Source organism: Lonchura striata, chromosome 3, assembly GCF_046129695.1.
Source record: "Lonchura striata isolate bLonStr1 chromosome 3, bLonStr1.mat, whole genome shotgun sequence".
Classification (NCBI taxonomy): Eukaryota; Metazoa; Chordata; class Aves; order Passeriformes; family Estrildidae; genus Lonchura; species Lonchura striata.
The window spans coordinates 14,897,836-15,040,239 of record NC_134605.1 but is presented as its reverse complement, the minus strand read 5'-3'; the positions used below and the strand labels follow the sequence as shown (position 1 = coordinate 15,040,239).

Sequence of the window (142,404 nt, the reverse complement as noted above, 5' to 3'; positions counted from 1 at the left end):
ACAAGGCTTTTTTTCCTGATAATGAATATGCTTTTTCTTGTTTTACATGTTCAATTAAATAATGATGGAGAATATTAAATCCATGATATTTCAGAAATTTATCCTGTTTTGCTGACCATCCTGAAGCCTTTTTTGTCTTCCAATAAGTTTGCCTCTGACTAAATGTTTCTGATTACTCGGAACTGAAGATTAATTGCTGTATTCAACTCTACCCAACCATGCAAATGTTTCTGGGAAGCTGACTGTAAACTGGGCCATAAGCAACCAGAGTCCCATAGATTATGTCCCAGGGCCAGCTGCTAGGATATTAGAATATGTTATGTTTTGTTGAGAGATAACACAATCTCTTTCCTGGATTTGCAAAAAATACCTGGGGAAAAATTGCTGGTGAGAAAGCTCTAGGGAGAATGGGTCAGAGCCAGGAGAAACTCTAGATGGGAGATATAGTTGTAATTATGGAAACTTCTGCTTGCCTGATGCCTAAGCTCTTTGGATCCCCAGGCACGTGGAGCTCTCTTGTGTCGTGTGTTTGTGCCAGATGTTCCTTGGTGTCGGTGTGGTGGCAGCTGGGTGCCTGGCACACGTGTGGCCCTGCCTGCAGTGAGCCACAGCTGCGAGCCGTGCTCTGCTGGCTGCTGCTGGTAGGACACACCGGAGGCAGAAGGGCGATGTCCCCTTTAGGAGGGCACTCGGTGCTTACAGCAAGTGTCCCAATTTCTCATCTCATCTGATTTCAACAGGGAAAGGTACTGGGTCCAAATTCTGATCCAGGAAGCATCCCGCTGCAGAATCCTTCTTGGGAATGGAGCAGCAGCCCTTCTCCCTGCACACCTGAGCCATGACAGGCTGTCTCAGTCTTGCTTTCCTTACCTGGCCTAGTGAATGTTGTCTTATGCAAGGCACAGTGGTTTAACTGGGAATGAAAGAAAAGGAAATCTCTCCTTTCAAACAGGCTCCAGGCTGGGCACACAGGGTAGGAGAAAGAGGACTGAAGTCTCTGACCCTGCATTTCCTGTTTCTCTAAGGTCTTCAACCACTTTTTATTTATCTATCTATAGATAAAATAAACTAAAGATAGCTATGCATTAGCAGAAAATATGAAGTCCAGGGCAACTCTTGGAGCAAAAGGTGTAGTCTGGTATCATCAGGGTCTGCTTTACTGACACCAAGTCCAATGGCACATGGAAAATCTCCACCTGCCCTCTGCCCTTGCTTGTTGTGGGGTATGCCAGCATCAACCAGAGCTGCTGGAATGTGGCAGCTACAAACTGGGGTGTCAGATGCTGTTTGTTCAATGGTCCCATAGGGATGGGGCTTGACACTGGTCCTGAAGTTCACTTTGAGACCAAACCCTAGTTTTTTAATATTAAGAAAAAAAAAAAAAAAATCTGTTTTCATCACTGGTGGGTGTGTTGCTTGCAGCTTTTTAGTTTCACCCAAGTCTGAGGCTGATGTTTCACCCCATGGAAAGCAAGAGAAGCTCTGCCTTGAGAAGGTGCTGGAGGTGATGCTTCTGACTCAGAGCTTCTTGCCAATGATTGCCCTGGATCTCCCATGTCAGGGCTCCCCTTGGCAAGCCTGTCTTGAGTTGTGTCACTTGCTGTTTCTGCACTGCTGCTTGGCCCTGTGCAACGGGTACACCACACAACCATAACCTCTTCCTCTGGTAAACAGTGGTAAAAATATTGCAAAGGCCAACTGTAGTTTATTTTCCCCCCCTCTTTCCTCTGAAGACTTTCTTTAAATACCTGTAAGTTGCACAAAAATGATGCACCACAGTGCCTCTCTGCAGTCTAGCATGCCTCTGAAGTGATGGATTTAGCAAGCCTGACACGGATCCCTTGGTGTGCTTGAGGAAAAGAAGAAAGGTCACAGGGGAGTGGAAGAAGTTGCTGTCCCAGCTGTTTCTGGCTGCTTTTCCACTGAAGATTTCAGACTGTTGAAGGTGGAGGTGGGATGAAATGAGTGCATACATCTCAACTGCTTGGGTGAGTGACTGTGCCTCAGGCAGACTTTGTCAGGGTTTGTGCCAGAGGGTTTCTCAGTGGTGACACAACTGTGTCGGTCCAGTGGCTTTTCACCACTGTAAGGGATGTCCCTCCTCTTCCCTCCCACCCTGCAGTTGTGATCTTTCCTCCTTGCAGTGGGATTAGCACCTGTTGGTTCAGTTAGCATGATGAGCAAAAGAAAATATTAGTTTTTAGGGGGCTGAGTTACGTTGGGGTTTTTGGGTTTGGTTTTGGTGTTTTATTTTTTGTTGTTGTTTTTTGGTGGTTTTTTTTTTTTTTTTTTTTTTTTTTTTTGTGTTTCCCCCCTTCCCTCCAGGTTTAGTGAGCTGAGCTGGCTCTGGGAGGCTGGTAAGCTGGGCAGCCTGTGCTGAGGTGGTAGGATTGGCTGTTAGACCAAGCTCAGCTGTGGTGGCAACCACAGGCTAATTAAACAGCAAGGGCTGTGACATGCTCAGCATTTTCCCCTTCTCTGAATGCCACAGGGCTTAGACTGAGCAGCACATTTGAAATGCCAGGAAGAAATCTACCTCTATGCAGAAATTAAAACTTTCTAATTACCTGTTATTTTTATGTAATGCCTTTTATAATTTCTTTGCTGTATGTTTTTTTCCTTTTTTCCCCCCATATTTTTGTAGCCACAAAGAGGAAGAAGAAAAATACCCTGTCAGGCAAAAAAATTATGCTTTTTGACTAATGCAACTAAATTAATAAAATATTTTTGTTTGGTTAGTAAAACAAGACTTTCAAATATGAAAAGAGCTGGTGAAGATTGCGAGTTCAGATGGCTGTTTTTGCCAATAAATAATTCCATGGCAGTAATTTTAAGCCATTTCAGATCCTGCTGGTCAGAAAAGTGGAAAGCTGTTCCTTGAATTTTCAGATGTTTGTGTAAATAATTCCTTTTGCCCTACAATGAGAATTAGCGGATCTGCTCAGACATTCCTGGTGGTTTCCCTGAAGGAGGTGAGGGGGCTGGACTTGCCTTTGCATACGCAAAGGGCAATAAAACAAGCAGCCAAATGGTCAGAGAGGTCCCCATAAACATATCAAAGTTTACTGCTCAGTTTGCGTAGCCGGCCTCCTGCATCTGGAGGAGATGGGTTGAGCTGGGCTGCCAGGCTTGGAAGCAAGGCAGGCACAAAAACATACTTGGATTTCCAGTGCTGCTGAGAGGGGGGAGGGAAGGGGACCAGAAAATGGGTGATGTTTTTGATGCTGCTGGTTCCATGAGCATTTTGTATGTGAATGTGTATCAGCACACACAGAAAAGGGAAGATGTGTTTGGTTTGTTTCTATTTTTTTTTCTTTTTTTTTCTTTTCTGCAACCCTGACACTTCACAGGGCCTCAAACAAGCAACAGCTTCTGCCATTGATGCCTATAATAGGACTGTGCTGGTAATAAATTACAGCAATGAGCTTGTTAGCAGAGTGCAGGCTTTAAACACTTGCTTAGTTACTGTAGCTATAGCTCCAGATCCTCAAAGTGCTCGAGGCAACCCAGTGCCTGTGACAAGAGAGCGTCCCTAACCCAGGCTCTGCCAGGGGAAGGGGCAGGATTTCCATCTCTTGGCCTTACAGGGCTGTTAGTAAAAAGACAGCAGGACTCAGCAGCAAAGATAAGTAATGACAGCATTTTTACCCTTTTTTTTTTTCCTTTTTTTGCTGTATTATTGACCTTCTATTAAGGTGTGGACTGAGGAGTTGCATATAGGAAAACCTGCCTCAACCTATTCTGCAGGCAGAGAACAGCTTATCTTCAGTCTTCCATGAAAAGACTTAGATGAAAGAGAAGATGAGAGCTTGTTTCACTCAATACCAATCAAAGTAATATAATATGTATTTGCTTTTCTCAATTACAGGCCTGAAATGGAAGGCTCTAGGGGAAACTTTTTTTTTCTCTCTATCTTATCATTTTCATGCTGCCTGCTACTTATGCATGAAGGAAGAGAAAAGAGAGAATGACAGCATTCAGGCCCAGGCTTAGAGCAATGAAAGCTGAGGAAATTCAGCAGCAGGTCCAGAGTTGCATGCAGACCAGGAGGGAGCAGAGGAAGCAGTAACTCACAGCTGCAGCCAAGGGCTCCTTTGCTGGTGACGTGTCAGCCTGTGTACCCTTGGTGCTCAGGGCTGGTGGCCTCACTTCAGCCCTGTCTGGTGCCCCTCTGATGTGGGGCAGAGCCAGAACTGCCCCACAGGAAACACCGGGGCCGGCTGGGGACCCCACGCCTGCACAGCCATGGCCTCAGCATCTCTGCTGCTTTGCCCAGCTCAGGCCATGTTCTCCCAGAGCAGCGCCAGAGGCGTTTCCAGCCCCCCTGAGCAGCACGTGGCCTTTGCAGCATGAAGCACGGTGAGGGAGCTGCCCTCCATGGGGCTGAGAAGAGGATGAAGAAGTTTGCTGAGCTCCTGTGGGAGTACGGGAGAACAGCGAGTGCCTTGGTGTCAGGGAATGGGACAGGCAGTGCAGGGATGTCCCTGGGAGAGGCTGAGAGCAACTGAGAGATGGAGGGACCTCCTGAGGTGATGTGATGGGAAGGCTGGAAAGGCAGCTGCTTGCACAGCTACATTTGGGATGATGTATCAAGTGTGTTGCTTTTGAACGGGTAAAACAAATCACTGAACTTGGCTGGGCTTGGAGAGATATGTCTGACCATCTGTGTGCTTAACTGGTTTCCTTTCTTCATGTAGGAGCTAGTCCAAGCTCCATGAAAGTCAGAACAACCTTGTTGACTTAATGGATTGTGCCATTGAGGGCCAGGATATTTTTTTCACAAATATTTTACAGTTTGGGTGGTGGGCAGGAGGGCAAGTGGCCAGTTCAGCATCCTTTCCTTGCAATTAATTTTGGTCAGTAAAAAAACTGTTCTTTTCAGAAATTATCTTTTTTAAAAACAGAATGCATGTTTTTGCAAAAGTAGGGTTACTTTTTTACAAAACTTTTAATGATTGAATGAAAAAAAAAGCAATACAGATATTTTTTGGTGTGTTTTTATTTCTAATTTACTATTTGGTCCTGTCTCCCTTTTAAGAAGCTAAAAGAGAAGGAATAAAAAGAGTAATTATAAACTTCTTTTTCAGTAAGAGGCTTTTGAAGTTGAGTGTCTTGAAAGTCCCAAAGAAAAAAAGAATCAGTTTATACAGTGTCACCAACTTCTTCCCTCTGACTTAAGCAGAGTTCATAGGAATTCTGGGTAGTCACCCAGGAGGAGGAAGAATCATATAATGGTTTGGGTTGGAAAGGTCACCTAGTCCAACCTCCCTGCAATGAACAGGGACCTCAATTAGACTGGGTTGCTCAAAGTCCTGTCTGGCCTGACTGTGAATGTTTCCAGGAATGGGGCATCTGCCACCTCTCTGGGTAACCTGTTGCACAGTTTCACAACTCTCACTGTAAAAGAATTTTAGCCTGAGCCTACCCTTTTGTAGTTTAAGAGCATTGACCCGTGTCCTGTTGCAACAGGCCTGCTAAAAAGGCCGGTTCCTATCTTTTTTGTAAGCGCCATTATGTACTGGAAGGATGCCATAAGGTCACCCCTGAGCCTTCTCTTCTCCAGGTGGAGCAAGCCTGACTCTCAAGCCTGTTCTCAGTAGGAGAGCTGCTCCATACCTCTGATCATCTCTGTGATCCTACCCTGGCCTCTCTCCAGCAGATCCATGTCTCTCCTGTGCTGAGCCCCCAGAGCTGGATGCAGGGTTCCAGGTGGGGTCTCAGCAGAGCAGAGGGGCAGAATCCCCGCCCTGCCCTTCTGCCCACGTGTCCTAGGATGCAGCCCAATGTTTGGCTTTCTGAGCTGTGAGTGCACATTTCTGGCTTATGTCCAGCATCTCCTCCACCAGCACCCCCAAATCCTTCTCAGCAGGGCTGCTCTCAGTCTGTTCATTCCACAGCATGGATTCCTATGGGGAGGTTTCCTCAACCCAGGTGCACCTTGCTCTTGGTCGTGTTAAACCCGATGACATTTCCAAGGCTTGTCCTTGTCCCTCTGGATGGCATCCCAACCCTCAGGCATGTTGACAGCATGCAAGGGAGTTCAGTTTGTTCAGATCTCAAATTAATTAGAAATCTGTGGGGCAAAAATGTTCTCACTTGTGTCCATAGGGTGGCTCAGAACAGGAAGGTTACTGAAGTCAGAGTTCCAGTACTTCAGGGAGTGAGGCTGATGTCAGTGAACATACACAAAGATGTTAAAGAAGGCTACAGGTAGATATCAAGGTCTTATTCACTCCTAAAATCACTAGCCTGTCTTGCATATTCAAGCTTCCGGTTTTCCATTTAAACCAATATTTATACAGAATGAAAATATTCACACTATAAAATTTTTAGTATATAAACCTCAGTATCCTCCTAATTATTCAGTCAGCTGTTTGGATGTGTGCACTGACAGGGACAGTATGAAGGAACAGTGGCTCAAGTGTGTTTTAGTGTGAACGGGGTTTCTATCTGTGTTAGCCACTGTTAGTAGGCGGCAAACCCTTAATAATAAATATTTTTTTAATCCTGATTTTGTTTTATTTTTTCTCATTTCCTTATTTTACAGCTTGCCCATCAGCTTCATGCCAGCCTTGGTCAGCCTCATCTGAGGGATAAGAGACAGTGAAAACTATTCAATTTCTGTGCGGGATTTTCTCTACTGCATGGCTTTGTTTATAGGATTTTAAAATTTAATTTCTATAAAGAGCCCTTCTTTGCACAGAATCCCTGACACCTTTAGTGGATTTACTGAGAAGCACCAAACAAGTTTTTTATGTGTTGCAAAAATGCAGCCACCTCCGAGGAAGGTGGTGTTATTTTTACAGTTTGGGACAAAGTGTAAGACAATATCTGCCTGAACTCAGAGCATGGAGCACTGGGAGGTGAATTTCTAGGATGCTAAGTTTCTGAAAATAGAGAGGATGTCACAAAGTCTCTGAGTGTTACCTGAGAGAAGGCATCTTGCCGATCCCTTTTCCCTTCTTGTAAAATCAGATTATAGGTTTGGGAAACAGTATGCAGTCTGGGTCAGAAAGCAATTTTGTCCCTTGGTGGTTCCCTCTAAAATACTAATGAGACTGAAAATTATTGATCCGTTTGATGAGGTGTTTTGGAAAGGCTGGGCATGCAACTGCAGGCCCATGCCCAGCAAAGCACAATGAAATTTCAGTGTGTAGAAAGCTCTGCTAGTGCTGAGGTAATGAGGGACCCCACAGCTGTGTTACTCCAAGGTTTCTTATAGTAATTTTCCATGAAGCTATGGAAAAATATTTATCCTTCCTTCTATAAACATGTCTTTTAGAGATTTAAGGGAGGGCATGCATGTAGACATACAGAGAAAAAGTCCCTTACATAGCCATAAATAACAAAATGTCTATGTTTTGATATTCTAGGAGGTTTCAAGAAAAGCTGTGTTTGCTGTCACCCACTCCATTTTGGTTTGTAATTAGACACAACGTTTGTAGCAGAGAGGTCTCAGGTTATTGCCTCCTTTGTGGAAATCCATATACTCTGAGGACCATTTTCTGGGATAGTGTGGATGAAAGAAATGGTACTTATTTCATGTTCTTCAGTAAGTCTGGGGTGTACACCATGAAAATAAATGCTTATGAGGATGACCCACCTCTCTCTTTGTTCCCTCTTTACTCATGCATATCTGGATTTCTTGTCTCTCCTCCCAGGCCTAGTTTTCACTCAGTTTCTGCCTCTATGAAATCCATGGTATTACACTGCAGCAAGGCCCTTTGTAATATTGAGACTGGTGCTTTTATCTGCAGCTCAATCTCCCCAGCATCTTGCCAACATGCACAGTAAGGTAAAAAGGAAAGCTGAGCACATGCATGTGCTCAAATGGAAAGTTGTGTTTATGTGGTTGTGGTTATGGTCGGACAGTAACCAGCTTTGCATTCCTGGGCATACACAAGAGATGTGTCTGAATTTTCTGAGTCTGCCAGTTCACTCAACATTATTTCAACAAAAAGTCTTTGATTAGGTCACAAAATGCAAGATAAGAAAGGACTGCTTTGACCAGGCACTGATTCTGTTGTCGATTCATAGATATAGAACCTAAAAGGATGGTCACAGATGACTTCTCTTTGGAAGGAAGAATCTGAACTATCTTTCTAAGTGGGGATAAGCTAGCCATTACTGGATAAAATATTTCTTCAAGCCAAATCAAGTAGGCAATGATGTTATTTTTCTCTGCAATGGGCAGCTTTCCCTAACAAAAACCCCAAAACACCAAAATCACCATACACGAAAAAAAAAACCCCTTACAGCCCCCCCCCCCCGCCCCCCCCCCCCCAAACACCAACCAAATCTGACCTGTATCAGTTTTGTGAAGAATCATGACATATTGAAAATGGTTCTGCTCTGCAGTTGAAATATTTTGAGAGCTTCTCCCTTGCCACCATTTTCCATAGGTTTTAAGTTTCAAGTTCTTTTCTATGTTTGAGACAGTGTCAAGGTGTTTCAGTGCCAAACACATCATATTTTGACTTAGAATAGGAATGGTATTTCAATCAATAGATGAATTGGAGTCACGGCAGGATTCCTAACAAATACATAGGCATGAACTAATTCAGCTATTCTGTGCTCATGTTGTAGGCAATAGTATAGGAATATGAAAGAATACAGAGGGATTTTAAATGACATTTCTTAAATTTCCTCAGTTAAATTTTAAATACTTATTCCAAGGCGGTTTCCCTACCATTAGCTGAATTTTAACAAGAAATTGTGGTTTTATCAAATCAGACTTTTGGAAAGCTATTCTATGTTTATTACTCATCTGCTGAGTTTTTTTTCTTTTTGTGCTTTTGGAAAATGCTGGTCGCACTTGGAAAATGCTGGTCACAGGGCTTGTTTGGATTTTTTGTTTGTTTGTTTTTTGGTTTGGGTTTTTTTTTTCCTTGTTTGATTTTGGGCTTCCTTTTGACAGAAATATCAAAAGTAGTAGGACACCACTAGGGGTGCTTGTCCTGATCCCATGTTTAATTCCTGCTTGGAACTTTTAGCACTAGTATTATTAATGGAGATATCATGGGCTGCAAGCACATCCTGCTATGAATTGCTGTATTATGCAGGCCAAAGGGAATTGGCTGTTCCTGTAAGAGAATAATTATGCCTTCAATGTTATAAAGGGATTGGATGGTAAGGAAGCTCAGGTGATGGAGTGCTATCGCACTCCAACCTAAGCTGTTCTACTGATACTTGTTTCCTGGTCCAAGGCTTGTTGCCCCTTTTTGATCTGAACATTATTTTTATTTCAGCTTCCAGACACTGTTGTTTTTTGCCAAATTACAGACCTATCTGTATGATCTCCATGCCTCCTGATGTCCAACCTGAACCTTGCCTGGTGCAGCTTGAGACTGTTCTCTCTCACTGCTGCTGGTTACCTGGGAGAAGAGGCTGACCTCCACAAACTACTTTCAAGCAGTTATGAAGGGCAATAATGTCTCTCCATAGCCTCTTTTTCTCCAAGCTAAACATCCTCAGCCGCTCCTTATATGACTTACCCTATACTCCTTAGATTGGTCAGTCTTTGTTATTGCTTATCGTGTTTTATAACTTTCTAGTGTTACCTGCCATTTTTTATACATATTTATTTCTTTGGGTTATTAATACGTGTTGGAGTGTATTGACCACAATATGGCCAGCTGCAGGATTTCACCAGGAGCATATGTTTTGGCTGAAGGCGCTGCTGGTCTGCTCTGCCCAGTGTGAGCCTTTGGTGGCTTATGAAGAACTGCTTGTTCTAGTGGGAGGTTTTAGTGGGACTCTGTAAAGGACCCTGTGAAATCAGGGCCTTATGTAAGACAGAGATCACTTTGCCACTTGCATGTTTTATGTATTATGTCCAAAACCTTGCAGTGTAATTATTATAGGAGCAAGAGCTGTATTCTGCCTGCCATAGAAATTCCCTTTTCTGCCTGAGTATGAAGACAGTGGTCTCTAGGATCATCATTCTCCCCTGCATATTCCCTATGCCTGATACTTCTGGCCTAATGGAACTTGGCAGAGCTGACTAGTGTTGATTCCAAGTTATGACATGTAGCTAAGCTGAGGATCTTATTGCCACAAGGAATCAACAAACCTCAAGGCTTTAGCAGGATACTGTAAAGAAAGGGACGCTCATTGGTATGTGAGCAGATGAATAAGAACATCCATAATTATGTGAAGAAGGTACTGGCCTGTCATACACAAGACCTGCTTCTTTTTCTAGATTACCATCACTCCTCTTTTATCCCTTCCTGCTTTGCTTTCCCCTTCTCCTCCTTCTTCTAGCATAGCATAATGCTTCAGTCTGCATGCGTTCAAATTTGTTCAACAGCTATATGATATCAAATGGGATTCCATCTGGTTCTCATTGTAATATAGAGAACTAGGCAATTCCTGTGACCCATATATAAAATTAATTCAGAAGGAGGAGTTTTTGGGAAAGCAATCAAACTGTGTTTGGTTAGCAGCAGAAGGTGAATGATTTAAGTAGGACAGTTGTAGTCATTCCTCTCTTCTTATGGGATTTACACCCATGTAACTGGGGAATGTGTTGAGCCCTGTGCCTTGCTGTCTGCTACTTCTAGTAGCCCTTCACTGTTATATTTGCTAAACCTTATTTAAATATTGACCCTGTCAAGCTGGGAAGAAACAGAAAAGAGAACTTCAAGAATGAGACAAAATATGATGTAATAATACTAAAATAAACATGGTGCAGGAAAGGCAGGAAAGGCAAGTTCAGTGAAAGCTGTAGAACAAGCTGAAAATCTTGGGGTGGAAGGTATTTTCCAACGGAAAATGCTGATTCATCCAGCCCTTTGTGAAAGGTGTTAATTTCAAATAAACCTTATTTAGAAGGAGCGATTGAAAACCACTTCCATAACATTACAGTCTACCTTTGAAGGTTTGAAATTACTGCATTTTTTTCTTTGATATTATTCAGGCTGTTTTGAAATTTCGATTAGCTGGGAATTTCAATTTCTGTTTAACTTTTGCTCTTTTTAATAATGCATTTGTTAATTGGCAATGTTTGATTTATTTCCCTTCCTTTTAAATTTTTCTAATAGAAATGCTGTTTTTTCCCATAAGAAAAAAAAATAAGTTTTTCAAGTCAGTTATAAGGAGAGGGTAGTTGAGCAAGAGTAACATGAAGGGAAAAGAGAGTAGGGAAAATCCTGTACTGTGGTACCTCCAGTGGTACCTGATGCTGAACTGGGGGCTTGGGTGACAGGATCTCTGTGATGTGCAGCACTGGATGTACATAAACAGACTGGAGGGAGGTATATTGGTGAGACCTCAATCCTGTGTGGTGGCCAGCAAAATCTGTCACTGGGTTTCAGGAAGAAACTAAGCTTCCCTGTCCTCATGACTTTCTTGGTCTCAGCTTGCCATTTGAAAGTGGAGAGTGTGGAGGAGGATCCCAAGTGACCAGAGCCCCTTTCCATGGCATAGGATGGCAAACTTGCTTTCTTACTTAGTGTCTGAACTCTCCACAGTTTGAAAGAAGCTAGCAGGACTCATCTGGTTATGTTGCTGGCATTCATTACCTTGTATATTCACGGTCCTGTAGGGCTCACCTTGTCATTTCTGACTGTTCAGGAGTGACAGTGCTGGAACTCTGCTATAAACCACTGTACTTCCTTACTGCCGGCACACAGTGGGCCTTGAAGGGAAGCAGGATGAAAAGCAGCATCTTTTTGTAGGCTGGCTTCTACTCTGATTAAAAGCAGCCACTTATTCTTTAAGATATAGGTATGAGCAACTAATAAGGACCTGGGTAGGGGGGGGCAGAACTTAAAATTCTGTGGGATTTTGCTTGAGGAAACTGAACCAGAGAGAAAAAATAATTGCCAGGTAGACATAACTGTTGAAGTCTGTTTAAATGGCACTAAAGGAAGTAAAAACCAGAAAAACGTCTGTGTGCTAAATATTCACTCTGAAGCTTGAAGTTTGGCAAAGTAACTATCTCCCAAGTCTGTTCAAAAACAGTAAGACTGAAATTTTTATTTTACAGAAACATTATTGCATCAATGAGAGAACAGACCCTGTCATAAATTTTTCCACTTAATGGAAACAATTTTGGCTATCTGCCCAGGATAAGTAAAGACTGAGAATTCAGCTGATACTGTATTACTTACACGGCACATAGAGAGCTCTAGGTGATGTGACTCAAAAGAGATTTGTATCTTAGCTCCTTCATTAAAAGAACACAGGTACAATGTTGTGCAGCTGTGATTTGTATGGTCTAAGTCAGGAAGGCGGGTTTAGCCGTAGTAACCCTCGGCAACCACTCCTCTGGAAGAAGCAGTACATCATGGAGGGGTTAGATGGAGAAATGGGCACAGCGTAGCTTGTGGTGATGCTGCACCTTTGTCAGTAATGGTTTGCTGTCATGTTTTGGGCTGTGAACTGTGGCAGATCAGCTGTTCTTTCAGGAGCAGCAGCGCTGTCCTGGCAGGAAGGGTAAAAGTCTCTGGTACAGGTGTGGGAGGGAAACCTGGGGAACTACTGCAGAAGTTGCAGGGTAAGCCCTTTGTCTGCATGACTCAGTGCTCACTAAGAGACTCGGGTTCAGCAGCTACCTGGAGACAAACACATGCTTTTATTGCTGCACTGGGAGCAATGTGGAGACTGTGTGGACATGACCCATGTGCCAGCAGTGCTGCTCACCTGTCCTCAAAGAACCCTTAGAAATAAGCATGAAAAAATGCACAGAGGCCCATGTTCCCGAGCACTCTGGGAGGGAAACAAAACATGCCTTTTAGAAAGAAAAGCAGAAGAAAAGATCTGATAGCACACTCTGCTGAGCCCAGCATTCCTGCTCTTCACAAGGACAATGTTCTATGATGTTCTCTTGTATAGGAAGATGAGGGGGTACATTAGAAGGATGATTATATTGATTTGCTGCCACTTAGCATATGAAAAGCTTGCTAAAAATTGGGTAGGTAGTAGGAATGAGTTATGATATTAGAGGAACCTGCTGAGCCACCTTTGTAACTACAGCATTGTTACAAGGGAGAGGCAAAACCCAAGTGCAGTGACTGACCTCCTCTGCAATAACAAAAGGCTTCGAGGTGGGTGAACCCATATTCCCTGAGTTCCTGGAAAAATCTTTTGTCTAATGCAGATTTGACCTCAGCCAGGGCTTAACCATCATCACAAACCATATGAAACATGTTCTCCTGCAGGTCATACTTAGACCATGAAAACAGAATTTTTAAAATATGTCAGTTGGCATATATAGTTAATGCTGGTTAAAAATGTTCAGTCTGTCTAAAACAATATTTAAAACAATGAGAGTGTGCGCATGCATTTTTGAAGACTTACTGAATACAATTAGTCCCTTTTGATAAAAGGTATAACGTATATGCAAAATTTTGCTGCTCACAAAGCACAGACTAGTAAAACCAAATTTTTTTCCCACTATAGCTGTGGCCTAAAGCTGCACAGAGGTTACTGGTATTTTAATAGAGATGGATGATTTCAGCTGCCTGATTAACCCTTTTCAGACCCGGTTTGTTTGGTGCCGGGTGTAGCGCGGTTGCCGATAACCCAGTTTGAGGTGCAGCATGGGCACCTTCCCGGGGCCAAGAAGGTGGCATGCAGCAGGAATTGGGCTGGGGCAGCAGCACTCAGGTTAGCGCTCCTCCTGCCCCTGCCCTCTTTCACAAGCAGGCGTGTTCATGACGAGCTAAATGAGCTTGCTTGTTTAATTGTGCGATGCTTTTGGCTTCGGTAGTGAATCATCCTCAGCACGCATCCAGGGTTGCTGGCGATGCGTGGGGAGCTCCTGGCAGGGCGCAGGGCATGTGTGTGCCGGGGGCTGCGGCTGCAGCTGCTGGCCCTGGGGACCTGGCACGCTGTGGGCCCCAGGGACCCAGCACCCTGGAGGTGTTTGCAGCTTGTGTACAAGCTGCCATGAGCCATTCTGGATCACCCAGGTTCCTTCCTCTCCCTGCGCTTTCCAACTGGTTGGGTGGCACTGGCTGGGGACAGATGCTGCTGCTTCAGTTTGTCTAATGAGCTTTGATTTTTGTTCCCAATCTAAATGTAAATGTTTTTATACCTGCTAAATTTAAAGTTAAAATATGAAGGGCAGCAGAAAAGCTGGTAAGCTGGTTATCTGTTCAGCTCTGAGAAATGCCAAGCTTAGGTAAACAACACCAATTTCTTATTTTTGCAGGTATCTAGGAGAGTCTTACACAGGATAACTGGTAGCACAGGATGGAGGGGTGCATGTATGCACATGGCTGCAGGACTGGCTGGCTGTAGAGTTAAAAAAGAAGAGAAATGGTGTCCCATCTGGCTTAAATATTTACATAGTTTTAGTTGAGTAGGAGAAGAATGTTTAATTTCAGTTGCCCCAAATGGTGTATTTCTTCAATTCTATGGGGCGATGAGTTCTTTCAACTGAACCCCTTTCCTTTCCCACCTATATTTTCTGCTAAAATTGTTCCTCTTGGTGAAGTTTCAACATAACTCAACTTTAATTTTACTATCAGTTTTGACTGCCTTTGGACTGACTGGTGCCTGTGTAGGCAGAAAACGGAAATTTTGAAAACCAGATGTTTTTCTCTGTGTACATGTACTGCTTCCCGTACTGCAATACACACAACTCCATCATGATCCAATATTTTTATTGCTATTAGATTCTTAAGGAAGAGGACATTAACTGTCTGTAAGGATTATGAGCAAATTGTTTTTGTGCACTGTCATTTTAGATTCTTAGTATTTGAAACCCATTTTATCTCAATGCACAATTAACAACATAAGTCATTGTAGATATATCTGTTGTAAGTTTTTGCCAGCTAAAAAACAAAATCAAATTTTTCCAGAGTTTTCTCTGTGACCCCATTGCCTTCATCCCTTCCCCACCCTCCTTTTTCTCCTTGCTTTTAGGAGTGCTGGTGAAGAATCCAGCCTAAACCCAGCTGCTCTCTCCTTCATTTGTGCTCTTCCTTTAAATGGGATGTCTGTTGTGGTCATGGTTAGGACTTGGAAGCTGCCTGATCTTAGCAACAGGCTGGAGCTTTCTACTCTTCTACTGTTACCTCAGCATGTGCACCCCTGGCAGTGTTAAGGTCTGTTCAGGCATGTCAGTCCACCAAAGCCTGAGGTTAAACAGATGTGGCTGACTCTTGGTTTAATCTAAAGGTAAAGAGAAACACAGAGCTCTAAGCTGGCTTCTTGATACGTTTTAAAGAAAAATATCCCTGACTTTAAGTTAAATTATAATTTTTTTAGGCCCTGACTTTTGAATGGTTGATTGAATTGGGTGCTTTTATTAGAGAAGCTACAATGGACAGCAGGTCATACACAAGCAACAGTTTTTAGTGAGCTTCCCTTGTTCCCAGGAAATAGGAATTCCGTGTCCCTGCTAGAGAATAGCATGTCTTGGCAGCAAAGGATGATTTCTTCAGGATCCTTGAGCTGCTGCAGCCGTGCAGGATGAGGTTGTACAATGTGGTGGCTTCAGTGGTAGACCTGGGTGAAAACATTTCCCAGCCCTCCTCTCCTCCTCCCTCTCCCACGCCACGTTTTGCTGCTCCCTGGTCTGTGCCAGCCAGCAGCCTGTGTGGTGCTGCTGATGGTGAGTGACCTGCTCAGAGACAGCCTGGGATAAATCCTGCCCAGCCCCCAGGTCTGGGGGAGGACCTGCAATGCAGAAAGGGAGCTGGCACACCACTGCAGGGCTTGGGAGGGTTTGCAAAGCCAGCTGCTTTCTCGTGGCCTTTACCCCTCCTCCCCAGCACAGAGGGGGAAAGGTTCCTGGTCTTCCAGGACGTCTCCCAAGGTCTGGGTAGGCAGCAGGAATCTCTCCTCTCTGTCCTTCCTGGGGTGAAGTGTTGAAGGCTGGATGATGCTGCCATCCTGTATTGGCTGATCCTACCCTGTTAGCCCACCCTTGTGTTCATTTACGTGGAACAAAACTGAGTCCAGTGGGGAGCTGAGCATAAAAGAATAAGCAGAGATTCTTGTAGGCAGAACAATGAAGTATCTGGCTAAGAAAGGTGATTTAACTGCATCAAACATGTATTTGGCAGATATATCCTTGGTGTTTACTGGTATTATGCAAACTTTTTTTTTATTTTAACCAGCTTTTCATCTTGCTCAGTGAATGGTTAGAGGGAGCATAGCTGAGTCTGGAGAGTGCTTGTACGTGATTTGAATATTTGTCATTTGTTTTACCTCTGTTGGTTGCTTGCAATGAGCTGTAATTTTTTATTACTTTTTTTTTCCTCTTCATTTTTTGATACCTGCCTTGGGAATTCCCAAGCCACAATAAACTTTTACATTAGCTCTGCAAATGCTTTCAATGCAAATTGTTATGCCAGTTTTTTAGCATATCTTCATGAATGGATATATGTTTGCACAAGAACCTCAGTGTTATCCATGTTTGTGAAACTTCAGGAGGATGGAACTAAATTGTTATGAATGTTTGCAGTAAGCTTATGAAAAGAAACCTTGAACGCTGTGAATTTGTAGGGGTTTCTGAAATAGATATCTGTAAATACTTCTGCTTTCCCCTGCTGTACTGTTTCCTCCAATATACATGTAGCAGGGAAAAGCAACACCTCAATGTTTTTAAAAATGAGTTCTTCATCATCTATCACAGGAAATTATATATTTTCATGAGCTGAAAAGAAGATATTCTTTAAACTTCAACTACAGAGCAAGGGGAACTCTAGGCTATTGAGCTCAGATGCTTTTGGAGAAATGAAGGGTAAATAGCAGGGTGAATCCTGCCTGTTTCGCATCATTGCTTACTGGAAATAAGACCTCTCTGTACTGGCAAAACGGGAGTAGAATTTGCAGCATATGAGATTGTCCAAAAGCAGAGAGCAGCTTGGAGCTGGTCTGGCAGCAAGGCCTCCCCTGGTTTCTTTAGTGATGGAGATGGCCTGGGAGAGCTCTACCCTTTGGTAGGGTCCTGGTTACTCCCCCACCCTCCTGAGTGGAGACAGTTTACCTGGGAAGGCTCCTGTCCTTATCAGGCATTTTCTGAAATGAGAACACTCCAAGTTCCTACATGCAGCCCTATTTGTTCATAAAGCCCTCCTGTAGAGCTGTCTATTGCAGCAGCCCTTTTGTCTTCATCAAGATAGGAAAATTCCATGTAATTAGTGAAGGCTGCTTACATATTGCCTATCATCAGTCGTCCTTTAAAATTTGTCTCATCACATATGCAACACACTCCATGCTTGAATTGTTTGTTTTGACTAGCCCTCATTTACGTGAAAAAAATTCCTTTTTCTAGTCTGGGTTTTGGTTGTTTTTTTTTGTTTGTTTTTTGTTTTTTTTTTTCTTTTTAATTTTGTGCCTTGGTATTTTAGAAATTCTTGAGTAGTCTTTGAAGGTAGTTTCATGTTGAGGCAAGTGTAATCCCTTTTTGCAAGAGGGGAGACAGCTTTGACTTTTTTGAATTTTTTTAGAGGCATAGGGTTTTCAGAAAGTTTATGCATATCTATTAGTCAGTTGCATTTTAGCTTTTCCTTTGTGTCTTGCTGTTCAAGTCTCAGCAGAAAGGATGTAGTGTTGTCTGCCATGTCTGTGGTTTTGTCCTGTGTTGGTAGAGAGTGTATGTATTTACTATTTTGGTGAAATATATGCCTGTCCATTATTATGTTATACAAATGGGCTTTATCTGTTCAGCCCGTGTTGCTTGATTGCAAATGCAGGATTTGTCCTGAGGAAATAATTTAATTCTGGCAGTACCTCCTGGTTTTCGTTCTGACAGGCCTTATCAGATAGCAAAGACTTTGAAATTTGCATGTCTCTTCCTTTTTGTCTGTTACTTCTGCTAACACAGGTAGAAGAAACATTGAGCTTATGTGTGACCTGGTATATTTGCAACTCTTGTAATACACTCTAGAAATTTTGGAGGTGCTATCAATAAGTCTTGCAACATAGTCCCTTGTGGTTTATGGCCACTTTTTCCTCAAATGGTTTTACTTTTTTTACTCAAGGCAGAGGAACAAGATCTGCCATTAGATTAATTGAAACAGGAATATAGGAATACATTATATGGTTGTCAGGAAAGCTCCTGTATGATGCTTTTGGTCTTTCCAGGCCAAGCTCAGGGTCTCATGCACAGGTGCCCCTCACACAAGGTCCATGTCCATGCATGCAGGAAATAAAACAGCATTTCACAGCACGACTTCACATGTTCAGCTGTCAGGTTACCCAAGGCAGAGTAGACACAGAGTAGACACTATGAAACTTGTCAAAGCAGAAGTTTTGTATTTATAACATTGGTATTTCTCAGTCACAGCATTAAAGTGATTTCTCTAACAGACCACCTCTGAAGTGTGCTAAGTATTTTGGTGTTTGGAGAATTCCTAGGGTAGCTTGGTCCACTGCATGTAGGGCAATTGTCCAGACACAAAGAACGTTACTTTCAGGAAAAGGTTGATGGCTATAGGCAGTTCATGCAGAGGAAGTAATAAATGCTTACAATAAACAGTCTTGGCCTATCTCTTAATGCATAAGTGTCAAACTTGATGTCAGAAATAAGTGGCCTCCTGTGAATACATGACATCAGAAGCTTAAGTATCTTCATAATACACACAAGCAAAGAACCCAAATGCCAACAATATAAGCCAAGAAGGCTTTAACATTGCTCTAAGTACACTGGAAAAAAAAAAAGAGAGGGTCAGATTCTGTTGAGCCATTGAATCACAGTACCTGCTATAGCTTCCAGAAGGACCAGGGAGTGGAAGCTCGGAGGAACCTTTGTAAAATTCCAGGTGCACTCCAGAAACCTCTTCAAACTAAGGAAATTCAGAAAGTGTCACATGCAAAAGGCTTTCATCAGCCATTTCTGGGAAGTGCTTGATTAATATCATTGGTGCAAAACAGATGATTTGTGTGAACATCAAATTTCAAACTGTGATTCAGTGATGAGAACAGAAATGAGGTAATTCTGAATAGACTGCACAGAAAGCAGTGAATAAACCTGATAAATACGACAGCTTGTGTTCCAAGAGAGTGAGGTAGCTCAAATCAAATACAGTGTTAACAGAGAGAGAAAAAGAATAAGTTTAAGCTAAGTTTTTTGCAGGAACAAACACAGAGAAGACAGCAGGAAAAGATAAACAAATGAAAAGGAAGTTCAGGGGATGAGAAATTCTGCTGTAGTGCAAAATGCTCCAAGTGCAGTGCCACCTGCATCTATTGTAGCAGATGCTATCACTATTGAAAAGTTTTGTAAGCATGTGTAGACAAAAATAGTCTGTACAAGATAGTGCTCCAACAATAACGATGTGGAACGGCTGTAAACCTGAATGTAACACCAGCACAGGGCAGCTGCATGCAGGCAGGAAACTGTCATGTGGTGGGGGGCATTATCAGTAAAGCTGTTGCACTGTTAAAAGGAAGAATGTGAAAATATAATCAAGCACTGCAAATATTAGTCAATATTTGCCAATGAAAAACTCAGGGCAGACACCAAGGGGAGGTGCAGTTAATACTGGTGCTGCTATTTGTCTACTGATAAATATAATAAAATTAGTATACTAATAAATTCATAACACTTGTGACATGCAGTGTGGGACAGGCAAGTAATTAATATAATAGAGGCACAAAAATCTTTAAAAATTTAGTCTGAGCAGACATACATTGTGACATCCCTACAGCAATACTTCTCAAAAATTATCAAAATATTTTTGAAAGTCTGAGTTTTCTTCCAGGCAGTCTGCACCTGGAAAAAGATTAAAGAATTAAGCTGCTAGAATACTTGCCCCACAGAGTAATTGCTGTATGAGGAGGAAAAACCAAGATACAGAGAAACTGGGGGAAGAAGGGAAGGTGGCATTGCCAGTTGTAAAGTCTACACAGGCAATCAACATACAGACATCATGGAAAGGCAGCTGAGTTGTGATTTTGGAAAGCTGAGCACCTTGGAACTCACTACAAAGTGTGTGTGACTGGGGAATCAATGGCAGAAATGAAAAGCAGCCATCTGTGACACTGAGTACTGAGGGTACTGGCAATACCCTCAATCCAGCATTTCTCCTGGATGCAGAAAACACTGCCCACATTTTGGGCATTGGCGTATAAATGGAGGTGGTTGAGGATGGCATTTAAGAGCAAAGTTAAATAAAGGTTAACAGGGATGCCAATAACATATTTCAGCATACAGTATCTCTTACCAATGATACTTTTGTAGACTAATACAGGAACTGATTCCAGAGGAGTGGAAACTGTTTCAAATCAAAATCTCAAGCTCATGTTGGAAACAGGGACCTTACTGTGGCAGAATGGAAGTAAGTCAAAACCATGGCTGCCTACAATAATCTGTTTAAAATGGAGTTTCCAGTTTATGATGTCCTGACCCCAGCAGTGCCAGTGCCATGGTTGATATCCTCAGCGAATTGGTATTTTATATCTCCTTGATCTATTTAAGCTCTTACCCTTTCTCAAGTTGTTCCTGAGAGTATTTATTCCTAGCTTATCAGCAGCCACTTGGAGATCTGGATGCAAACGTGTATCATGGGATATTTTTAGAGACTCTCTGCACCTGGTACAATTACCTGTGCCACCCATAGACAGTGGCACAACCATCATTTACATAAATGTACTGGTGACCCTGCTATTTCCTCTGGAAATTGTACCAAATATAGTGCCAGTGAGATTCTTCTTGAGATGTCCTTTAAAAAAGTTAATTGGTTGTTTTTATGTCACACCATTCTGATTACCAGAGTGAAGAGTCAATCATATTGAAAAGAGATTTTAGTGGCAAGCTGGGAGGGCTTTTTGGGCCAGAAATGTGAATTTTCGGTACAGGAATGTTAAACCATTTGCATCCTGTGGCTTTTAAATTTTCACAGGTTTTTATTTTGACAGCTGTCTGTGCCCTTTATAATACTACATTCATCTATATGAAGGCAGTCTATTGTGATATAAACATAATGATGACAGGAAACATAAGCACCTGAGGAAACTTTGACATTAGGCCTTGTGAATTTTAATGATGGAAATATCTCCCCTGAACTGGGCAACTCTGTACTTTCTCTGAAAAAGTCTTTATTGGGAAGTACCTGCCTCCCACCTTAGGCTGGCACTTCTGCTGTGATTGGGAATGTGCTTGAGAAGCAGCCCTGTGTGCCACCCTGGTGTGTCTATCTGCAGATCTGCTCATCTGCTCAGCTCTAGTAAAAGAGTCAAGGCATTTGTGCAAAAAATGACCATCAGCCACAAGGAAACAGGTCACTAAAGCTCCTGACAGTAATCCCACAAGCCTTTTGGTGAGAACAGTGTTTCAAACAAGATGTAGAGTACTGTAAAAGAGACTGATGAGTATATGATTACCAACCTGGTGTAAAAAGAGATTGTAACAAGAAATTGTGCAACTGAGATTGTGAGATCTCTGGCCTGATAGAGAGTAAGCCAAGGCAGATATGGGCCAGTGTGTGGGCAGTGACTGGGAAGATTTGTGGAACAAGCCACTCAGTGCAGACAGACGTGTAAGAGGGGAATGGACGAAGGGGAGGAGTTGTGCGTGTCTCCCAATGTTATTACAATGAACAAAAAGTCTAAGATAATATCATCTGACAGCAGCTGGATCAGTCTGTTGAGGTCAGAAAAAAATCTAAGGAAGATATAGTGAAGCAATGTATTAAAATGCTAGCGATGTCATATTCTTGTCATAATAACCTGGTTAGCCAATACCTGATGAGCAGTTGTAAAGCATGATGCAATGAAGCCAAGGGAAAAAAGATAAAGAAGTACACAGAGTTTCTGAAAGACCTTGGAGACCTTTTCACCTGAATTACCTCATTGTTGCAAATTACTGTTTGGATTTTGAGAAATCCATTGAATTGTTAGATGTTGTAATTGTGTCTGTAGTGAAGAGATCACAAAATCATGGAATGGCTTCAGTTGAAAGAGACCTTAAAGATCATGTAGTTTCACACACACACTCTGCCACAGTCACACCCCTTTCCTGCCATGGGCAGGGACACTTTTCACCTTTTCAGCTTTAGACCACATTGCTCAGAGCTCCATCCAACCTGCTCTTGAACCAGTGGTGGGACATCCACAACTTCTCTGGACAACCTGCTCCAGTGCCTCACTACATTCACAGCAAATAATTTTTTCATAATATCTAATCTCAACCTCCTCTCTTTTAGCTTGTGTTCATTACCCCTTGTCCTGTCAATACATACTCTTGTAAAAAGTTCCTCCCCATTTTTCTTATAGGCTCCCTTTGGGTATTGGAAGGTTGCAATTAGGTCACCCCAAATTAGGTCACCCTGTATCTTTTCCAGGCTAAACAAACAAAATTCACTCAGCTTTACCTTGTAGATCAATGATGCTTTCAGCGAATGTGGTGTTCCAGACTTTGATTTTCCACTGGTGGACTCCACTGTGCTGGTGTTGAGTTTCAGCAATTTGCTTGGCAAAGAAAACTTGGTCATAGGATATTATTGTCATTTTGCAGCCATTCAAGTGGTGGGACTAAACCTGCATCTCTAGGGTGCTAAGGTTCTCCTAGACAAAGCTGCAGCAAGGGAAGAAATTAGATGAAAAACTTTTCTTGCCCAAAGAAAGCATTTGGAGATAATATAAGAGCATCCTGCTGCAAAAAGTGATGTCAAGCTGTGCTTGAGCTTTGGTGCCTATTACTCAAGCTTGCAACAGCTGTCTGAGAAATAATTGTGTCTTAGTGCTATATAGAATCTATTTAGACAAATATTCCCAGGTTCTGTATGGGTAGTTCTCTGTGAAAATCATTATTTATTTAGCCTTTGACTTTTAAAAGATTAGCTTTTAAGGACCAATCTAGTTTTTCGTGCCTCAAGATGCAACGTGTACTTGTTTGCAGAGGGTGAACTGTAGGGGAGAAACTGTACTTTTGCTAATCTTGCTTAAAGGTAAGTGATAAAATAAACTTGGCATATATGACATGGACTTGCTGCTGAAAGAGGAGCAGGCCTCAGAGCAGAATTGCAAGAGTTCTGGGCCTCACGGAGACATGCATTTAGTGGGCAATCAAACATCATGGAAGTTTTCTTCCTCCATCCTTTAAACTGGAATATGTAATTTTTATGCATGTTAGTAGCCCTTCTGAGTTCAGGGACAGCCTGAAAATATAGCCATTCCTATGAACAAATCCTCTGGGTTGCGATTTCATTTTGTACTTCTTGGCTTACTTAGATAAGGTGAGTTTTCATCCACTTGCTCACTAAGAGCACACACTACCAGCTAATGGCCAGTCCTTGCCAGTGTCTTTCCAGACTGAAATAGGCAGCCCATGACGTTGAGTTGGCCCCAGTGATTTGTCACTTTCCTTATGAAACTGTTTTGGCCTCTTCTTTTATTTCCTTTTCTGTTGTTTTTTTTTTTTTTTTTTCCTTGTTTAATGTTTTTTCCTTTTTTTTTTACTTCCCTGACTCTTTCCTCTAAAAACTTAACAGCAACATGATGGTGATAGTTTGCTTCACCATAAGGATTTGAGTGGATTAATTGGTTAATATATTTTAAATTTTTTTAATTTTTAAGATGAAAAGTATGCTTTAGATTTAGTTTAGGATCAAACACAATTATTAATGATAATATTATTCTGGAAGTTCAGCATGATATGCAATATTTTAAAAGTGTATTTATAGTGGTGCAGTTAGTTAATATTCATGGGGTATTTTTCAGCTCATAAGTTTGCAGTGAAAGCAGAGATGGGAAAGAGAATAAGGGATTATTGTAGAACATGGCAGAATCCATGTTATGAACTCATTTAACAAGTCATTTTGCCACTATAAAACCATCTTCAGACAGCTGCAAAGATTTTCATGTACTGGAGCTGGAACAAGAGAAAAGGAACAGATCTTGGTAGGTTTGCTGCTGTAATAATAATCCGTTTTCCCTTCCAGGCAAAGCCACAGGGCTAGACCTTGCTTGTTGTGATGTTTAGTCACCTTTGCACTTTATCTTACATGCAAATCTCAGGCTGAGAATCAAATTGCAGCCCTCCTCAGCAGGTTAAGTCACTGTGATCCACCTTCTATTGTTAAGGAGTCATTGCTAAACCAAATGCAGGAGGAAAATTACCTGTCCTGGGGTGAAAAGCAGAAAAGCAATGCTGTCCTTCCGTCTTGGGGAACCTGAAGGTGATGAAGCAGGAGAATGCTGATTCTATTTTAAATTTGTTTTTAGCTTTGGGAACCAAACCCTGGTGTTTTTTTGTTTTTGTTTTTTTTTTTTTTTTAATTTCCCTCCTGCTTTCACAACAATATTTCTTTGCGTGTCTGATGTATGGTCTGAAACCATGACTTCTGTGCTTTCCTTTGAGTTAATATTTAATTCCTTCTTAAACATTAACTGTGGCTAGAGTTACTTTTGTAAAGGAGGACTGCTGTGCTAATGAAACTAATAATTTCCTTTGAAAAGCATAGGAACAATATGGAGCACTGTACATATCTGAAAAGTAAACTGTCTATTAGTGGCACACATTACTGTTTCACAACACAAATGGTTTTTTGCTGCTTCTTCTGATGCTTACAAACTGTTTCTGCCCAGACTGCAATCCATGAACATGCTGTGGTGCACCCATGTCTTGTGTTGTTGCAACCTTGGTTGTGAAGCAAAGCTGTGGCGATCAATGTCCTCTCACTCTCACCAGTTCATATGGTATTAAGTGCAAGTCAAATATAAATATATATATGTAGCTATAGCTACCAGATGAATGGCACTTGGCACAAACATTACCACAGACATCAGGAAGAGTTTTTGGTTTTTTTTTTTCTAAGTTATCAGACACCAAAACCTGCATGGTCCAATTCATATTAGCTGTTTCTGCAGAGATGTCTGTATTGCCATGGTACCCTTGAGGTGGGAAGCCTGAGTTGTCTCACAAACCTTCCTCAATGGGCACTCAGGGCCTGGGGCTGTGGGCAGCAAAGGCTAGAAGAAGAGAAGACCCATTTCAGACACTCAGGACAGGCACACCTCTGCAGATGGGAGCAGAGAAGGCATTTTGTGCTGGAGGTGTCTGCCCCATGAAAGTCAAACACCCGTACAGGATGCCTTATGGTGAATAGGTAGATTGGCAGATGTAGTGATTTTTTTTTTTTTTTGGGGGGGGGGGCTTTGGTTGCTATGAATTGTAGTGAGGGGTTAGAGACAGTGTCCATGGCACCCAGACCCAGCAATGGTGGCTGTGCTGGGTGCTGCAGGAGGAGGTTTGAAAACACTGAGCCAGGGGGGCAGCAGCGTGACACCAGAGAAGACACTGAGGACTGGAGGAGTGCTACTAGGGTGGACAAAGAGAAAGATGCATAGTGGTGGGACAAAAATTTCCAGGTAACTGCTTTTTGTTTTGTCAGAGAAAGAGTGTGTACAGTATGGTCACATGGCCTTGCTAGATGCTGACAAGAAATGCTAAGACTCCACCAGGTTCTCCTCTGGGAAGTTCTTAAACCCTATTTTATTTTGGGTTATTTTTCCTCTAGGGAATGATTAAATCCGTCATTAGTGCTGCAGTCCCAGAGATCACCTGATTTCCCTTGAATGTCCCTCCCTGCACCATCAGCACAGAGATGTTTTTCTGTGAGGAAGAATGGGACCCTTGCCTGTGTTTGTCAGCAGCTGGGGAAGGAAGTGCCCTCCTCGGGGAGGCACTGAGGAGATGGAGGTGAGGCAGGAGCGGGATATTCTGGGTGATGTAGCTCTGCTCCTCTTGCTGATGCTCTTCTGAGTACAGTTAGCACAGGCTTTTAATCCTCCACCAATGCAATTAACTTCTCCTAGATACCTTTTCTGCAGGGCAGGAATTGTCCTAATTATTTTGCGGTTCTAGCAAAATCAATTTTTGTTGTTATTCCCCCCACATATGCATAGTAAGCCATGCTGACCAGTCAGCAGCTCTGAAGAAAGCATCCCAGAAATGCTGCCCCTCCAGTTCTGTCAGCCTAGGTGACTACCCAGGTTATCTTCTTGGATGGGCTGGCCCCACTGAACTCCACTGTACTCTTCTTCATCCTTCAACAGCCCTAGGAGCAGATATTGGGAGTTTGGTGCATACTGTTTTGCAGGATAAGTGTGAACAGAAAGCTGGTCATTAGGTATTTCAAAAAAAAAGGAGAAGAAAACGTTGACTCTTCCTTCTTAAAAAAATCCCTGAAGATCAGACACTGCTTTGCAGTCTCTTCCTCCTTCCACCTTGTGAAACTATACCAGTCCAACAAGATCCCTTACTTCTCACCTTTTGCTTCTGGGGAAAAAAGAGACATGCAGAACTGGGAAAGACCTCCAGGGTTAATGACTCTAGGCACTCCGGTCTCAGCAGGCTGGTTGCATTTGAGTGATCCTTTTCTTAAATTCATGAGGTTTTTTTCTAAAAGCAAATTATCTTTGTTTTTTTTTTTGCCAAAACCCTACAAGGAAGCCTTGGCACCAGCACAGTGACTAGTGCCTTTCTTCTAATTCTTAACACCATCATCCCTCCCAACATCCAGTTAACATCAAATGTCAACATTGTCCTGCAGTTTCCTCTGCATGACAGAGGTAACACTGCTATTTCTCCAGGAGATGTTCCACTGCACATCCCACTGAACTGGGTGCCTGGGTGCCCCTTGCTCCCCATGCCTGCTGCCTGCCTGAGCTGGCTCTCTGCCTGGCCTCATTTGTCTATCACTGCCTCTACCAGCTTCCCCTTGGCTCACTCCAACCTGGTGTGCAGGGCAATGGTGGGTAGGTGTGTGGAAATCTTCTCAGTGAGGTGATGTGCCTCAGAAAGCTTCACAAAAAGGAGTGGTACTCACTAGAGACCAAGGCAGGTAGAAGGCAGGAGGCTGCCTTTCGTATTAGACAAGGGCAGTGCAGTATGTGCAGAGCTAATGTGAGATAAAAATAGACAAAATCAAGGTGAAAATAAGGGCAGATGGACTAAAACTCAGCCTTGGGGAAGAGAGCGCAGGCTGCAGTTTATCTGGAAAGGACAAGAAGCACCACAAAAGGCTGAAGGGCAGCACAGTCAAATTGGTAGCCAAGGAGAAGGATTTTGACTGTTAAACCTCTGTGTTCTTGCACTGACAGATCCGTTGCTGCCATGCAGCGAGCCATGTTTGTATTAGGAAGCAGGTATGGGATGACTGTGCGCCATGCAATGCCAAAGTATAAACTTCTCTCTTTCTTTGTATAAAAGCTCCAAGGATATCCCAAACATAAGATCCTGCATTTCAGATTTCTCTGTTTAGTCTGTGTGCTATAATTTAATCTAATATGACAAAATATTTGTAAGCACACATTTGGTTTGTCATGTGTGTGCTTTACTGCAGATCCGAAGCAGAATCAGCATCCTGCTTCTGATGCTCTTTCCTTAAAAGAAAGAAAAAAGCCTTCCTGTCCAGTGCTGACCTGATCTTCTGCTAATCTATGGTGATCAAGTTTTATGACCCAGGGTGACACTAATCCTTAGTGGTCATGTAATTACTATAGTTTCACTGACAGAACAAGGTTTGCACACTGCAAAGCGATGCAGGGTCTGCTTCTGGCCGGGGTAATTACGCACGGACCCTGCTCCAACCTCTCAGTCTCTTTTGTAAATAGATTCAGTGACTCTTTGAACCAAGGAAGGCCCCTTTCCTGGTCATTCAGCTCTTTCTTCTTTGCTCACATGCTTCTGGGGGGATTTAGTGTGGTTCTGGACTTTATGTGACTTTGGAGATAAAGTTGTGTGGTTGGGAGTAAGGCTGGGGGGAAGGGAGAATTTGCTCAGATTTTTGTTCCCTGCTTCATAAAAATTTGTGTTGCTATTGACTTGCAGATAAAGTAATCTTCCTAGAACAAAGGTTACAGTAAAACTACAAAATGACACTGCAAACTTTTTAGATTATGGCTGCAAATATTGCTAGTTCAGTACTGTGTTAAAAACTCAGCCTCTCTCTTTCTCTCTCTTTCTCTCTCTTTCTCTCTCTTTCTCTCTCTTTCTCTCTCTTTCTCTCTCTTTCTCTCTCTTTCTCTCTCTTTCTCTCTCTTTCTCTCTCTTTCTCTCTCTTTCTCTCTCTTTCTCTCTCTTTCTCTCTCTTTCTCTCTCTTTCTCTCTCTTTCTCTCTCTTTCTCTCTCTTTCTCTCTCTTTCTCTCTCTTTCTCTCTCTTTCTCTGCCCTTTGTCAGTGGGATGTGGCTGGTCTCCTTTTGAGTTTGAAATGTGGAAGCCTTTCCTCTCACTTGCTAGATGAGCTCCATGTTGGATGTAGCAAATGCAGTTTGATATCTCCAGCAGACTGTCTCCTCTCTGTTGTGTATCTCATCCCATAAACTCTTCTCAACCTGGAGGCAAAAGCTGAAATGTCACAAAGCAGGCAGCTGCTTCTTCCTAAAGCATCTGTGAGTCAGTCCCCAGTGGGCATGAAAATAAAGATAACTTAGAAGACTTGCAGGGGCAGGCTCCATTCATCACCTCACTGTTCCTTGCTAATCTATTTTAACCCTCTCAGACACTTCTCCCCTCAGTCTTAAAACACAGTTCAAACTTCTTGTCAGTCAGGAGGACTTTGCTGATCACTGGATATAGGAGGAGACTAGTGTTCAGGAACATCTGATCTGAATCTTTAATTGGCATGCATTTAAGGTGTCTGTGAGCTTTGATTTCAGTGAATAATGGCAGCTCTTCTTATTTCCATTATTGTGAAAGGAGCTACTGGCCCATTGGACACCTGACTACAAACTAGCATTGTTGTATGTTGTCTCCTTAGTGATGCAGTTACCTTTCAGTAATAGTTACACAACATTAACCATGATACAGAGATAAATTGTTGTATTATTTTTAATATCTTGGGAAAAGTCCATAATTGTCCCAGATGCAACATAAGTATGTTTATCTGAGAGAAGAAAGGCACTTATACATAAAGATTCTGCTTTCCCTCCCACCCCTCCTTTTTAAAAAAATACAGTATCTTTCATACTTCAGATTAATGAAGATAATATACTAGTTGATGGAGGACTGTTGTAAACTGCAGTGTTATATGCCCAACATGTTTGTGGGTAGTTTTAGAGGCAAAAGCCTATTTGAGGCTTGATATACTCCCTGCTCTTTTGTTTTAGTGTCTTGTAGCTGAGCTGTCTCTGGAGAGAGTGAAAAGAATTTAGGCAAAAGAATGAAAAAGGCTGGATTGCTTAGCCATGAAGCAGGGCCAGGCTGATATAGGATACCACTGCCTATTGTATCTTCAGACTGCAGTGTCAGGCTGAGGGTGAGGTAAGTTTGCTTTGCTGCATGGGGCCTGAGAGGTTCTGATTTATAGCTGTGCTCTACCCTATGTCCTTGCATTGTAAAACTCATCCTTATTATAGTTTAATAAATTCAAAACGCACCAGTTTTTCCCCCTCTTTTTATTTTTCCTGTGCATTTGAAATTGTGGAGGTGCACCCTTGATCATGTCTTTAAGTTATTTGCCACAACCACAAAGGCTAGAGCTGTATTTGTTTAGAAACAATCCATCCACACCCACTCCCCAAACAAAAGCTGAGTAGCTCACCTCATAATCTGGATGTAAGGTTTTAAGAAACTTCAGAAATAGCATAAGAATTACTAAAAAAAGGTAATCAAAATGAGATTTGTACTTGAGTTCATAGTAAAATACCTGTTGTTTGATATGAAGACTGACACCAATGGTTTGTAAAGCCTGCAAGATGCTTTAAAAGTGTTCTTGCAAGAAATTGAGTGGAAGCATGAATATTTTACAGAGTTGTTTGGGGTTTTTTTTATCTTGCATTGCTCTCTCTGAATAGCTACTCTTCACAAAAAAAAGTGAACTAAAATCTTTTTGTTTTGTCCAAATATTTTCACTTAACTCTTTGTTAAACAATTACTTAGTTCCTCTCATAGTTTACTTTTTCATCCATGGATATAAAGACTTGGCATATATATTGCCTAAAAATAGATTTCAAATCTGAGAAATTATTGCAGTAGTTAATGTTGCATTTTTGTTTACATGGAAACCTGGACCATTTTGGTAGTGGCCCACTAACAAAGACCTTGTGATTTATTAGAACAACTTAGAGCAGAGTAGGTTGCCCAGCTGACACAATTATGGTCCTAATTTAATTGTCAATGATGATTTTTCCTTGGGAATACTCTTATTTTTCAGTGGTGTCTCTCCTCTCTAAAAGGAAGAGGGGGACATCTCTACACTGTCTCATGTATTCTTTAAGACTAAACATGGGCTTACCAAGAATACTGAACCTGATGATACTCATAACTATTCCCTTTCCTCCTCCTTTTCCCTCCTTCATTAGAGAGGATCATCAGTAAGGGCAGGCAATGGGAAGCTTGAAACACAGGAAGAAGCAATTGAACAATGATTAAATATAAGTAAATGTCTGACATTGCATGTGTTCTTTTTTAAAAAAGCAAGTATCAAATCACACATCAAGGTATCCATTAAAATGAGTTATAACAATTAAAAAACTGTGTGATAAAAGATAATCACAATTTAGAAAGCACCCTTCTGTATGGGAAGGTGAAAGAAGGGGATACAATTTCACTGGAGATGAGGCTTGCAATTTATTTTATAAGAATTAATATGGAAGAGTCTTATTCTGTTACAAAACACAGTGAAGTTCATTAATTAACAAACGATGTTAGTAAAATAGAAATAATCTCATTGCTTTTTATCTATATTACCTGTGAGAATTTCCAGTAAGTATATAAATTGATCTAGAAGATACAGGGCTCTTTGGCTAAGTAGTTACTAAAGTACACTGTCCAGAGTCCAATTCTAGAGCTCTCTGCAACAAACCATCATTGTTGCTGACTTCTGGGCCAGCTTTGCCCTGGCATTAGCCCTTATTTTTTTCATATGGTCTGCTTTGGAGACTTTTCTTTTTGCTCTCAGTCATGACCTGCTGATAAGGATGTCCTGAGAATTCGTTTTTGCCTATTCAAAACTTGCTGTGAGAGAAGCACAGAAAATACTCAACCACAGTCACTGCATTAGAGCAAGATCAGATCATGTAGCAGTGAGGATTTCTGCCAAGGAAGAGCAGATATTTTCAGGAGAGCAGCTTACAGCTTTCTGCCAGCAGCATCTCACTGGAGTGCAGGTGTTGTGGCAGTGAGTATCAGGGAGGATGCTCCAGTTTGAGGCAAGTTGGAGAATGGTGAAAAGCTCTTGACCATGTCACCCTTGGCTTGGCTGCCCCTCTTCAGCCATTGCAGTCAGATGAGGATGGCCCTGTGAAGGGGCTTGTTTAACATGTGGCTCTGTCAGCCTGCAAATTTTGCAGTCACCTATACAGACAATTGGTTCACAGCATGGCACAATCAAAGTAATAAATTTAAAAATCAGACCACCAGCAGAGGACCTTCACTTTAAATTTGTTGCATAAAAACCTACTCTGTTGACCTCAGAATAGTACCATGAATTTGAGGAACCTTCTGCTTCTGGAGAGCTATGTGCCCAAGCAGAGAAGGAGGAGGAATTCAGAGTGGTTGGTGGTGTATTTTGATGATTCGTCTACCCCTAGATTATCACGGGACTCTTTCCATTTTGTTCCAGCTTTCATTCTCTATGCAGCCTCCTGTTGATCTCTAATAACATCAGTCATGGTAGGTTTTCTTGTAAACAATTGTGCTTTTGTGTTTCAACACATTTCACTTTGAAATATGCTAAAGATAAAGGAACATATGAACAAATTATGGAAGATCATCAGGACCGATGGGAACTTCCTTCTGAAATGCTGTGAGAATCTCTGAGTCCCAAACGCATATATTGCAAGGTTTTGGTTATAAGTCTTTCTCAACAGTTCTTCTGTAGTTAAACTGATAGGATGTGAAAAAGTTCAGGCTTCAGTACCCTTTTGGTTACCAATGGTCCTAAATGCATGCTTTGTTTGCCATTCTGCTGTGACTCTTGCAGAAATATAGTTAACATGCTAGTACAGAGATGATGTGTGCTGTACCAGCTAGGCTCTGCATCTGCAGTCCTTCCTCAGCATAATGCATGCCTGTGATGCTTTCTGCTGAGCTCCTTGGCTCATTCCTCTTGTTTGTGTTGGTTGTAAAACTATCTAAGGAACTTTTGTGAGATGAGGTTCATGGTGTGGGTTTTGCTCTCCTCCACACCCACTGCTGGGTGCTCCAGAGGTTCTGATCAAATTCCAAGTTTGCTGCAGCACAGAGCCTTTATCAAGGGAAAGCATGCTGTATGCAAAGCATGTTGAAGTGCCCTCTTATGAAATGAGGTTTGACTTTCTGTGATATCAAAAAGAACACTAACCCAGAATTTAATATATCCTGGGAAATCATATTTCACAATCTAATGCCTGGAGCCCTTTTCTTTTTAATATGAGGATCAGAATTCTAATCTCTCTCATGGTTTGCCTAGGTATTTTATGTTAAATGACACTAAGTTAATAAGTACAAAATAGTGGGTGGTTAAGTACTGTTTAGCAGCCTAACACTGTCTAAATGGGAAACCTCTTGGTGTAAGATAAGGAGTGAATTTAAAAGAGTAAAAGTAAATCAGTGTAGCCACATCTTGTAGACATTCCCTTTTTGATATTAAACCAGATGGGGTTATTTTAGCTTACTGTTTATGAAGGCTTTTAAACTAAATAGTGAGTCTTACCCTGCCTTATCCTGGAACAAAGGTCTACCCATGTAATGGAGTTGTGTTAATGGATCTCTAGCTGCTCAGCCATCTTGGTGGGATTGTTTAAAGCCTTTGAGGTGAGGAGAGCTACTGGAACAGTTGCCAGGGGACTTAGTGAAAAGAAAAAAGCTGACATGTGCTAAATTGTGCAGTCACTTCTCTGATAACACGTGATAGTGTGGAACAATGGAGTGGGCAAGCTCGATAAGAATTTCCAGTAGGTTTGCACTGAGGGAAAGGGACTGTGATAGCTGTGTAGAAAGTACCTTGTCATAACCTGATGAAATGGAAGCTTTTGAGACATGAAAGGAGGGGACTGGGTGCCTTCTGCCTGAGCCAGCAATGGGCTGCTGAAGGCAGGGTGGAATTATTGTGCTGGGATACTGCTGCTATGAGTATCACCTGCTCTGCCACAGGAGTAATAATGCCAATAGCAGTAAGATAAGGTCAGACAAGGGGACTGTTAGTATAAATTATAATGGGGTTGTGTCTAAGGGCTTTTTGAAACACCAGTTAAAGTACTCTTGTAAAAGAGCTGCTAATATAGCCGCTCTCATGATGAGAGTGTAGCATCTCCTGTGGTAATCCTGCATGATATCATCTTTTTCCATTGTCAGAGGATACCACACAGGATTGATAATTTCTTGTGCTTTGCTGAGATATGAACTATGCAACCCTACTTGACCCACCAATCAGCTTCACTTAAGTCTTTGGAGTGGCTTCTTTAAAGAGGAAAAAAAATTGAAGGGATGGATGATGAAATTTGGTATGTCTTGGATACAGGCAGATTACAAACTATATCTACAAATCCCTGAACATGCTGAGTATTGATCAGCAGCAGAAAGTTTCCTGGTTGATTGTACTTCTTTCTAACTAAACCTATTGTCCAGAGCTCTTTATCAGATTTTTTCTAAAGTATTGCTACAAGTCCTTCTCTGCTGTCTATTGATTGCTGTGCTTTGCTGGTCGCTTTCATATATGCAAGGGTCCCGTTTGCTCTTTTCTTTCTCCACCTGACACACTTACATTTGCATTTAAATTCCATGGAAGACTCCTCAGAATGCCTGGACTGATTCATATTTGTGATTTTTTTCACAGAATATTTTGCTGGTGGCTTGTATCACCTGAGTTTCCTGTTTCATTAAACAATTTAACTCTCCATTCTGTGGGTCCTGGCAATGCAGCTTTGCTGGGCCTGTGTGCTGGCACAGCATAACTGTTTGAAGTGAAAAGAGGTGAAAAATTCACAGCACAGAGGCACTTGAAAGTCTTTCCTAGACTAGACAGAGAAATGTAATGTCCTTAATAAGGGTTAGGGTATCATACAGAAGCTGATCTTTTTCAGAGACTACATTGGAACAGTATGCAACCATTTTAAAGTATACTAGGGCATACCAGCACTGTTTATGAGTGTGAAAAATGAAGGGACTTTTAGGACAATTTTAATTTCTCTCCACTGCATTGTGGGATGGAGTAAAAATGTCCAATGATGTTCAACATCTCTTAATGGGTGAGACTCCACCAGTTCAACGGGTCTCTGCTTAATACGAGAAATTTTGATCTGCTGTTGCATATGTATAGATGAAATACAGAAATATTGTGATATCAGAATGCTCCAAGGATGAATGCCCACACCATGGTGCTATGACTGAGACAACTCTGTAACTGACATCAGCAGATTTAAAAAAATGCACTGTAAAAAGCAAATTAAAACATTTTCTTCTATTTTTTTTCCCTTTTCAATCTGCCTCAAAAAGGTCTGAATTATATGAAGCTGGCAGGTTCAAGTGTGACTCAACTCATTGTTTTCATTCTCTCATTTTGGCAGCCTTCAGTAATTCCAGATGTTATTTCTCTAACCACACGGAAAAATTCTTATTAAAAAGGGGAGTGGGAGGGAGAGAAAGAAACTGTTTTGCTGCATTTGGTACACTTTTAAAGCCATGCTGATATTGCGTAGACAGTGCTCATGTGCAGCAGGCACTAAGGCTAGCTGGAGGCATGCCCAGGAGGAGACAGCCCCAAGATAAAAGGCCCTGTGTTACAGGGCAGAAATGAGAAGAAAGCCAAAAGCAGCTAGTTAGTTCAGTGAAATGGTGTTCTGTCATTCTAGGACTCATTTGTTGGGAGCTGTGAGGCCAGGACAAATGGGGAATTTACCCTGAACCCACTATAGTGAGGAAGCTCAGAGAATTATAGTATCATGTCAAAGACAGAATGAATGTTTTTCTTGCCCTGTGACCATGGGGAATATATAGTTAGCTTACAAACAATGCCTTCCTTTGAATGGAAAAAGGATTCATGTTTGCTTGGATGGTGTGCTTTTAGAGCACATGAATCCACTTACTTTGCTTGGCTCACCTAGCATGTCTCAGCTTAGGGAGAAATGCAGAAGGCTCTTTATAATTTAATAATTAGAAGACCCTTCTAATTTAATGGAGGATAGAGGCTTGTGTTTTATAGTAACATGGCTTTTCAAGGTGAATCCAGTCTCTCCTTCTGCATTTTTTGAAGTCTGCTTCAGGATCCAGGAGTTCCAGAACTCTGAACCTGTGCTAGAGGAGCTAAAGGCACTTCAGAGCCTGAGGTGGAAACAAAAAGTGGTGGACTGAATCACATAGCTTCAGCGCCTCAGACCTTGGCTGAGCAAAGCTGATTTCTTACACTCAAATCTCATCAAGAGAAGAGCTCTCAGGATGTGTTCACAGCCCCCCTTTGGAGCCAAACTGCACTCTGTATGATCATTGGTGTCTTGCCTTTCCAGCCCAGCAATAACCTTGGCAGCATAAGCATATAAGATGATCACTCTTCAAATTTAGTAAAATAATAAATATCACATAGAAGATCATAGATTCTTTCTGAACTATTGTGCAGAGTACTAAATCTTATTAATAAAAGCTGGTCTGGTGAATGCACTTAGAGCAACAGGCTCAGAGCAAAGCACATGAGAGGAAAAATTAGTGTACTTTTGAGAACTGTAGGTTTCCCCACAACTTTTACATCAAAGACCTCAGTGACACCTCCTCATAAGAACAAGTTTTGGAGTCTTCTCAGTCTTAGGTGAAAAAATAAAACCCTTTCACTATGAAAAGAAAGGTCAGTCTGCATCTAATTGATTGTCTTGCCATGGTTTACCACGCTCCCCCTGCCCAGTGCACAAGCTGCAGTAAAAAGTCATGATGCTAGCATAAAAGAGAAGGGTTTTCTGTCTGTAGGTGATTCTGTACTGAAAGTGCAGAGAGGTTAAAAAAAAAAAAACAAAAAACAACAAGCTCTGTTGGGTCTCTTGTTGGTAAAAGTGAGAACTGTTACTGGAAAATATTTTTTTTTTGTGATTAATTGCTGGTGAGCCATGACTAATGCCTATTGTGCCAGTATGCACTTGTGTTTGGGTTACCAGGTCCCTCCTGCCCCCCTTGCTTGTTCTGTGTAGTTGATAGAGCCTGCTAAAACTTGTAATGTAAGGTCTTTGGTGCAGGGACTACTTTTTCGAGATGACTTGCACATTCCTTAATGCAGTAGGGGTCCTGGCTCAGGGATGAAGATATTATGATAGCAAAAATAGTAAATTCAGTGGTGGTTCTTGGTTGCACTGACCTTTGCAGCATCTGAGTCACTTCAGTTTTGGGACTCTTGGGACCCAGAGCTCATGTTGGGTTTCATTCAGGGAGTGGAAGCCAAGTCTCCAGCCATGTTCATTGTGAAGTTTTCAAAATGGAAAACAATTGTTGATCCAAGTCCAAGACATTTTCTGGCTCCGGTAATCTTGCGTTCAGCATAATCACAATTAAATACATGCAGTATTGGGTTTAGGGTCTTAGTGGGATGTATTGTGTTAGAAGCAAGAAAAAACAATGCGTTTGTTATTAATTTTTGTTTTATTTTAGACCTTTACTTACTTGAGGTTCTCTGGTTTTGTGGCTAACCCTGAGGATCTTTCTGCAAAGCTAACAGTGATTGCTTTACTTTTCAGTAAAAAATAAAAAATGAGAGAGAAGGCCACACATAACTTTTCTCTCCTTCAGGTATTCCAGAAAGTTCTTGCTTTACTAAGATCCATCTGGCAAATTAACAAAAATCTCTGTCCCCAGATGATCAGTGATAAGATACTCTGCTGGGAACTGATGTGATGATGCAATTCTAAGAGCGAAGTGCTTGTTCCAGCATTGACTCTTGGTGACCTACACTGGACTGAATTCAGACAGGGCTGCTGCAGCCAGCAGCAGCTGGCTGCAAAGTTATAGCAGCATACATTTTCCAGAGCATACAAAAAGTCTGCTGTAAGGATTAATCCAAAAGGAAAGAAAACATGCTTGGAAACATTGCCTCTGGGTTGGGTTGTGTCCTTCTGCCTATTGCAGGAAGAGGACACAAGAACTCTGCTGCCTGAAAGAAAGATCTAAAGAAGTGAGTTTTGTCATGGAAAGGTTTGATTTTTGTTCTGTTCTCAGGGCACCGTGTTAAAGAGGTGTTTGTATATCTTGGTGACATCAGTTCAAACAAACCATTAAACATTCTGGGTTTTCAAATTCCTATTACATGAGACAAGGTAGGGAATGCATTGGGAAGTCAAACGTCTACCAAAATACTGAACCAACCAGCCAGGCAAAAGCTTACAAAATTGTTGCTGACAGTGTTTTTTCCTACAGGTTAAATTAGTTGCAATCTTCAAAAATCTTCATTGATATCTTACAGGATGATGTGTTAGACAGAGATCCTGTCTGTGGACTGAGATCTCACCATTTTATAAGATCCTTCCTAAAGGTAAGTTTAAGAAAAAATGTTCCAGTTTAGAGTCTGTTAATGTCTGAATTCTGTTAAAGAATAAGTATTGGGTGTACTCCAATTCATCCTGGTTCTCTCTACTGAGTTTGCAGATAGTGGTTTGCTCCAATAGCAATCCAGAAAAACCACCATTTGATCATTAATGAGATATGCTTCTCTAAAGCTGCTGGCTATCACTTTTCTGCTCCTTCTCCAAGCATTAGCAAAGTCTGACATCTCATTCCTCTGCACAAAGCAATTGTGTGCAGCAGCTCCACAATTAGATGAATGCTTTATATACGGCAAACTTTTTCTATCTTCCATTCTTGGCATATTGATAAAAAGAATGCTAATGTGCCACCCATAAAATAAGGGTAAACAGGCAATGCGCTATTTATATTCTGTGGTTAGACTCAAAAAAATCAATATTGTTTTACCTAAAACCATGAAGTTGCCTCTTGATTACTGTCTAAGATTTTTTATAAGAAGGAGTTGAGCATGCTTGGCTTTTCAGCAACAGGGGAAGTGCTATAATGTATAGGTAGGAGAATCAATAGTACCAAGCACAAACTAAGATATATTGCATAGTGAGGTGTGTGAAAGGTCCTGGGGCCTGTGACAAATTGGTCTGTCCAGCAGTACAGGACTTTCTTTTGATCCTTCATATAGCTCTCCTTATTTCTTGACTAAATGGAATGCAGATCCCATAGAAAGTGGAAGAAGGTAGAGTCCTTGAGAGTAAATGCTAAGTACATTTTTGCAAGAGATAAGGCAGAATGTAGCCAATTTATACACAAATGAAGAGTTTACACACCAGGAGAGAAATGGCTCTTTGAAAGCCTCTTAAAGGCATAATTGCAGCTGATTATTGAGTTATGCAATAACCAGTATTATTGAATACTAACGAGAATGAAAGATAGGTGGACACTTAAAAATTCTGCAGTTTTTGCGTTCAAGGGATGTCTGCCAAAAGTAAGTTTGTCTGAAAGCAATGTGACTATTTCTGGCAATTAATTTTGAGATATGGTTGACATTTTCAGTAGTTTTAAGTTGACTCAGGCAGAGAAGTCTTAGTTATGAAACTGCATAACAGCAGTAGGGGAAGCTCCACACAGCAGTCAAAACTACTTGAATTAATGTTGATTATAAAGTGTGACATTTTTAACAGAAGAAGGAAAAAGCAACACTGGAAACTTCCCATAGTGCTGTGAGGATAAGGTGTTACGTTTGTTATCCTAGGGAGCAGATGAGTCTGATCAAAGGCAAAATTGTGACTTGAGAAAGAGATTGAGAGCAAGAGTGTGTGAAATGGATGATGTAGAATAATTCTCAGTGGTCAGACTCTGTGGAGCTGATGGAGATGTTGAACAGGGGCTGAATGCTGACCCTTGCAGGCCCTAGCCTGTCCAGTGTCTGTCATTTTGATGCTATTTATTGGCAGTTCTTCTCCAGAGCTGAGGTTATCATAGTTGCGTCTGGTCTAGTGGAGACAGGAAGTGTATGAAGAATGGTGGAAAGACAGGCTTTACTTGGGAACCTTTGCTTAATGGCCATTATGATAATATTACCTCCTGCTGTCCTGCCTTTGACAGTGCTCAGTAATGAGCTAAAAGAGAAGGACAGACTTAGCGGTGCTCCTTATGGTGAAACTCTCTCAGTTTTCAGTAGTGTGTTGCATTCTGGAGCTGAAGCTGGTATCCTTGAGCTTAATAGCCCTTGATGGATCTCTTACATGACTTGGTGCAGCTGCTTTTGGACTCTGTTCAGTGCTGACATTTGCAGTATCTAGGTGGCAATGTGCTCCACAGCTGAATATTAACTAATCCAAGAAACAATCTTTTCCCCCTTTGTTTCATGGTAACTTTCTCATGGTTTTATTTAGGGTTCTCTCATTTGCCTATTTCTCTCTCTCTGTTACTACTTCTCTCTTCAATAAAAAAGGTGTTGTTTTCAGATCTATAAATACCCTTTGCATGTGACCTCCCAAAGAGATTCTGGTATTTTAAAATGTTAGTCAAACAACATTTCCTGAAGGCCAGTGATGTCCATTTGTTGAGTTGGTTGTGTGGTGGGATGGGTGATGGTGACTTACTGCTGCTGACACTTGCAGGGCCTCATGAGAGAGAAGTTAATTACTGGGCCCTTCAGGACTGTCTTGAAAGCAGTTAGACTGACCATTTAAGTATCATTATGTGTAGGTGGGAGATGGAGATATGGTCTAAGAGGCTGTGGTATGACTCAGATGTTGTACTGTGCAGTTAGGATCATAAACTAAATAAAACCATAATCTGTTAGAAATCTTGCATCTGAGTAGTAACTGACAGATGCAGTTTATCTAAAATCTGTAACCGTGTCTCATCCAAGTATTTGTAAGAAGAAACAAGTCAACCTGACTAAGAGTTTCAAGATTGGTCTCATAGTAGTAGTGCCACTGGTAGATGAGTTCGTCTACTTAAGAGACTTTAATTTCTAGAAAACTACACTGGAGTAACTGCTTCAGTGATCTCTGCCTGCCTAATACTGTTGCTTTTTATGACAGACAAGGTAGGTCTTCCTGTTTACTTTCCCAACCAACAAGTCAGTCAAGTAACCTTTTAGGAAATACTGTAGGCCACTTCTGAAGCATGCCTCACTGCATGGAAACCTTTATTCCTGGGATGAATGATATTCTTAGATATTCATGGGAAATAAACAGCAATAATCCTGACAGGAGGTGTTGGCAGAATGAAGTGTGAAAAGGAAGCGATTAAAGATAAAAGGCAATCTCAGGAGTTACCTGTTGCTCCTTGTGTGATTATAGGTGTGGCTGGAACAGGTCACAACACAACGTAGCACCTGCCAACAACAAGCAAATAGAGATTCTGAGTTTGTGCCTCTCCCAGGTTGGCCCCCTGTTATATAACCAGGCCGGTCACATCAAATAAAGTACTTGGTGCTTAAGACATGCTTTTTAGCTTTGACTGTGTTTCTGTGTAGACAGTGCTAGGTGTCTTATAAGCAAAGCTTAGGTGATTCCTACATCAAGCTTCTACAACATTTCATGTTAAAACCTTGACCTTCCTTTTGGTTATAATTATGCAGTGAATGAGGCAGGAGTCTAGGCAGTATGTGATCATGTAATAAGAACTGCCTCATAATGACAAGGGTGGAAAATGGTGGTTGCACCATCCACCTTCATTAGTGTATTTCTCAACCACTGTGAGTTTCACGGGTTGCTTCGTTTTTTCATTTTTCTTTTAGTGCCAATGGCCACCTTTCTTACAAAGTTAGTAAAAGTTTTAGGTAACACTGTACATACTCTTTACATAAAGAAGGTCGTGCATGTTTTCTGTGTGATAGTCAAAGTATCATTCTGACTTCAGGATAACAGATGTGTATGACAAATGTAGGCTATGTATTTTGTGTGTACTATCATCTTGCATTTCTCTGCATAGAAAACCTGAATCCTTGGGCTTTGGGAAAAGAGTCAGAAAAAATGAAATAATGGTTAGTACCTAGATTATAAGGGAGCTCTCTGAAGCTAGCTTTCCTCCAGTTTACTGCCTGGAATTGCTACCCCTCCACACCAATTACGTAGCTTATCCTTTTCAGCCTCCATCCACCCTGACATGTCTTCAGAGAAATCTTCTAAGTCAATGCAGAAGAGAGACGTTTTCTTGTGGGGAGCAGGATGTGCAGGTCTTGCATGGGACATGCTCTTTTCACAAATAAGTAGCCTTTATCTGAGACCTGTCATTTACATTTTAAATTATGTGGTCAAGAGATGAGTGGACTATCCAGTGTAATTAGGACATGCATATGTAGCAGGTGAGTTCACAGGTCCAGATCTGAGAATCCCTAAACCAATTGTGGTGAGAGGAGGAGGTAGAGGGAGGAGATCTTGGTGCTCCATACTGAAACCCCTCCATGCCCAGGTCTGTGTCTGTTCTCTGCTCTTTTAGATGGAGAGAGATTATCACTCTCCCTTATTTATTCCTACCCTTTTCTTTCCTCTTTGTGATTCCTTTGTCCTTGTGTTTGCCTTTGTTGCCAGGTCTCAGCTTGCTCAGGCTTTTCAATAGTTTGCCTAGGTTTAATCTTCTTTGAAAGGTCAGTCACAGGATGAGCACTGTGTCAGGGCAGTTTTGGTCAATCTGGTGCTCTGCAGTTTGGGAAGTTCACAGATTAGCTAGAGCAACCAAATTTACCAGGAGCAGAATGCATCACTTATGCAAGTCAAGATACTCAGCAGAACGATTTAGACATAATCACTGAGGTAAGAGGGTGGTTCCGGGATGTACCCACTGTTCTTTAAATATTAGCTCATCAAATCAGCAGTAAGTAAGCATAAGGAGCAGACTAATTAGCTAAGCAGGTTTTTTTTGTTGATGAGTCTCTAAGGCACTGCCCTGCTTGCGATGAAAAAAGACCGATCTCCCATCTTGCAAACTGCTGCGGAGAAATTTGCTTAGACACCAGAAATGTTGCTGCATTCCCTCACCTGGAGAGGGAGTAATTGTTTGGGACACACATGATTTGCAGTTCAAATTCCAGCTCCTCCCTGGGTAGGTCTGTTTACTCTAAACTGTTGGCTGAGTTTGGGTCTAAGGGCACTTGCACACACACAAAGGGCAAACAGGTTTGACTTGACTGAGGACTTCACAGCGGGGAGGTTGAAGGCAAATTGCAAAGCCCCAGCAAATGAAAGACATGAAAAATGAAGGAGCATAGTTATGTTTAAAAAGCCTTAAGTATATCCAACTTTTTGTTTCCTTTACTCACGGCTTTGAAGGGAAACTGGCATAAGAGGAAAAGAATAGCTAGACTGCTCCCAGAAGATGTGTATCTTTGCCCAGGCTGTCCTGTGCAGTGCTTCCCCATGTTGTTTCATTCCTGCATTAAACAAGACTAAGTGGCTTTACCCTTGGAGCTGTCAACTCTGGGAAGGATTTGGACCATCAAAACAATGACTGAACTATTTTTCAAAGTTTCTAGGATTAAATGCTAGTTCTCAGTCATGCCTCCCTATCATTTCACTGTAGATACGCACATACATTCTTTGAAAACACAGACCAGTAATCACATGCATTTTTAATTGCTCGTAAAGTTAAAGTTTCCTTTGCTAACAACTTTCAAAGCAGTTTTTCTGTGTTGTTTCTAATGTTTGGGCAGAACAGTCCTTACAGATGTAACACAAAATCTGAACTGTAGTTCGCTTTAGGAGATGTCTCTCACCAATAGGCTGATGGAAATGTTTCTGATGTGAAGGGAGGGAGTCTGCAGAAAGAGGTGAGCTCTGACTCCCATTTTTGGAGCTCATAAAGGCTGTGTTTGCATTAGCTTTGCCAAGTGTGCACTACTGAAGGCTTTGCACTGCCTTGGGGGCTCAGTGGAAGCTGTGCCTGAGGAGGGCTCTCATGTAGGCATGAGGTTATGGAAGCTGGTCAAAACACAGCTGTGAATCCTGACAGCATTTGACACAAGAGTGAACTGTTGACTCCAAGCCTCAGTTTGCACCTGCTCTAAGAGCTCTGCACTGCCACAGCACCTCCTGGTGCTGCCCCTAACAGCACCTACACCTGCGCCCCTCAGGTTAGAGCTAGGGCCCACGGTTTTGCTAAGGAAATGATGGTTTGGAAAATTTTCTGCTCTCATCTGGGAAGCAAAACAGAGACAACTTCTTTGATTAAAAAGACATGGTATGGGAAATAAAATGAAGTATAAACAAGACACCAAGGGAGACAACATCCATGTTATTTGATATGATCCATACAAAGAAAGAGAAAATTGAAGTCCACCAAATATTCATCTCACTGAAGCAAATTGAGTAGATGAAGTAAATGATATGTGAGGAAAAGCTACATTACCCAGTATAAAATTTCAAATTTATTTACTTCGGGAAATACAAAATATTAATTTGTTGGAACTCTGTACCAGCTCTCAGTGAATATTCCCTAGTTTTAAGGAAACACATAGCATATGAATCCCTATAAAAGTTTTGAAAGTGAAGTGTAATTTTGCTTTTCACAAGGATTAATATTCAGCAAAAAGAGCTATACTGAGTCCAACACTGTTGGTATAGTTTGTATATTGGCAAAAATAAAAATGGTAGAACTTGTGTGGAGAGTAGGTCAGGAAAGCCAACAGAAAAGTGCTTTCTGGAGACACCACTTTGAGAGAGGAGAGTGATTGTGGACTAAGGCTTGGAGTAGGAAGGTAAAGACAAATTCTGCAACTTTGTGTTGAAAGGTAGCTTGAGCCAAAAGAAATTAATAATGCTACAAAAAGGGAATCACACAACATGCTGAGTTGGAAGGGGTCCACAAGGATCATTGAGTCAAACTCCTGGCACTGCACAAGTCACCCCAAAAATCACACCATGTGCCTGAGAGCACTTTCCAAACACTTCTTTAACTCTGTCAGGCTTGGTGTTGTGAGCACTTCCTTGGGGAGCCTGTTCTAGTGCATAGCCACCATCTGGGTGAAGAACCTTTCTCTAATGTCCAACCTAAACCTCCTCTTGCACAGCTTCAGGCCATCCCCTTGGTTCCTGTCACTGGTCACCACAGAGAGGAGATCAGTGCCTGTCCCTCCTGTTGCCCTCATGAGGAAGCTCTAGACTGTGATGAGGATTGTGCCTTGTCAGTGTTCATTCTCACCTGTTGTAATAATGAGAGCTCTTCTTTTTGGGTGGTTTTTTTATTTTTTTGTTTTGTTTTGTTTTAGTGGGTTTTTTTGGACTGATTGCTTGGTTTTTTGGCTGTTATTTGCTCTGTGAAAGGAAAAGTGAGTGCTGGACATGGTGCCCTTGGGAGCACAAGGGGCCACATGACAGGGATATGGAATGAAGGAAAATGCTTTCTTCCTGCAACTTTGAGCTGTTGCAATGGTGCTGGTGCAAGTGAGGAACGACTGAAAGCTCTGACAGCAGCTGAGGATTTAACTCTCCCATACTGGACCTCTTAAATAGACCAAGGAAATGAGCACTGTGAGTTGGTATTGCAGGCAATTCACAGGTATATCCAGGCCCTTCTGTACATAGGAAGCTTTTGCTCGCTCTTGTGTATGTGCTGCCATGGGTTGTTCTCCTGTTCATTTGCGAGGCATCTGCTGAAATTTAGTGACATCACTTGTGCTTTTATTTTAACCCCAGGAACCCTGGGCTGTTTGCAGATTTGAAAACTAGTGGCAGTGTCTGAGATGTTTGTAATTTTCTCTTGGGGAACAAAGAAGAAAACTATCCCTTTTGTGAGTCACTGCTGATATTCAAAACTATATACTGTAAAATACATAGTAAAATGTTTCTATAAAAGAAAAAGAATTGTATCTATTCCCCAGGAACAGTGCTGGCCATCCAGAAGTAAAGCAAGTATTTTCACTGAAGAGACAGAGGCTCTTCTCCCCAAGAAGCCTTTCTTTTTCCTCCATCAGTGTGTATAAAAGACATACAAAGCCAGCTGCTCAGATGGATTAGAAAGCACTGCACCATGTCAATGGGCACCCTTGTTTGTGTTGTTGAGAAGAGATTTTTAGTTAAGAAAGAAAGAAAGAAATGCCTCCCCTGTAATCGCCACTAACGAGGAGACCCTAGTGAAGTTTTTGTTTTTTAAAAGGCTTTGGCAAAAGACATTTTGGACTTTTGGATTAGTTTATGTTCCCTCCTACTCCCCACTTGATCCTTGAGGATTTGCCTGAGTCATAGATTTTTACTGGTCTTGTTAACTCTGTTGTTATTTTTTTTTCAGTCAAGAGGATAAAGAAATCTTTTGGCGAGAGCCACTCACGGGGGATTAGCTGAGAGTGGACTGAACAAGGTGGTGACTCCCCAGAGGGGGTGACCCCTGACTCCTGGGTCAGGCAGTGACTCATCTTTGCCTCGTAGCCAAGGCAAGATGAAGATTCCCTGCAAGTGTTTTCTCTGTCCTCACCGATGTCCTTCCATGCAGTGACAGGCAGGGCAGAAGATGAGCTCTGTTATGACAGCTGCTGTTCCACAAAACTGGGGGAAATGATAAAGTGGATAGAATATCAAAGGGTATAGGAACTGTTATTGGAAGGAAACCATAACCTCTTTTACAACCTAAAGGGACCTGTCTGCTTTCCTCCTGTATAATTTTCAGAGCTGCAAGGGTTTTCACTGCACAGCAGCAGTGCTTCAATTCATTGAAGAGCTGAAAGGTGGCAAGAGTGGCATTTGAAGAAGTTTTTGCTGTAGATGTTAACTCTACCCAGTATGATGGTATCGTGGATGTTGTGGTGGTGGCAGAAGGTTATGAGTGAGCTGCTTGCACAAGCTTTATGAATTGAACTTGCTCACTTTGGCTGGGAAGTTACAAGCAATGCATTTGGGATGCAAAACACAGTATGAAGTAAAGCCAAAAATCAAACTGAAAGCTGACATGTATCAGAGGTCAGACTGTGTGTGTAAGGCTAATATGTAGATGAGTATCATTGAGCAAATGAGTTATGCAGACTAACTCTGCTTTTGATAAAATGGGTTAAGTACTTAAGATATCCACTGTTTTACAGTCTTTGAAATCCTGACTCTTTACCGAAGCAGTCAACTGCATCCTTTTATCAGGTTATCAAAGGCTTGGATCAATTCATGATTAATAAATGTCCAACCTCCTCTACTGAAAGGTCTGTCAGTCATTGTAGCGTACTGAAACAAGAAACAGCTGTGGAGAAGGAACCTTTCCCTCCTAGGTATTGTTAAGGAAAACTAAAAAAAAGGTTTTCATGGTTGGAAGGGGGTGTCAGCTCACACAGTCAGGTTCAGTCATGTGTGTTATTTTTTGTGTGAAGAAACCGAACAGAGCTAAGCAAACCTCCAGTGAGCATTGCACCTTAAAATTACATTTTCCACGTCACAGAAATTAAGCTCCAATGGAATTTTGCTGCCCTGGCATTCAAAGAATAGAGGGATAGGGGAAAGAGTAGTATTAAATATACTACAGATACTTAAGTATATATGTATTTGATACATATTCATATGCAAATACAAACATGTAAGATTTTTGCTTTCTGGCTACTAATTAGAAGTTGTTTTCTTGTGCATGGTAGAGCAATGGTCTTAGAGGCCTTATAAAAGGAACAGGCTGCAGGAGCTATATAAAGGCAATTAGATAGGATCTCTGTGCATGAGGATGCATGCAAATAGGAAGAAGTTGTCTGAAATGCTGCCAAGGAGCAGGAGTAGTCAGGGATGGACAGGTGATCTGCAAGGAGGACAGAAAAAGGAAGGCCTTTAGGATTAAGCATATGACAAATTTTGTGCCTTTCCAGTATCTCCTTTATCACTGACTCTGTGCAGATCTCTTTTGGGTTTGTTTTTTTTTCCAAAAACCCCCACCTGGTTGCAGGTGGTGACTCAGTACACGTAATGCCCACTCAGTACACACAACTTAAAACTGTTAGCCATGGGCAAGCACAGAAAGCTGTAGCATGTATTTCTCCACCACCAGCAACTGAAATACATGCATCAAACTCACTTTTTGCCTTGGCTGTCCATAGGGTATTAGATAAGATTCAGAGTGTCCCTGTTGGTTGTCAGGGCTTTTCCTTACTGGGCTGAGGGTTCATGGCATATTGCTGAAAGCTCAAGGAGAAGGGTTGCATCTGTTTCACTCTTTGTCTGCAAAGAAACTTCCTTCCATCAGGGTCAGACTGCTGAAGGTAAAACAACAACATGTTACAGCTGATCATCTCTTGTGCTGGGCTATCCAGGGCCCTATTCTGCTCCCATGACTCCTCTCCCCTGCACCTGGCCAGCAGCATGTCTAGCACTAGTCAGGCCCTGCGTGAAACAGATTCAACCCGCTGGCCTGGAAGAAAACTAAAGTGACAAAAATGTTAAATTGTTTGCTCCTGGGTTAATGAACTGAATCAGCTCAGTGAAGGCTCTAATGAACATTAGTTTGGTGCAAGAGAAAGGGTGTGTTAGCATGGCTGAGATAGAGAGAAGAAAGGGCAGGGCTGGAGCATGGGACAGTGCTACTTTTGGCAGTGATGAACTGTGAGAGTGACTCAACTCTGACATGTAACTTCCCCGGGGGGCTCAGTATGTGACCATGAAACAGGAACTCCTTCCAGCAGAAGCTGCACCATTGCCTGTCATTATCATAAACAGCCAGCAGCATGTGTGCTGAAGCAAGAGATCCCAGTGCACACACAGGACTCCCAAATTAATTCAGAGACATAGCAAAGCACACATGGATAGATGTTGGCCACATGGGTGAAAATGCTACTGCAAGTCATTCCCAAAATGTAAAAGTAAAGGTTGTTTCAGAACTTACTGGTGGGAGGAGTGTGTGTGTGTGTGACATAAGTACTCAAGATGAAGGGAGATGTATATCATATTCAGTCTCCCAATAATCATTATAAAGGCACCGTCTTCCCAAAGAAGAAATGCTGTTTCTGTAGAATATGATGAAAGGGTGTTAATCACAGACTAATTTCCTTAGAAATTTCATGAGTTTTCAGAGTATTCCAGGCCTGTGAGAACCCCGGCCTTATTCTGGGGTCCCATTTGGTGGTGAAATTCCTCCTCCAACCTGTGCTTCCAAAGAAAAACTGCGCAGGCTCTTGCTGTTCGGTCTCAAGGCAGTTTATTGTTGGTTATCTAAAAGATTGTCTTCTCGGGCTGCGGCTGCTTGGTCAGCAGCCCAGGCAGAGGCACACACACACCCTGACACCCTCCCTGTCTGCTGCTTTCTTCTTCTCCCCCCACCCAGGGCTGCTGCTATCTTTTATATGATATATTATGTATTACATGTTTATAGTTTTCCCCCAATACCCACTACCTATATTACAAAGTGCTTTTCTACTCTAAACCAATCTGTGAGTGCCAACATCACCAAGAACATGGAGGTAAGGAAAAAGGAGGAAGGACAGGATCAGCCCACTTTCCTCCATCTTAGAACTTCTGACCCCCATGTACAAAGTAAAAACCCCCCTGTACAAGTGTTAAAACCCCCCTGTACAATACTAAAAAAAATTCCCCTCTGTTTTGTAACTACTTTTACTATACTATCTAACCCTTTGTGACTGCTTGTTCACCTCCAAAGTTGGTAACTCATTCCATGGCTCAAACTCAAAATCACAGCTGTTTCCAGCTGCCTGCCAGGGTCTAAAATGCTTCTGACCAAGGCCTGGAACCTCTAAAAATGTCTGAGAGACATTTTGAATTCCAACACAGGCCTAGCATTTATTTTGGTTCTGAAAACCATTTTTATCACAGCTTTATTAAGGTTCATGTCATAAACATTTTCAAGCTCTCTTTCATATCAGCTAGCCAAATTCTTTTTAGTTGTGTTGTTCTAGAGGTCAGGGCTGAGACCTTTATGTCAGAAGGTGATCCAAGAATTTGGGCAGAGTATTGTGTTCTAATTCATTGAAAGTAGGAAGAAGAAAGTTTTAATTTCATAGTGTGTTCACAGGCTCAGTGAGTCTTAACAATCAGGAGTAATAAGTAGTATGAGTTAAGATTGTTCTTTACTAAAAGAGGAAGGTTAGAAACAAGATTTTTACTCTAATGTGTTTTCCAGTTGCCATTTCATCCTTAACTTGCAAGGTTTTTTTTTGTTGTCCTCTTTTGTTTGGTATGTGTAGCTAAAGCTAACAGAGAATTAACATATTGCTCTGTACATGTAAGGTATTTGTTGCTCATAATGTAAGGTCAACCCATTTTTTAAATAGTAAAATTCTGGAGGGAGCAAACTGTGCAAATTCCAATGTGAGTGGGAAACCACTTTCACCCCTTCTCACCTTGCACTTGGTGTTATTGACAGGCTTCCCATCACCTCTGTGCTTCATTTGCAATGGTGTGGTCTTTGGCAGAAGAGGTGAAAGTGCTTCAGCCCTGGGTTGGCTGCAGAGACTGGTGCAGCACTCAGCCTTTCCTCAAGCTCTAGTACGGTGCTGCAGGACTGATGGGGCAGTCTGTGGGCTGGAGTTAGACCTAGCTGGCTGAACCAGGCTTACTGGTAGTAACTTGCCACTGAAGGCTGTGAAATGGCACTTGAGGATATCACACATTGTGGGGTCACCTGCTAACCAACTAGCAGCTTTCCTGCTAAAACAGAACATCACACAAAGCTCTCTCTGCCGAGACTGTATCAGAGAAGGAATGAGCTGTGCATTTTTGCACTGGTTACACTTCAAGGGATAGCCCTTAAACTTCAGAAAATAAACATGCATTTTTGTTCATTTTGATAAACCCAGCCCATCTTTAATACTCTTTCAACTGAGTTGTACCTTTTATTGGTATAGCTGAAGTGTGTAGGGTAGAGACATCAGAAAAAGCCAGACACTGTAGTGTTGTCCTTGATACATTCAGGATTTAAGTATTTCCTCAGATACTCCTGTGGCTTTAGGAAACCTTGGGCCTTGCCCCAGTTTAGTCACATTTACAAAATTTGTCACTATTTTAGCAAGAGTTCTGCTCTTGCCAGAGCTGGCTTTTAGCTTTCACACATTATTGGTGTTAGCACAGTGATTTCTCCTTATGTTGATAAAAACAACAGCCCTTATTCACAGGAGAACTACTGAAGACTCTTATTCTTCTTTTACTCATAAATGTTTATTTTTTTCTTCTTTTACTCATAAATGCCCTTTGAAATAAATCTGCAAATGTAAGATATAATTCAGATCAGCTGGAGCAATACATTTAGTGGATCATGCACAGAAAGTAGGTGTTCCTTGTATGTCATCCAGGGTTTCCTTTTTGAAATGTTCTTGGCTAAAACATGATGCTTTTGTGTGGACAGGAGTACTGATACCCGGTTGGTCCACCCAGCCCACCACTAACCACCTGGAATTAAGTTATTTTTTTAGTTGGCAGATTTTCTCTAAGCAAAATGGTTCTGATTTGGCAGCTGGATGGAAATATCTGGCATGCTTTCATCCTCGATTGGTGACATTGTAGGTTAAGGCAAGTGTGCTGCAAACATGTGGTTTGTTTGTATTTTTGCAAAGGAGGTGATGACAGGTCTAGCTGAGTTACACAGGCATAGGCCACCCAACCTCCACATTTAAGATCTCCTAAAAGATTGGCATATCTTGAAGCTGGGAATTGGTTAAATCTGTATTGAATTGGAAGTATATCCACAAAATCTGAACATAGACCCCAACGGGACTGTTGAATCTGGCATATTTACTTAACCAAGGTTTGCAATAAAATGCATGATGTATGCTGATATTCTTTTCCAAGTGCCATGAAGTATTTCTTCAGCATTGTTTGATAGGTCTTTATAATGACAGCCTCACTGGGGACTCTTCAGGGTTTCTTTGCACCTCTTCCCAGATGGCAAAATGATCTGCTCTCCTTTGCTGCTCTTTTGTCTGAGCTCAGGCAAACTAAATAAAGAGCATTTTGGAATCACCTTTCCCTGGGTCTATGTGCTGTCTAGGCTGTCACCTTTGGATTTCTACAGGAGGCAAGCAAATTGCAAACGTGGACAAGAAAAAGGACAAAACCAGATTTTTTTCCCTCCTCACATTCCTCACAGATTAAGAGAACTTTCTTCACTTTTCCTGATCCAATAAATAAATTCCTGGAATGAGTAGGACCATGGTGGAGTGATAGTTCTGTATGTTGTTAGATTGTGCTGTCTTCAGAGAAGTTGATCCTGAGAACTCCCTCAGGTCCCATTGGGGTGAGAGTCCCTGACCCTGTGAGTGGCTGGCAGGCTGCCCCATGCCAGTGGGCTGTAATTCTGAGTGCTCAGCATCACGTTTGACTTTGTACATGAGTTTGACCTTGCTGCAAGGCCCTCAGTCTCTGAAATTTCCACACATTTTTGGCAGCAGAACAGTGTTCAAATGATATTAAAAGAGATAATGTGAAGCTGACAACTGAGTGTCAACAGGGTCCCAGTTGTCAATCTTTCCTCTAGTTGCCCTGTTCTGGTGGAGGCCAGCTTGTTGACCAGAGTGTCTCAATCCCCTGATGTTTTTCTGGGTGTTATTTGTCCATGGTTTAGCACAGAGACCAGTGATGTGGGGGCCATAGGCTGAAATAAATTTCCCAATTTTTCTGTATAAAAAATTGTGTGCATGATCCTCTCTTTGTGTAAAGCTCCAGTGAGCTTTTGAACATGGGAGCTGTTAATGTGACAGGGCTGGGATTTTACCCCAGGTGTTTTTACAACTGCATTTTTAATCTGCTCTGAGCAGCTTCAGACAGAACTGTGATTTAAAATACCTAAGCAGGTCTCTGCAAGCTCTGTCCCTGTGCTGCATTTCACAGCATTGTGCTGGTGTTACACACAGGCATAGGCAGAGGGAAGAAGGGGAGAGGGAGTGGTGGGCAGACAGTCTGCAGGGACATAGAAATAGGGAGCTTGCTTCAAATCCTTCAAGTAATAAAACAGGGGTTTGCTTACAGGCCAACAAAGCAGCCACCGGCCGAGGCTCCCAGCAATCGTCCTGAGGCATTGTAATCCTTGAAGAAAATTTTCCTTCCAGCTCTCAGCATTCACTTTACACTACTTCCATCTGTACCTTTCTTGTTGCCTCCCATCTCGGTGGTCTGTTCTGCTTGAATGTGATTCCTGGGCGTGCTGCACTCCTGCACCCTCCTGTTACATTGGGAAATGCCTTACCCATTACTTTTAAATAATGTACACAGTAGAAACAACATTGGTTTTCCAAAAAATAAAAATTAAAAAAATAAAAAAACCCACAGTGTAGAGATTCAGACCTGTTCATTCCTTGCCTTTTAGTTCTGGGGTTCTGCTTTGATCTAGCCTCACAAACGTTAGGTCTGAACTTGTGCCAGTGTCTGATCTGACAGTGTTTTGGTTTGAAGAAACATGCCTTTTATTTTAATTTTTTTTTTTTCATGAGAAAAATTTAACTTGAGTGGTTTGAGGGTGAATATTTTAAGTATTTGGAACAGTTTCTGTGATATGAAACTGTGTGATCCATAGCTGTTGAAATGCAAGTGATGACCAAACCCTGTGCTTTCTCCCCCTGCAGTCAGAAAAAGGCCTGAGACCAAGACACTTGGGGAATCCTCCTAGGGTCTTTTAGTAGGTTCATTAGCAAGTAAAACAAATGTAAATCAGTTTAAATAGAAAGCTAGGTTAAAGTTATGTGGTGGATAGTTCAAGAGGTGCCTTGGAGAAAGCCATTGCCAGCCTTTGCTGTCACCTCACCTGGGCAGCTCCCCATCTGCAGAGGGTGCCTGCTGAACCTTGTGCTTTATGCTGCACGTTGTGGGGGGACTGCTCGGGCAGGCTACCTGGAGCAAAGAGATGAGCCTTTTGTCCCGAGACACTTAATCATTCCCTCTTGTTTTGATCATGGGGCTGTTCTGGCAACGTTTTGGGCAAATTTTTCTCACCGCTTGAGGTGTTACTTGGGTTCAATTCTGTTTGAAGGAAGAATTCCTTGTGCTGGAGCCTATCCTTAAGTAGCTCCAACTGTTTTGGTGAATGTAAATCATAGCTTTGTGTTACTTACAGCTTTTCATTGCTGTCTACTTGACAGCTATTTTTGCTAGAAGGTGTATTTTGAGAACCAAATTATTTATGTATATGTAGAAAATGAAGTTTCTTTCAGCAGAGAAGCCTATTGGTAAAATCATATCCAATTTTCTTTTTGGTGACTGGTGTCCTAAGGCCATGGGAAGGCTTTGCAGACTAGACAGTTGTATTTTGAGCCTGGAGTACACTTGGCAGTAATATGAATTGCTGAAGATGTCTGGGAGAAATAATTTTCCCTCAGTGTCTTGCTGATCAGCTGGGTACACAACATGAACCCCTGAACAGCACACAGCAAGTACTTAGAGCTGGCTGCTGCCCCCAGACCTCACAGGCACATCACTCATGTGAAGAAGCAGCATTTGAAATGATGGGGTTGTCAGAGAACACTCAACTACATCTAAGTTTTAGGGGCCAAACTTAGTGTCCCAGTTTGATGTTTGGAAGGAGGAATCCTATGCAGAGCAGTTAATTTCTGGCAGTTGCTGTTGTCTTTATAAATGCCTCAGTCTGCCAAGGGTGTGTCCAGCTAGGACACTGATGTGCTCATCTTCTCACAGCCTTATGGAGACTTCCCTGAATCTTTGCAGAGGAGTTCAGGATGGCAGTCACTGTGGCTGGGATTGTGCAGTTCTGTGACTTAGAAAACCCCTCAGGTTTGTGCTGCCCACAGCCTTCTCTTTTAGCCAAGATTTGAGATGTGCTCCAGGTCAGGTTATGTGTCAGTCTCATCCTTGCCCTCCCTCCCATCTGCTCTCATACATGATTGCCACTTCTTTTGCTGCAATCCTGAAGTGACTCTACTGCATAGTGTCAGGGAGCTGATCTGGCCTAAAATTAACTTGAAAATGGAGGAGTAAGCTGTGTGAGCCTGCTCCCCAGGAGGTCACATAACTAGTGTTAGTGCTGGCCCATGGGAGAGAATGGAAACATCTATCCTAGAGAAAGAGGTGAGCTCTAGCTATGTGTTTAAAGCAATTATACTGCATGTGACCTCAGTGATTTTGATAGGTAATTTATAAATGTGATCTTTATCTAAGTCACTAATTATTAATATTACCATGTTTTTCCTGTAGCAATATCAGGAACTTTCAGTTGTGATTGCAGCCATGCTGTGCTTAGCTCTGTGTGCACACTGGAGGAAAATCACATGGTGTTTGCAGTCTCTGTAGATGTGACGAGCACCACCAATGGCAATATAAATGTGCTTCACTCAAAAGATCCACGCTGTTCCTGATGAGAATTCCCTCTCACCTCTCTTGCCCTGTGTTCTGTGCAAAAGGGTAGTAGTTTTTAAAAGGATGAAGGAAATATTGCATGCATAGTGCTGCTCTGTGAGATACACCTGCACAGTTAATGGAAACTATTCTGCTGCATTGTAGTCTTCTCCAGATCTAGTTAGCAAGGGATTTATCCTACAGAAGTTCATCTGATCTGCCAGTCTTGTCTTGAATGCTTCTGTGACAAGCCATTGAAGTGAGGTGTTGTCTTACCAAATGTTGTTTCAATTGCATTCTCCTAAAAATTCACCAAATGTTCTTTATTTCTTTTATCTGAGATAAAGAGAATAGTTTTGTCTTATCTTCCCTGTGGTGTTCATAACAATGTCAGCCAGGGTAAGCTGAGATTTATTGCAATTATTTTAAGTGAGATGTGACCCTGTCTTTTATGATCTGGGCTGTTAGTTGCTGAAAAGCTGCACCTATAGAGATGGGAACTGTATGGTGCCTTATAAAAGGCACTTCCATGCTATGATCAGCTCCTAGTACTTCTGGGAGTTGAGGTGTGTTCTTAGTTATTTTCTACAAATGGAAGGCAGTATTCCTCTACACGTAGCTTCAGTTTTGGTTGGATTTATCTGTCATTGGGCATTTCCCACTTGCTGAAACATTGTTCTGTGGTAGAAGTGTGAATGAATGAATGAATGTGAGTATCTGTCAGGTTTTCTGCCACCACTGCCTAGTGCCTGGCACTTCAACCTTGCCACAGCTTAGTTTGGTATTACCCTGGGCTGTGAACTGCAGTTGAAGACACAGATATGTAGACCCTGCAACTGGGCAGCAACATTGGGTGGAGAAGGGGAGAGCAGCAGGGGCTGGTATTCTTTTTAACCATTACTGTTGATCCTTTATTGCTGTACCATATAAAAACAAAATGAGTGAACTACAAGCTTTAAAGGGGTTTACAGCTGCCTTCTTTGTGAGGATCATGGTCACACATCTCAGTGTGTCATCTGTTGAGGGTCACACTGCATCAGCTGCAGGTGTGTTAGTGCTGTTTACTGCTGGATGAACAGTGTCATTTGAGGGGAAAAACTGAAAACATTTGAGGAATTGGCAATTTTGAGATGATTTAATCAATTGTGATCAGTTGGATCCCAGCAATCATTTAGGGAACAATTCCTTTAGTTCAATTCAGAACAGAACTCAAAAGTGAATGCATTATGTCTTGTTTCTTGTGTAAATACAAGCAGTATAAAATAATTTACATCAGATCTTGTCGTAAGAACTAGGGATTGTTTCCTTCCCCCATTTGGAAAATATAAAGATGCAATTAGATGTTACATAAATTGAATTTGACACAAGACAAACTAAGGAATTCCTGTTTCCTACCCCTGCTACTCACGCCTGTTTCTGCTGCCAGTTTTTTGCTGCTCTGTTGTGCTGATGCAACTGTTTGTGGGTCTATGCTGAAATGATCCAGGTTTCACATCTCCACACACAAAAATATCTAGCAGCAAAATGTTTTTTTTTACCTTATCAGCTCAGATCTGCAGATCCAATCCAATTTTATTTATACACATCCCTCCACAAAATCACACTTGTGTAAGGAATGTGGTACTGGACTGTGCTGTGGCTTTGAACACAGGAAAAATGGGTAGCAAAACAGGAGTCTTTTAACAGAATTATGTAAGCCAGTGATACTGGTAATTCCTGATGCACCCTCTGGTCTGAAACAGCGTTGACTTTCAGCTTGTATGCACACACAGGGACTGCAGATGGAAGTGGCCTCAGCTGGTGGACTGCCTATCAGTGGAGTAATACTCACCAAACATGATATCTAGTGGGGTCTACCTCATTCTCAGTTGTTTTTATACCTGCTTTATATTTAGCAAGAAAGCACCGGTGTTCTCTCACAGCCTGTTTGAATAATAGCAACTGTATTACATACAAAACTTAAACTCAACACAAAATGTCTTTAGTGACAGGAGTGAAAATGCAGTGTTGAGAAACTAACCTACTGACTCCCGTTCTGTGTCTGTGTTTAGCTGCCTAAATTCTCCACTCATGCCACAGCAGAAGATGATTGCTTCTTTTGTAGATCACTTAGCATTCTCCACCACTTTTGCTTATTAGCGTAGAAAAGACAGAATAATTCTTAAGGTGTAATGGCTTTTCTCTCAACCCATGCAGCTCCTGCCTCTAGGACAGTAAGGTTTGGGGCTAAGAGGCTGCACAGCTCTCTGAGCCTCTTTGAGTTCTGTACTGACATTTGACAGCCAGATTGTCAAGATGGGTTTACTCTTTTAAATGCAAGGTCTTTAAAAGGTATTAAGTCTGAACATCTCCTTGGACTGCATCCTGCATCCTTTCAGCCTGCTTAGGAGAGAATTTTACTTTTCCTCTAACCTCCACAGGATGGGGTAAATCAGAATAACTCCAGATTTTGCCTTCTCTGAGCATGCCAGATAGAATTAGTATGTAAAGCCTTACCAATTAAGAGAGATAATTACAAACTGGGATGCAGGGAACTCCCATTCACTTGCAGCATTCACCAGTTTAAAGTTTCTTCACAAGAGATGCAGGGATAACACTCCAGGGTGGGAACACTTCCTTTTAAAATTACTGAGCAACATTATTGTCTTAAATGTAAATTAGACAATTAGTGGGGGTCAAGAGACCACACAAAAGATTTTATTGGTTTGAATAAAATGCAGCCTGACATCAACTAGTATAGTAGCAACCAGATTTTCTGAGTAAGGATGAATCACCATATTAGATGCAACTTCACCTTCTGTCTCCCTCAAACATCTACTGTGTTCCCAATTTATTATAGGGCAGTAATTATTTAAATTCACCATTACTTGCTGTAAATACTGTATTTTACCTACTCTATTTCTACATAAGTGCTTGTTTATAATTTCTATGTAGTCTTCATTCTCTGCCTGATGTTTCTTTGACTTTTCTCTCCTTGATGCTTATTTTCTTATTTTCTTGTGGGGTTTTGCTTAGAAGTTATGCAGTCTATTTTTCAAAATCATAAAGGCACGAGTTTAACAGATTGTAAATTATAAGTCTTGAGTAGAGTTTTTGGCTAACATGCGTTGTTTTGGCTTTTACTACTTATTTGGCATACATTACCTCTTCATCCAGATGTAAGTAGTACTACTAAAGCAAAAAAAGCTGTAGCTGTACTACAGTAATGTTTTTCACAAAGTTCTTGTGTTAAGGGCTGTAGATCATCAAAGCAAAAGAAATCTGTTATTCTCCAGATTATATTTTGAATAGATAAGGCAGACAAATGATGAGAGAAAAGATGCCATATTGTCTGGATCATGTGCAAAATGAACAAGGGTACTGGGAAGATGTGGTGAGAACCCATGTGAAGTTTATAGTAAGCTGGAAACTGAAACCAAGTCATGTTTTATTGAACTGCAAGTAAGAACTACCTCCTTTTCCTCCAGATTCTCCCACCCTACATTTTGGATTGGCATTATTATTACAGCTTTAGATAATAATAATATGTAAAGTTTTACCTGAAGAGAATGTGGAAATTTTTTATTAGATCCCTAATTTCTGGGAAATGTGGTTCAAAAATCATTGTCTTTTATTTACACATGAGAAAGTTCTTGCCAGCCAACCATGGATACAGGGCTTCTCCCAAGTGCAAGGCACTGCAAGGTGTTTAAACCAGCAGAGCTGGAAGGGAAGAGAAGGACTGGCCCTGCCAGTTAGGGAGATGGAGCTAAATAAATTGAACACTTTATGCAGTGGCAGGAGCTGAATCATGTGCCAGACAAAGCAGGCAGTAGGCATCGAGCCTGCAGTTAGCATCTACCAGTCACTAAGAAATATCTGATGACAGACATAAGGATGACAGAATTGGATTTTATTTAATTATTCAGGGGTCTGTGGGATTGCAATCCCATGCTTTTACTGCTAGAAGTGCAGCATGAGGCTGATGTGAAACCTAATATTTGCTTTCATGTCTCTTTGAAGCAGTACAGCACATGGCCTGGGCAGGTGTGCTGGGTGTCCCTCTTGCAGGGGGTGCCCAGTGGACTTGGTGAGAGACAGAAATGTTATTATCTTTCAGTATACAGGCAGTTATTGCAGCATAAAGGAAATTAGGCCCAAACCCTCAAAAGTTCTTTGCCTGACTCTAAGTGATTTCAAGGGCATTCAGGCCCAGCATATTTCCAGAGCTTGAGGCCAGCATGATTTTGTGTGGTGCCACCAGCAGCCCAGACTGTGACACAGGCTTGTTCCAGGCTATTGGCTTAACTGCTGGACCAGACTGCCTTTCCTGATTTTTTATTCAGATCTGTGCCTTTACTGTGTCTGTTCTGTAAAAAAAACAGTGTGTTTTTATGCTGAAGCTGTGCCTTTGAGCTGAAAAGACTATGTGCTTCTTGGTATGGGAGGTCTGTTGTGTTGAACTTGTGCACTGTGGAAATAAAAAGCCCAAGTTACAGTGTTGAGTGAGCAATACCTGGCACCCACTCAGCCCAGACCTTTACACAGATTAAATCCTGTGCTGTGAGATCATAGCAAAGTAATAGCACGAATCACCAGAAAATCAGGAGTGCTTAACTTGTGTTTAGCAGGAAAATCTTGAGGAAAGAGTCTATACTGTAAACAGAGTGAAGTGGAAAGAATAGTGTTTGTATAAACTCTTTGATCATGAATACATGTATTACATCTTTGTGTGCATAAAAACAGAGTTTAATAAAAGCACGGGTGAATTCAAGGTAATTAGGACACTGAATTTTACCGTGGTTAGAGAATTCTGCTGAAGTGTACTTCTTAAAAAAAAAAAAAAAATATCTGCTTGATGTCATGCACCTGGCTTAAAAAAAGTAAGTAAAGCTACTCTTCACTTGCTTTGAGTCTGCAGGTCAGACAAGTAGACAACCAGTAGATGATGGTGATTTAGGGAAAGGGGGGGAATATCCAACTGGGCACAGAGAATCTGTGTTCACTCCCACTGCAAAGTCTATTGATGCTGTCTGCAGATTTGTGTTTGCTTTAGTGCTGGTAGTTAGAACTGGTGATCAAAGGCGAGTGTTGCTGTAGCCATGAAGGGACATAATTGGTTGGACTCTTTGAGTCCTCTGTAACAATACTGGGTTTGTTGTGTTAGGCAGTGCTCCACGAAGTAGAAAACATTGTATGATTGCTGGGGCAGTCGGTCAAATGTTTTCTTCTCGTCTCGATTCCTTTTATACAGGAAACCAATATAGCTCAGAGCCCAGGGATGAAAGCTTTAAACCTGGAGGGTGCCTGGTCTTTCCTGAGAATCTCATGGGGGAAACATTCAGTCTCAAAACAGCTTTGCTGACAGATATATTTTTGTAGCTTATTATTTTTTTCTCCTCATTCTTGGTTTCATTTGAATATAATAGGCTCTTTATTTTTAAATGCTCATCTGTTCCTGCTATTTATATCCTCACCCAAAAATCATAATTCTCTGGGTTATTTTCTTTTCTGACATCACATTTGTGTTACTGTTGAACATATGTGCTACCATGCTTGTATAGAAGGGACATTGTTTATTTTTGAGTAATAAATTTTCCATTTTCTTTTCTGTCTTCAAAAGAATCCCATATTCCAATTTGAAGCAAAAGGTTATAGACCTATTTATAGTTTTTGGATTTTGGCAGTGATGTAAGCATGTTGTGTGGTTTTGTGACTTCATGAGACAAAAATCTGGAGTTGAAGATCAATATGTAAAAGTGTTAATTTCCTATTCTTTTTTCTTTATTACATGAAGTGGAGAAAATACTTGTGATGCAACTCCACCTGTGTAGAGCTTGTATATTTTGAGGATCAGTTTTGGGTCCAAGCAGATAAGCTGCTCATGTCTTTAAGCTACTGAGGCAAGCTTCCCAGTGGACTCAAACATGCTAAAATTCAATTAAATAAAATGTACAGAATTTCTTCACTGCTTGGCAGTGTTTAAATGTGGAATATAAGCCCCATGCTATTAGTGGAGTTATTTTTTCAGAATTATTTGGGTTTTTTTGGTAATTAAAAAAGAATAAATACATAACTTACTGGTGAGATACTTTCTAATGCAGACAAAGAAGCAGCATAGGGTAGAAAAAAGATTTTAGGAAGCATAACTTTGCTTACATCCCATCAGTTATAGAATTGGGCCTCCAAAAAACAGTATTACCAGGAGCTGAAAGGCTGTGGCACACAGAGGACTACACAAAAGTGACACAGCTAGGCCACATTTGTAAGGACATTCACCAAGCGAAAGAGTTCAAAAGAGATTTAAAAGCTGTGTAAGCGGCAGGCAGCGTGCCTTAATCTTGCATTCTCCGTGTAAAATCTGTTTTAGTGTGGTGTCTGTGAGAAGCAGCCTCCTCCTTGCATTGTCCGTGTAAAATCTGTTTCAGTGTGGTGTCTGTGAGAAGCAGCCTCCTCCTTGCATTGTCCATGTAAAATCTGTTTCAGTGTGGTGTCTGTGAGAAGCAGCCTCGATGCTCGCCCGGCTGCCCCGGGTGCGCCGGTGACGGCGCAGCGCCAGCGCAGCGTGGCACCAGCACCTCGCCCATGGCACCGGGCTGCACATTTCAGCCTCAGCTCCTGCACCTTGAAAGCAAAGCAGCCGGGAGAGCCAGACTTTGCTCTCCATGCTGCCACTGGCTCTGAATGACTTTTGGACAGTTCTTAAATCTGATTCTTAATTACCTGTCTACAACTAGCAATTACAGTGTTTGCCTCTGAGAATATTTGAGAATAGGACTGGTGGGAAAAAACTCTAGAGATTAAAGTGTTATATATATTTGCACCTTTCTGTATATAATTATTTAACATAGAACACCAGTTTATGCATCTATAAATATACACACTTCATCTCCAGTTTAACAAGTATCCAGATGAAGAATGAAACCCAAATAATTAAAATCTTCATTACAGAATATTTCCTCTTCAGATTTGTTAAGGTTTAGTCATAATACATTTTATTGAGACAGTTAAATATGCTGTTGGAATTATGATATTCTGCTGAAAGAAGTATTTTTGATAAAGTGGGATTTGCTACTCAAAAGCTCTTTCAGGAATGCCTTCCTCTTGCTTAACCTAATGTAGTGCCTGGAAGTTATTTTAAGCTCCTTGCAAAAGAGCACCCAGAGGTCTCTTACATTATAATTAATAATTATGATGCAATTAATAGCTACTACTATGATTACTTAACCCTTTGAAGTACTCATGTTCTTTTTATGTGCTTTCCTCCTTGCAGATTGATCATCTTAATTATTTCTGTTTGCATGCACTTAGCACTTATTAAAATGGAATTTAAAATACATTCTCAAGCAGATTAGAAATGATTTTGTATATTTGGAAGCCATCTCAATGGGAATGAGCTAGCTTTTTTCACCTTCCTGTACTGATGGGCTTGGACTTTGTGTTGTGTCTTTTTCTCAGACCTTTGACAAAAAATTGACTCTCTCTCTGCTTTCAACATTTTGAGCCTTACTGATAATGGCCTAATGATTAACTCTTGGAGTAATGGAGAGCCAACTATTTGCAGTCATCACAATATAGTGAATTCTGCCAGCTCTTAAAATAAAGAAACTTGTGGAAGCTTGTAGATTTAGATTTGACACATTTTTAACTGGATAATGAATTGCTTTTCATGTTTCAGTCAGTATTAAAGGTTACAGACTCTTAGTCACTGTTCACAATCCCCTTGGCAATGAGGATATTTTAAAATCCTCAGTGGATGGAGGTCAAGTATGCAAGTTTCCCCAGGAACTGTCTGCATGAGATCTGAGTGATATGGGTTTTTTTAGGCTTAATTCTGAGATGTTCTTTCCTCCTCTCTGAATAAAGAGGAGTGATAAAATTTGCCTGCCTCATTGGTTCATGCAAAGATGTCTGTGACAGGTTTGGAGAAAGTAGAAAAAGTAAAGTGCTGGTATTGGTCATATCATGTTATAAATCTTGTCTGAATCTTCCATAATTTAAACTGTCTTGGTTCGACAAGACAGGAGTCTGTGAAAGAGGGCAAAGCCTCCTGTGCAATGGAGAACGGCAAACCCCCCCTCCCTCTGAATTACGAGGATCTTTAAATTAAAAGGCTCTCAGGCAAAGATATGGGAGTGGGAGTAACAATTCTTTACTAGGAGAAAACTAGACAACAATTTAAAAAGGCAAATGCAATCGGTACAAACAAAACCAGTGAAAGAAAAAAAAAAAGTCCAGAACCTGCGGGGTGCCAGTATCAGTTCTACTGGGACAATTTGCTTCCCTTGCAGTGGCTGGTGAATTGTAGCTGCAGTGGTGATCTCTAGAAGGGTATAGTTTCCCTTTGAAGATCTGGTGGCAGTGGGGCCGGTCTTCCTCTGCGCCGGGGTTGCCTCTGAGCTCCGCCGCCGTCGGCTCAACGCGCCGGCTGCTTCGCTGCGAGTGCCGCCGAAGAGAGCGAGAGAGAGCTGCTTCCCCAGGAATCCCGCGAAGAAAGAGAGAGAGAGAGCTGCTTTCCCCGGGAATCCCGCGCAGAGAGAGAGAGCTGCTTTCCCCGGGAATCCCGCGCAGAGAGAGAGAGAGAGCTGCTTCTCTCGGAGTCCCGCGAAGAAGAGGGAGAGAGCTGCTTCTCTCGGAGTCCCGCGAAGAAGAGGGAGAGAGCTGCTTCTCTCGGAGTCCCGCGAAGAAGAGCGAGAGAGCTGCTTCTCCCCTCTGGGTGGGACTCCCTTCATTGAATCAGTCGAAGGTGTATACACAAACCATTGTCTCTGAGAGAGATAACAAAAAACCTGTCCAACCGGTTCGCCTTCGACAGATGGCAAATGGAATACAAGCTTATCTTACAACCCAGGACATTATCCACCCCTTATTCTATTTCCATCTGCACACCATGAAATCTTACACCCAGTTCTCTCTTAAGACCAAGTTTCCCTGTGGTACACAGCGGGTCTCCCCATCTTCCTGCATTACCCACCAAGTGTAACCAGGTCCTTGAGCAAAGACAATCCCACGAATGGGTTGGTCTTTGCCTGAGGTGGGATTAATCCAAACAGTTTTCCCTAAAATACTTTTCATATGTACTACAGGGACCTTATCTCCATCTACTGCGTGTAAGGGTTCTGATTGAGCAGGGCCAGCTCGATTGACAGACCCCCGGGTGTTGACCATCCAGGTTGCTTTTGCCAGGTTAATTTCCCAGTTTCTAAATGTTCCCCCACCAAGTGCCTTCAGGGTAGTCTTAAGGAGTCCGTTGCACCGTTCAACTTTGCCGGCAGCTGGAGCATGATAGGGAATATGATATATCCATTCGATACCATGTTCTCTGGCCCAGGTGTTGATAAGGCTGTTTTTGAAATGGGTGCCGTTGTCAGACTCAATTCTCTCAGGGGTGCCGTGTCTTCACAGGACTTGCTTTTTCAAGCCTAAGATGGTGTTCCGGGCAGTGGCATGAGGTACAGGGAAAGTCTCCAGCCATCCAGTGGTGGCTTCCACCATGGTCAGCACGTAGCGCTTGCCTTGGCGTGTCTGGGGCAGTGTGATATAGTCAATCTGCCAGGCCTCCCCATACTTGTACTTGGACCACCGCCCACCATACCATAGGGGCTTCACTCTCTTGGCTTGTTTGATGGCAGCACACGTCTCACAGTCATGGATAACCTGGGAAACACTGTCCATGGTTAGATCCACCCCTCGGTCTCGTGCCCACTTGTAGGTGGCATCTCTGCCCTGATGACCTGAGGCATCATGAGCCCATCGAGCCAGGAACAACTCCCCCTTATGGTGTCAATCTAAGTCTATCTTTGACACTTCTATTTTTGCTGCCTGATCTACCTGCTCGTTGTTTCGGTGCTCCTCATTAGCCCGACTTTTGGGGACATGGGCATCTACATGACGGACTTTCACCGTCAGCTTTTCCACCCGAGAGGCAATGTCTTTCCATATATCAGCAGCCCAGATTGGCTTTCCTCTACGTTGCCAGTTGGCCTTCCTCCACCTTCCCAGCCAGCCCCACAGAGCATTGGCTACCATCCATGAATCAGTATAAAGGTAGAGCTTTGGCCACTTCTCCCTTTCAGCAATGTCCAGAGCCAGCTGAACGGCCTTGAGTTCGGCGAGTTGGCTCGATCCACCTTCTCCTTCGGTAGCTTGTGCAACTTGGCGTGTGGGGCTCCATACGGCTGCTTTCCACTTCCGGTTCATCCTTACAATGCGACAGGAACCATCAGTGAAAAGAGCGTAGCAGGTCTCTTCTGCTGGTAGTTGGTTGTATGGTGGAGCCTCTTCAGCCCTTGTCACTTGTACCTGCTCCTCATCATCAGTGAGACCAAAGTTTTCACCTTCTGGCCAGTTCGTAATTATCTCCAAAATCCCAGGGCGATTCAGGTTTCTAATACGGGCGCGTTGAGTGATGAGGGCAATCCATTTGCTCCATGTGGCGTCAGTGGCATGGTGGGTAGAGGGAACCTTTCCTTTAAACATCTACCCCAGCACCGGTAGTCGGGGTGCCAGGAGGAGTTGTGTTTCTGTGCCAATTACCTCCGAGGCGGCTTGAACTCCTTCAAAGGCAGCCAAGATTTCCTTCTCTGTGGGAGTGTAGTTGGCTTCAGACCCTCTGTAACTTCGGCTCCAGAATCCCAGTGGTCGGCCTCGAGTCTCCCCAGGCACTTTCTGCCAAAGGCTCCAAGACAACCCATGGTTCCCGGCTGCAGAGTAGAGCACATTCTTGACCTCTGGTCCCGTTCTGACTGGGCCAAGGGCTACAGCATGAGCGATCTCCTGCTTGATCTGGGTGAAGGCTTGTTGCTGCTCAGGGCCCCAGTGGAAATCATTCTTCTTTCGGGTAACCAGATAAAGAGGGCTCACAATCTGGCTATACTCAGGAATGTGCATTCTTCAGAAACCTATGGCACCCAGGAAAGCTTGTGTTTCCTTTTTGCTGGTTGGTGGGGACATAGCTGTGATCTTGTTGATGACCTCAGTGGGAATCTGGCGCCGTCCATTTTGCCATTTCACTCCCAGGAACTGGATCTCTCGGGCAGGTCCCTTGACTTTGCTCTTCTTGATGGCAAAGCCAGCTTCTAGTAGTATCTGGATGATCCTCTCACCTTTCTCAAACACTTCTGCCGCTGTGCTCCCCCACACAATGATGTCATCAATGTATTGCAGGTGTTCTGGAGCCTCACCCTTTTCCAGTGCAGCCTGGATCAGTCCATGGCAGATGGTGGGGCTGTGTTTCTACCCCTGGGGCAGTCGGTTCCAGGTGTACTGCACGCCCCTCCAGGTGAAAGCAAACTGAGGCCTGCATTCTGCTGCCAGAGGAATGGAGAAAAACGCATTAGCAATATCAATGGTGGCATACCACTTTGCTGCCTTGGTCTCCAGCTCGTACTGGAGTTCCAGCATGTCCGGCACAGCAGCGCTCAGCGGTGGAGTCACTTCATTTAAGCCACGATAGTCCACAGTCAATCTCCATTCTTTGTCAGATTTGCGCACAGGCCAGATGGGGCTGTTGAAGGGTGAGTGGGTTTTGCTGACCACCCCTTGGCTCTCCAGCTCCCGAATCATTTTGTGGATGGGGATCACGGCATCTCGATCCGTCCGATACTGCCGGCGGTGCACTGTCGAGGTCGCAATTGGCACGCGTTGTTCTTCCACCCTTAGGAGTCCTACTGTAGAGGGGTTTTCTGACAGTCCAGGCAAGGTGTTCAATTGCTTAATGTCTTCTGCCTCTACAGCGGCTATTCTAAAAGCCCACCTGAGTCCCTTTGGGTCTTTGTAATATCCGTTCCGGAGGAAGTCTATGCCTAGGATACACGGAGCATCTGGGCCAGTCACTATAGGGTGTTTCTTCCACTCCTTCCCAGTCAGGCTCACTTCAGCTTCCACCAGAGTCAATTGTTGTGATCCCCCTGTCACACCAGCAATGGAAACAGGCTCTGCCCCCACATGTCCCGATGGTATCAGAGTACACTGTGCACCAGTATCAACTAAAGCATCATATTTTTGTGGCTCTGATGTGCCAGGCCATCGGATCCACACTGTCCAGAAGATCCGGTTTTCCCGTGCCTCTCCCTGGCTAGAGACAGGGCCCCTCTAACACTGGTTATCATTCCTTCCCTGGGCATACATACTAGAGGTCCCTTCAAGGGGGTCTGACCGATCGTACCCACAAGCTTGGTCACGGGAGGTTGAGGCTACTTTCACTTTGGTGGAACTCCCCCGGTTAGAGTTTCCCTCCTTGAGTTGACGGACCCGTGCTGCCAGGACAGAAGTGGGTTTCCCATCCCACCTCCCCATGTCTTCCCCATGGTCACGCAGGAAGAACCACAGATTAGCCCTTGGGGTGTACCCTCTCTCTCTAGCTGGGGATTGTTGGGTGCTGATTCTGGGGCCTGTGACTCTCACGGGTGCTGTATTAACCTTCCTTATCTCCTCCCTCATCTCCTCTTTAAACTCCTTAATCACAGCTGAGATATGAGCCTGCATTGGGCCATTAATCATACTCTCATAATTTCTAAGTTTGTTGGCAACAGAACCTATTGTCTCCCGGTGGGTGTCAGCATTGATCGTTGCAATGAAGGTGGCGTATTGAGATGGCCCAAGATTTGCCAGACTCCACAGCATTTGTCCCGTACACCTGACCTTGTCAGGATCATTATTGTGTCGTCCATCCCTCCCAAAGAGTACCTCCAATACTGCCACTTCTCTCAGCTGTTGGATCCCTTCCTCGAGGGTCTTCCAGCGCATTCTATGATGGTGCTCTTGCATTCTCTCTCTGTGGATAAACCTCTCCCTGACACTCATTAAGAGCCGCTCCCAGAGAGAAAGGGACCCTGGTTCCCTTACAAAAACCTGATTTATACCTGAGTCCTGGGTCAAGGGTCCCAAGTTCCTTGCCTCACCACCGTCCAGCTGCACGCCTGTACCCATAAGATCCCAAACCCGGAGTAGCCAGGTAGCATAAGCCTCACGCCCTCGTCGCACAATGTCTTTATGCAGATTGCGAAGACTTTCGTACGTCAGGGACTCGGTGATGATAGCAATCTCTGGCTCCCCTGTGGGTTGTGAGGTTCCTCCATTCCTGTCCCTATCTGCAGGGTGCTCTGCTTTCACCTTAGACTTCCTTGTTTCTACCGGGGCCACTGCTGCTGACCGTGACTGCCTTTGTGGTTCAGCTGGAACCTGGACAGTTGTAACATCTGTGGGTTCCACAGCTGTACTATTAGACTGTCCCTCCTCAAGGCAAAGGGCCGGTTTCTCACCAGCTGGGGAAATGCACTCCTTCAGCATCTCTCGTATCTCCTTAACCAGAACCCTCACCCAATCTGGGCGGTTCATTTCTGAGGTGGGCTGTGGGGCAGGGTCAGGCTCTGGAGCAGCAGCATCTCGAGTCTGTGGTGTAGGTGTGAGGGTAGTTATCCAGGTTAATCTTCCCTTATCTCTGAATGCTAAATATAACAGGACTATCAGCAACACCACCCATTGTATGGTATCATTAGCACTTATAAAGGATTTTAACCCTTTGAGAACTGGTGGAGCAGACCCAAAAAGATGGTTAAAAGGTTGAGAGAAAGTTTGCCCAGGTGCTATTTCCTCGCAGTAGGTACCGTTATTAAAGTAACCCCAAAAACATACAGTTAACGTGTGATAGCTATGAATCCATGTACCTGCCTTCCAGAGGAAATTAAAGATCCATGAATTCCTCACCCAATTAACCCAGAAGCCAAACTTGATAACAGACACCGTAGCCTTAGTTATAGGACCCATCTTTAGATAAGGGTCTGCAAATGGGAAAAGTATAGCTACGATCACATGCCACCCAAACCAAGGTAAACTAGACCACATGGTGATGCTGAAGATGTTTTTACACACAACAAAACCAAATTACTTAAGAACTGTTAATCCTTTTTCCCTCTCAATGCCCTCGGGCCCCACGTTGGGCGCCAAATTCTGTCTTGGTTCGACAAGACAGGAGTCTGTGAAAGAGGGCAAAGCCTCCTGTGCAATGGAGAACGGCAAACCCCCCCTCCCTCTGAATTACGAGGATCTTTAAATTAAAAGGCTCTCAGGCAAAGATATGGGAGTGGGAGTAACAATTCTTTACTAGGAGAAAACTAGACAACAATTTAAAAAGGCAAATGCAATCGGTACAAACAAAACCAGTGAAAGAAAAAAAAAAAGTCCAGAACCTGCGGGGTGCCAGTATCAGTTCTACTGGGACAATTTGCTTCCCTTGCAGTGGCTGGTGAATTGTAGCTGCAGTGGTGATCTCTAGAAGGGTATAGTTTCCCTTTGAAGATCTGGTGGCAGTGGGGCCGGTCTTCCTCTGCGCCGGGGTTGCCTCTGAGCTCCGCCGCCGTCGGCTCAACGCGCCGGCTGCTTCGCTGCGAGTGCCGCCGAAGAGAGCGAGAGAGAGCTGCTTCCCCAGGAATCCCGCGAAGAAAGAGAGAGAGAGAGCTGCTTTCCCCGGGAATCCCGCGCAGAGAGAGAGAGCTGCTTTCCCCGGGAATCCCGCGCAGAGAGAGAGAGAGAGCTGCTTCTCTCGGAGTCCCGCGAAGAAGAGGGAGAGAGCTGCTTCTCTCGGAGTCCCGCGAAGAAGAGGGAGAGAGCTGCTTCTCTCGGAGTCCCGCGAAGAAGAGCGAGAGAGCTGCTTCTCCCCTCTGGGTGGGACTCCCTTCATTGAATCAGTCGAAGGTGTATACACAAACCATTGTCTCTGAGAGAGATAACAAAAAACCTGTCCAACCGGTTCGCCTTCGACAGATGGCAAATGGAATACAAGCTTATCTTACAACCCAGGACATAAACACAAGATTTTAAGTTTTCTGTACTTCAGCTTGGAACTTGTTATATCATTGTCCCTGGAATCCAGGGCACTCTGTACACCAGTAACAGCAAAGGGACAAGAAAGGAAAAGCAATGGATGAAGGCTTCTTTCACGGATTGGCGCTGATATTGACCAGACATTGCTCTTTTCCCTCCAGCTTGATAAGCTTTTTCAGTTTCTTCAGCCTGGTTGCTTTTATGCTGCCATATTTATTGTTATATGGTTGTTGCCTTTTTTATTGCAGATAATAGCTAATTGAGACTCAAAGAACTTTATTTGTTTAACCTTGGCTCTCTAGATGAGAAGCTGGTTACTTTGAACCATTCAGCCTTCTGCCCTTAAATGCATTGAGAGAAGCACCTCAAATTTGGTGCTTTTATTGCAATTTTAAAGACACAAATAGATGCTTTCATTCTTATAAGTAACATGAAAAGGCCATAGATTCTGGAATGTTTAAATCATACACTGGTCATTCACCAATAATCAACCTACACATGCCTGTTACCTCTATCAGGATCTTCTCTCCTTCCAATGTGTTCACTCTGCCACATTGCTGGAGAAATACACTCAGGAGGGCTCAGTTGTCATGTGCTGTAAGTAAGGACAGCTTGATTTCCTGACATACTTTGGTATGAGTGCAGTGTTTTTGTCACACAAATGGGTCTATGCTTATTTACATGCAATGCCATTACTGTTCAGCCGTGGAGTTTGGATTTTCTGTTTGCTGTTCGCATGAAGATTGGTTAAAATAACAGATCCTAACTGTTGCAAACTGATTAGTTCGTTTTATAACTGATAAAACCAATAAAGTAATAAACATCAAAGTGCTTGGGTGCAAAGTCCAAAAAATATAAAGTAAGAGCAAACATGGGAATGCTTGATAGTTATTCCCAGTGCTCAGGTACAAGTGTATTTGTGGGTTATGACCCGCTCCTTTTTTGGGTTGTGCAGTCTGTGCGTCATCATTGCTTAACTCAGCTCTCCGTGTTGTGCAATTGGCTGGGCTTGCATCTCACTAGTCAATATATTGGTTTTCCTTAGTGCTCTGGTTTCATAAACTGAATTATCTCTTTGGATAGGAAATACAGTAAAGGAACAGATGTGTTGCTTTAGAAGGACAGTGTTCTTGTTTGTGTGCATAGGCATTACTTCACAGAGGTTGTATATGACTGAATGCTTTTTTGGGGTTAGCTAAAATAATACTGAATTGCATGTGTAATAGGTGGAATAAAATTTTAAAAGCTCATTTCTACCTAAAGCAATTGAGTTAAAACCTACTTCCTTATTATTTCCCTTCTGATGCTTCCTATTAACCCTGTTATTATTACTTTTATGCACCAAAGATAAGCTCACTTGCCTTTAAATCTAGGGACAGGAAAACTCTGCCCTGGAAAGTTTATATTAACACACAAGAGCTCATATTCTTGCTAGACAAGAAAATCACGGCAGAAAAAAGTTATTAGATCACATGCAATCTGCAGTCCTGTAGGAAGTGTGTAAAAAATACAGGATTTAGCCCAAATGTCCCAAATTCTAGTCAGAACATCAATGAAAGAGCTCCTATCTGCTATTGGTTCCTTCTCTCTTGGTCATCCACATCTCAGGTAGATTTGTGATGATAGTCCCAATAAACACAACATGAAGACAATATATGGAATATCTAGTGAGGAAATACAAACCCCTTGTTGGTTTTTTATCTATTGTTGGGGTTGTTTTTTGGTTTCGTTTTTTTTTTTTTTTTTTCTTCAGCCATGAAGCAGTGTATGTTGTGGCAGAGAGGGCAGAAGCTGCTGGGTGCCGTGGCTCAGGATTACAGCTGAGCTGATCTGCTGGTTTACCTTTGAGGAAGAGAAAAGAGGCCCATCCCTCCCTTTCCCTGCTGCTCTGGTGGATGTAGGACAGCAGGCCACACTCATTCTGTCCCCTGGAATGGCACAAGATGGATCCTGGGTAGTTTTGGTGGGTTGCTGAACCAGTGTTAGCTAAGGGGTCCACAAGTGACAATAAATACCTACCAGTTCAAGAAATACATACAGAATTTCCCTTCTGTTAACCTCTCCAGTTTTCTGATTTGCTGCCTAAATTTCTGTCTACAAACAATAAAGAAACCTTTGAGAGAAATTGTTCCATGGTGATAAATGTGGCACAGCTGTTCTGTAATTTTGCTTTTATTCACTAGAAATAGATCAATGTTTTACTTTTCTCTTAAAGTGTCCTTTATGTTATGGGATTGTCTAATGACAAGCTTTTCAAAGCAGAGAAACAATATTCTTACACATGTGGAAGCCATCACTGTTTCCCCTGTTGCTCCTTTGGCTTCATGCTGTATTAAAGGGGGAATTGTGGGAAGTCAGTGCTCCTCTTCCTAAACATAAACCAGGCTGAACTGCACTCTTCCTGTCTGCTGCTGTTAGCCAGAGCATTAGAAAATTGCTGTGTACCAAGTCAGTCATGGAGAAGAAAAAAAGCAGGAAAATTAGCATTTTTTCACAGCTTAATGCAATGCCCACCTTTTCACCTGCCCTACATGGGGTTGTTTGCAGTGGGAACTATGTCAAACAGTCTTGATGAGAGGGATTATTTCATTCCCTTTAATGAAATTATATGGGGAAATAAAGCAAACAGACTCATTTTTTTTTCTCTCAGCAATGCCATTCTTTCTGACAAGTGTTAGCCCATGAAGGGAGCAGATGTATGTTTGTTCAGCAAGCATGGTGAGAGCTTTTTCAAATTTATATAGTCTCTTTAGCTAAGATCATTATTAAATAATTTGTCCTCAGCTTCCTCTGTGTAGCCACAAGATAAGTAATTGAAATTGTGTCAAACATAGAACCACATAAGCAACTAGTTTCTATATGCCTTAGCACTTTCCTACTTCAGACTGAGATTGTTCGGTGAAAAAATTAAAAATCAAAGTTTGCCTTTCTGGATTTATTCATTTGCAGCAAAAAAGTAGTATAAAATGAGCTGTGAACATGACATAGTTTCACACTACTAAGGAGCATCTTGCTATAAATTTGTACTTTTAAAGACTAGAGAGTTGGAAGGAAACTTTTTCTGCTGCTAAAATGTTCTCTATCTATATGTTCTGGTGATTTTTTATTCATAGTCTCCATTCAAGGAATTTTCACCGAGGTGAGAAAAGAATGTTGCTTTACAGCAAGTGTGAAATATCATATGGAAATTTCTAGTATGGAGGAACAAATTTAGTTCTGTGTTTGGAATTGGGTTCTAGCTTTTGTTTCTGTTGTTTATAAGATACTGCAACTTTCTGAGCAACACATCTAGATGCCAGCTGTTTTGAAGACTGTGATTTTCAAAACATTTGTGAAATACTAGTATATTTTTAAGTCTTGAATATGGCTGATTTGGGCCTGAGGTATAAGTCAACTTGATCTAATTTAACATTTTTATTTCTTTTGTTCCTGGTTTTTATAAGTAGATTTACAAGGCATCTTTATAAGATGGAGGCATATGTTGTTTAATAACATGTTTCAGAGAATCATTTCATCCCTTTGGTTAGGGTAAGAAAATTTTCTGTTTTTAAATTACAAACACAATGTATTATGATAAGCATGCTCAAAGGATTTTTAGGATAATAAGGAATGAATAAGTGTTGTCTTTCCATAAAAAAATGAATAAAGTGATTGTATTTACTATGGCTGAGCAATGTACTTAAAAATATCTAGTACTGCTATTAAAAAATGCTCTTTTAAAAACCTTTTTGTGCAGATAACTGTAGGCCCATGTAAATGTCACAGTCAAAAGTAAGGAGTCTTTTTCTGCATTGGCTCGCCCAGTTTTAGAGCTGAATTTGAAACTGCAAGTCTTCTCCAATAGAAATGGAAAGACAAGGATGCTTTTGCCAGAAAAAGTGACAATTGTAGGCCTTGAAATAGGCCTTGCTGTAATGAATCTTACTGACCTACACTATCAGTTGAAAAAGCTGCCTGGATTTTGGGACAGCCAGCCATCTTAAAAATATATGTTTACATATTTCGTGTTGCAGAAAAGTAATTGTTCTGGGCTGAACATGGCTTAAGAAGTTGAAACCTGTTACAATTTTCTGTCAAAAGTAGATCTTGGCAGGATTCAGTCTAGGGAAATCAAGGCCTTGTTCAAACTGAAACATTTGAATTTAGTAAAAGTTGTTGAAGCAGAGTCTATGTAAAGCCTTATACATGAGTTCACACATGATAGCCAGAAACACAGTATAATTGACTATAATTGTGCTTCAGGGTCTGCTTTTCAAGGAATTATTTGAAATAGTCTCTTTGCAAAGCAATGGTTCCTTATCACTTGTGCTCTGGGACATCATTGTTTTTTGTATTTTAGGGACTAAAATGAATATTCAGCAGTTCTCTAGGGGTGAGGAATGAAACCCTGATCCAGCTGAAGTCAGTGGTTTCATGCTGAAGTCAATATATGGTCACGTATAAAGGTTTTTTGTCATAAGCAGTTATATTCCTTCCCTGGTTTGGTTAAGTTGGAAGAGCATTTCTTGGCATAGGATGAATTATTCTGAAGATATTTGGACTTCCTGGCCAAACTGTAAGAACGTGGTGGGGCAGAGAGAGGGTTGAGGAATGCCACCAGCCACCATAAGCTGTTGTAGACAAACCCTGCAGTCCTGTGGGCGCCAGTACTGCCACTATGGCAGCCAGGGGACACATGGCATGGCTAGTGAAATCTTCCTGACACTGGAAGAGAAGAGTTCACCGTTCTGTGCATCAGAGATTTGCATGAGAGCATGGCTTATGCACAGGGCCTGTTTTTTTAAAGAGGGGTGTAATGACTTCCCCATTGTCTGCCTGAGCACTCCTTTTTAATGTTAAACATCCATGGAACTGGAGTGGAAGCAGCCTCAGTTAGCCACATTTCTGAGAAAAGTGCATCACAATAGCACATTAGTCATCCTCACTTGATAAAAACAAGAAAGATGAATGAAAAGCTGTAGCACATTGTAGAGCTGCAAGAGCAGCTTATATTGAAAGAGCTGGGGTTTTTTCCTTGTTGTTTATAAAGTGTTTGTGAAGACACCAATGGTCCTTGAAAGCTGCTCTGTTTGAAAAACTACAGACTCCTAGGGATTTCAGGACCTGTACCAGTGGTTGATTCATGCCTTTTACCCTTTAGAAGAAGAGAAACAAAATTCTGGCTTCTGCTGTGGCATGAGGCCATCTGATGTGTCCTTGGAAACAGCCAAGTAGAAAAGGTTTGCCTGCTCTGTGTAAACACATACAAGAGCACACAGCATTTTCTGGGAGAGCTGGGCTTTTGTCCTGAGTCACTGCATTCCTTCTCCACAGCTGTGCAGTTAGCTGCTGCTTCCAGCATGTTGCACAGAGCAGTTGGATTGCAGGTGAACAGTGCTTGGGGCACATGAATACTCTTTAAGTTGTAGTAACCAAAGGCATTAAACTGAATAAGCACTATTAGTCTTTCTCTGTTTCAGTGTGCAGTAAAGAGCAGTTTTCTAGGATTGAATAAATGGTGCGTTGCCAGATGTGAAGATCTGTTGAGCTGTATGTAGATCTCAGAGAAAAAATAAAAGCAGATTTGATGACTTATTGAATGACTTTGGCTTGTAAAAGAGAAATATAGAAATGGTCTCTTAGTTGCTGGCAGAAAATAATAAATAGAACCCTGGATGCAAAAACATGATTTGAGCTGTGGGTATTAGCTGGGCAACCAGGATGCGAACGATTTCTGTTTCTCATTGTAAAAGAATATATCAGTCAGATGTTAGTCATCATTGCAGGAAAGTGGCAAAACCACAGCAGTAAAGAGACCCCAATATACCTACCAGATGATGCTCAGACTGCTGATGGCACCAAGCTCACATCTGTAAGTTCAAAGACTTAACACTTGGTCCTTCATTCCCACGTTTGTTCATCCAGCTGCTTTGGTTCTGTGGGCAAAATTTCATCGTGGGAGTCACTCGAAACTGGTTCATGAGTACACTGGCATATGAGGAGTACTTTAAAAATATGAAGCATTTTTACATGCAATGTGATTTATAAGTTTGCTTTTTTTTCCTGTATGACTGATTTCATTGTAATTTCAAGCTGTGATGTTACACAACAGAGAGAATCACCCTCTGCTGTTATAATCCCTTTTATTCTTTGCCTCTTACTTGGTTTGCCAATGAAATATTGGGACAAATGCCTCAAGAAATGGTGCAACAATCTCTCTGAGGCTTTGGAGGCCTGGACAAAGCAATGGAAGGAACATGCAATGAGCAAGTTATGCACTAGGGAATCATGAAGACATTCAGTTATTGTTTTTTGTGTTCTGAGTAAAATTACTTTAGTAATTTAATTAAAATGCAGAACCCAGGCTGGCTTGCAAGGTGTTCAGCACTCTCTGCTCCTTGTGAATACAGTTTGTTTGAAGAATGACAGATTTTTTTATTTTTCTCTCCTCTTCTATGCCTATGTACCACAGTGGCATTTGCTCCAATGCTGACATTTAGGTTAAACATTTGGAACCGAAGTACCTAACTTTACTTAAAAAATTAACTCCAAGGCAGAGAATGAGGATAAACTCCTACTTCAAATGAGTGCAAATATTGTTTTAAATGTGTTTAAATGTGTTTGTGTCATAGGAATTTGGGTATAGATTTGGGGTTTTTTTAAACTTCCTTTTATTAATGTTGGGTTATTACTGGACATAGTATGTGCTTGTATTAAACTAAAATATAATTGACTATAAAAGAGTCTTGGCATGTCATGATTTTGAGGAGGTCACTACTCCTATTTTCTTTAAAAAGTTACAAGTGATGTGTCCTAAAATATAAATTTCCAAATAAGGTTTAGATCTTACAATATAAAATAATGTTGCTCATGCCCAAGTAAATAATAAGGTCACTTGTCTGGCATTAGGTCTTAAAGTATGACTAACTAAAGATTTCTTTAAAAATAAAAAGAGGGAAAGGAAGAGCTTTGAATACAACTTCAGAAGGGCAAAGCTTTCTACTTTTTGCACACTCTCTGTTCGTGTGGCTTTAGACAGAATGACAGTGCAAGAGCAGATTTTGAGAATGTCCAGGGGGAAACACCAAAATTCCATGCACTAAAGTCTGAGAAGATGTGAAGCTTAGCTGCATGCCTTCAGTACATCAGAGTTAAATGCAGTTGCCTCTGGAATGAAGCTGACAACAAAGAGTGATTAAGCAGTGTCTGTGACCGATTATTTATGCATCTCACCTTAAAAGTCTACAATGACCAAGACAAGCCCAGCCAAGAGTCTGGGCTAAGGCACCCACCTATGACAAATGCCATCAATGTAATTTCTGTTTTGGAGGAGTGGAAGGTGATATTAAGTCTGAACTTAGCAGTAAAGTAACTGGATAGGTTCCATAGACGTGAATATCCTGCACTGCTCCCAGTGCCACTGGTCAAATCCCGTTGCTGCTTTTTATGTCTCTGTCACTGAAAGTGAAAAAGGAGAAAGTGGAGCAGGAAAAAAAAAAAAAAAAAAGTTTGTCTTCACTGTTCTCACTGTTCTTTGTGTGGGCTTACCTTTCAATCCTAATGCCCAAGGAGTTGCAGAATGATAATATTTCTCAAAACTGACTTGGTTTTGGAGAAAATGAGTACAATAATTATTTCTTCTGCTAAAAATTAGTAAACTTCAGTTAATTGAGGGTGCAGGCAGAACTACAGAAATACTTAATGGGATGCATCTGAGTTTCCATATCCTGTGCTGAAATGAGAAACCAAGAAAAAATGTAGATGTAAAGCTATAGTGATTTGAATGCAGGAAATTATTTTCAGAGGATGACTGGTGTTTTTGGTGAGAAAAGACTTTATTTGGCTTTTATTTTTAATCTGAGTCGAAATATAAGCTCACAAAGTGAGTTTAAATGTAATGAAATATGGGATCAAGATATGGTAGTCAGCAATGAAAGTGAAAATAACTTTCAAATAATTTATGTTAAAGAAAAACTCAGGATGTTGGATGGCTCTTCTCCTGTTTGAAAATATAAGGTCTTGTATGTCTGCAAAATGCACAGAATTTGGCCTCTAGAATTTCAGTACTTTGAGAAAGCTTTAAAAAGAGCTGAAAATGAGGGAGTCCTTGCTTGAAACATCAGCAGCTTGGCAAGGTTTTGGAGAGTTGGCATTAACATCAATGCTAGTATTCAGCTGACACCCTTGTTCAATGTATCTTTCTTACTGCAACTGGCAGGGGACAAGGGCTATTGTGACTGCAACTTTGAAAGCAATATTTAATTAAGTAAATGGATGTGTTCATTGGGAAACTTATGTGGCTTTTTTTTCATTTATTAAAGTCTCTTGAAGGGGTGCTCTTTGCATTCAATAAAATTTTATCTTTACAGTGGGTACTTACTGGTTTGCATGCTTCAACTTGCTGCTCAGTGAGCATCAAGGGCAGAGTTTTTTCCTTTAAATATCTTCATTTGCTGCATACACTTTCAGGAAGAAACAAATTTTACCATGTTTGACTTGTGCTGAACATGCAAATCATCCATTTTATTAAAGGATGTTTTTCAGCTTTGCTAAAGGAGCAAATAAGGAAAAAAAATAGCATTTCAGTGAGTTGCTTCCCCCTGCTCCCAAGAATAATTTTACATGCTCATGCTCATGGAAGTAAAAAGGAGCCATTTAGTAATGTTTTGGAGGGAAAGCAGCTTGTGCAGGCTGATGTAATCATTATCCTCTGCTTAGGTTTCCCAGAGAAGAGGGAGAAACCAAGATGTGAACACTAAATGATTAAGCACAACGCTGAGAGCAATTTATCTGTTGTTTCTTTACTAATATCTTTCACCAACTTACCACTCATCACCTTTTCCAAGTAGTCTCCATATAGCAACAAATGGCGCCACAGACAAACCAGATGCAATCTCATGTTTTCTTTTCATAAGCATTTGTAAATTTGTTAAAAGGAAAAGCAAGGGAAATGGAAGAAAAATGTTTATTTTGCAGAAGCTGTACCTAGGAGCATTGAGAACAGGGGACTCTTTTTGCTCTAACCCCCTGTGCTACCTGATGGACCTCTGCAGTTCTGCATGTAATTTTGTGTTCTTAAAGCAGTTGTTCTGTCATTGAAATGAACCTATTCTCTTCACATTGACTCTTGAGGATCCTGAGCTTGTATTCTGAATATTTAGAGCACACTGATAGAACCAGAGGTGCAAAACTGGACTCTTAAGTTCCACCTTCAGTTTACTGCTAATTTTCATCTCTCTGTTTAATGTCATAGCACAGTTTTCTTCAATGACATATCTGCATATAACTGCTGTGTATGATTTTCTGTCTGCAGCACAATGGCATAAATGCCCAGAATGCTTTTTTTCCCAACATTGTTGCTCAAAGTCCTTAAATTTAAATCTTTCCTTTACTAAGTTAGTTCATTACTTTTCCTTAAAAAGAGATCTATTGCTTTTCTCTCTTTTTTAGACTCTAGTTTCTTTTAGTTGGAGCTGACTTTAAAAGATGGAAAGCATTTATCTTTCTTTACATAGAAATCAACCATATGATTTGTTTTCAGTTAAAAAAAAACCCAACAAAACAACAACCAAATACCAAGTAAAAAACCCCATCTCAACCCCCAAACTTACAAAAAGTCTCTGCAAGAGTAGATAGTTTGTATCTCTTTCTTGCTGTTGAATGTATGATAAACATAAAATGCCAACTGTCCTTATTACAATAGAAGATTTCTAGGTTTTTATGAGCATGAAGCATTGTTGTAAGAGTTACTTATTTTCCCTTGATGAGTTTTATAACTTATGAATTTTTCACTGAGATGCACAGAGTAGGGTTTCATATTATGGCTGAGTGCTTGTCAGCAGTCCAGGCGGAATTTCTGGAGACTGGTCAAAGGAAAAGGTCATCCTCCACCATTCAACCTTCCAACTGTAGCAAAGGCTAGCCAAAATGCATTTAAAACAGCTGTTCTTTTGTAGCAGCAATTACTGTAGTTGTTACAAGGAAGTTAGATGGTCACAAATGGGAGGAAGATCAGTTTAACAATTGTAAATGCTGCCACTCATTTCTGAGTACAGGAGCCTTGAATAAATGGAATTAACTTCTGTTTCTCTAGAAAATAGATGGAATGTTTTACCACCAAGATGCAGAAGATCTTATTAGTAAAAAGGAAATCAACATAAATTCCTTCCTGTCAATTGCACAACAATTATATTCCAAGACTTTCCCATCTCCTTTGATGATTTGCATATAGGTGCTGTGCATAAAGGCTGGTTGGCCAATTTAAATGGTAATGGCAAAATCTGGGAAGTTTATTGACTTTATATATAAGATTTTTTGAGAACTTCTGTCATCTCTTTGGCCAGTAGTGAGCTTTGCTATATGATGTTAGTGGACCAAGACTCTGCCAGCCAGTCTTGCTACACACTAGAAATGTGCAAAAAGTCAGCGTGAATTTCTGGCTGAAGTTGGTTTGAGGTGTCTGTGGCCCTTGGTTGAACAGGAGAAAAAAAGCCTATGCTGAGACAGATTTCCCTGACTTTTGAAGAGCATCTTGTCTCCTTATCTTTTGCAAACCGTGCTGTAAACACTTCTTTAACTACTTCCAGAGCTCATTTCCACCAGCACAACATTTGGCTGGGCTGTTCGATTGCCCCCAGAAGAGCGGGGAGCGGTGCGGCGGCTTTGCTGCCCGCGCCGGGCTCTGCGGCGGAGCGGCCGGGCTTCGCAGGATGCCGCACTTAACGCTGCCCAGATGTGCTATCTGCGGGAAGAGGAGCCAGGGCTGATCCTTTCCGAGCCCTCATCCTCATCCTCATCCTCATCCTCATCCTCATCCTCATCCTCATCCTCATCCTCATCCTCATCCTCATCCTCATCCTCACCTTCACCCTCACCCTTATCCTTGCCTGGTTGTGCGAGCGGGGTCACCCCGCGGCCCCGACAGCAGATAGTGCTGCCCAAGATGTTGAAGTTTGTGTTGTTGGGCCACTTTTCAGCAAACTTCTGAGAACAAAGTGATGGGGCTCCTCTGGCAGATTGTTTTTTGTTAAACATAAGACTTTGGTAGGAATTCTGCCTCTAATTACAAGATCATTTTACGTAGGTGCTAATAAAGCATATGGACTTCGCAGGAGCTGCATGGTTTCCAGGCTGTTTTGCTCTGATCGTTACTTTTTATGTTTAAGTTACATATTTTCTAATTTTTCCATTTCCCACATGTGTTGATGATTACTGAAGTCAGTCATATCATCTTTTATACAATCAGCTTACTTAGGATAGCTTGCTCTTCATGGAACACACAAAATAAGATTTTTTGTTTGGTTTTGTGGCAGATTTTAGGTTGTGCGTATTGCATGCCTATCTCAAGTAATACTAAGAACTGAAGAAGTTAAAATATTTTCAGCCATGCTGAGAGATATTTGAAGCAAAATATACAATATAACTACACAGTGTCATTATAGAATAATGCAATAATATATTACTGAAAAGAGTCAATATTTTTCATAAAATAAACACTTCAGAAACTGTCATGTTCCTCCATGTGCATATCTGGAATATAAGAAAATAAAATAATTTGTAGCATCTTTTTTGTTTTCCACCAACTGTGTACAAGGCACAGAAATCTCTGGCCTGTATAACCATTTGAAGTGATGCACCTGTTATTATAGGCTTAAAAAAGTATTTAAATTTCATAATGTGTTTTTTTAACTTTTTTAAAAAATGGGTTATTTGGTGTTGCATATTTCTATTTAAGAATTTTTTGTTTGTTGTTTGTTTGATTCCTGAGGAACTAATTTTTCCTGAATATTTTTACCTTCTTGTACAAGAAACTTTTGTGTACAACACACAAACGACCCTGTTACTTAAGGCTCTACTATGATTTTTAAGTGTGTGAATAAAGGGTTTTTTTCCTTTAAGGGCTGGAGGTAGGGTTCTTTTAACTGCTTCATATCCACATTCCAAAACCTATTTAAAAACCTGAGTCTAAAGTCCAGCTGACAATGAACTCTATTTTCAGCTAAAGCTCCCTCCTCCCCCACTTCACCACACACTGTTTCTGCTGCTGGTCCACTTGTGATAAAGAGCAAAACTGTTGTTTGGCTGACATGCAGAAGGAGTTGTTTATCAAAAGGAGGCTATTCTAGGAGGATATGCTCTTTAAACAGAACAATGGGGATTTTGAAGATAACCGAATCAGTACTACATAGGTGTTAGATCTGTTTTAAATTGTTTCTGTGTTGGAAAGTAGGAGGGGGCCCTGGTATTTGGCTTTGAATCCCTGGCTTGCAAGTGTGAAATGGCTAAATCCAAATTAGCTGCCAACTGCGCTTTGTACTGCAGTTCTTGCTTGTCTGTAGGGCCTGGGTACAGCACCTGAGGAGTACAGGCTGGGAGTGCAGGCAAAGAGGCCTCAGAAAATCCAATTTCATTTTGTGATCCAGGTGTACTTTGCACTTCACCCAGGCTGGTCTGTTTTGGGTTTTTTTGATCCACTCTTGGTGCTGCCTAGTTGAAGCAGCAGTACCTAAAAGCAAGCCTACAGACAGACTCATCTTTGACTAGTTAGATCAGGTTATAGACATCCCCATTCTGTTGATATAAATTAATTGGTGTCTGGACATGACAGAGTTGTCAATAGCTGATAAGTGGGAAGAGAAACAAGGGAATTTCATGGGAAACTTAGTTTGGTGCAAAAGCTCAGCAGACATATGTGAAGCGTTTTTGTTTGCGCACGCCTTCTGCAGAGAGAATCTCATCAAGAATAAAGGTGACCTTCAAAGGCAAGGGAGAGGAACATTACATGTTCTGTCAAGCTCGTGGATGACTGTTTCTGTTCTTTCTGAGTTATGACAATCCATAATTTTCTCTAATGAAAGCTTTTCTTCAAGTATTTTCTCATATATTTTTGTTATTTTGGAATGTCATCAGGTACAACTAAAAATCCCCCTCTCTCCCTTACTTGTAGTGGTACGTATGTGGTCCATTTAAAAATCTCTTCCCAAAATTAAAAAAGTGAAGATTCCCTGTAAATCATGCAGTATGAACTCTGTTCCCTGCCCCCTGCAATGCCTCGATACATGAAAAGAAAAGGAGCAGAAAACTTCTCTAGTGCTGACCATATGCAAGTGATTTATTTATGGTCACACAGTGAATTGATTGCAAGAGAGGGATGATTGTCTCTGTTGGCCATCTGATTAAAGCTCAGCCTAAATATGTTTGGAAATTTGCAGATTGCTCAGGAGAACATTTGGGAGTGCCCACTCTTCTTGAAATGCCTATTTTGATTGATTACAGAAGGGGGAAAGTCTTTTTTATTCACCTGGTAGGCATCTCCTGCCCTCAAAATTCAGAATTAAACTCTTTTTGCAGCTGTAAGATTTCCTACCTTCTTCCTTCAATACAAATGCAAGCTTAAATTCTTTTAAGTGTGAAAAGGCCACCTCGGTGACCCCTGCCTAACATCACTGACACTGTTTGGCATTCTCACCTGAAGCCTGGATTTATTTTCTTAAAGATTCCCACTAGGAAAACCCCATGGAAAAACTAACCCTCGACAGCTCTTGCTGTTTTAGCTGTCACCTTTAAGAGGCAAGTGTGATGATGTGGAGATCAGGAGGGGCAGTTTGTTTATGCCAGAGCCATCCTTACTGTTTATTTTCTATTCTGTCCTGGAGTGATGCATTTGCAGAAGCTTTATCACACAGCCAGGGAGAAGAAGTGACTCCGTGGTTATTCAGACAGAGTAGGGATGTGCTTTGTGCAGCAAGGTGAGGGGTGTAGCCTGATTATCACAGTAAGTTTTGACAGAGACAGCGCTGTCAAGAGTGGCAAATAATGAACCCTTTCCCGTGCTTGCTCAGAGTAATTGCATTGCAGGGGAACACAAAGATATCTTGCCAACAGTGACAACCCTGTAGTTTCCTGTGCTGTTCAGTCCTCTTGGAACTACATAATGTGCTCTGCTGTTAAGTTTGCAGGTTTGCTTCATAGGTATGTTGCCTAAGACTTAAACTTATTAAACTGAACTCTTTAAGGGAAAGGGATTCCTAAAGAGGGTTGGGGTTTAAATTAGAGTATTCCAGTACAGACTTAGAAGCATATTGTTTACTTTTATGTTTGAAATTGCTGCCCTTGACTTTTTAATTTTTTAAATCTTATCTAAGCCAAGAAGCCATACTTCCATTGGCAGTGTGGTTTTTTTGGTTTTGTTCTAGTAACTCTTGACCTGCCCACATACTGACTGGGAATAAGGGTTGTCCTTGGTTATCACAATAGCTCATATACAGCGACAGAAGTGTTAGAAACCAGGTTTTATGACAACATAAAGTGTAGAAACCCAATTTAAGAAGAAATACATTCCTATACTTGAAATACCAAAAAATTTAGTGGAAGAAACTAAACTTGCAGTTTAAAATGAATGATAACTTACACAAAATTATAACTTGCAGTGCTGCTGAAGTCCAGTGAACAATTCTGTTATGTGTGTACTCACATCTGAAATATTCTGTGTTGAGCATCAATTACTGGTGCTTGAACTCCGGTCTTGCTTTAATGATTGGTTCTTTGCTCTCACCGATGTGCTGGATGGTCTTTGGAGACTATCACAATGTAAATAAATACAATCTGTTTGTTTCTAGCCTGTTAAAAAAGGAGTAAGCTGTATGTGTCAAAGAAGGGGAAAAGCTCTTAAGGATTCATTTGCATACCTTTGAGATGCAGGAGGTACAGGAAGCAATAGGTTTAGGGGAGGGCTAGCAAAGTCATTCCATAGGGGTATAACAATAGGGAAACATGTAGAGTGGTTAGATGCTGTTAGATTAGATTAGTGCAGATTTATTTGGCAAGTGGTGTTTATTTTTCTGTTAATCATATAGAGGTACTTAAAGCTTGTAGAAAAGGTCTTATTCCACAAATCATTGTGGAGAATGGTTAGTTTCATGGGTGGGTGATGGTTTTTTCTTTTTCTTTTGTTTTAATCCTTCCTAGGAAAGAATTCCTTTTTTTTTTAAATTAGAAATGCTAGACTAGAACTAGAAAATGGAAATGACAGAAAATTAGTACAGTCATACAGGTATACTGAATTTCTCTGCTGCCATTATAGTCCCTAGGCTGGATTTTTGTTCATCTTTTGCATTCATGATATTTTCTTCCTGTGTTTGCCCGTGTTATAATCTTAAACATGGTGAAATATGCTGACTCATACCAAATTTTATGTTTCAGCAAAGGAGAGCAAATAGTATTCACAGGTGGCTACAGCTAATTTTGTGTAGTTACTACCTTACATCATAGATGTAAGTCAGTTAGCTGTTTGAAAGTAAAATAGGAAGCATAGCATGTGCTGAAACAGAGAGAAAAGTTGGAGTTTCAGAGGGACAGCCTCTTCACACCATTGCCAAATCACCTCTCTCTTTACTTTGCATTTGTAATTATAAATTATGACACAAGTCTGATGGTTGCTGACAACCCTCCTCAGTATTTGTGGTTTCCCTTCAATGGTTTTATTTGCTGTAGACATTTTCTCGATGAAATTTGCAGTGAGGGAGAAAGCTGGTGTTAGATGTGGCCGTGGAGCATCACAGAGCCGGACCAAGCAGCCCATGGCAAGGCTCCCATCTCTGTAGTGCACCTCCTGCTGCTGCCAGGGCACCCTGCCATAGGAGGCAATGCTTGTAGCCACTGAGAGCCTCTCACTTGCCTGGACTAGGCAATGGCTGCTCTGTACCCTTGGCCCCCTCCCCCTGCTTCCTTCTGGTACCACACTCTTCCACTTCTTTTCTCCAGGTTTAGCTGCTTTTTTGTCTCTGAAGACTATGCAAATGCATAATTCCCTGTTTACAATCTCTCTTAATCCTGCTGTGAGGGAGAGCTTCTTCCAGTGCTTTTCTCCCTTGTAATGCAACTAGAGCCACCATTAACCTTACCTAAAAGCTCATGGTTGGTCACTGGAGCTTCTGACCTCCAGCCCCCTCCTGCCCTATACTCTCTGTCAGACACCCTTCTTTAACATGCACCTTCAGTGGATAAACAGAAAACAGGTTTCTACTCAGAGTGGGTGGAAAGGGACTTATATGATCTGTGACAAAGACGTGTGTTTGCCACTGTATTATTTTATTAGCATAGCCCTTTCCTGAATCCCAAATGCTGGCCTATTTGCCCATATTGGGTGGCTGTTCTACCTTCTCTATATTAATTTCCAGGGCAAATTTGAGCTATCTACTAAGTGTTGCAATAACTGTGTGTAGACTAGTACTTTCTGTACTTTACTTTCTGACTTTAGTTAAACTGTAGGATGGATTTGTATCTTTCAGCATTTCCTTTGACCCACTTTTCTGAATTAGTTTCCCCTGTCCCTGAAAAATACTGTCCTACCTCCCTTCTGGTTTTGCTATTTCCTTTTGTTTGCTGAAATATTTAATAAAAACTTGCAGCAAATAAAAATTGTATAAGTGGAGGAAATTTCATTGGCTGGACAACATTGAAGGTCAGATTTGGTGACCTTGGCTTTCAGATGTATTTTCCTTAAATTTTAAATGGATGCAATTGTCAAGATTTATTTTTCTTTCCTTGATTGAATTATTTGCTTTAGGCTAGCTGAATCTAAATACCTTTACTTTCTTGATGCTTGTGATGATGTCATTCACAGAATGTTCCGTAGTTTAATTGTTGCCTTGTAATAAACGAGTGGACTCCCTCTCTCTGAATTGGTTTTTTGAGGGCAGAAATGGTACACTCTAAATTATTTTAAAGAAAGAAGAAAGGAAAATGAGATGAATACTCTCCCTGTCCCTTCATAATTATCTCTTGAGCATGTGGTACGGTGTTGGAAACAGTGAGTAATCCTCACCTTCACAGCTCTGCCAGCCACAGTGTTTCATGTGAGAGATGGTGTTTTGCTGACGCAGGGCTCTGCTTACTCCAGTGGGTTTCTCTTTGTGCTTATTGAGATGCCAGAAAATCTACTGCATAGGTCATGCAGAGGGAAATTAATTTGGTGCCATCTTGTTTCAGCTCCTGCTTATCCTTATCATGTGCCTGTTCCCTCCTCCAGAGGCTGGCAGGGGCTCTGTGGAGTGGCCTGTGGCAAGAATAGCTGGGAGAGTGGCTTCAGGAGTGGCCTGTGACACAAATAGCCAGCAGAGTGGCTTCCAGCACACTGTGAGCAGGGTTGCCTCCCCTGCCCTGAGGGAGCTGGCTGGCTCCATGCCTGCCCTTGCCAGTGTGCCAGCCTTGTTCTACTCCCTCTCCTCTTCTCTCATGCTCTCAGTGCTCATTTAAATAAGATAGTCTTGCAAATGCATCATGGAAGGCTTAGAGGGTGACTTTAGGCAGGATTTACATGATAGACACCAGATCCTGCTTGTCTCTGTACAGTTATACCTGCTCTGAGTTTCCCTTAGCTGCAGGGAAGTGCCTAGAATTACAAATGTGACCGAGAGGAACAGGGCTTGCCTGTGGTGGTTAGAAGGGTGCACAGGATGGTTGTGTCAGGTTTGATACCTCGGGGCTACCTGGAGCCGTGTCAGTGCAAACCATATGTAGGAGGCTGGGACAAGTGTGGTGAAAGCCACAAGAGAATCTTCCCTTCTCAGTGTGATGCACCTACACCAGGGCTTTGTGGTATTGCAGCTTCGTAAATGTGGTTCGAGCACTGTAACACAAACCCCTTCCAGATATTGCAAATCATTCTTCTTTTGAAAGTTCTTCATTGCTCCAGTCTTCCCACACCTTCCAGCCTCAAATGCCTTACCTAATTCTCTAGACAAAGCATAATAAATATTGCCCTCATTTTTACATCTTCTGTTTTTACATCTTCTGTTGCACACACTCCCTTCACTATGGGGACCATTTATTTCCATGTATTACCATCCTTTTGTATTATTTTCCTGCTTTCAAGGTATATCTACTGTTTAGCACTCTCCTAGTTCACACCATTGCTCAAAAGTGACATCTTTCTCTGTTTCGCATGAATCTGACAGTGTGAAAACTGCACCAGAAACTTAACTGTAACCACCTGCTTCTTTCTCTATAATTACCAGTAAGCAAGTCCACTGTAAGTTATGTGTGTCTCCACTTTGGATGCCAAAAAGACATTGATAGCTTCTGAGTCAATCATCTGCTGGTGTGACGTGAAAAATATACCTCTCACTTGAGTTGGAACCTTGTCCTTCCCTCGTCTCTTTACTGCTCAAGATTTCATGGGGTAGCAATGATAGCTTGGATACAGAAACACTCTTGGGGGCCATATGTAGATACCCAAACTTGTCCTAGTCCTAGGTTTGAAAATAGCTTAATTTCATAGAGCTAGCTAACTTTGAAAATGCTCAAAGTCTACACATGCCTGGATAAACTTCAGAGGACCTCTCTTAGTTCTTATATTAGCAGTCTAGTTCAATGGTTATGTTAGTGACCTTTTTCAGTGCAAGAACTCATGTTATTTAATGGCAACCTAGAGCATTATTATAAACCTCTTGACTGTTCCGTTTTTTGGGGCTTTGAAACATAATCAAAAGTGGATTTATCTGATTCTAAGAGATGAAAGAGTTACCAGCCTTAGGTTTCCTCCCTTATTTTTGTAGGAGGTTACTGCCAGAGTAAACTGAAATTGGAGGTGGTTTATGATCATGCTGCAGCCTGTACACTACACTTGCTCAGGAGTTTATCCAGGAGGATCAGCTGATCCTGCTGCAGGATGGTGACCTCTGGCAGAGACACAGGACAGAGACAGCTGCTTCTGCTCTCCCAGCTAAACCTGCTTAAGGCGGTGGGTGGGAGTTGTTAATGCCATTATTTGTTTAATTGTAGGGCTAATAGGTTTGTGTGTGTGTGTGCACTTTATTACAATAGAATACATTAAAAAGAAACAGAGGAAAGATTGGGTGTGCTACTTTGGGAGCTGGTTTCCAATTGTCATTCCTTTTTATTAAAGAGACACTAAAAGGAAAGGTAACCAGAAGCATATTTTGCTTTAAACTCTCCTGTAAAAAGACAGCTCACCCTGAAATGTCTGGTCCCATGGGGGTGTGTAGTGCTTTTAGGAATACAGGGCAAAGGTGAATTTTTAATTAGCCTGGTCTTATTTTCCTCCAAGTATAGATAGGCTTAGCTTTCTCAACCTTAGTACTTGAAAATAGGCAGCCAAGGGTGCTTTGGGAATTATTTGCTCTGGAAATCTGTTAGAAAAATGGGAATCCAAAAGTTATTTCTATTTTAATAAAGAAAGGATAAAGTTTTTAATAATGATAGCCTTATGGAAGTGCAGCTTTTCCCCTTTCCTACCTCCCTCCATAATATCCTTAATAAACAAAACAGAGATAGAATAAATACTTCACAGGCTACCGCAGGGATCACAGTGGTATTTTGTGAGGTGCTGTGGGAACTATCTTGTATGCTCAGGCCCACTGGGAATCTGCAAGTGATGGTCCTCTCAGGAAAGAAGCTGAGGGCACTTGGCAGTGGAAAGTGTCTTGCCCATAGTGGAGATGGTGAGAGAATTGGCAATGAGGAGGCGACTGGTCATTCTGCAAGGCCTGGTCTAGGGCCAGTTTTCATTTTCATCTTGTCGTCTTTCTGTTTTTCTTTCTCTCTCACTTTTGTTATTTATACCAATGAGCAAATGTTGCTTATTTTTAGCAGCCTTTCCATTTTGCTCAGGCACTGATCCTAAGTAATGGAATGCCTATGGCCCTCCCTCAGGCACCATTCCACCTCTAATAAGAGCAAACAAATGCAAGCTTTGGTGTAGGGAGTTATTGATTTTCTTCCAGGCAAGTAGGTGTTTGTTATATATGTAAAAGGTGCCCATACATACCATGTGTTACTCCAACACATTATGAAATGGCCTGGCATAATCTGCCTTGGGCCCTTGGTGAAAAATTGTGTTGTGCATCTTCATAAAGAAGCCTTGCAACTTGCTTATTTTAGAGGACATAAACCTCCCACTAAGATCACAAACACATCCAAATACACACACCCATTTCCATTATTAGAGCAAAAGCAAGGTCCTCCCTCGAGTGCAGACAGTTCCAGTTCTGGGAAGCAGATGGATCAACTAAAAGAAGCAGAGGTAAGAGTTGTGTAGACAGGGGTAGATGCTGTAAGCCCCACTTTTTTCCTTTTCTAATTTGGATCTTATATCGGATCTTAATTTTATTGAAGAGTTGCTAACACTAGGGATGCTGGAGTCCTGAGAGAAATAGTTATGGGAGGGCTTCCACTGAAGTGTGGATGTCCAGCCAGCTCCTGCCACACAGATTAGCAGCTGGCAAGCCACAACTTCCATTAAGTCTCCTAGCAGATTTATGTCTTCTTTTCAATGATCTTAGAAACTACCCCTTGTCTAAACCCCTTTAGGATGGAAAAAAAAAAGTAAGGAAGGGAGTATCCAAGCTGAGATGACAAAGCTTATCCTTTCCTAGCCCTACTCAAAGCATATCCAAAAGAACTTCAGGGTGAAGAAGCAGCATCTACATATTTAAGTTGCAAGGAGGGAGATGCAGATAGGTCTTGCCTATCCATGCTTGTCCCACATTCCCCTCAGGTACAAGGGATTTTCTGGTAGAACAAGAGCTTTTGGTCATCATCATTGCCTACTTTGCATCAAAAGTGTTTGTCTCTCCTAGACACGTTTGTATTGCTTTTGGTGAAGCGATTTCTAGCTCCTGCCTGTTTCAGTTCCAGCTGGAAGGAAAGCACATCCCACACCCTCAACGTTCTTGAGATCCCACCAAGCCCATAGGCAGAGCTGCATAACACTTGGTTCTCTCAGTAGAGTCTGGCTTAGTTAAAGCATTTCCTGTAGATTTTTTGTATTCTCAGTTTTCAGTCTAGACTGCTTTTGATAGGGTTAAGAGCCTACTTATGTGCATGCTTATGCTGGCAGAGGAGACTAATTTTCTGCTAATGGAAGAAGAAGAGTAGTGGCTGGGGAAATATTACTCAGGTACAGCCAGAGCAACCAGTGGACCTGTGCTTAATTTACTAATGCCATGTCTGTGCAAGTATTGTTGCTTTTGCCACTCCTTGGGAGTCACCATTGACTGCAACTGAAATATATTGGAGATGGGGAGAAGAAGGAATCTTGTTTAGGTAACAAAGTGATGGACCTAAATGCCTTTTTTAAATCATAGATCTTTGTAGTATTTCCACCTTTTCCACTGTTCCGGTTGCTGATGGATTTATCTGTACCCTGGCATATCCCTCAGCTGAAGCAAGTCCTCTCTGTGCCAAGTCCCTGTTTTGGTACTGTCATTCAAGATCCAGCTCTTAGTAACTATTCTGAACCTGGTGAAAGGGGGGAAGGTGTCTATTCTGAAGCTACTCTTTTAAATTTAGCTGTATTTGTGTGCTATGATCTTCATGCCTCTGCCCCCAAATTACTAAAATTGCAACACAGTTGTCCAGGGCTTATTTTTCATTAAACGACTCTTATAACTGGTATTCCTATTAATGACTATCTTAGTCTGAAATGCAGCAAGATATTTAACATGAGTGGGATATGATACCCACCTCAAATAAATACCGTGCTACATCAGTAGATGTTTTCATATTTTCAGGTAAGCAGGCTGGTGTTGGAGAAAAAGGTTAGTCTATTAACACCTCTGCTCAAAGCAAGCCAACTTCCTTTCTACATGGAATAATTATTTTTTCACATAAGCCCTTACTGCCTCTGCTATGTTTGCACTTGTAAGTCTCAAACATTGCAATACAGATAGCCCTTTATGAGTGGAATCTGAGATCATGTGCCTGCATTTCAAATTTAAAATTGCTGTGCATGGGCTACCATGCACTGGCTTGTGAATGTCGTAAGTGTAAGGGCTATGGATCCATATTTCAGATGTGAGAAGAGTAGGGCCTTTTTTAGCACTTAAAGCACCCATATGTGCAGCTCATAGTTATGAGTGCCTTTGGCAAAACTTTGTAAATTCTGTTAATTCATAGCTGGCATCTCACCATCTGTATGGTCAGAATTACATATAAATATGTATCTATCCTACACATAACACAACTATTTAGAACATCCCTACAGCACAAAAAGGAAGTGAACCTGGGCACAAAATTAACTCTACCTTTGTGAAAGACTCGCTGGGGAGAATGCTGAAAGGCCTTTTGTCTGTCCCAGTCCAGGGCTCACCAGAGATTTTAGGTGGCTGGCAATCTGTGTTTCTGTTTATACAATTCCAGCAAGGACTAAGGGTCTTTAACCAATCACAGTTCAGACGTAGGTGGTGGTGGGAGGAGAGATTGTGACCAGCATGGCAAGGAAGTACAGAGATAGGAAGGCTTCTATCCTGGATTTGGGTCCTGGGGCTTTCACGGATAAAATGTTGCAGCTGGAGTTGTAGAAGGTGAAACGGCACACAAATTTTTTGGTTTAATCATCTTCTAAAGTCATGCCCAAGGCTGGTTTACAGAAGATGAAAAAAGCTAATGAACCCTGAGGAGGACTGATCTGCAGCTGTCCTCAATAGCTTCCTTGAAGGAGGTCTTTTTTCATTGCATATATAACCACTGCAGCTGTGTCTTTGCTGCTCTGTTATGCTCATTGCTGGAACTATCTCTTAAAATTCTGGCCAGCACCTGAAAAAATATTATTATTTAAGGTGACATTAATATCCAGGTTCCAGCCACAATTTTGAGCTGGGTACACCACAGTTGAAATAGGAGAGGCTGTCTGTGCCTTAGAAAGATTATTTTTCTATCTGCAGACACTTAACTTTGAAGGAGGAAATGGGTGAAGGCAAGGTAGCTTTTTTAATCCAATGTGAGCTGGCTAGACAAGTCAGGGAGATTCTTAAGAGGTGTGAGATTGCAGTAAGATTGGAACAATCTGGTAGAGTCACAAAAAAACTGATTTAAAATTCTCAAACTTTTGTCATTTTGTACTCAGTAGCAGGGCTAGGAGAAGTAGCTCAGGAATGGAGCATAAGACTGAATTTCAGCTTCTCTTGGTGCTGTTGCTGCAAATTCTTGAGTACTGATATATACTATATACCATTGTGCTGGTGTATTCTGAAAAATGTTGGTCTTGCACCAATAGTAGGATTTACAAGGGATGTGCTCAAGTGATCTAGAGTGACTGTAACTATGCTGGTGCAAGAATTTGAAATCAGACATTGAAGGGGCACATACACAAAGAAAAAAGTTGCATTACCAACATTTGTTAATCAAAATATCATAACTAGCTTGGGGTAAGAGCTTAAGGCTGTCCTCTGTGCTAACAGGCCCATGCAAAGAAACTGGTGAGCTCTGAGGTGAAAATTGCAAGCTGCTGAATGCAATGTTCAATACTATGGCTATGTTTTTAAATTACTTCAAGCAAGGAGTCCTTTTGTCCTATGAAGTCTGAGGTATTGAGATGTTTTGCAAATATTACATATTTGTTTCCGTTAATATGTTATTGACCAGTTGGTATTTTGAATAAAAATAATCATTGCAAGAAGCTTTAAAAGTTAACTCTTTACAAGTGATCATTTAATAATACTTAAAGGCAGTGAAACCTGAAACATTCAGTAGCTTTAGCAGTAAAGCTGAGGAGTGTATCTTCTGAAATTCTCTAACCTTCCTGTTGCAAAAACTGAGGCAGGGAATTTATCTTAAGCAAATGCTTTTGAAAAATCATCCTTGCTAGTAATTTCTTTTTTTATACACAGAATAGCCAAAAGAAGGGGAAAGTTCATGAAGAGAAAAAAAGAATATTGCAACTCACTGCTAGAGGCGTTAATACAACTCTAACGAACCATAGCATTTCCAAAGCATAGCTGGCAACATTACCACCCATCTGTGCCGAGTGGGATGTGCAGGCAGAAGTCAGGGCTGAACACCCTCCACCTGTTTGCAGACAGTAAGTGAGCACACTCTGAAGTTACTCAGCGTATTCGCTCCGTCTTCGGCAGGCTGGGTGATGTTGTTACCACTGCTTTTCTGCTGTCTCATATCTCCTACCGCCATGTGCCAGCTGATAGGGGAACTGTGACATACCACACCCCCGTGGCCAGGAAGGGGGTCACATGGACTGGTCTCATCCAGAGCACTTTAAAGAAACTGATAAGCTCTATCTCATTTAACTTGGCCTTTGGAAGACGCTTGTGGAAATTTCTGCAAAGGAGGTGACATCAGTTGTTGTCACAGCTGCTGTGTAAGTCTGCAAGGCTGCGTCTGTTCAGTATCTGCCTGGGGTGTGTATGTGTGTGCAAGTAGATATTGTTCATAGATTGCATTTAAATCAAAACCAGTCCATATGAAGCTGGCAAGAACATTCACTTGCTTAGAATAGGTGCATTACCATCGGGACTTGAGGCAAGGATGGAGTTCATAAACTTAATAAAGCACAAAGACAACCAGCTTTGGAGGGCTGGCGTGTACATTTGAAACAAACCTTCTCCCTGGGGAATTCCAAGTGTTAGCATGTGGGACATACTCCAGCTGCTAGCTGCTCAGACTTAAAATAAACCAGGCAAAGTCCCATATTCAGGTTCTACCAACTGAGGCAAGCTGCTATTGCAAATGTTTCGTCTCCCTTTTTCTTCCAGTTGGGTCAGAATGACAACAAATATTTTTGAAAGGGCATTTAAACCCTTAGTATTTCACACAGCTTTCCTTGTGCTTCTCTGTAGTGATGTGTTTCTCAACACAGTTGTAAATTTAGCAAAGAATCTGGTTTGTACAGGTTTACATACTGTCCCAGGAAGGCTGGAATTAAAAAAACAGGGTGAGAAGGAGTATTTCTAGCTTGTGTGACAATGACATTGCTACCAATACTGCTTTCCTAATCCTATGTGCTTTAAAATCTCAGCATGACTTCATTTACAAAGAACTATTTGCCTTGTTGAACTGTGGAGACCCTTTTTCTTAAAGAGAAACACATGTGACTTAAGGATGGCTGCTTCTTTTTTCTTTCTTAACATATTGAAAAGGAAATAATTTAATGTGTCTGTGGAAGACTCCATAACAGGATTTCAGGGGAAAAAAAAGATGTCTGGGAGTCGTATGATTGTTTGACAACTAGAATATTAATAACTTTGAGGAGGTCTGAAAATAGCCTATAGTACTCTTTACTTTGTCTTGTGGTTTGAAATTTACTTCAGGACTTTTAAAGAATTTTATTTTAATAACTCTCTGACTATAATTTATTTCCAAGGTACTGAGGTACTTGGGAGGGGTGGGAAACAACTTAATGCAATTTATGCAAATAATGTCTAATTTTTTTTTCAACAGTAACCTATGTGAAACTTCATTCATCAAGACTACTCAGTTTTTCTGTGATAAAACCTGTTGTGCAATGTAATACACAACATTTCGGAATTCAGTGCTCTTATTACTGTCAAAGCATAGATAATAGACTCTACCAGCCAGCTTGAAAAGTTTACACAAGTGACTGACATGACCAACCTTCCTTCTTCTTTTCTTCCTTTAGACACAGACACACAAATTCTTGTTCAAATCAACAGGCTTATCCAGGATATATTTATAAGGGTGAACTCTGCCAGGCTTTGGTTTGTCATATACAGTGCTGGGAATATCTTTTGAAGGTATCCTGAACACTGTGACAGAAGTATTTGTCACTCAAACTATTTATAATTCTAGGAGTTTGGAGGGCAGATAGATGTTTATGTTTTTTCATATGAAATGGCACTTAATGCCTTTTGCACAAAAGGCAATGGCCATACCTGTATGGACACGTCAGGCAGATCTGGACCATGCTGTTTTTGTGAAATGCCATGTTTACACCCCAGACACACTTCTGGCTACTTGATTGACCTTTCTGTCTCACAGATGACTTTGTAGCTCTGTGAATGTCAGCTTGTTGTCAGCTGGACCCCTAGTTTGTGTGGATGATTGGAAGAGGTGAGTGCAGGGTACCTCAAAAAACTGAAATTGTTGTCCATGTAGCACCTCCATTATCAGATCTTTAAGGGCTGTCAAGCTAATAAAATGATAAGCTCTAGTATTATGCTAATTTCTTTTATTTTTTTTTAATTTTTTTATTATGTGTAAAACTATACTAAGGCCAGTTAGTGTTTGAGAAATAAGACTGATAAGCATCACAGGCTTTTTTCTTTATTTTCATTACCACCTCAAGCAATTAGTTTTGAGGACTTGGCAATGTTTACGTGCAGGTTATCCTTCCCTCCTAGTCCTTCTTACGTCTCTTGAATTATTCTTAACTCTGTGTTTCTGGGAATTATGGGCAACGTATAGACACAACGCCTTCGGCAGGCACGCAAGGAATGTTATGAGGGTAGCAGGCTTCTGGTTTCCCTGGTCACTCAGAAGATTTATGTGCCAGTATAATAAGAATGAATGATTAGCTGTTGTTCATTGACAGAGACCTTGTGAGTCTGTCTGTGCACAAGAGGTTTTGGGAATTGATAACCTTTGTGCTTCAAGTTTTGTTTTGAATAGATAGAAATAGAGAAAATGGTTGTTGGTAGATGTAAAACTGAACAAAGTGAAGGGTATTAGACAAGTTCTGGCAGTAAAGCTGAAAATCTGAGTTATTTAGACAGCTGGAAACTGAGTTGGGATATTTTCATTATTTTGGGACACAGCATTGATTTTTATAGAGTTACGGGATGCTCCTGCCTAGGATTTCAGTCTCTTCTATTTTTTTAGGTCTCTGTGAGACACTGTGATGTATTACAGCTTTAGTCTAAGCACTGCCCAAGTATAAAATGAGGGACCAATTTTGAACTCTGAAACTGAGAAGTCTCTAGGTCACTCTAAAGTTGCCCAGAGACAAGGCAAGTTAAAGTATCTTTTTTTGCCATTCAAAAGCAAGATAAATCGTTTATAGACAGAACCACTATTACTACTATATAAGTTAATCACTTCAACACCTTTCTTATATCATATCAAGTTAATGACCATTTTGTGTGTCTGGTATACATCAGGCCCCCTGTTGTAAAGTCAAGGTTGCATGAGATAACCCAGTTTGCATTAGTAAATGCTACAGAACACTATATTATTTTGACAATTATCATAAAGCTACATAAACCATACTTTTAAGATTTTTTCCTAAAGGATAAGAAGTAAAGATTAAATACTTAACTCTGATTTTCAGATATATTGCATACAGCTCCCTCAACTTCATATCATAACAGCAAATTATTGAGAACCTAAAGAGAAGAGCCTACTTTTTTTCCTTTTTTTTTGCTTTTATACACCTAAAACATAGCAATCTTTAGAAGAAACCTAAGAATTCTCTCTACTGCAACCACATTAATTCCAGAAGAAACCTTTGCCTTCTTTGGTATTTATGTTTTCCAAATATCCATTTTTTTAAAGTTTCAGCTTTCTCAATGGTTCCAGCAGCTTCATGTTATAAGATTTTGAAGCGGATTTAAAATACTATTATGCATTTTTGCATTTTGATCAAGAACTCAAACTGGGACTTAGGGGCTAATGTCCTATTCAGAAGTTACCCATGTGCAAAAAATTTCTTCTGAAACATATGGGAAAGAAATGGGTGCCTTTACACACATGCCTGGAAGGTAATTGGAAATCACTGTGCTCCATTTTTCAAGAATAAAAACCATAAACCCCCCTCCTGGAATGGCACAAAGCACGCACGTTTTTCTCTCTGAAAGGCACAAACTCAGTGTTTCTATGCATACCTATGATATGGTGGTTGGAAAGGCATTTGGAAGCGTTCCCTTAATAGTCACATCACCCTCCTCCTATCTGTGCTGGCTGTAGTGGAGACAGGGCATTGTTTACCCCTGTGCTGTTGTATAGCAACTCTGGGAGTCGGAGGCATGGCCACGTGCGGTGCTTGGCGCTGGCACCAGCCCTGTGTGCGCTGTGCACGGTATGGACAGGGATCCTTGTGAGCTGGGCTCTGCTGCAGCCAGCAGAACCAGCCCGAACAGCTCTGTCCTAACTCATGGTGCCACCAGGGGAGAAGGAAAAGGGACAAAACTCCTGCTTATCTTTCCTAGGTTTGTACCTGTGCCTCAATGATTTCATTCAGCCCTGAACTAGTAATGGAAAATCTTGCGTGGCTACAGCTCAATATATCATAGTCTGTGTTTGTAACTGAGTTGGCTTGAGTTAACAGTACCTTTAGAGATACACTGCTTGCAAAATATGCACCACTAGCCAAAGTATGCCTTTTATCAAGATGGGTTAGGAATATCCAGTGCTTCCCTACAGGCATGTCACTACCTGTAGGTGAATTTAATAACACTAGATTGTTGTAGTGTGGTTTTTACTGGCTTTTTTCCTTCATTCTTTTGAATCTATTTACCTAATTTTCCTACCATCAAGAGAAAAACACAGCTATGAATACTTGCAAAAGCAGGGTCAGATGGTGAGACTGGATTGAAAGAAGGTATTTAGATTCTTCGGATGGTGCTCAAGAGAGCTGTGGGCTCAGCTATGCTACACAGCCAAGTACACTATAGAGATCCCTGAGCTAATGCCATGATCGGAAGCTCTGTAAGTGTTGTTCTGTTCTCCCTGGGCTAATTAACAGAGGTGCCTCTTAGCATACCTAATTAGCTCCGTTCCTGCAGCATCCTCAGGGGCAGGCCTAATTAGCGTGGGTGCTTTGCTATACAGACATGGCTATATTGCCTCTGGGATCTAAGCTAGCATCCGTGCATGGCATTGCAATGTAGTGTGTAGGCAAGCCAGTTTCCTCAAAGCTACCTCAGGATCTCTAACAGCCCTTTGCTGTGCAGACTTGCCTGCTGCATTAATGAGACCCCAGAAGCTTATGCAGGGAGAAGGATAGCAACTTGGGATGTTGGCTAGAGGGTAACATTTTGGGCCACAGATGTTTCAGGATGAGTCCCAGATTAATTTGCTTTTACTTTACATCTACTTCTTACCTTCACCTCTGCATCTACTTCTTACCTTTTTATTAAAAACAGTGTAAAAAATAATCCCCACCTGTGGTAGAGACAAACAAATAGGCCTATATTGAGACAAATGAAATCTGAACCTGCTACCTTGCAGCTTGCTGGTTTTTGCTTTTAGCAAAAAGAAAGTTATAAACTAATGAACTGGAGCATTTCTAAAGTGTATTTCCCTATTGCTTTGGTCAAATAATAATGATAACAAAGTATTCTTTATGGTTTTACAGACACTGCTCTCTCTAATCTTTAAATGCTTTGCAAGCATGAGTAAGCACAGCTTCATATGAGCCCGTGATAAGGCAATACAATGATTCCCATAGTATGAGCAGTAAATCTGAGATGTGAAGACCAGCCAAAAGTAACTTGCATTTATTAGAAAGAACATATCCTCCCTGGTGTAACTTATTCTTGCACCGTGCATCTCAGAATTTCCTTGTACAGACATTTTTCTTATCAGGACTATTTTACCCCACTGATATCAATTGATTGCAGGTTCAGTTTAGCTGAGCTGACTTAAAAATGTTGTATTGCACCATATGAGAGTTGCAGAAAGCTGGCTTATTATTCACAAAGGGGCTGTACACTGTAGAGGGCTGATAAACAAAAGATCCACTGTTTCTGTCTTCTGCTTACAGTATCAGTAGCAACAGGCTGCACTGATACCTTCCCTGATAGCTCAGCCTTGCACAGAAAAACAGTGCCATTTGTGGCTGGAAATTTTAGCTTCTTCATGGAGTCTTCAGGGGCTCAGAACCTCCCAGGAGCTCAGTGGGAGACTCTTCCCAATAAGTAGAAAAGATCTGTCAGAGATGGCCTAATGTGCTTCTTAATCTTGTTTCACTTTATTCTCTTCATTCTAAAAACCTCAGAGGTACATAACACACAGCTATCCAATTTTCTCTCCTTCCCACAAGGAGAGCCTGTGGCTACACCTGCGTCGTATCTGAAGTGATCTTGGGAGTTGTCTGCAGTGCTCACTGTGTCTTTGCTGTGCAGTGCTCTTGCTGCCTATAAGCTCAACCTCCTCTGGCAAATGATGATGCCCATTTGTGAAAGACTCTCTCTTTACTGGGAGAACAGAGTGGGATGCATGGAAGTGACCTGGCCAGGCAAAGGGAAGTGGCTGTAGGAGTTCCTCTGCAGCCATGTGTGCTTGACATGCACAGATCAGCAAAGAATGCACACCAACAGGTAAAAAAAATAAGACAATCCCTACCCACGTCTTTAAATGCAGCCTCCAGGATGGCCTCTGTTTGTCTCCCTTCCAATAGACACTGAGTTTCTGCAATATTTCTCTAGAAATGCAAGAAAGAGAGGGGTGTATTGCAGCTTAAATCACCCTGTGACCAGTTCTACAGCCACCTATCAAACCTTGCAAAAGGGGTGTAAAAGGGGCCCATCCTCCTGACCTTCCTGCTTGGATCAGTTGTAGTTAGGTACAATGTCTAAGTTTTCAAACAAGCGATGAGCAAGACCTCCTAGTTAGAGCTCTGTACAACACCCTCTTCAAAGAAATGACTTCTGGCTTTAATGGATGGATGGATGCCATTAGTGAACAGCATTATTTACATGTATGGATCCTCCTTCTCAGAAATCTCAGAAACATTCCTGCTTGAGCTATGTGCAAAAGAAATCTGGGATTAAAAAAAAAAACCCTTTCTGAGCAGAGAGAAACAAGAGACAAAGAGATGTGTGTCTCAGCAAGACTTCCACAGAGAAGCCTCAACATGTGTGCAAGGTGAAAAAGAATAACAGGATGACATCAGCGTTGGCTGGTGATGGGCAAGGGAGGGCCCTTTTCATCACAGTCTGGCAGAGAAACACACAGCTTCAGCAGAGGGAGGAAGTACAGATCCTTACTTCAGAAATATAAATCCTCTTTTAATAAGTGACTGAAACTGTAGGAGCTCCTAAAGATAGACAACTTTCCTGCTCCTTGTAGCTTTAACACTTTCCCTGCATGATGGAATGCTGCTATTGCTTTCACTTTCCTGCTTTACTCTGCTGTGCATTTTGGGGAAAGCAAGTGAGCTGTGTTACCTAACACAAAGAGGGCTCCAAAAGGTCAAAAATCATTGCCAAGACCTGTGCCAGAAATAACTGGAAGCCAGGGAAGTTGCAGAATGCCCAGTGGGTGTATGATCCCATGGGATCCACAGAGTAGGGCTTTTAAAGGAAAAGGCACCACCACGTTCTTATTGGCAGTAATTTTTTTTTTTTCTTTTCCCTGAGGCTTAGGTTCCAGTAACAGATTCATCTTGCCTATTTTGAGAAATGCATTTAGTCACCTAAGCCCTGTCTATAGTCAATGAGGCTAAATAGGCATGTCTAGAGGACAATTCATCCCATGTGTGTTACTTTGGAGAGGTGGGGGTGGTGATGGTGAAAATAAGTGCCTCTGGGAAGGGTCTGCCTGCTCCAGCTGACCACACAGGAAGGCCAGGGAACTTTCTGGGGCTGTTTTTTGTCTGGTAAAAATTTAAGTATTGAAGGACTGCCTATGGTTTTCATTTGGCTGAAGCAAGGAAGTGCTGGAAAATACAAGAAAAATGTTGAAGCCCTGAACATTAACCAGGCATCACAAAAGTGTAGGTAAGGGTCCACACCTCTGAATAAAGGATGCAGATAAGGTAAACACTCATAAATCTAATATACTTGTACAATTCCCTACAAGACCTGAACATAAGATAGGAAATCAGTATTTGTACACTAGTTTTGGTCTATTACTGTTGAAATTGTGATCAGGTTTAGAAGCAATAACAATTTACAGAGAATATGAAAATTACTTTGTAGCACAGATAGAACATAATGAATCACCTAGTGCCATAATGCAAAGTTTTCCACTCCTGTCCTTATGTTTTATGCTGATATCTGCAATTCACCACTCTAAACAAAACAAATAGTTTTTTATTTACTTTGTGCAACAAAAGTCAAGGCTAGTTTTCATAGGAATATTTAATTTTAATGTCAAGATAAGAATGACCAGCCCAGGTTCTGACACAATTTTATCAGTGCAAACTAATGTATAAATCTTGTTTCAACGACACTTGCCCCAAATAAAAAGCAGGTATGCTAGCACAGACAAGAGATTTCCCAGTCTAATGCATCCCAGATGATTCCAGTCTGGGCATATCTGTGCAATCTGAGACTGGCAACTGTGCCTTGCTCTCTGCTGCTTTTGTTGGAGGCAGTGGCCAGACGAGGTGCTCAGCTCCAGGCAAGGCTGAGTCTGCTGGGCTCTGAGATGGTGCAGAATTCTGCTGAAAGGCAAAGGGCTCATGAGAACAACTCGATTCTGTGCTTTTTCCACCAGTGGCTAATTTTAGCAAAACTGTCCTTAGCACGTGTGTGTGGGAGGGCAGACATTTCCTTCTTTACATGACCTTTGTATAAAACTAAATCCAGAGCGGTGATTTTTCTCTCCCTCCCCTATTTTCAAATTTCTAGAGACTCACTGGTGGGAAAAAAAAAAAAGAAAAAAAAAGGTATGGAAATCTGTGGTTTGTGCAAAGGAGCAAATTTAAATAGGAAGCAATTTAGCAGAAAGTTTCTTGCTGCAACTTGAAGCTATACCAAAACATTTGGTATAATGTCCCAGAGCTGTTTTTCTCCTGTTCTGCTCATGACTTGATTTGTGAGTTTAGTGTGCCTAACAGGTAGAACTCTGGGTTGGGACATACATTTTTGTTCAGGCTACAATTCCTTCCTGTGCCCTCTCTCTGCTTCTCCAGCTTCCCATGGCAGCAGAAAAATTAGGGCATGTGTGTAAAGGAGCTGTTTTCTTCCTCGGCCCATTGTGCTGGCTGAATGACTCATAAACCAAACATTGATAAAATCGACTGACAGTTATTTAAACCTGAGGTTTCAGGTTGAGGAGTAACAATGCAAACATAGCTGGTGAGAGGCTGTTTGCAGTGCATGTGTTTGTGTGTTAGAACTTGAGAATTTTGAAGGGTTGTTACACAAAGTTCCATAAAGCAAAATTATAGGATGATACAGGCAGTCCATGTTAAGGTGTCTGTCTTTGTGATGCTATTGAGGTGTACCTGCTTCTTAGGTACCCCCAAAAAACCTGCAGCTCATCCCTGAGCTCAGCTAGAGAAACCTCTAGTTTTTCTTGCAAGCACCTTTTGTTAGTAACAGGATTGTTGGTCAGTTGTGACTACCTCCTGAAAAAGGAAGGTTTGAAATGCTAGTTTAAAAAGACATTACTGTTGTGTAAGTACCTGCAATTAATTAAGCTGTGCCTGGGAATGTTTCCATTTGGGCCATGGTCTTCTCTGCCCCAACCCTGTAGGGCAATCTGGTAATTTAGGAAATTCTGGTCATTGCAGAAGCCACTCCAACAGGCAGGCTGCACACAGCCATCCACTTCACCAGCTGAAGGAGGCAGCTAGCACAAATCAAATGGGTCATTTGCAGGGGGGTTCTCAGATGTGGCCACAGGCAGATCCCATAGTCTCATTCTTTCAACAGCTATATGAACTATGGTGCTGTCAGAAGTGTTTAAATTTAGAAAATCTGGCTTGAGGGCGTTTTTGTTTTTATTTATTTATTTACTTATTTATTTATTTTTAAAAATCTGATTCTATTCCACAACTTCTTTCCTGTAGAGAGAAGAGATTTGCCTTTCTGCTGCTGAGTTATCTCTTTCTGGTCTTACTGCTAATAACTGATACAGATACCTGGATGAGAAAACTCTTATTGAGACCAAGACTGAAGAAATGAAACACCAGGGAATATACAAAGCCAGACAGCAGCAGACAGGAACCTTCTCAGTTCTTGTCCTTTCCTTTAGCAGCAGCAGGAAATGGAAGAGCCTTTGGGATAAATCCTCACTTTTCTTATGTTTATGTCAGTGTATCTTTTTCCAGCAGTTGTTCACTCTTCCTTGCCACCAGGAATTTAAATATGCATATGTTTTCTAGGAAAAACTGAGATATTATAATTTATATTTTATTATATTTTGTTAATATAGGCAGCAAGATGGCTTAATTTAAATGTTGAAATAGGTTTTTTTACATTTGCTTTTTGGTTTGTGGAGAAAATCCATCCAAAATCTTTACATTAAAAGTGCCACTCTGGACAAGAAAAGAAAGTGAGGGTCTGCTTAGGCAGTCTGTGGGTGATTTAATTATAGATGGATTACTGCATTCAGTCCTCCTCCTGTAGTGATTTTGACTAATTTTTCTTCTTTTGGGTGAAAGTGGAGATTTTTTTTCTTAAATTCTGGTCAGAAGTGTGGGATGACATTGGGAGGATCAGTTGGGTCTTCTGCCTATAGACCTTCTCCCAGACTGTGATCTGTTTGCCTGCATCAATTGGCAGCACTGATTTCATTGTGTTAGCTACATTACACTGAATTGTATATTCATTTAAGAACAGAGAGACTTTGATCACACTGACATGTGTGACCTTTAGGCTTAGTCTTTACTGGGTTATTAAGTTAAACTGCTTAAAACCTTGGAAACATTTGTAAACGAGGTATATGAACACACAGAAATGTCCTAGAACAATTTAGAAATAGTATAAATAGTGTTTAGAATACCATACTCTCAGTACATTTACAATTCAGTGTTTGAAACCAAGCTAATTAAGTTTAAAACTGGGCACAAGAATTCATTTCAATCACCTAATCTCCCATTATGTGTTCATAGTTCATCAGAGGACTCATGAAAAATTCATAATTTCCAAGAATAGGAAATTCTTAGAAAAAGCTGCAGTTGAACACTGGAAACTGCAAGACAAAACTTAATCAGGTCTTGTTTGTACAAATCCAGTTCAGTTGATACAATTACAAAATGTTCATTCCTGTTGTGTGAGCATGACCCAACTGAGATATGAAACTGGAATTATTTTTCTGAAACTTCATACCAATATACTTCACAGCTGTGTCTTTTTATCTTCTAGTGTTGTTTTGGACAACAATATAATAGAAACCATACAGACCTCCAACTCTGGTTGCTAGCTGTAACACAGCAACATCTGTAAAGTGATGCAGCTCAATCTCCTGACTTTTTCCATGTTACCTTCCTTATGTTCTGCACTGAATCTGAGTCAGCAGTACCCTGGCAGCCAGGAGGGCCATCCCTGTCCTGGGGTGCATCAGGCACTGCATCACAGCCAGGCAAGGGCGGGGACTCTGCTGCTCTGCTCTGCACTGGGGCGGCCTCGTCTCCAGTGCTGGGGGCAGTTCTGGTCACTGCAGAATGGAAAAGACATTAACCTGTTAGAGAGTGTCCAAAGGAGGGACAAGAGAATGGTGAAAGTCCTTGAGAGGACAGCTGAGGAGCAGCTGAGGTCGCTTGGTCTGTTCAGTCTGGAGAAGACTGTGGGGAGACCTCATTGCAGTTACAACTTCCTCATGAGGGGAAGAGGAGGGACAGGCACTGATCTGTGTTCTGTGGTGCCCAGTCCAGTGACAGGACTCAAGGAAATGACACAGAGTTGTGTCACGGGAGGTTTAGGCTGGCTAGCAGGAAAAAAAATTCACCCAGAGAGTGGTTGGGCACTGAAGCAGGCTCCCCAGGGAAGTGCTCACAGCACCAAGCCTTACAGAACTCAAGAAGCATTTGGACAATGCTCTCAGACACACGGTGGGATTCTTGGGGTGTCCTGTGCAGGGCCAGGAGTTGGATTAGATGATCCTGATGGTTTCCTTTGAACTCAGTTATTCTATTATTCTGTGATTCTATGCACAATATTTTCAGGTGTTTCCCCAGAAATTGATCTTGCTTGTATTACCTTGCAGAAATTAAAAAGCCACAACTCTGGAAAGTAGACAAAATCTTCATGAAAGTTCTCTGCGCTTTCTTTGAATGATGAAATACTTTGGTTTTTTTAAAAGCTTGTTAGGAAAACCCCTTCCCAAGGACTTAAAACTTTGTAATCCTCAGTCTGTATAATGACAGATAGAAGGGAAAAACACTTTAATGACCAGGAGGTCATAAAAGTTACTTATTCAAATATAGATCAATTGGATGAGCTCTGTTACATGGGATAAGTGATAAGAATAAGGTGCTCAGTCCAAGTGCTTTGAACAAGTTATGTTTTATCCCCCCTGCAGCATCAAATAGTTATGGTGTAACTGTGGCTTCCTCCTCCAAAGTGTTTTGTTCTGGTTTTGTGCAGTATGAATTTCATAGGCCATTCCCTCTCAGTGGTAGGAAGGGAATTTTTGGTGAAATTTATGTTTGCTTCATAGGAGTCAAAGTTGTGCACAAAATTTCAGTCTGCTTTGTGAGGCAGTGTCAACAGCTTAAAGTGTGAGTAGTATATTTATAGTGGATTGTAGTGATGCTGAGTAAGTGTGTCAATAGAAAAGGATTTCCCCAATCTGGGATATATTTCTGGACTCCCAAGAATTGTAAAAACATATTAATAATTTTCTATTTGTGTACAACCTAGCACTGAAATACAGGTAAAGAGCAGAAGGAGTCAAGGTGGAGTGAGAGAGTTTGGTGGTTATGCCTGGTTTGACAGATAGCACATGTTCTGACAGAAATGCCCTGAAGAAGTGAGTAAGTAAAATATTTACCAAAACTTCCCTAAATACCAAGCATCTCATGGCGGGTGAATACTGATGTAAATCAGGGTGACTTACGATAACTTGATTTATTTAATTATTTCAAACTTTTTCTCAATATTTTATTACAGTTCATTTGGAAACAGATTACAAAACCTTTCTAACAAGCTTGTCATGTGAATTTCCTGTGCAATCAATAATTAATGATAGCTATAGCTGAAGCAAAGCTTTCAAATTCTTTAGTATTTTCTAATCATATTTAGCACTAAATTTTATTGTTGGCGTTTCTTGCAAGTGAGGTGCTGCAACTTCTTGCATTTACTGCTACATGTTGCAAGTCACACAGAGCTTGGATCTGTTAACTAGTAAATAATGTTGTCACCAGGACTGTTCTTTTTCATTATTCCAGTTTTTCGAAGGTACGGGTCTTCCTCTGTGGCTTTGAACCTCTTAAGTCAGTTTTGTTATTTTTGTTGAAGACCACTCCTGGAAAGATTTCTGTTTGTTCTCCCGCCCTGGGTAGTGGGGATGTTAAAACAGGGGTGCAGCTGTTCATATGTATAAGTGGGAAAAAATATTTCATTTTGAACACAGCTAAATCCCTTCAAAGACTGCTACTTCTCTGCTGAGCCAATGTGGTATGTGAGCTGGGCTTTCCCCAGAGATGGGTAGGACTTCCATGTTAGTGCTAATGAGATTGTGGCAGTGTGGGACCAGACTCGGAGCATACTCTGTACAGGCTCTGGCCATGTCCAGTGTGAGCACCTCCTTTTTCTGCTCTGGAAGGTGGGGTGGTTGAGGAGAAGGAAAGAGCACGCAATCAAGGAGAAAACAGGAGGAGCTGAGCACATGACAGAACTGAACTTGGCAGTGTTACAGAAATGTGAACCAGAAGAATCTCCTAAACACTCTGCCAATGTTGGTTATGTGGGTGGGAGCTCAGGTGCAGGTGCAGTATCCATTCTCCACGAGGGACTGACCTACAATTGCCCCTTATAGTTAAAACAGAAAGGGGAAATAACTTGCCCAGTTAAGTGCTAAAGGCACTCTGCAAGTGAGGAGTCAGGTGAGCAAAGATTACTAGGATGAAAAATTGATTATGGTAATATTGGGATACTAGTAACACAGAATGTTACATAGAAAATGAATGCCATGAAAAACACTAGAAGAAGTACAGTTTTAGTAACAGAATACAAATAAGAGTAATACTGATTTATTTATCTTTAATGTTGTGTCCAAAATGTTGTGAAAGATCTGATACAAAATAATTATTCCTGATGTTGAGCCTAAGAGATTAAAATCCTGTTGCTTCTAGCCTTATCTCCCTCCTCAGAGTGCTTTTAACACAGGCTTTGGCCAAATCCTATTTATGTTGGTGGGATGATTTCTGTTGCCTTCAGTCAGGTTTTTCTAGGAATGCACATTATCATATTCTCTCTTAACATTTAACGTCAGGTTTTAAGATCAGCTCCAGTAGCATGGCTTGAAAAGTGACAGGAATCAAGTCCTTATAGCAAAAAAAGTCCTATAGCAAATTTTTAAATATTCAGGTATCAATATTGAATTTTGACCATTGTTTGTACTCTCTCATATCACCTACAGGAATGCCAAGTAAAACTTTATACTACAACTGCAAATGCTGTAGTTTGCTTCTAATGGTTCTTCAAGGCTGTGAAATGATTTATTAAGACAGGATCTGTATCAAAGAGATTACAGATCAGAAGTACTCTGATTAAAATATTTGGCAGTCCATGTTTGTTTCAAGATATATTAAGAGACTAAAAGAATGATCTATAAAAAAGAAGTTACTGTAATAAATAAAATATTTTTCTTCTTAAGTGTTACTAAGAACTTTTTCTCAATTATACATTTCACCTCTTCAAAGAATTAAGGAATTACATAAACACCTGCACAGTTCCCCTTGCAGAAAATTCTACAGTACTGCCAAATGAATTCCAGATAAATCCTTCCTGTTTTTCTGTCTCACTGTGTGTCAAGATGATAGCTAGCATGCTATCCAGATCATTACTTCAACCAGATAGTTTATTTTCCGGGTAGATAACACCTTAGAGACACATTGAAACATTAGCAAAAACTTATAACCTAGATGTAAATTACCGGTCTTTGAAAAATTATTGAAGTGGCCCCTAACCTAGTATGTATAATTTTTTCAGGTCTCACAGACCCACCTATATTTAGGTGTCATGAAGGCCACCTAAATTTATAAAGGGTTCTGAGTTATCTCAAGATATTTACACAAGTGTACCTAAGCATATGTTGCCTAGATCCAATACAACAAACGTTGGAGCATGTAGACACACTTTAAAAGACTTCTGCAGTTCATCAAGAAGCCAAGGCTTTGACCATGTATCCTCAGGTGACTGGTTAGGTAATATTTGTCCACCTCTACAGAAAAACAATAGGTTTGTATAGAGAATTGTGTAAATATTAGGTATTATGGTTATTATTTGTCTTTTTGCAACTGACATTACCTGTTTAATTGTTGAACGCATTTATTGGTCACTAAATCTGTACTTCCGTGGTCCCCTCCTCTGTTTTCTGCAGACCTTACACTTCATGTGGAGGACGAACTCTGTGCTGTCTCCATGGAATGGGAAGGACTTGGATGCTGCAGGAAGACTTCCCTCTTCACCCCTCATGAGCAGGTGTGGTGACCTTTGCAGTACAGGGCTGTGCATGGCCGGCAGGAAGGGTCCCTGCAGCATCCCATGCCATGCGGGGTCCCCATGCCGTGCCCTTGCACAGCACGGCTCGTGGTGCCAACTGCTCGTGGCTGCGTGGGGGCACTGGCTTTTCTAAGGGGAAGCTTCTGTGAGGAAGCTTTGGCCCATCCCTCCTCACTCTAACCCAGCACTAATCTGGGCACCCACAACGCTTGGGGGAGAGTCTGCCATGTCGTGCAAGACACAAAACTGGGTTTTCCTCAGGCTTGCAGGAAGGCTGGGACAGTGCAGGGCTGTGCAGGCTGTCTGCCCCTGTTGGCTGAGGGGTGGGGGTGTTTGCTGGCCAGCATTCCTCTACCCCAGCTGCCTGTGGCTCCAGGGAGTGACACGCAAGCCAGAGCCCCCACACCCTCATGCTGCCCTGGGCTGGCTTCCTCTAGGAGGCCACTGGGCCTGCCTTCCAAAATGAGGCATTTCTCGTCCATCTCAACAGATCTTGGTTTAATTTGGGTGGTGAGTGTTTACAGATTATACCCTCTCCTTAATAATGCTTCTGTGACAGCTGTTTTGTCCAGCTTTCATCATGATGTAAATGTTTTTAACCAAGGAGCCTTGGATACCTACTAACATGGTATACTTTCTTATGCATTTGCCAATTTGCCTTTTATTTCTCTAGGAAACTAGCTGAATTCAATGTCTAGTTTTTGCCCAAGAAGCTAGCTGAATTCATAATATATATATTTTTTTCTCTCTAGTTCTGTTTCAGGATAATGTTTAATCCACTATTTGAAGCACGTTTTTCATTCTCTTCTCTGTAATAAATTACTAAACTGAAAGAAATTGAACTAAGATCCTGTAGCTTAAATTTGCTGAGCTTTTGTTTTGAGATTGAACAGTGAATCTTAGAAAGCTTGTTTTTCATTTGTCCTGAAACCTTGCCCCTCCTGCCTCCTTCTTTTCATGCCAATAAAAGGTAACCAGAGACAGCTGGGGGCTCTCATTCTGCCTCCCTTGAATGGGAGTGTCTTCTGAATGCCTCTTTCATGTACCTGCACAGACCCTGCTCTGCTAAACCGAGGTTCTCAAAGGCTGGATAGGTTTTCATTGCTTGCATTTCTGGTCTGAAGCAGACTGAGAGAAATGAGTGTTAAGTAAACGCAGTGGCAGCCCTGCCAGCGTCAGCATTCCAGCCTGCAGGGCTGCTCCGAACCAGGACATTGCCAGCACAGACTTCTACACATCCAGCTGTCAGGGCTGTTTTACTTGCTAGCAGTTGAAAAGAAGAGGGATGCACGGCAAAGCAAAGGCAAGCAAGTCTAGTTTTTATGAGGCTGTTTATTTTTTCTATAACAAGTGTGTGGTGCCTTATGGATGTTGATTGGGAATTTAATACAGTGATAAAGTAAAATTGTAAACTTACCAAGACTGTTTTCAGCTGCCTTTGTTCTGCACCTCCAAGCATCTGAAGAAAACGTGTTCAACAGCACTCAGACACTTCTGTGAATGTATACATGATCTTAATCAGCACCTTCTGCAGAGAACCGATCACCTCGGTGCAGCTGATTGAAGTTAATAGAAAATGAAGGTGTCTGTCTTTCCATAGCAGGCCTTTTGTGTGTGAAGTCAGTGTTCACAGGCTTTTAAGTGAAAGCAGGGGTTTATTTTCACCTTTATGTCAAGAGCGGTTCACAAATCCTATGTTGCAGTTTAAAGATCAAGATTTAGCAAACACTGATAGTTGACAAAAGCAGGGTGTGTATCTGGTGATTTTAGCAGTCAGGGCAAATTTCAAACACCCTGACATCCAGCTAACAGTGGAATTTACACATGGAAGGATTGTGCATTCATAACTTACTAATAACAATGTCAGGGTATTGTCTGTTGTAGCAGGCAAAAGAACCTGCACTGGATGAATTAAGCCTTTGTTTGCACAAACACCTAGGCATTGTGTAGGCAGGAAAATTTTCCCCCCTCTACCAAAATAACCTTATTCCTTTACCACACGTAGGAACTCATATCAATTCAAGACCTTCCCAAGTAAAGACAATTTTATTCAGGAGTGAGAATGTGTGCTTAAGTACTTATCTTTCGAGAAATATAGTATGGCTTATGCAGATCCTTCCACTTTACTTTCTTTCTGTTGCTGCCTCATGATCTAAAGAGGTTACTCCTGTCCCAGCTGCTTGGTCAAGGTCTTTTGCTGGGTGATGCCATTCCCATTGCTGTGTCCTGTAGCTGAGGTACTGCCCTTCCTGTTTCACTTCCCCTGAGCCAGTGGCTGTAGCTGCAATGGAGGCATCTTGAGACCTGTCAGGATTACCTGGTTAGGGTACCTAGCATGGATGTACTAAAGATGACCAGAGTAGTGCAGTGGTGGTGTTAGTGTTGACTTCTCAGCCCAATATCTGTTATATTAGGAAGAAAATGATAGGTGAAAAGGATTGTCAGTGTAGATGTAACTGTAGAAGTATGAATGCAGTGCACTGTGTCACCCATGACCTGTGGCAGACACAATGGGCAGGCACCAGAGATGTTCTGCAGTGGAGGTGGGCGGGAGGGCTGGTTGAGCAGAGACAGGAGGTGTGTGGCAAACAGCCCCACCAAACCCAGCCAGGCATCTCCATCATGCCCTGCAGCACCATGACTCCTGTGACTCCTCACATCAGCACAATTCTGGATGCTCAGAAACATGAGCTAGAGTAGAGTAGCTTGCCCTAATAATTTTCAGCATGAGTTCTCAGAGCCTCCGAAGTAATGTTTACAAAAATGTGTCTGTAGAGTTACTAGTCTTCAGCTGCTGGTCTCAGAGGAAAATTCACATGTGGACATCAGAGTGACCACTGATGAAGAATGCAACAGCTTCTTGGAAAAGGGATGTAAAATAACTTTAGCAGGGCAGCTTTTCTGTGTACTCAAACCAGGGCTAATACACCTTGGATTTAATGTAACGGCAACTATAACTTTCTGAAAATGAAGACCATTTTCCTCTTTCCCCTTTTTTTATTCTTGCAAGTATATGCTACCACATCATTAGGATGTCTTTTTTGTTCTTTTACTTCTGATCGATGGTGCTGTGTTATTTGTTTAGTCATTATTTTTAGTTTTGTATGTATCTGTTTGTCTGTATATTGAAATGAGGTGCCATCCGGGCACCCTGATCAAAGCAAAAAACATGAAATCCCACGTGTTGCACTTTTGAGAGCAACAACAATGAAGCTAACCTTTCACCCTTGACTTTCTTTTAACCCTAATTTTGAAAGACAGTAGCAAACAATTCAGCTAACTTCTTAAGTCAAAGAATATTCAAACTAGCTCGATTGTAATGCAATGTTCTTTTCAAGTGAATGGAAGGTCTGGAGTAATGCATAAAAACACAGAGGCTGGGTAAGTTCATTACTTTGGAGTTTCTGGTATAGCAATAGCAGTGAAATGGTTAAAAGGTTGACTTTAAAGTGGTCACAATTAGGCTTCAAAGTTAACACCCCACCCCACTGAGATGAATGAGAGCAGTTGACATTTCTGAGTGCTATTGTTTCAGTCTGGCTTGCTATAGCTTCTAAAATAAGACAACAGTACATCTGTTTACATTCTGCTTCCGCAAACCCAGATGGGCTAGAAACTTCATTGTTTTTTAAGTGGAAGCTTGGATTCTGGAGAATACAGCAATATCCACAGGGTATCTGTAGGAAGAAGAGCTGAAAGCCGCCTTAATCACAGACATCTCCCCTTTCTCTGTAAACTTCCATTGTCCCAGGACAAATCTGTAAACCACAGGGGGAAAAATAAAGTAATATATATTTGAACACTTACAACATGACATGCCCACAGTAACTTCTCATCACGTCCCTAGCATGCAAATTTTCATAAATGGATGTGGTGTTTTGAACGTTTTTCTCTTTGTAGTTTGTAGAAGGTAGAGGTCCTGCATTTTTCTGAATGTGGTAGCTTCTTTTAAACCACTCCTAACAGAAAATTCTTCTGTCTCTGGAGAAGCCAGAGTTTCACCTAGGAGGGTTTGAGACCAGGTATTACTTTGTTCTCATATGGGTAGAATCCTTTAATTTATTTCTGAGAAAGTTACAAGAAGAAGTAAGATTTTTGAGAGGAATGTTTTGCGTTTTTCTGATACTTTGGTACGGGCAGCTACATTAGCTGGAGTAAGATCTTAGGAGCTGGAATGGATGAATAAAGTTGCAAGTGGGGCCGGAATTTGGAGCAGATGGTCTCTATTACCCCATGCCTCAGTTCATGTAGGGAGTACGCAGTGTCCTCTCAGACTTTTGTTGAGGGGTCTGCACAGTGGCAAACTGCCCTCAGTAGCAGCCAGAACCCTCTGAGAGCTCCTCTGATAAAAGCGACCCATTAGATATGCTTAGACTGTAGATTGAAACCAGCTGTGAATCTGTCGGAAAGATTTTCCTCATTGTGCTTTCATCAGGGTGGAAAGTTTGCGGCTTGTTTTGCATATATATGTATTTTGGGCTTCATTGCTCTGACTTTGTGAGTCCTAGAGCCTGCCAGTGATAAGAGCTCTCATGCATACAGGCTTCTTTTGTATCCTGGTGCTCAGAGATCCTGCCTTCCTTTTGCCCATGGACAGCACAGCTTGTGCTTTGGAAGTGCCACTGGGGGCTCTCCCAAATGGTGTCTCCAGATTTCAACCCTGGGTGAGTTGGATAGTGAAGGCAGGCATGCAATCTGTGGTTTGGGCTCATGACACTTGTTTCCTGCCCAACTCCAAGCTGCATTTTCATCTGACTATAAAGCACAGTGGCCCTGAGCCTTGAGACAGCCCTGAGGTTGTCTGAGACAACTGTGGGCATTTCAAGAGTGTAAACTTGTTTCCTCTCTTTTTGTTCTCCTCAGGTCCTGTGTTATGTGGAAGCGTGCAGCAATCTGGTCTGGATGAAGAAAATACCTCAGAAAGCCCAAGAGGAATTTTTGCTTTGACAGTTTCTCTCATGAGATTTTTTCCACTTTCTAATAAAAAAATAATTTAAAAAATCGCTTTAAAAATAAAATAATGATAAATCATGCTGGGAAAACCAATTCCAATGTGATAAAACTCCTACAGTGTGAAGCAAGAACCACTCAATTCAACTGCAAAGAGAAGGGCATGATATTTAATCAGTGGTTTAGAGAACAGCATCAAATATGCATTTTTTAATATTTGTTTCTATTTTTTCTAGTCAATTTCTGACTGGATTTCTTTAGTATTAAACAGACTTGAGTTACACCTTGTGCATCTTGTGGAAGAAAATGGGTATCCTAACAGAGCTTTTGAATATAGTTAAAATGACTTCGGCAAGGCTGTAGTAGGTCAGTGGCCAAGCTTGGAAAAGAAGTTAGGTGATGTTTTGCCCAGTTCTATATATTTTAATTAGCAAACTGGCCTGCCTCCCTGAATGACAATGGCATTGTGACACCTAAATGTTCAGAAGCCTAAACTTTATATACTAACCATAACACAGAGAATTTCTCAAACAGACTCTAAGAAAATATTGCTATTGCTTCTTTACCAGTTGTGCCCTAACCCGCTTTTTGTGTGGTATTCAAGGATAATTTTGACAACAGAATTATCTTTTGGGGAATATAAAATACCAGGGATTAAAAGGGATAGATCTAGATAGGGCAAGAATTTGCCAGCAGGATGGCGTTCTAAAACAACTTCTGAAAAACTAACATGCTATGAAAATAAATTTTTTTTTGACATCATGCTCTTCTATTTTTCTTTTAGAAAATAAAATGAAGCCTTCCATTATAGGACTATTTAGTTTTGAGTAAATAGTTTGTTTCCCTTTTGTGGTGTATTTCTTTAGTAAATTTATTTTTTGCATGCCTATTGCTCCCAGTCTCTGCTGGTCTGATCTTGCTAGCCCCCTGGTATTTGCCACTAAGACTCAGAATCATAGTTTTCTTTGAGGAGCTTGGTACATTATGGCAGTCATTGTCCCATAGAAGAGGATGAAGGATACAGACAGTCACTCCTGTGGGTCTCATGAAAAATGAAATAGGGAAAGAGCCCAACAAATTGAAACAATATTTTTCAATTCATGAATACTAAAAATTCAAATGTCTTCCCAAAATAACCCTGAAGTTTTATTTCTTATTGAAAATTCTTTTTAAAAATCCCAACAAAACAAAACAGCTGATATTTGCTTTAGCATCCCAAGTTAGGAAAAAATGTTGAATAAAAAAGTTTTTTTATATAGGATTAAATTTCCATATTTTTTCAGCTCTAATTATGATAAGGTTGTACAAGGATTAATTTTATTCTTTCTTTGTCTCATCCTTTTTCCATCCTAGACAATGAAAATAGTTTAATCTAGCAGTTTTTACATTGTGGTCTGTGCACCAGAACTGGCTTGTAAAACTTTTTCTTTCAGTGGTTTTATTGTTCAAGAACTGATGCTTCTTGTTACTTCTTGCCATGCATTTTGGTTTTGTGAATGTGTATACTTAGATAAAAGAATAATACTAATCATGTATATACCTTTTGTACAGGTTTATGTTATAATTAAATAAAAATTATACCAGAACTGCAGCAGTAACAACACTTCTGAAAGGCTAAGTTAACAGGAAAAGGAACAGTTAGCAGTGAATTAGAGAAATCTGGGATGCCTTCACTTCAGATATTCAGCAAGGAAGAGGAAGCACCACAGGTAAAACATAAGATGGAGCGTTTAAACTTAGTTTAAACTTGATGGTGTAAGAACTGTGCTTTGGGCTGTTTTTCAAGGAAGGGAAAACTAATGGGGTTTTAGTTCATGGCAGGGACAAGCAAACCAAGTAGGATCAATTGCAATTTAAATAGAAAAGTGAAAGCTGCATGATCTTAGTTTCTGTGTCATACTGGTTTTTGTTTCCATGATACCTTTTACAGTTTTATTGTTCTATTGCCTCATGCTTGTGTAGTTTGAAGGTTGCTGTGTACGTGATTAGATTCACTCCCTACTGGGATATAGGCCATGATATTAAAAGTGATTGTTTACTTTGAGCACCTCCATTTTTTAAGGGTCCAAACCAGAGAAGTTTCGGAGTAGGGAAACTCAGTTGTTTGTCAACATGACATGGGAAGACAAAAGAAGAAAAAATGGGTGTGAACAAAATCCTTGGTCATTTTTCATTTTGTCGGTGTCTGATCTTTGGTTTTCTGAATCAAGCTGACAAGATTTGGGTACTGCTGTCCTGGAAACTGGAATTTGTACTGGCCATGACCCAGGCTAAAGGAATTAAAACTGAGCAGTGACATCACCCTGTCCATTTCTCTTCCCTAACCATGATGCCTTAAGTTTTAACTTTCATATTTCTCAGATTCTGTGCTGCCTAGGTGTGTAGCTCTGAGCTTCACATTAGGTGTCAGTAAGCTCTCTTCACAGGGTAGTTAGACAAAACAATCTTTTTCCAGCTTGAGACCAAGGACAACCATTTTGACCTTCAGGTCCAAAAGTATAAGCAATGAAGAACTGAGGGGGGCAAACAAGGAGAATCGGACTTCATAACCTGAAGCTGTAATTGGACAATTAACCCCAATATGCAAAGGTTCCAAAACTTATAAAAGTGTGAAACCTTGTGACCAGTCCTCCCTCTTACAGTCCTTTTGGGTCCATCTTGGGTGTAGCCCTGGCCAGGCTCTTGTGCTGCTCAAGGTGTATCCTTTTAAGACTTAATTAATTGATACCTACTTTATTCTTTTACCTCTGTCCAGTCTCTGTTCCAGGTTCAGCTTTGCAAGGCATCAATCTCCTAGCTGCCCTAGAACTTTACCAAAGATTAAGATGCAGTCTTCTGGTAAGACAGTGGTGAGATCAGTGCTGACTGTGCCATATGTGGAATAGGCATAACAGCTACACTGGATATGTATCACAAAGCATAAATAACATATGTATTCCATTTCTCTGTCCATTGTGTGGGTGAGCCTACCCAATGCAGGTGTAGCAAGAGGACATGCTTTCTAAAAGGACAGCATGAGCACGGGTGCTGTCAGGATACATGGCTTAGAATTAACTTTCCCCTCAAATTCTTTCCTGCTAATACCGAGAAGTACAGTTTGTGTACTGAAGTAACTATATTTATGAGAAATACATGAGCTGAACAACAGCAACAACAAAAAAAAGTCCTGGAAGCATTTAATTAAGTTCTAGCTTTTTTTCATTGCCTATTTTTAGGACAAGATGTCAGCTGATATAGCTCCTTTAAAAATGCACTTTGGATTAAGGGGGGAAAAAAGCTGTGAAGTCTTAATTGTTAGAAGTGCAACAATAGCTTAAAAACATACTGTAAAGCCTGGTTTGACAGCTGGAGGAAGGGATACTTTATTAATAGTTGTAAGGAATGGGTGGATAGGACCTGAAAAAGGCAACAGGGGATATAAAAAGAAGCTTTGTAATATGAAACCATTGCCAAAACCCCTCACAGAACAATTTATTAAAGAGCCTGCATCACATAAGCACCAAGTTAATACACAGTGAACAGGATTAAAAGCTTCTGACTGGTGTGCCTCACTGAAAGTGAAGGTGCACCAGTGCTGTGGCCCAGCTCTGCTGTGGCAAATCCTTTAATGGGCTGGAGAGGGGCACATGGGGCTCATTGGCCAGCAGCCTCTGATTTTGTGACTCAAAGTTTCTGTCTGGCAAGCCACAGATGACTGGCCAAAGTACTTCACTATTTTACAGTCTGCTAAGTCCCCTAAACATCCTTGCAACTGATAGCCAAATTGCTCTGCTAATATGACCTGAGACATATAACTCCAAACACTCGCTGCCTGCAGGAGGTGGCAAGGAATATCCCCCTCTACAGAGATTTAATGTAGCTAAAATATCTTCTAATTAAATTCTCAATTAAAGGACAACTGCATGTTTTCTGTGGCCAGGAGCTGACTGCATAGGAGATAATGGGAATGCAAAATCCCTCTGGTTGCTCCAGCCTCAGCTACAGGGCTTCTCTGAATCCAGACTGCCAGGATCTCTAGAGCAATGTCCCATATTAGACTATGATTGTCTGTTTATGACAGATCCAGAACACTTCAACTTTCTAGCTGTTTAAAAGAAGAAGTCCTTAGGTAAATGTCAATAACCCCCAGAATTGGGGAAAGCCTTGGAAGCAGAAGGGCTGCAGTCGTGGGGAAGTTTTGATCTTATTTGAAATCATGTATCCAAAAAATCGCTTTAGTGCAGACTTCCCATGTCATGCCGTGTTGACTCTGTGTGAGATCTGACATTGTTCTTCACTCTTTAATTACGAGAGCTCAGGAGGGCAGGGAGAAGGGAAACAAACAAAAATGTCAGCCTGATTTTTAGCATTGTACAAATTTAACCCAAGTTTCCTGTGCCAATCCTAATCCTTCCTTTCAGGTTTGTCCTTTCCATGTGGGTCAGTGGCAACTCAATTCCTGATACATCAAATCCAGAAACTTGCTGAGACCGTCAGTATCTCTGGCAGCATCACATGGAGCAGATGACACTTATTTTATCTGTGGTACATGGCAAATTTGTTCTCGGGATCAGAATTTTCTGTGGATGTGGGATCAGTGGCTTCCCTTCTCTGCTGCTCCCCTCAGTTGGAAGTGTGTTGCACTGATAGGAAGTATTATTTTTCTTCACTTTAGCTTTAACCATGTTATTTTCTTTTCCTAGAAGATTGTTTTTTTCTTTCACCAGTGATCTTAGCCAGTTCACAGTGCTGATGGGAATTTTTGCTCCTGCTAGTCTGCAGCACATGTCCTTTCTATAGTGTTTCTTTTCTTTCTGTGTATTGTACAAAGCAGGTTTCACCTTTGATAGCTATTTTTTGTTTGCATGGGGAACTGACAAGCTAGGTATTTTCATGAAGCTTTTCCGGCACAACCTTTTTACTTCACCTTCTTGCCTTCTCTGTGTGGCACCAGTACTGGGAGCAGCAGAGCTGCCAGATGAACTGGCAGATGAGCTTTTGTATTGTGTTTCAGCTGAGACCAGCCCTGCATTCATGAGGTATTTCTGAGGTTATAGGTGAAGTAAAAATGCAAATATTGTAGATATTGCTTGTGGCACTGATGAGGGGAACTGGTGTTGCTAATATGGGAGAGGAATTGCATTTCCTTGAGATGTTTGGAACTTTTTCTGCTGGATTCTTTCCTTTTCCATACAAAAGAAATGTTTAAGGGCCTACCCATTCAAATGCTGTGTAGGAACTTATCCAGCCTACTTGCAAAAAGAGGGTGATTGCATCTACACTCATTGATAATTTTCAAGGTAGAATCCATTGTGGTAGACTTGGTAGAACATGATCAGGAGGAAAGGCAGAGACAAATTCTCTTTGGTGTAACCATGGATTATAGACCCACAGTTTTCTTATCAAAGCCATGGTGGTGTATGACAGAAGGAGGGAGAACACCCCTCCTGATCCTGTGTATGGGGCATATGCTTATTATTGTTGGCACAGCCTGAAGTCTGGTTGGATTGGCTCCCCCTTTTTGCTCAGATATGCTTTTGATGATCATACATCCTACCCATGAATGCTAAATCATGGTTTGTTTCCATGTGTCAGCTGCTCCATACTGAAATGTGTTCATCAGAATTTCCAGTTTGGTCCCAGGGAGGCCTTCCTTACAGTTTTCTAAATGATGAAAAGTTAGTGTTAGAAGTGTTTCTACCCATCCTTCTAATCCACAGAAAATATGTGTTACATTAAAGGAAATATTTCAACCTTCTTTGTTCTTTTTACTCAGTTTAGGTTTGAAGGGTTTTGAGCGTTCTAGCTATGAGAGAACACATTATTGCTTCTGTATATTATTGCTGTTATAATCCAGGAGAAGCATATCAGGACCCATTCATTATTTAGCAGACTGGAAAAATTTAAAATCTAAGACATCACCTGAGGCTGAAATTGCAGTCCATCTGTCAGGAGACATCTTGCTGCTGTAGGAGAGGTAAGGCGATGCTGTGATTTGGGAAACAGTAGGACCATTACTTCCAGTGTCTGAGGCACAATCCCAGTATACAGGAGCCCACACCCTAATTTTTTTGAGGTAGGCAACTCTTAAAGTTATCTCCCTCTCTTTCCTTTGTTGGCCTTTTTACTACTTTTAGACATCAGTTACCTTTGTAAGCCTTCTTTATGGTTATATTTGCTAAAAAATGCAACTGGTTTGGATTCCCCACCTAAATAACTTGACTGAGAACCTACAATACTTGCTGTTCTCCCTCATCTTCAAAGCTAAACTACAGTTAATGAAAACTTGCAAGTGGTTGGTTTAATACACTATTATTTTGTTTTTGAGATTTTTTTCTCTTCTGCCTCTTCTCATTGCAACCTGTGCAGCTTCCTTATACTTCCTTGTATTTCTTTAAACATTATGCAGAGTAAAATATAATTTTTCACCTTACTTAGACTTTGAACCCTTTGAAATGAAATCAAGTGAGTTTGCCTGTACTTGGTTGGAAGCTCAACAGCTTCTTGTTTTGCTGTGTAGGGAGTGACATAGCTGATTAAAATAGATTTGATCTTTTGTCTCTAGATCAGCAGATGATTTTTAATCTACAGCAGCAACCCAAAGTTGTAAGGTAGCACTGCATACTTCCATAGGAACAAAAAAGTTATCACACCTGATTGAGGCTGATTTAGTTTTGTACATCCTAGTGAATAATGCAGAACAAATCTGCAGTGAGTCTGAGTGCAGCTAGGCTATTGACTTTGCTTAATTCTGCATAAGCAGAGAAGATAGAAAAAAACAAAGTACTGAAAATTTCATCCCTGTCTAAACCTAGGACTGAATATCATAAGTGCATATCTGTATCTATATATCTATCTATATATGTATAGATGGAATTCAGTACATGTGCTCCATCAATTTTTATCTCATAGGTTATTAATATGAATTTGAACTATAATACTAAGATATACATGTAATAAACATAAGATAAAAATTAGACACAGGCAAAAATGCCTTGCAGAATTTGTGGTCTGAATGACAAGATTTACCCTATATGAATGCCTACAGTGTTGTAACTTCAGCTCATTCCTCATCAGATAGTTTAAGTTCATTCATGTCCTAATAAGTGATAACTGCTCTAGGAAGTCCTCTAAGCTTTCTATAACCAGATGTGCCACTAGTAATCTTTCCAAAATGTGATGTCAATGGAGCTGTAGCTGGTTAAAGGGCTATGCAGGGCAAAAAGTGGTATTAGTGGCTAATAAAGGCTAATTCTTCTGCAAGCAAAATTAGCTCGCTTCACAGGCTTGTTATGACTTGAAGTGTCTGGCCGTTGAACTGTGCATCTGGCTCATTTGTTGCTTTCAAAGAGATCCCACCCTGACTGACAGCTGTACTGGACTGGAAAAAAGTAGCCCAAATGAGTGAGAACAAGAAGACTTCAGTTCGTGGGACTTTAGGACAGTAGCGATCCATGCCAACAACCTCCATAAGAAAAAGAGATGAACCCAACAAGGAATGTGAGTGATAGGGGGCCTGGCTCTGGGCACTAAATTTCCTTAACTGAGCAGTTACTACTGCAGAACTTTGTGCTCATAGATGCTATAATCAATTCATGTTATACAACTACCTAAAAGACACAAATGTCCAGTAACTGGTTGCAGCAACCCTAAATAATCACTAGAAACTTAACTTCCAGTGAATTCCAAATATTGTGCTGTGATAAAGAATAGCCTAAGTTCTGTGGATGTGTATTTATTTTTACTCACTGGTTTTCTGGGTTAAATGCCACATCAGAGTGTTTTTATTACAGAGTTCCTGTTCCTGCTCAATGCAGCTGTACCTATTCTAAACTCCTTCATCAAAGGCAACCATTTCCTTTCTTTCTTAATCTCACATCAGTGTACCAAGAGCAGTTGTCCCTGGCTTCCTTAAGCTTGCCCTGCAGAAAAGCTTTCTTAAAATCTTCCCTACATCCATTCTTTCCTTTGCACATGCTTAGAAATGTGTGTGCAAGTGTATAAACATGGACATATGCATGTGCCTATGGATATTTAAATCAGTTTCTGTTTCAGCCTTGTGCATGACCAGACTGGGAAAGGACTCCTGTAAAAGACTGCTACCAAAAAGCAGCAAAATGCTTGTGAACTCGTGTGCGTCTAAAGGATTTTAACACATTCTTTATTTATGAGATGTTTCAAATTTCTGAACTCTATGATAACATTTTGCAGGCAAATGTGCACTGAGGTCAAGACTGATTATTTTTTCACTGTGGTATTGTTTTTGCAAGTGGTTTGACACTCAGTGTTAAGACAGGTCAATCAGAGTGACAGGTTGGTGATGTTGCTTTTTGTGCAATTAAGCCCTTGAATGTTGATCCTGGATTGAGAGTTTATAGAAATCACATGGAAATATTGGTTTATGCTGTTAAGTAAATTTTGGGTCCCAAACTTTTATTCATTATGAAACAGTATTTGAGTTAAAAGGAGACCTTGGACTAATGAATGAGTTTGGTTTCTGTAGCATGCCTATGACATGGCTTTCTTTGCACCAGAGGCTTCTGTGAAGTGCTGGCTACTGGTTTGGAGACACTGGAAAGGGAAACCTCTCAAGAGAAGACCCATAAGTCCAACTTGTCATGGCAAAAATGACAAAGAAGAACTTCTATAGAAATTGAGGCTTCAAATCGGACTTTTCAATCTGTATTATTTTTATTCCTTGTGAAGTTTTTCTTTTGATTAGCCATAGCTGGGTACAGCTTGGATGCCCAATCTTGTGAGAGGGTGAGAGATGGTGAGAGACAGTAATATAAATAATCTTTGCTTACCAAGGATCTCAGGAAATCATGCAAGGGGAAAATCCCAGTATTTTCTTTTCACACCAAAAGGAATTTTTCTCACACATAAAAAAAAAAGAAAAAAACATACTCAAGAATCTTGTAGAGCATAGTCTAATATATGTTGTTTAATGGTGACTTTTCACACTGGAAATAAAATTAGAAATTATAGAAAAGAGATCTTGTAACAACAGGTATGATAGACAGGAGAACTGGAGCTAACATTGGGCTCAGAACAAGACTACCGAGTCAGGGATGCATTTGAGGAGGTAAGTTTCTCCATGGTACATGAGAGATTGGTGCTGAAGTGTGTCCCCTCTGCTTAGATGCCATCACAATTAGAATATGGCAGGAATGTGTTAATGCTGCAGACCATACTCGGGCTTCAGGAGACAGTCATTCCTCTAAATTTTAGGTATAGAAGTATTAGTACCATGCATTACCAGCAAAGATCTGTAGAAAATTTCTACAGATACCTCGACTGAAAAGTGAGAATAATCTGTTTGATGCTGAATCAGACAGTTTCTCTGTAAGGAAACAAACAAGTGCTGTAATAATGTAGGACGTGGCATCTTCCTGCCATTAGCAGTGTTCTTTCTGTCAGTTTGGATCCCCTAGTAGAATAAATCTCAAATTCATTAAGGGGAGTGGTAGGTTGGGATGCTTTCATCCTTTACACATTATGGTCATTGTGGCCAGAGTTGTTATCTGTCCTTCTCCTTTGCCTGCTGAGGAAATTCAGCTCTATATGAATATTCTTGATTGTGTTCTGCTGGTATCACTCTATCTCCATGGTTTCAGTTATTCTTGGTACCCCTGTTATCAAAAGTAAAAATGCTGCTCAAACTTTGTTTTTTGCTTCTTCAATCTCCCTAATTTCTTCTACTGTAATGCCACATCTGCACTTTTTGTTTATCCTTTTTTGTTTTTCACTCTGTGAAGCTGGTTTTGTGCAAAAACACCATGCCACAGCAACAGCCAGCAGTGATGCAGTTGCCCCAGTGCTAAGCTGATAACACAGAGAGAGCTGAAGCATTTCTACTTTTGTTCTTTGAACTCATTCTCAGAGCTGGTTTCATGATTTGTTTCATTAGCATTGATTTGCTTTGTGCTCTTGAGTGCAATTGCTCATTTGGTAAGAGTTAGAGCAGCTACATCTCCATTTTTCCCTAGCTTAAGCATAGCAGCAGTAATGGCCACCTCTCCCTGTTTTTTCCTTGGCAAATTTCCCAGAAAGATGTGTACTTAATTGTAATTTGCTCTCTGTGGTCAGCAGCAATATCTCATCTTTTAGTAACTCAACAGCACCACTGTATTTAACTCTGTGTGTGTCTGATCTCATACAGAGTAACCCTGTATTTCAATTAGGCTGACTATATGCAGCAGAGATGTTCACATTTATTGTTATACAATTAATTCCTCTGTCATTTGCTGCTTCATCTGCTTTTCATGACTTAAAAACAAACAAAAAATAAACCACCACTTTATCTTGGAAAAATACCATTTTCTGAGGAAGGCTTCATCTGTGCATCTCGTGTATCTTATTAAAGCTGGTTTTGAATTTTAGGTAGACAAGCAATTTTCTGTCAAAACTCTTCAAAAGAAAGTATGAAATGTCCAGATTGTAAATCCAGGAGTGGCACAAAAGGGAGAATTTGAGACCTGCGATATGAAATAGGAATATTTTAGTCCAACCTCCCCTATTTCCATTCTGGTGCTAAATATACTGCTGACATCCTTTCAAGAAAAGAAACACACTGGGCTTGGACATCAGTGTTTTTGGCAGAGTGACAGGCACCCTTAGTTTAGGTTTAGTTTAATTTCTGTAAATTTCTTTGATAATACTTGAAAAAAAAGTCAAATTATTGTATTTGTGACTTTGATGGTGATGTTTGGCAAATACCAGATCATCTTAATAAAATGTTGAATTTTAAAGCCAACACTTAAATTAAAAATATATTTCATATAAATGAAACTGACAACTTTCATTCCAGGTACATTTCATGCTCTTCAGGAACTCCTGTCCTACATAAGAAAAATAAAACTTACATCTGAGATGCATTAATAACTGTTTTAAAGTAAGAAAGTAACTGTTGTAAGGTAAGAAGTAAAAAGAAACATTTGATCACCTAAGTCAGCAATCCTTTGCTAGACACTGTTGGATTGTATTTTATGTGGGAGACAGATAACCAACTCTGTGTGTCCTGGAATGAGCTTTCCCAACTGTTGGTCATGTGTAGTTTGTTTTTTCATATCTTTATCCTCATGGAATGTAAGGAAAAGTCATAATGTTGAAAAAAGCCAAAGAAACAAATTCTTGAGTTTTTTTGTGTGTGTAAAAATAGGATGTTGATATTGAAATATTATTATCCATCTTTTCCAGATTTCATATCTTTCACCTATCCCCATATTTCACATCCAGTTTTATAATCATGCTTGGTCATCCCCAAACTGAATTTTTGGGGAAGTGTGTGATTTGTCACTTTGAACAGAAAATCCATCCAGTTTTGTAAATAGCACCTCATAAGGAGTTTGTGGTAGCTTCTGAAATATTCCTGTGTGAATGACAGGACTTCTGAGCTTTTATATGTAACTCTGCTTTGTTTGACAATACTTAGCAAACACGATTCCTGATAAAATGATCATTTCTTTACAGCAAGCTTTTCAAGATCTCTTTTAGAATCCCTTTCTATTGCTGTTCAATGAATAGCTCAACTCTCTTTTAAAGGCTTTTATCTCAATGTTATAGCTAATTAATTTAAAATTTAAAATTTTCATCTTTAAGGAGTTTTAAAATATTAAATGTTGGATGTAAGTTGCTTATGAAATCAAGTAGTTTTTGTTACTGTGATTTATTTCAACATGTTTTGCATAAACAGGAAGTTTCATTAAATAATTATTAATGTATTGCAGAGTAGTAATACTTTTGGTACTTTTTTTATAAGACTTAAAATGCTGCCTCAATACATGTGGATTCCTAGCATCTGATGTACATCCCAGGGGTAAGGACCAGCATGTGCCACATGTCAACCATGGTGGGTCATGTCTCTGGTGTGGGTGTGCCCACCATGTCTGATTGAGCATTGCTGTGCCCCTTCTTCTCCAGTGACAGAGCCTCAAGGGGGAGGACCACAGCATCAGCTTTCCAGGGGACCATCCTTCTCCCTGGCCTCTGTGGAGGACTTGCCCCTGTTCAGGACCCCCCATGGGGGATTGCACAGCTGTGTACTCGCTGTGTCTGTCAGGTGGAGATCCCAACTCCAGGGTGAGGAGGCAATGCTGCCCTGGAGATGCCCAGCATCACTGTGGGGCCAATCACAGCAAAGTGATGAGAATTATAAGTCTTCTCTGTGTTAGACTAGGTAGGATTTATAAATTTGTGAAGTTCTCCTTTTGTTTTTTTACAATATAGGCCCTACAGTGACCTTACTGTTGGCTGATTCCAGAGAGCCACCTCATTATTCTGAGTTGAAATTTCTCCATCTCCAAAATCAGAGGTAAGGATCAGAGTATCTTGAGACAGTGGGATGAAACATACCATGGTTATTATGATTATAGTGCTCACTATTAATATTAGAAAGGGAGATAATCTGTTTTTATGTTCAGAAAGAATTAAATGCCATGAAACTAGTGGAATTGTAACAATAGCATGAGGAATGCTGGTAAAGTACCAGCATGACATGGCTTGAGTTAGAAGTATTATACTTTTTGCCACATGTTAGAAACCACTAACTCTGGTGGCTACTGTAACTTATTAAGAATTGTATGGGAATCTGTTTTCAATATATGTGATTTAAAAATATCTTGGAATGTCACACTGCAAAAGAAAAAGAAAATATATTTCCTGAAATCTGCCTCAATGCCATTTTTTCACTGTCCAATTTCTGCTGTTCTGCTTTTCTGGATATTTTTTTTTCATTTGTTGGTTATTTTTCCTTCCTTTCTTTCTTTCTTATTTTTTTTAATTATGATTTTATACTCAATTTCACCATTTTCTCAAAGAACTGGCATTTGTCAGAGGTCATAAGCTGAAAATCACCTGTGTAGTCATACACGCTTTGTTTTATTTTCAAATAAACTATTAAGCATTTCAAGAAGAATTAATCTTTCTGATTTCTGTAGTACAAAATAGTAAGGAAACTTGAAGTGTTTTCCCGTGCTTCTGCCGTGTCTATAGATTTTTTGTAAGTGTTTCAACATTACAGCTGAAAGGATATGATTAAACATGCTAGGCTTTTTGCAGTTCATATGGCTGCTACTTAAAGTGCATTAAACACTTAAATCTCAGCCTAACTAAATTGGAATGGATGCTTTAAAATAGGGTTTATCTTCCATTTTGTAATGAGGAAAATTGTAGAGCTACTAATGTCATCATGGTCACTTTTCTTCATAAAGAAGGGAAGGGGAAGCAGCTTTAACTCATGGACAACATCATTTCTGTCCTGTGCTCTTTAAAGCTCAGTGAGGAGAACAGGATATCACTACTGAGTCAAATTTTTAGCTTGGATACAGATTTCCTCTGTGGCTTAGAACAAGTTATTTCTTCCTCATATGTTTTAGCTTACCAGCTATATAAAACCTTTGAGGTGCACATGCTTACAAAAATGCTTTAAAGAGGTGAGGTGAAAGTTTAGAAGTTCTTTAAAAGAAGCTTCTGTGAGGTCTCAGCCTGCTCCCATATTTGTCACTGAAAGTTTTACCATAGACTTAAGTGGCTAGACTTGGGTTAGAATAAATTTCATTTACATTAGCGACTTCATGCAGGTATTTGTATTAACAAGGCTTTTAGTCTCCCTAACACCTCATTCAAATTAGAATTTGATTCTCCTGAGCTCCTGCTCTGAAGCATTCAGGAAATTAATTAATTAATTGCCCTGACTTTTCTCCTTTTTACCCACCTTAGAACCTATGTTGTCATCCTCAAATCATACACAAGAAAGTTTCTCGTACCTGAAATGTCACCATATTTACCTAGTTTTATCTAAAGGTGGCAAGATCCAGGGTTTCTGAACCTCAAGAAGAATGCTTTCACACATTATTCCTTTGTTAAAATAAGGGATTCTGGCCTCAAAAACATCCCTACCTTTAGACATGATATGGAAGTAGGTGTGAGTCTGTTTATAGGCTGTAGATGATTCAGTAAGACTTGAAGGTTAGTTATCCCATCCTGAGAGCACTTTAGCCCTTCCAGCAAGGTGTTCTGGTCAGGAGGTGAGGATCAGCAGGGTGTATTAGCACCCGTGCCTGCTTCTGAAACTGGTATTGTCAGATTGTCCCTGACAGGTTCAGCATCTACGTGAGTCTGTGTACTGGTGGTGAGCTGGTTATCTTCTGCTGCTGATTAATCCTGGGTGTCCCATATGCCTGTTGGCTTTCTCAGGTGTGTGGTGGGGTACCTGGTTGCTTTGCAAGGCTCAGGTGGATAGCTTGTGTGGCCAGAGGTTTGGCCATATGTGGACTGTTCTTAGTAGCTTCCTCAAGGTCACTGTGCTCAACTTCTCCTTGAGCTTACTATGGCCTGAGCTTCAGTCTTCTGGAACTGGCTGAAGCAGATAGAACCTGAATGATAACAGGCAGCAGCCCAGGAGCATGAGGTTTCCTGCTGTCCTAAAGACCATGCAAATATTTCATGCAGGAGTGGCTTCAAAGTGGCTTTTCTCTAGGCAGCACATCAGTGCAGCTGTACCTGAGAGGACAGTTCCATCAGAGAACAGGCTTGTCTGTCTACTTCTGCCAAAGCCTGCAGTTACATGTTCCAGGTACACATTTAAGTATGTGGCATCCTCCAGATATGATCCAGTGGGAGAGACAAATCTAAATGCAAAAACAGGTATCCCAGCAAGTTCAAACTTTTCTCAAAGTCAGGTGGTGTCTAGTGGCTCTTGAACATGGGAGCAATATTTCCAGATGGTTTGTATATAGTAGTAATGCTTAGCAGCAAATTATCAAGTAGACAGATGGAGGAAACTTGCAAATTCAGTATTCTGATTTGGGAAATTTTATCCTCATTGTCAGGAAAGCAATTCTCCTAGATGGGTTTGATAGCATAAAAGCACTGTAATTTCAGTAATGTTATTTTGGACATCAGAACTCCAAAACCTAAAATGATATGAACTGTTGGAACAAAATATATGCAGATTTTGGTCTTCGTGGCTTCACAGAATTACTCACACTTCCTTTATTTAAGAAAACAACCACATTTCTCACTTAAAAGTGACAGTCCTACAGTGAAAAGGAGAACTTAAAGTGCTCCTTGAACACAGTGCTCCCAATGCACATGTATGGGTTAAAGAATTCACAGCTCAGAGGAAATAGCATAGTGGCTAAAAGCTATCTGGGAGAGGTCAGCTCTGGTGCAATTGTGAGTTTTATATTCAGTGGTCATAGTACTCCTTCTCTAAAACAACTTATTTAATTGTCACTACAAGGGATGAATGGCTAGATGAAGCAGTTCTTTTAGAACTGGAATTGGCTGAGTTACTTTTCATGGGTGGAACTGAACTAGAAAAATGGTCAAAAACATTTGAATGGTCTTTGAATGGCACGTTTGGAACTGTGTAACTACTGATAAAATGTAAACAATTACATGGTAACTAGAAAGATGCATGCCAGGTTAGGAGTGCGAGAATGCCTTGGCAAATTAGACTAATTGACTGCATGGGACACATTCTGGTACAGCTCCCACTAGTCATATGAGCATGTTTGATGGGAATATGATGTGTCTGCAAGCTTGAGCAAACACAGTCTCAACCAAGAGCTCATCCTGTTAATAGAAAAGACTCCCAGAGTCATACTATCCTGATCCAGATTTCTGTGGGTTCATGCATCCATTTCCTGAGCCATGAAGCTGCAATGACCAGTTCCTTGCAGTCAGTTGTTCAAAGACAGGCTAAACATGTGATTAGAGGAATTTGCAGAAGCTATTGCAGGTGCTCAATACTTTTGATTTAATTAGCATTTTGTGAAAATCCAACCCAGGGCTAAGTCTACCAGAGAATTTCTGTATTTTAATGCACCCTGTTGAATTTATCCAGAAAAGATGTACTATACTGTGCCAAGGACCATGACTGGGTACCTTGGGAGGGAATGTACAAAACTCTCCACATACCAAGGAACTACCTGTTAGTGGGTAGAAATTGTTTGGAGAAAAGGTAGACTTAGCTCACTTTACCATTTTCTGCATTCAGGTTGCAGTTCAGCCTCCTTTATTTTGGGGTGCTCAGCCATGAACTGAGTGACACAGCTTGGTGCTGCTTGGCTAACAGTCTGCTGTAGTTACCCAATGTAGAAACAGCTTCCCAAAGCATTTAAGCCAATTTTAGACCCCCACCCCTACCATCAGCTCCTAAAAGTACTTCCTTTTCAAAAATGGCAATTCACAGCCTACTGTCCTTTTCTCCAAGCTGTCTTCATTCTCTTTGAAATAAATCTCTCCTTCCTTGTCTTTACTTAAGTATCTTGGAGTGGTTACAAAGACACCAGCCTCCCAACTCAGTGACATTACTGATTCTGATGTACTATGCAATTTCTTTGCTCCATAGAGTCAGTCTCTCCAACTGTTGTCTCAACAATCAGCGTCATTCTTTTTTGGAGCGCTGATATTTTTCAGCTCTGCAAACTCTTACATTTTCTAGAATGATGAAAGGTTCACATAATTGGCTACTATAACAATTTATACAACATAATCCATGAGAATATACATAATGAGAAAGGAAAACTTTAGTCTTGTTTGTGGTCTTTTATGGTTATATGCAGAAGAACTGTAACTGATTTTAGATACTTGTTTTAAAAAGTTGTCTAAATCTTGAGCTATGTAATAAAATTGATGGTAGGCTTGCAAAATAAGGTCTATGGTATGCTGTTGAGATTAATTCAATCATGTTAATTCCAGGAAGTTTAAACTGACCTCTTATTGTCTGAAATAGAGAGTAAATGAAAAAGAGATAATATTTGATTATTCTCATTAGTTAAGCAAGCAAGCAAGAAGTGACTCGAGGCATTGTGAGGAAAAAATTAGAATTATATATCAGGGAAAAGTTTATAAACATAAGAACTCACAGCCAAGGAAACGAGCTGACAAATGGTCTTTTGGAATCAGCACTGCTGAAGATATTCAGAGCTCAGCTAGACATCTATCTATCAAAAAAGGATAAAGAAATCAGTCCAGCCACAATGTAGGGATAACACAAGAGAGTTTCCTGCCAAGTTTCTAACCCAAATAATGTATGATTTAGTTGGAATGGAAAAGGAAAGCACTTTGGCTTGTTAGATCTTTCACTGATAAAATTTTCTTTATTTTAACTGGAGTATGTATATTTTCTCTAGTTTCAGATTATAGACTCTAGCTTAGAATGTTTTTTTTTTTTTTGCATTTAAAACATTTATATCTTTAGAATAAAAAAAACTCTTAGAATGAAAAATTGTTTCACAATATCTTTTTTTTTTTTTTAACAGCAATTTTCCAGATGTAGTCAGATTACTCATACCAAGCCTGAGGAAAAACTGTCAGTAAGGTATTTATTTTTTGCAGGCTTAATTAGAGGTATGAAGGATGGTAAGACTGGAGGGTTAGGATATTAAGTTATAAGGAAGGCATGGTTAGCTTTTTACCTCTATGTCACAACTTCAAATACAGGCCAAGAGGGATATTTCCCATTCATTACTCTGAGTTACTCTTCAGAAGAAGGTAATGACTTACTTCTAGTGGGTAGGCAGGCAACACTCACACTCAAGACTAAATTGAGTTGGCAGACTGAGACTACTGCTGGGCTTCCTATTTTTAAGCATATCTTGACATTCAAGTAGTTGCCTCTTGCAATTTTGAAGATTTTGAAAGTAGTCACCTTGAGCTGAATTAAGCAGAGTTAAGACATCTAAGCTCTTTACATAAAGCTAAGTATATGTTTATCTGGAACACTGAACACCTTCAAAATTGTAACCTAGCACCCTCACCAAGATTTCCATGAAACTCTGATTTGTCATTTTTCCATGCAACCTCAGTGAGTGTGTGATTTCCCCGCTGTTTATCCCAGCACATGCTGTAAAGGAGAAGATGGATGGCGGTGCCCTGGCTTTCAAGTGCTCTGCTGCAAGCGCAGTCTCCTTTCAGGGCAATGTCTTCCAAAGCATCAGTCATATCAGAGAGACCAGCCTGGCACAGAGATGAAGCAGATACAGTTTTAAAGAGGCTGTTTCAGAAATAGAATTAGATTTAAATAACAAATGAATCTTCAAACTAGTACTGAGTTTCTGCAGATGTAAAACAGAATTCAATATTTTCAAGCCATAAATACCTTGCATTCCCTAATTTATATTGTAAAAATTAATGCTAATTTCTAAGACGTGCTGTAGAGTTGATCAAGGCTAGTTCTCAAAAGCAAGTCTGCCACGTTATCACTGCATTATGAAAAGGTGTCACATGATGTAGGAAAGGGAAGTATGAATATCTGCTATCTGATGTACACAATTGAAAAGGAAAATTGCAGAGTGAAATCATCAAGCCACATTAGCCAAAGAGAACAGATAAGTAAGAGTATAACACTGGAACTGCGAACAATCAAGCAGAGATTGCACCTGTGTGGAATTGTGCATGTTTTTTAGATGTGACCTAAAACACTGGCAGTAGAAAATTTAAAAAATCTAGCAGTGCTTATCAGAGAGCATTTTCAAAATGCTATTTTTGTTGTCACTTGAAACTTCTCTACAAATGACAAAACTAAGAAGCAATGAAATTAATTGTCCTGGGCTCTGATTTGGCTCAGGTACATCTGTGCATTTTTTGCCCTTCCACCCAGCTTCTTGCCACAGCTGTGATGACATCCCCAGCTGTGTCCCACAGCTCTCACTGCTGCCCTACCAGCCTGTCCTGGCGCCCAGCACACCCTTCTCCACAAACACAGGCAGCAGCTCAGGCATGTGCTGGTCATCTCCTCTCTCTTCCCTTTTGAATGTTTCTGTGAAACTGCATGTGCTTGAGTTTTTAAATGTGGACACCAGATAAAACTCTAGAAACATTCACCATCAGAAAGCTTGCCTTTAAATGTGTCAGAGTCTCTATTTGCTGTGTTCCTTCCTTCTTTACCATCGAGAAACCACAATGACGGGAAGACTGCAGCATTTCCTCCAAAGAGACCCATTGCTGCTCTCACTATCTGTCATTAACCTAGAATCTGCTCTTTCAGTGTGCGTGCACTTTCAGCTGCACAAAATGTGGGACTGGCTTGTACATTTTAAGTCAATGAAATAGGACATTTTGGTAGGGGAAATAATCAAATTAGGTTATCACAAAACAAGAGCTTTTACAGTTCAGGCAGTGCTGCTGACTGCTGAGCTAGCTCTTAGTAAGAATGTGCAAGTTGTGCTATTTTTACTTTTTACTTGTCTAGTACTGGACTTGATTGGAATAATTTATTCTTGCATGTAAGGGTATATATCTAGCAACAAGAATTTAGAGGAATTTTCTGTAGCTAACAGAATTGTCACAAGAATTCGTTGAGAAGGAAGAGCTAAAGGAAGCTTTGAGTGGACTTTAGAAAAAAGGCCCAAATACATTTGACATTCCCCTCAAAATACTTACATTTTTGCCAATGAAAAGCACACTTCATTACCCTTGTCATGCCACTTTGTAACTTCTTGTTAACTTGTTGTACTTTACCCACTCATCTAGTTCAGTGGTTTTTATTCCCTGGTTTTCAGCCACTACCCTTTTCCCACTTTCAGTCTTTGCAGTTTGCACACAGACACCATCTGGCTTCACCCCTGGGGCTTCCTAGACAAGGACAATCTAGTTAGCCTTGTGAAATCCAAACCCCAGGCAAAACAAAAACTGTAGGAAACTTCCAAAAGACAGGCTTTGTCACTACTCTGTGAGGGGCAGCTCCATTACCCAGAGAAGATGTTAGAGCAGAAATCACATCTTAAGCACTAACTTATCTTCTCAACCATCCTACTCTTTACCCCAAACCTTTCCTTTCAATTTACTGGAATTACTGCCAATCTTTCCTGGTCAAGACAAAGTTTGACCACTGTGTGTGTAATTACAGAACTGAGTAGAACATCATGTAAGAAACTCTGTAAAATGCTTGGAGTAAAGTAGATTAAGAACAGATTTACTAAAGAAATTAGGAAGTCATTCCAGTGTTCTTTTCTGTTCTAAATAACATAGTGAAAATAAATCTCTGAGGCAAGATTCTGGACAAAGTCATTTCTTTGAAAAGAGACCACAAGATTCCTGGTCTTCTTAATGGAGAAAACAGAAAGAATTTGTCTTGGTTTGGGACTCTCAAAATGCTGATCCTTTTGAACAATGTGGACAAGTACAGAATGTTGTCCAATGTATTCATCCTTGAACAGAAAGAAATCAAATTTCTCTGTACTCTGACTGTCTCATAGGAGCAGAAAAAGAAAAGAACCCCTCCCTTTCTTTTTTATATTTGCTATGCTCCGAAGTTTCTAAATTAATTTATTTGGGCAAGGCATTTGATGCGTGCATCTGTTTTGCCCTGAGAAATCATGATCCAGTTGCACAGTTCAGTGGGTCTGAGCCAGATATTCTTTTATTTCAGGCTTTGGGAATCTAAAGTCAGTAGGCAAATGCATATCTGTACAGTTGCATTTCACTAGTGATGGCCACAGAATGAAGATTAAGGTAAATTCACAATAACACAGACATCCCAACTTCTAACCTTCTTCTTGTAACCACCCAACTTGTAGCTTTCATGGTTGTATTCTGTTATCTCTCTGGACTTGACAGTTACTCCTGTGTGTCTTCACAGGAAGAATGCACATCACAGTCCTGCTCTGACAGCATAGGCCCAGGGAAATAAAGAAGAGCAATTTTTCCATTGTTGTAAACTGCAAAAAGGTAAAAATACAAGAATTCCCTTCTCTGTTTGTAGTCAGTGGATTGAAGGGGAGAGTGTATGTAACAGTAGCTGGGTACCACTGATATAAATGTTAACTTCCAATCTTGTTAAAAGTCCTGTAAAAAGCAGCTTTTATTGCTGTCTGCCCTCATATGACTGAGGTTGTATGATATTTAGATGATAAAATACTCACATGTAAGAAGTAGGTAGCATATTAAATAATCTTTTTTGCTTTACAGTGTTCCCCAGTGAAAACCACAATTTCACTTCGGTTTGATGAGCATGCCTTGATGGCACTGGGGTAGGTTTACCTTTTGAAATGATTGAAGAGTAGAAGTAGATTGTGTACTGTTAGCAGGGAGCAATGTAATATCAAATTTCAAATTTTGAAGTAAAAATAGTTCAAATTTTGCAGTCTAGAACTGGGTTTTTATTATATTTTGAGGTTTCTTCTAAAATGGTGGTCTTTCCAGTCAGCAGAGATAAGTCTTACCAGTGGTCTTGTGTCAGTTAACAAACTCAGTTATTTATAAACAATCTTAGAAGAGTGACCTTTAAAGGATGTGAGATATAAATCAGCAATCTCTGTTTCTAATCACAGTCAATGCACAGGTTCCTTTTGAGTTGTAATTAAGAAGTTTTGAACTGGAGACTACAAATATTTGAAGTAATTTTGATGTTAATTTTTCAAATTTCCAAGGTATCTAAGATGTAGCTAATAATAGCAGGCGTTGTCTGTTTCTCCCAGCATGTGGCATGAAAGTGGTGTGGTCACAGAGCTATGCATTATTTACATGGTGTCAACACATCAGCAAGTGGTATGGCAGAGAGCCAGATTAAATCACTTCTGATTTTAAATACAGGACACTGAATAATTATGTTGTATCATACTTGAGGACACTGGAATCTGGCAAATCAGCAGCAGCTTAGTGTGTCAGGTTCATTTGGATGGCTTCTTCCCCTCCTGAATGATCACAGAATCAAAATCAAGGTTCAAGGAAACTGTATAAAGTTGGAATTGTTTTATTTCCTTCCAAAGCAAAAGATTGTGCCCAGGAAACAGACACTTTTTGTTTGTTTTCTATAAAGATGTGTCATGAGGTCACTGCCCTCATGCAGGAACGTTTGCATCTGAGAATGGGCAATGGTGCATGTATGGTGCATGTTTGCCATTAATCTTTGTTGTCTCTGTAAGTAGCAAGGTATGATTAATTTCAACCATTAGTTTTTTGCAGAACCTACTGCAACAGGTCTGCCATCTGAAACAGGAAGTGTATGTTTAGAGCCAACCCCGTTGTGTAGAATAGGGGTGTCAAGGATTTGAGGTCTTCCAAGAAAATCTTGTGTGCTGCTCTCAACCATTGCTTCTGCACCAGCTCTGATTTCTGTATAACCCCTGGAGCTGTTTCACCTTGCCAGCTGGTAGGAAACCAATTCAGCAAAATAAAAACATGGATAGCTTTCTGTTGGTTTAGTAATCTAATTAAATTCATTGTGGAGCCATGTGAAAATGAGAAAGTGGAAGGGAAGGGATGGGCCTGCATGTCAGGGAAGAAAGGATGCATGGGAAGTGAAGGGAGCAGAACCATTAGATGAATTTTACCATATTGTGAAAGCTCACCCTAGAATATTTAATGGTCAGGCAGGGAGCTTTTAGAAGGTTAAAAGAAGCATCCAAAATACTGGGATTCATTTTGCCTTGTCACCATAATACTCTTTTTATGAAGCTAGAAATATTTATGCTCATGAAAACTCTTTGCTTTTTTTATTTTAAAATATAATGCAACCATTGGAATCTGTGCACAGTTCTTTCAAGTTAAATGCTTAGTTCAACATTCCACTTCCATTTCCTGGTAGAAAATGTTTTATATGAAAGCAACTTTAACCTTTCAGAAGGGTTCATTTACTGTTACGTTTGGTATCAGCTTTCCAAAAAAATGCAGTCTGCGTTTGGCATATTACAGATTCTGGTTTTAATAGTGGTTTAGGGAAAAAAAGTCATATGGCATAATTCAGAAATAAAATACTGCAAAAGAATTCTCTCTATACATGAATGCACCCCATGAACGAGTGGTTTAAAGTCAGTTGATCACTTAAAGCCAAGGCATGGGCTCAAGCTATCTATGAACCAGCTGGTAACAAATAACACATTTAACTCTCAGCCACAGGAAACTGTTAGGTTGCCTTTTTATAGACAACTACAGCTCCTGAAGCACAAGGGAATTTCATATGGACTTGGAAAGAATTGAACACCTACCATATGCACATAAGGAAGGGTAATAAAGATGAAAGGCCAGAACTGAGCTTTAATTTCTATTTTTCTTCTTTTGATTTATCATCTGCTTCTGCATTGCTACAGTTTTCTTTGGCCTAAAATTAGGGAGAAGATGCTTGAATTGCTTAGTTTGATCAAATCAGTCAAACTTAGACTTCCATCTCACCAGTGTAACAGATGCTAAACATGAAACCTTAAAGTATATTCTTGCTTTCTTTATGTCTTTATTGTGCATCCATTTCTGAAGTGCTGACTGCTGTAACAATCCCCTGCAGCGGGCAGTTCCTGGCCATGGGTTGTTGTAGTCATGGTGAGATGGGCATTGAGCTGGTAGAGCTGTATCAAGGTGACTCTGAACTAGAGCAAGGGCTGACTCCTTGGGTGCAGGGCCATATAAACATATCTGAGTCTCCTTTGGGACCTCAGCAGCTCCTCTGCAAGTGCTTCAGGACTATCTCAGCTGTCAGGTTGGCTCAGGGGTCACTGCACCGTGGTTCATTGCCATGTACGGATGTATTCTGGGAGTTACCCTTCACAGGAATTCTGCTGTCAATAACCACTTCTTACAGAAGAAAAGGACCTTCAGACAGGCCTGGCCATGAGTGAGACAATAAAGGCTAATCCTCTGTGCTGCTGAGCCTCAGCTTCTAATAAAGGACTCAGAACTTGTAAGCGTAAAGCTTCAAAGTAAGTACAGATTTGCAGAGGGAGGGCAGATAAGGGGGTTGTAGCCCACCCATCAAGACCACCTGGTCTTAATAAATGGTAGCAGTCAGCCTTTGTGCCACATGCTCTTTCCATATCCTACTCGTCTTCCAGGGAGTGAGATTTCCAAGAGTGCTGCTGGCAATGTATGTATCAAAGTCGGGTGCACTGCAGAGTCTGCCAGTCACACACAATGGTTTTTGTCACCCCTGGAACTGCAGCAGCTGAATCTGACCGTGATGGTCAGAAGCTGAGTAAAATAACACTTAGGATATTTAATATCTGATGATGAATGCACGTCCAATACTTTGAAGATGGAAAGATCTGCAAAAATGCAGACTATTATTTTATCTGGAAATGTGTTTTGTGGCATCCCAAAGAGTATTCACATTTCTTATTCCTTTTTTGTGCATGTGCAGCTCTCATGAACTTTCAGCTATGAATCCGTATGGGAGTAATTTCATTGTGAGAAGGTGGCTTCCATTCTATCCTGAAAAAAGCTGCATGAAAATCACAGAAAGCTACAGAAGAAAGTACCAGTCATTGTTTGAAAGCATTGTGGCCTATGGAGATGGAAAACAGAACATGGATTTGCCTCAAAATTTTATAAGCTTCTAGAACCATGAATGAATGAGAAACAAATGCAAAAATTTGCTTAAAAAAAAAGTCTTAAAACTTTGTTGCTTTTACAATGAACAGACCTGGCAAAAAGGACGTTAATTATCTTGAGTACCAATGTTTAAACAGGTAGTGCTATTCCCAGGATTTTTTTGTTGCCAGCTCTTCAGTTACTCCTCAATTGCTACATTGAAGTTATCAGCCACTGGAACAAATTATGGAGAGGAGCAGTGAGTTAACCATTTCTTGAAATCTGCAAACTGAGAGGGGTTGGTATGCCTTAGCACACAATGGATACACAGCTGGGTGAAATTATATTATTGTGCTACGGAGAAGTTCATTAAATATCCTATGTGGTCCTTTCTAGCTTTAAGAGCCATAGTTTGTATTTCACAAAGACCTTACAAAGAACTCTTAGAAGTAATGATAACCACAGCACTAATCTAGATGCATCCTCTGATTTCGGGTTGATTATGCCAAATTATTAAAAAAATTACAGATTGAAATACTTCTACATGTTTCTGTCACAACAACTCATATTACTAGCATTGTTTTACAATATTGGAAATTTGGTTTTGGGGACTAAGGAGACCCTTCCTCTTCCCAGAAGACCAGAATGTACTTTAGTTCATGAAAGTGTGTATAAACAAGTAAGCATACAGGCTGCTGTTTCCCTACCTGATATATTAGAGTCAATAAAATCAATAAACTAGGCTCAGTCAGTGAAATAAAAGACATCCTATGAAGGAACTCTGAGGATATTTCTCATTATTGTAGATGATTTTTTAATTTAAACTTTCATTTTCTTCTCCTTGTAGGATAATCTAGCACATTGTTTAAAAGAAGAATTTTTTTTTCCTATAGCAGTCCTGCAGTTGAAAACAGCTCTTTTACCCCCTCCAGATGTCAAGAATTTTGGGGCATCAGGCACTGCAGAAACCTAAATTCAATGGGACAGTTGAAAGTTTGTTAAAGGTGTGCCTGACTGAGCAGCTGGACATGAGAACTAGTTCTTCAATGCTGACTGGGCTTGGCAGCACAGTTGGGATGTCCTAGGCAATCCTAGAAGAACTGAAAAAATATCATGGTACAGCTTTTCAACCATTTCAGGGAAAGCTGATGATTTTATATCTAAAATGGATATGCATCATTCCAGAGGGAGTTTTTAAGGTTTTAGATTGCAGTCAGTGGCTAGTTACCTTTGTGTCTGTGTCTAAACTCCCTTAGTGGCCATCTCCTTCTATAAATGTATGTTGTGCCTAAATAAATATCTCAGCTGCCCCTCAGGTGGAGGGCTGTTGTCAAACTTGTTTTAGCCAAACACTCTGTCAGTCAGATACAGTGATGGGACCACGCTATGAAAGAACTCAGAGGAAATTTGATAGTTTGTCCTATAGAAGCACTCAGATTGCTTTATCAAGCAGTCTTTTCTGGTCTTAAGTTTCATAAATTTATAACCTGAACTGATTCAAATAAGTTCAACTTCTTCTTGTTACTGTCCTCTGTGCTTTTCTGAGAAGATGATTGGAAAAGATGGATGCTGAAAAAGATAAGTTCAGCCTCTAACTGATCTAAAGTTTTTCAAATCCTTTAAAAAAAAACCCACAACCCAGTTTGCCATAATAGTTCCAGCATCAACAGTCACTAATCTATTTTCCATGCATTTGCTATAGTAAAATATAAGTGTATATATTTAATACTTTGATTTCATTAATCTAAAAGAAGACTTTGGGATTGTTTTGGTTGAAGTAACTCCTCCATTTTAGTCCCCCTAAGGGCTAGCTGTGTAGTTTTTGTCCAAAAAAGTATAATAATATAAAATAAATTAAAAAGGTCTCTAAACATTTAAAAGGTTGGAGAACTAGACTATATTTCCATTCATCAGAGGGATTCTCAAAGGTAGTTTCTGAGCTGCACTGCAAGGAAACTGGAAAGAGCTTGAACTGCTAATGTTCCCTTTGCTGTGTAGGCATACAGAACAGTTTTTTTCCTACAAGTATTCTGTTGATTTTGAAATTTTAGGCCTGGCATGGGATTCAGTGAATATATGAGTGACTTAAGAAACAAATAAACATATTTCATTTTAACAGTGACCCTTTTTTTTCTTTTTTTAACCTTTTAACATAAACTAAATTAAGTTTCAACAGGAAAAGATATTTTCAACCGCAAACCCAAGAGTTTTTTTTTTTAAAATGTTGAAAGACATATTTCTAGAATTTCAAAACCTGGGGGTTTTCCTTTTTTTTTTTTTTTTTTTTTTGAGGACAGGAAGTTCTTATGGGAATAATTTCAGATTTGATGAATTGTCAGTTGTGAATGTGTCTTTTCTTATGAAAAGCCTGTGTTCACCTAGGCTCACAATACTTTCCAGAAGTCTAAGGTATGATTCTAAGATCCTGTAACCTTTACTGATGGATTATAATAAGACGTAGATTATTACTGCTTTACTGATGGATTATAATGAAACGTGGATTTTGGGCAACTGTCTTTAGTCACTGGTGCAATAGGACAATAGTGAGAGTAGTCTGATATTGAGATTCTTCTTTCTCTACATCTACTTGAGATTGTAATAGTTCTGTGGTTTGTGTTCCTAAGTTCTCCATATATGGTGTTTCATGTCATTTTTTGGTTCACAATTTGTAAACAAGTAGATAAAAGTTATGTGTGTGCTAGAAATTAATTTCTTTAACAGGCTCCCCAGGGAATGGTCACAGCACCAGGCCTAACAGAATTCAAGAAGCATTTGGACAATACTGTCAGGCTCATGCTGACTCTTGGGGGTGATCCTGTGCAGAGCTAAAAGTTGGATTTGATGATCCTTGTGGGTCCCTTCCAACCCAGCTTATTCTGTGATTCATCAGGTGGATGTGCTGTCTGTCTTGTGTTATCAGGGATGAATCACACTTCTGATATAAGCAGGAATTGGGAACTGCCTGCTTAAGTACAGGTTTATAGCTTTTCAGGCTTGAAAATATCTCTACTCTGTTGCTTCAGTCTTAGAAGAAAAAGAACTAAAAATAACTAAAGTAGACAAGAAATTTAGCTAATAAGCTATATCACAAGTTTTCCATCAAAAATGGTGAAGGCAGTGTGTAGGAATTCCTGTTTTCTGTAGAGTTTCTGGTGCATTACTCAGTCACAGGAAGTTCCAGCACAACCCATTCTGAAGGTCCCCAGTGTCAAGGATGCACTTGTAGATATACTTGGATTATCATGTTTCTCTTTACTTTCTCTTTTAATTTCTTTTCTTTCAAGCAAAGTTTTGAAATAATAACAAGTAGGCTGAGGTCCTTTTGGAGTCTGATTAACATTGCCTCTGGGATCAAGATGTCTTCATTGCTAGACAGCTGAAAGGAAATGCATTGTCTCCTCTGAAGTGTGTCTGTATATCCTGAGGAGGATATATTTATTATGAGAACTCTTCTGAGCTGGAGGAGTTAAGTGGTCTCTGCAAACCATCAGCACTCCTCTGTAGTCCCAGAGAGGAATGATGCCTCATGATACATCTTTTTCCAATAGTTTTGAAAGATCTGTTCCATGATCCTTCCAGCCTTGGAAACCAGAGGTCTTTTCTATTTTCTGTGCTAAGACCTCTTTCCAGCCGTATTGCAAACTGGCACTACATGAAGAGCAGCCAGTGGAATATCCCATTAGCCTAATATATGACAAGATGAAATGCCCTGCTCCTATACTCGCCTTCATTGCCACAGAGCATTCTGTATCCATCCCTTGCTGTCTGTGCTAATCAGTAGCACTCTTTTCCCAACCATTTGCATTGTTTCAAATCCCAAATTTGAAGCATAACACCAGTGTTATTTTTGGGCTGACTGAGCACCAGGCATTGTAGAAGATCAATGGAGAAATTTTTGGCAATGGAGTAGGGACCAACAGGGGTGTGTGGTGCTTGCTGCCCTTTGCACTTGGAGTTTTCACAGGAGGCAGTGCTCCTCTTTCTCTCAGGCACAAACAGCTTGAGTTTGAAGGCACAGGAGAGTTTGTTTTCCTGCTTCTTTCATGCCCCATGAAAGTGATTTGCTACACTTTCATTTTGAAACTGAAAAGGAAGCATATCAGCTTGTGGTTCTGCCACTAAAATCTGGTTCAATGGCAATTCTTGTTTCCGAATCCTGACAATCATTTGATTTTGCTGATGCGTGATTTTGTATCTGCAAACTCAGTAAAATTTCAGCAGCTATTATCTGAGACCAGTTTTACTCTCTCTCTCTTCATGTCTATGAAATAAGTACTTCTCTATAAAAAGAAGACTGTTTCTTGTACACAGTTGTATGGCAATTTTAAAAAGGCAATTGTTTGGAGGCTAATGGTAATGGCATTTAACTGCATTATCTGCTTGGCCTTATTACAGCTGAGTCCTAGCATGTCCTGGATCTACAGCTACATAAAATAAGTGAGAGAAGTCATAGAAACCTGGTTGAAAATAATGTCCCTAAACACCAAATAACCTCTCATAAGCCTAGTCTTTTATTCTGATGTTATATAGGTCTCACTGTTCAAAACCTCAACTGTGAATTCTCACTGTTGGTTCAGAATTAGGTTTGGTTGTTGCAACCTCTTCCTGTCATTGCCTTGCTCAAGTAATATATTAAATATTGTATAAATACTTATGCATGATTGTTGTCAAGAGATAACATTCATTCACAAATTGGAATAGTATCCTACAATCATAGGATGTTTTGGGTTGGAGTGGACCTTAAATATAACTTAGTTGTATTTTAGAAAACAATGAAATGACTTTATAAGTATAGAAGGCATATAACATTTTGTAATGTTGATTCAAGTACCAGCCAGAAGAAGGGGCAGTGCTGATAAATAATATTAATAGTTAGGCTTAATTCTTCATTAGCAGAAAGCACTTGATTCCAAATAACTTTATATTGGCAACATTCAGTAAGAAACTATGCTCTTGACTGTTTCAGATATTTGAAAATACCTTGTATCTATATAGTGCAAGCTGAATACAGGCCTTTTCTGTTATTAGGAAATCAGAAACTTGACACTTAAAGAAAGACCTAGTGTTTATGCTGTAACATTTTTTTCCCCCACCTTTGGCATCATGCCTTCTAGACTTCCCCACTCAGGTCTGTTGTTATTCAAAGACACCTACTATCATAGACTGGTCCTAACTTAACTTCATCCTACCTCAGATCCTGCCTTCAGCTTAAATTCTTGCAAGGCAGCTTAGAATTTTGAGTGAAGAAACCTGTTTGTAATGCAGCTATGAAGGGCAGCATTTCACAGTGACTTACAAGAAGAGAAGATTTATTATGTACTTAGGAGATGTTACTTCTATGCATATTTTGCAAAACTGTAGGGAAATAAGAAACCTTCTGTCCT

At 40.9% G+C, this 142,404-nt stretch overlaps 2 long non-coding RNA genes across 3 annotated transcripts; both read left to right on the top strand.

The window, feature by feature from the left end:
- The first annotated feature begins 36,719 nt into the window (after nt 1-36,719).
- LOC144245989 (uncharacterized) lies at nt 36,720-113,624 on the top strand. 2 transcript variants are annotated; one of them, XR_013339581.1, is made up of 4 exons: nt 36,720-37,115; nt 37,216-37,330; nt 107,721-107,821; nt 112,706-113,624. It is a non-coding gene; the product is annotated as an uncharacterized LOC144245989 (long non-coding RNA). The 2 variants fall into 2 exon arrangements; XR_013339580.1 differs by lacking the exon at nt 36,720-37,115 and having other exon boundaries at nt 37,168-37,330.
- A 531-nt stretch (nt 113,625-114,155) lies between these two features.
- LOC110468484 (uncharacterized) lies at nt 114,156-123,721 on the top strand. Its single transcript, XR_002465085.2, has 4 exons — nt 114,156-114,501; nt 115,548-115,630; nt 117,193-117,316; nt 123,582-123,721. It is a non-coding gene; the product is annotated as an uncharacterized LOC110468484 (long non-coding RNA).
- The last annotated feature ends 18,683 nt before the right edge of the window (nt 123,722-142,404 follow it).